The sequence below is a fragment of the Manis pentadactyla genome, chromosome 10 (genome assembly GCF_030020395.1).
Source record: "Manis pentadactyla isolate mManPen7 chromosome 10, mManPen7.hap1, whole genome shotgun sequence".
Taxonomy (NCBI): Eukaryota; Metazoa; Chordata; class Mammalia; order Pholidota; family Manidae; genus Manis; species Manis pentadactyla.
The window spans coordinates 35,857,063-36,000,239 of record NC_080028.1 but is presented as its reverse complement, the minus strand read 5'-3'; the positions used below and the strand labels follow the sequence as shown (position 1 = coordinate 36,000,239).

The 143,177-nt window shown below is 41.7% G+C and overlaps 4 protein-coding genes and 1 pseudogene across 21 annotated transcripts in view; 3 read left to right on the top strand and 2 right to left on the bottom strand.

The window, feature by feature from the left end:
- The window catches only part of POU6F1 (POU class 6 homeobox 1), a 26,254-nt gene extending 3,112 nt beyond the window's left edge, over positions 1–23,142 (top strand). The window contains exons 2-11 of one of the 2 annotated variants that reach the window (XM_036915098.2): positions 7,200–7,292; positions 8,671–8,866; positions 12,294–12,415; positions 13,275–13,500; positions 14,021–14,250; positions 14,927–15,055; positions 15,647–15,850; positions 17,962–18,103; positions 18,676–18,844; positions 19,842–23,142. In XM_036915098.2, coding sequence (XP_036770993.2) covers positions 7,245–7,292; positions 8,671–8,866; positions 12,294–12,415; positions 13,275–13,500; positions 14,021–14,250; positions 14,927–15,055; positions 15,647–15,850; positions 17,962–18,103; positions 18,676–18,844; positions 19,842–20,187 — 1,812 coding nt within the window. In that variant the 5' untranslated portion in view covers positions 7,200–7,244 and the 3' untranslated portion in view covers positions 20,188–23,142. Of the gene's footprint in view, positions 1–7,199; positions 7,380–8,670; positions 8,867–12,293; positions 12,416–13,274; positions 13,501–14,020; positions 14,251–14,926; positions 15,056–15,646; positions 15,851–17,961; positions 18,104–18,675; positions 18,845–19,841 lie in introns of both variants that reach the window. The other variant, XM_057486608.1, reaches the window with a different exon arrangement.
- Positions 3,156–7,191, bottom strand: LOC118927201 (swi5-dependent recombination DNA repair protein 1 homolog; annotated as a pseudogene).
- A 9,708-nt stretch (positions 23,143–32,850) lies between the features above and the next one.
- TFCP2 (transcription factor CP2) lies at positions 32,851–105,055 on the top strand. 7 transcript variants are annotated; one of them, XM_036915094.2, is made up of 16 exons: positions 33,190–33,328; positions 76,036–76,154; positions 88,359–88,510; positions 89,080–89,156; positions 90,058–90,163; positions 93,710–93,816; positions 94,822–94,974; positions 95,776–95,886; positions 96,207–96,295; positions 97,873–97,939; positions 98,346–98,439; positions 99,291–99,381; positions 100,907–101,010; positions 101,423–101,565; positions 103,041–103,092; positions 103,517–105,055. In XM_036915094.2, exons 2-16 carry the CDS (start codon positions 76,093–76,095, stop codon positions 103,552–103,554), a joined length of 1,446 nt encoding a protein of 481 aa, XP_036770989.1. In that variant the 5' UTR covers positions 33,190–33,328; positions 76,036–76,092; the 3' UTR covers positions 103,555–105,055. The 7 variants fall into 7 exon arrangements, with proteins under 7 accessions (XP_036770991.1, XP_036770990.1, XP_036770986.1 ...); XM_036915091.2 differs by lacking the exon at positions 76,036–76,154 and having other exon boundaries at positions 32,853–33,328; positions 103,520–105,055; XM_036915090.2 differs by lacking the exon at positions 76,036–76,154 and having other exon boundaries at positions 32,855–33,328.
- A 5,802-nt stretch (positions 105,056–110,857) lies between these two features.
- CSRNP2 (cysteine and serine rich nuclear protein 2) lies at positions 110,858–125,448 on the top strand. Of its 2 annotated transcripts, XM_036915078.2 has the most exons (6): positions 110,858–111,124; positions 111,781–111,915; positions 115,932–116,168; positions 117,232–117,491; positions 120,304–120,600; positions 122,177–125,448. In XM_036915078.2, the coding sequence occupies exons 3-6, from the start codon at positions 116,018–116,020 to the stop codon at positions 123,098–123,100; spliced, it is 1,632 nt and encodes a 543-aa protein (XP_036770973.1). In that variant the 5' UTR covers positions 110,858–111,124; positions 111,781–111,915; positions 115,932–116,017; the 3' UTR covers positions 123,101–125,448. The 2 variants fall into 2 exon arrangements, with proteins under 2 accessions (XP_036770973.1, XP_036770971.1); XM_036915076.2 differs by lacking the exon at positions 111,781–111,915 and having other exon boundaries at positions 110,859–111,124.
- On the bottom strand, positions 124,366–133,295 carry LETMD1 (LETM1 domain containing 1). Of its 10 annotated transcripts, XR_008992015.1 has the most exons (10): positions 132,790–132,977; positions 132,080–132,231; positions 131,030–131,145; positions 130,340–130,422; positions 128,913–129,099; positions 128,686–128,787; positions 128,430–128,582; positions 127,893–127,989; positions 126,704–126,963; positions 124,366–124,384 (listed from the first exon to the last, which is right to left on the bottom strand). XR_008992015.1 is itself a non-coding variant. In XM_036915083.2 (9 exons), exons 2-9 carry the CDS (start codon positions 132,171–132,173, stop codon positions 126,893–126,895), a joined length of 903 nt encoding a protein of 300 aa, XP_036770978.1. In that variant the 5' UTR covers positions 132,174–132,231; positions 132,993–133,295; the 3' UTR covers positions 126,026–126,892. The 10 variants fall into 10 exon arrangements, 8 of the variants coding, with proteins under 8 accessions (XP_036770978.1, XP_057342588.1, XP_036770976.1 ...); XR_008992016.1 differs by lacking the exon at positions 124,366–124,384 and having other exon boundaries at positions 126,026–126,963; positions 128,430–128,526; positions 132,790–132,982; XM_036915083.2 differs by lacking the exons at positions 124,366–124,384; positions 132,790–132,977 and adding an exon at positions 132,993–133,295 and having other exon boundaries at positions 126,026–126,963.
- Between the last annotated feature and the right edge of the window lie 9,882 nt (positions 133,296–143,177).

Genomic DNA, 143,177 nt, shown 5'->3' with positions numbered 1-143,177 from the left:
AAAGGGCGTAGGTCCCAATAAACTATAAGTGATTATTCTTTAGCTGGTGGGAAGGGAAATCTCTGTCCTGGGGCTAGAAAAGGCGAACATGTAGAAAAATCCACCAGGCAATGACAACTTCAAAGAGATGGCCTTCCTGGAGTCTCGTGATCTAAAAACTGGGCAGATAGTACTTGGTGTGCAGGAGGGGAGGTGGTGTTCCTTCATACAAGGTACTTAAGCTGCGTGAACAAGCATAGTAATGATAAGAAGTAGAGGATTCTGGCATATTGGAAGAGAGAGCCAGCAGGATTTGCTGAAGGACTAAATGTGAGACATAAGAGAGAAAAGGGTGGTGGGTAAGGTTTTTGGCCTGATCATCCGCGGAAAGATGAAGCTGCCATCTGCTAAGATGCGGAAGGCTACATGCAGGTGGAGCAGGTTTAGGGTGGAAATTAGGAGTTTGGTTTTGAATACATGGAGTATGAGATGATAGCTCAATCAGTAAGCAGTTGGATATATGAATCTGAAGTTCCCAGGTGAGTACAAGCTGGAGATTCAGATTCTATAGTTGTCCAATTGGGTGAGACATCTAGGGAGGAGGCAAAGGATTGTCTGCAACTTTTGGCCCAGTTCCAGCTCCCAGTCTCCTGCTTCCTGTTATTCTGGCCATTTTGAACTACGGCTCTGCAGGAGGTAAGTGGGTGCACAATTTAAACACAAAAGTGATGTAGAGCTGGAGCTGCTGATGTCATCAACCCACCTAGCCTGAGGGAATTATAATGTCAAAAATTTGAAAGGTAATTTCCCATAATGAATGTGACTTTCTTAAAATTGAATACCAGTAAAATTAATTTCACCTTGACCAACCATTCCTTGGAATCTGCTGACTTCACCCAGAGTACCCTTCACCCTCCCAAAAAATGTGTAATTAGAAGGTATTTTACACCTTGAAAATCTCAACTACACTAAGTGGTAAGGGAGTGATTAAAACCACAGAAGTGAGTCTGAGTGAAAAATCTGAATCCTTTGCAAAAAGTTCCATTTTCCTCTATATGGGGTAAGATTTGTCATACATAAAAGTTCATGTCCGAAATACGTGCCACCCAGAAACAAGGGGGAAAAGCCCATGGGAGACTGCATCAGGTGTCCTTCCTGTGGGTCCTCTGCCGCCCTCTAGTCATCCAGCATACACCTAAACATTACTGTATTGTAGTTACCTTTTTATTTCCTTGAGTACCAGGTTAGACGGGAGGCTTCTTCACAAAGCTGGGGAATGCGTATTTTTCCTTGTTGTATTCCCAACACCCAGCATGCAGTAGCCACTGTAATATTGGTTGAATAAACAATAAATAAAGGATGAAGCATTTCAGTTTTCCTGCTAGGACCTCAGGCTATTCTAGGGAGTTCTGATTTGTCTGAGATTCCCCAAAGCTCCTCCTGGGTATCTTGGAATGTTGCTCTAAGCCTGAAGCAGTTCTTGGAGGAGAAAGATTAACAGCATCAGGTCCTCTAGATCAGTCCCCATCCAGGGAAGGTCCCGGGGGAGTCCTCTGGATTTTCAGGTTGTGGGCAAATGCCTCAGTACCTGCAGTTCATTCTCTCCCTGAGGTTGCCTGCACTTTTAAATGTTAGCACAGGAAAGCCAGGGACCATCTGTTAGCCAACCAGGGTACTTGCCAGGTTTGAGTCAGGTGTTTTCAGACTCAACTCCCTGGAGAAAGAAGGCAAAGGAGAAGGCTCTGGCTCCCTTCCTAGCTTTAACTAGAGCAGCTCTGCTGTGGTCTGTATATGTATGGAAGCTTTACTGCTGGGGTGATCACAGGTACCCTTAAAACAGACAGACAGCCTACTGTCTCTCCCCACTGACCGTCAGGCTGTGGACACTACCTGGCACTGTGAGCTCAAAGGAGGCCATCCAATTGTGCTGTTTACCCCAGTCACCAGGGAAATGGTTGAAAAGCAAACAGAAGATGGCTGTCTAGTCAGTGAGACCAAACCACAGCCTAAGACTTGAAAAACTAAGGGAAGTTCCTCGCAAGGGGCTGGGAATAGGCCCAGGGTAATGTCTACACAGATTCCAAGCCAGGGGAACACACAGACATAGCTCAGAGTCAAAATGCTGAGTGTCTGCTTATTAGGGGTTTCTATCACATTCGTGCCTTTGATAAGAGCCATCTACAGCTAAGACTAAGGGAGATGAGTAAGGTCTGAGATCTGGAACAGGAGAGGGCTTGGCCTCTCTTCTGCCTACATTTCTGGTGGGCTGAAGCCTGGTGGGTTAGAGGGGGCCCATGTGAGCAGGATTGACCTTGCCCTTGACACAAAGGACTGGATCCTGAAAACCTGGGTCCTTATAAGCTTGCAGAATCTCAAGGATGTTAGAATCACCTGAGCCTTCTCTACTGCTTGAATCCGTATCATTACACAGCCACAGAGTGGATATGTGCTTAACAATTCCCTGTGAGGCCATGATTTGCAGCAAGCAACCAGTGACCACAGCAGACTATGAGCAGGCTTTTAAGCCCCTCTCAAGCAGATGCTCCCTTGCTCACAATGACTAGTTACTGATACTCCCCACCTACAGGCCTTTGGAATGGGAAACTTCTTTTCCCAGTGAAATGTATGTATCAAGATATAATGGACCCAAATTCACCTTGCACACCTTTCCTCTCGGATTTGTCTCTGCTTTTTATTTGAATTGCAGATGACTTGCTAATTGACTTCTATACATAACAACTTTCATGGATTATCCCAGTTCCTATCCAGAAGTGGTGGTAAATTGCTAAATTCTCTGCAAAATTCATGGCAGGGTCCCATGTACAAAATCTAAAGGAGGGTGTCACCCAGAAATGAAGCTAGAGTCCCAGTGAAATGGGCAGGTGCCCACCAGTTCTTCCAGCAAATTCCTCTGCCCCTCGTGTATTCTTGTCTCACCTGAAAAGGGGAGGCTCTTTTTTCAGATTGCTAGAGTCTTGAATTGCTTGTGCTTCCCTTCATCCCTCTAGGTAGTTAGAGAAAGGAAGGGAGGGATGGAACCTCATAACTTTCTTGCCTCTTTGGCCAAGGAACATTCTGATAAGGGGCAAAGGCCCTAAAACCCCTGGGGTGAGCCACGCAATGGCACTTCTAGGTATATACCCTAGGTATATACCTGTTTGAAAACAGGTATTCAAAAACCTGTGCACAAAGATTGATAGAAGCACTATTCACAAGAGCTGAAAAAGAAACACCCACCAACTGATGAATGAATGAAATGTATATTCGTATAGTGGAAATTCTGTTTTGAACATAGAAGTTTAATTACCTGCTAGACATCCAGATGGAAATATGTGATAAATGAATAGAAAGAAAGGTCATAAAATTAGGAGTGAGACAGACATTTTTAGACAGTTTAGCTTTAGACATTCACCAGGTTGGACTTTTTTTTTAACATTTAAAATAAAACTTTACCACAGTAAACAAAGAAATGTGTTAAAACTGACTTCCAGAGTTGTCCAAATTATTTTTTAATCATGTTTAAAATTTTTTTTCTCATTTCTTTAGATGTGAAATTTTCTTTGGCAAATTTATCCCAAATACTAAATTTTCATTTTAGAACTTAATTTGCATTTCTATAACAGAGGTGCCTTAAATTGATGGTCATCAGGGTATCTTTCCCTAAGCCCTAATAGTTTTTATCTCCCCTTTAAAATACATAAGTATCTTTTAATTACCTTGTTACTCTCAAAGATACTCTAGAGAAAAAGTTATGAATTAAGCGCCTATAAATTCTTCATTTGTGTTACAGTGGAGCAATTTATCATCTAACCCACGTGGTCTACCAACTGAGTAAGGCTGAGTTTCTTGTTCTCCTCAGACACAGGTAGCTGCAACTCAGAGAGCAATGGCGGGCCTGAGCTTTTCCACTTCTTCATTAACAACTGTAACTGAAACAGCTCATTTTTTTTTTTTTTTGAAAGGGCATCTCTCATATTTATTGATCAAATGGTTGTTAACAACAATAAAATTCTATATAGGGGACTCAATGCACAATCATTAATCAACCCCAAGCCTAGTTCTCAACAGTCTCCAATCTTCTGAAGCATAACGAACAAGTTCTTACATGGTGAACAAATTCTGACATTGTGAATAAGTTCTTACATGGTGAACAGTACAAGGGCAGTCATATCACAGAAACTTTCGGTTTTGATCACGCATCATGAACTATAAACAATCAGGTCAAATATGATTATTCATTTGATTTTTATACTTGATTTATATGTGAATCCCACATTTCTCCCTTATTTATTTTTTTCTATAGATATATTTTTAATAAAATGCTGAAGTGGTAGGTAGATTCAAGACAAAGGTAGAAAACATAATTTAGTGCTGTAAGAGGGCGAATGTAGATGATCAGGTGTGTGCCTATAGACTAAGTATTAATCCAAGCTAGACAAGGGCAACAAAACATCCACGGATGCAGAAGATTTCTCTCAAAACGTGGGGGTGAGGTTCTAAGCCTCACCTCTGTTGATCCCCAATTTCTCACCTGATGACCCCCCTGCGACTGTGCCTGTCTTAGGTTGTTCCTCCCTTGAGGAATCTTACCCATCTGGCTAACCAGTCATCTTCCGGGGCCATACAGGGAAATGTAAAGTTGGTAAGTGAGAGAGAAGCCATATTGTTTTAAAAGGTTAACTTTTTACTTCTTTGCATATTTATGCACTGTGGCCTCTATGCTCAGCATTTGTCTTGAGGTATCTTTACCACTTGGAAGAATTATGATACTTGGTAATTTTCTGTATGAGGCACGAATTCTACTAAAGGGCTGTAATTAGGAAGGAAGAAGAAGAGCTATAGAAGTAGCAGATGGAAGAAAACATGGGAAGATTGATTATCTCTTTGACATAACTTCTTGTAGAGTAACATAAGCATGTATAGGTTTTAACAAACTACTAATTAAATTGCGTAAACCCATTAACAGAATAGGAATACAGATACATAACAAAAGCAGACCTACAATTACCAGCCATATCCAGTGAAACCAAGAAAACCAGTTAGGCACCCTAGGCATTTGTGAAAACTTATCAATAATATGATGGATATTGTCTAACTGAATTTGAATAGTTTGAGAAAAATCAGACATATTAAAACAACACATTCCTGGGAACTGTTCACAACCCATATGTTCTTTTAACAGTAGATAGTCTATTGTCGCACGATTTTGGAGCACTGCAACTTGCACTTCTCCTAATTCTTGGTTGAGTTCCAACAATATAGATCCAGTCAAATTAGTTGTGAAACAGCTCATTTTTAATGTCATTTTAAAACATTAGGACTAGTTTTAGCCTCCAAAATGGTCGGTCTTCTTTCTCCTGAACCTGCTTCACCAATTCTTCTCTTTCTTAATTTAATCCTTGTTTGGGAAGATCCTCATTCACAAAATCATTTTGGAGATCACTGCATGTTCCAGTCTCAAGGGATTGCGATTCACATACATTGATACTCTTGAAGATGTTTTTCAAACATGTACTTTCTTCAAATTGACTAGTGATGTGTTTAAAATGTTACTGAAATTCCTAACAGTTTTCTGTTGAAGATGCTGGTTTTTCTTCATTCTTTACTCTTCAGATGTTTTACCATGCAAAAAGGGAACTGAATGAAGATCTTGCTTTTCTTAATTGTTCTCTAAGTGCTGGACTCATAGGTGGTTTTCTTGAACTACGGGTATGGGGAGGTGGTGGATTGGCGCCCCAGAAATGCTGGGAAAAGCCACAGCCATGTTCGATGGACTTTCCATCTTGGAAATGAAATCTTGGTTTTCCTCTCTCTGAGCCATCCCCAGAGAGTGCGGAAAGCCCACCCAGTGGAGTATTATCCAGCTCTAAAACGGATGGAAGTACTGATACATGCTACCACATAGATGACCTCTGTGGACATGCTGCCAAGGAAAAGAAGCCATACACACAAGGCCGTGTTGTATGATTCCATTGATATGAAATACTGAGAATAGGCAAATCCATAGCGAGACAACGCTTGAGTAGTCGCCAGGGGCTGGGGGATGGCAGAGAAAGGGAGTAACTGCTAGTGGGTATGGGGTTTTCTTGGGGGGTGATGAAAATTTCCAGACTAAATAATGATAACGGTTGCACAGCATTGAGAATGTCTTAAATTCCACTGAGTTGTACACTTTAAAATGGTTAAAATGGTGAATTTTATGTTGTATGAGTTTTCCTTCAATCCATTAAATAATAATAAAAAAAAAGAAAACCAACCAACCAAGCAACCCAGGGAGGAAAAAGAGGAGGAAGGGCAAGATGAGGGACCCAGAACATTTCTCTGAGCTTAGTTTCTTCATCTGTAACATTACGGTAGTAATGCCCCCATCCCCTAGCTGGCATAAGTAATGCATATGAACTAGTGTTACCTAAATGCTTAACAGTGCAGGCACTCAAAATAAATGTTCATTGTCTTCTTTTCTACTTAAGTGTCTAAACCTATTTGTCCCCTTTATTACCTTTATCTCTTATGACTTTATGGTTTATGGCTCCAGTCAGATGACCTGTCCTCATAAGGGCTTTCCCACGCAGTCTCATTGCATTTGGCAGGGTGTTCCGCCATCTGGGATACTGTCCTGCCTTCCGTGTTAAAGGCCAGTATGGTCCTCAGGCCACTGCCACAGAATCACCTGAGGGCTGATTCTGTGGGCGCCCCCTGCTGAATCAGACTCTTAGGATGTTTGGTCTGAGAGAACCTGGAGGTCTGCATTTTTAATACACGCTCCTGGTGATGATCGTGCACATCAAAGTCTGAGACTAGTGCTTTAATTTATTCCTGTCTTTATCATCTCTTTCCGGAGGTCTGCTCAGACTCTTCCTCACAGAGTTCTCCTCACCTGTGTCTGAGACTCTGAGTGGGTCCAAGTCACCTTGGGTTCTGCCGGGTCGGCCGTCTTCCGTTGGACTGGGGAATTCCCGGGGACAGATACCTGGCTCTCTCTTTCCTCTTGACACCCTGATTTCTCCTGAATGTAGGTTCTCCTGGGATGCTGCAGGAGGCAAAACACTTTAGTTTTAAAGTCCTTAGAATCCTGTTTCCTTTACTTTTGCAGATACTTGAGGGGATAAGTAGCTTCTCTTTCTTCCAACCATTCTGCTTCTGACTTTTCGAGATGATGTAGAAATCATGTTACTGTGTCACATCAGCCTTTGCTTTTCCCATTCCATCTTACCCCACAGGATGTGCTAGGTGTGGGCCAGCCCCCACCCCAGCCACAAGGGACCATGGATCCTGGAGCCGGGCCAGAGTCATCTCTGACTATCAATGAGCAGGTATCTTCTGGGGCCGGAAGAGCCGGGCGTGAGGGTGATGGACCAAGGGATGTGGGCAAGGAGAAAAACTCCGTGGAGCTCCTCAAGGTCTGTTAGAAAACAGGATTTGTCAGGGGCTGAGTTTGGGGATTTAAGCTGTGACTTTAAAAAGTAAAATTAAAATGTACAAATACACATACGTTTACACGGAGAATGATTTGGACATCAGGTAATTTATGTTGACTTCTTGCTTATATGTATTTTAAATTTTTGGCAATGACCTTTTATTACTATGTAATTTTTAAAAGGTGAAAAAAGGCTATTATCTCTTAAAATGTAATGGGAGTGAAGCTCTTCTAGGTCAAGTTTGAGTCAGAAAGGGAACTGCTTTGGGGGTTTATTTCACTTGTAAGCCCCTGATGGGTTGGTCATATTGTCACTTTTCCAGCAGAGTCTCTGGCTTGGTCCAATTTTCAGGCTTAAGGAATGGCCTTCAGGTACAGGCCAAGTGCAAGGGAGGCCTGACAGGAAGCTTTTTAACATACAGTGTCCATGATTATTGAATGGCCCAAGTGTAAGCACTTTAGTCCTGGAGGCAGGGACCTGGGTGCCGGCTACGGAGCAGGGAAGATGGCCACATATTCTGAGGAGGCCCAGGGGCTGCCTGCACCGCTGGGACATGGCGGCTGCCCTCGAGGCTGGAGCATGCCCTCCAGATGGTCCAGCTGCAGCTTCCGGCCCCCAGAGCAGAGCTGCGGCCCAGGGCCGCCGCGCTAGAGGCCTCATCATTGGGATTCCTGACCCTCGTCTCAGGAAGTTAGTTGCAGGGAAATCTTGGCTTTTACCTGAGTTTTGGAAATAAATGAATCATGAGTTTAAAAAGTTTATTCAACATTGTGGAACATTCATTTCCACCCCTTTGTCTTTGAAAACTTCTATAAGGTTTCAAGAGAAATGAAGAGGGATTTGCTTCTTGGCCCAGCTTAAAATGTGGGTATGATGTTAGGCGCCCTCAGAGCCACCCTCCCATATCCCAGCAGCCAAGAGGATGTCCTTCTAAGGCTATGAGCCGGGCCAGTTACCACTCCCTGAACTAAGTCCAGCAGGGGAAGCAAATAGAAATACCCCCAAGTGGAGTGACTTTGGGGGACTTTGTCCAGCTTGGGTAAAGCCCTTCCCCCCAGTCGCCAGGGCCCACTTTCTGTTACCAAGACCTTCCCTGGACTTGGAGCTGCAGCCTGCCCCAGGCTCTGGAATTCTTAGAGCACACAGTCCTCTGAACAGGAGGTCTGCCCCGTCCAGTGCCCTCTCCCCTTTCCCCCAACCGTACCCCAAGCTCTGGGCCTCAGGGACCAGATCAGCACCTCCCCCCAGCAGTGTCCCCATCCTCTGTTTGCAGGTCATCGTGATGTCAGGCCACGAGACTATCCGTGTGCTGGAAGTTGGAGTGGATGCCCAGATCCCAGCTGAGGAGGAGGGCAAAGGCCTGGAGGGGGTGGCCGCTGAGGGCTCCCAGCGTGGAGGCCCTGCCAAAGGTGGGGAACCTGCTTGTGGATCTGGGCCAGACAACCCGGATTCGTCTGCAGAGGCAACTGGTACGAGGCCATTGCTGCCAACTGGTATTGCTCTCCTGAGTCCCCTCCTTCAGTTTCCTGGGGAGCCAGCATGAGTCCCTGGGGCCTATGTGGCATTACAGTATTGTCACCTTCCTATCCACTGGATAGCCTCTGGCCACAGCCTGTGCTTCTGGCCAGCTGCTAGGGCTATCCTGCACTCCTTGTGCCTGGAACTTAGTGTTGGTTTCGGTCACTACCAGACCTAACCTGAAATGGTCAGGGGGAGGTGGGAGGAGGGTGGCAGGGCTCAGCAGAGGGCATTGAATTAGCCTCAGAGAGAACCCCCAGGCCCGATGCAGAGAGGACTATACCTCCAGCATCCTGCCAGCCTTTCCAACTCAAGATCTTTTGTGGCAGAGCTATGAGGTCCCAGGAGCTGAGGATGGGAGGGCATCTTACCCACCCTGGACTAACAATGCGAGTTAGCTAGGACTTTGCAGAATCTCAGCTTCTTACTCCCCGCTGGGCTGCCTGGGGGACTTATTGTGCCATCCTCCAAGGATGGCTTTAGGGCATTAGCTTGATTCTCCTAAACAGGGGCATGGATATGGATGGTCCACTCACACTCTGCCCCAGTTACCCTGCCGTACAGCAGTGAGGCAGCCTGGGCTGCTCCAGAGGACTGGTACCAGGCACTGCTCCCTAGCCACAGGGTGCCCATTCATTCACTTTCCTCATTAACACCTTGCAGAATAGACATCTCCTTTTGTAGGTAGCCTGGGGCCTCCCTTGCCAGTTCCCCCAGAACTCCAGGATGCATCTCCCCTTGCCTTCTGCTTATCTGCCTTTCCCTAGATCGGAGATCTGGGCTGGTGGGGGTGGGCCAGAAGAAGCCAAGAAGAGAGCAGATGAGAGCAGACAGGCTTCAGGGAAATTGCAAGGTCTCATATCCCTTGCTCTACCTGAGCAGCAGTATGCAGATTCATTTAGCACCCTAGTAAAGTGGGTTATTTTTTCCCTTTTGAAAGAAGGAATGACAAGAACGTTTCTAATGGAAATGTTCTGCTTCCACGTTGAGGCAAGGATGGGGCATCACCTGCTTCCATGAGGCAGAGACAAGGATTTCACGGCATGGATTCTCTTTCCATTGCTTTCCATTTGTGGGGATGGAGCCCCTTTTCAGAAAATTATGGAGGTTTCCTAGGTTTATCCACAATGCCCCAATTTCCCCTTTTACCCTTCTGTCTATCTTCCTGCCTTAATTCTGCTTCTTATCCAAATTTACTCTCAGAAAGGGATCCTAAATCAACTACATCTTAGCATGAGTACTTACAGTAGTGCACATACAGACCTTCCAAAGGTTTGTGTGTTTAAGCCCTTCTCAGAAGTTCTTCTCTGTAAAGGAATTTGAGTCATCAAGCAGGTAAGGCAGGTATTGTGATGGTCTCTCCCAAGAAGCTGCCATTAGATTGTGGCCTTGATGATATGCAATGTTAAGAAGAGTTTCTTCTTAAAACAAAACAAGACTAAGTAATAGGAAACTCTCAGGATGAAAAAAATATCTAGTGATTTGTGCCACTCTAAATTACTACCTAGTCCTTGTCACACTTGTGTACTTATGGCCACCGAGGATGGGTCATGTAGTGTGACACTTACCACCATATTATTTCATGTAGTTATTTCCTTCTTGACATAGATTCACACACCTGATTCTGGTTTGGGCTACGGTCAAACTGGCTTCAGTGCCACTTTGAATGTCTTTGGACTGGTCCCTTAAAAAGTTTTTTTTTCTTTAGTTCCTTTAGAAGAGAAATCAATTACTTACATAGGAGGAAGTCATCATATGGAAAATACAAATCTTGCTATCAATGAGAGGGAAAGTAATTTGTTATGAGGAACCATCTGCCTGTTACCCCCAGGAAAATAGATAGCTATAAAATCTAAATTGGTTGGTACTGCAGAGAAACAGGTACATGGTTGATGGTTCTGTGAATTCACTCTTTCTGAAAAGCAGTCTAGCAGGAAGGGACAAAACCTCTAAATGTATGCAAACCCTTAGATCCCTTGGTCCTACTTTGGAAGTAATCCTAATTAAATGAACATTTCATTTCTTTAGATGGTAAGCTTTTATCATTCATGTTTATCACATTCCTATTTTCTCTTTTTCCTTTTTATAGTTCATTACATTTTGTCAGCAAAATGTTTTCTGTAAATTTTCAGAGGTTTAGAGCATCCTCATCTCCTCTGATTTTTTTCAATAATTAGAAATGTATCTCTCCTCCACAGTGAAGCTAAATCTACCATTTTGTTTTCTCTTGGTATTTTATAAGGCTTTTGTTCTTGCCTGCTTGTCTCTTCAATTCCTTAAACAATCTGGATTTCTTAAAATGCTGTGTATAGTCCTGAGTTAGGTTGGTGCTTTTCCAAATTAAAACGTGGGCTGGGAATGCAGGGTCAGAAGGTTACCTAATTCAGTGGTCCCCACTGTGGCTGTGTGCTGTATCACAAGAGAGCTTAACAGGAAAAAGAGAGAGAGGAGAGATTACTGGCCTCTACTCCTGGACATTCTGTTCAGTAGGCCTAGATTAAGGGCCTGGCCATCTGTGACCAGCCAGTGTTAAGAAACCACTGATGTGGTCTGACACTCATCACCAATGCCTGGACGCCTTTTAATGTCTTGCCATATATTAAATAATAACCCCCTTCCTTGTCGTGCGGTTTTGGAAGACGTTCCTTGATGGGGATCCCTAATCCCTGACAAAATCAAGATAGCAAAAGGAAGCTACAACCCAGGTGGAAAGCTCTGGGTCATGGGAAGTTCCCTTAGAAGCTCATCAAAGCTGCTCATACAGCCTTCAGACCTCAGGGATGGGCAGAGAAGAGCTGTCTGGCCTGGAGAGACCCTGTGATCCTGAATGTGGCCAAGACATGGCCATTTTTCAGGAACTGTCACTTCAAGGGCTTCACCTTGCAGAATCTTTGCCCCTTTCCCAAGCCAGCACCTGCATCTGAAAAGCAGCCTGAAGATGGGATGAACAGTGATCCAGTTGCTGGATGAGCCAAGGGAAGCTGCTCCCATCCATTCCAGCTCCTTCCCTCCCTGACACATGTTTATGTCAGGCCCCTCTACAGATTATGGGGTAGGTCATGGTGTCCTTTGGAGCCAGGAAATGAGAGACTGAGACCCAACTGTGCACAGGCCTGCATTTTCTTCATCTAGCTGTGGGAAGGGAGTAGTCTGCCTTCCAGGTCTGGCACAGAGACCTCCAGCCTCCTATTCTCCCAAGAGCATTTGGGGAGCTGCCTCCTGGGCCAGGGAAGGCCAGTGAGTGGTCCTGGGTTATGCAGAATTACAGCGTGGGGCTCAGTTGCCACTTCAAGCTGCAGACAAGATGCTGTACGCTGGTGATCCCTCCCTTCACACCAGGCTCACTCTTGTCCTCCTTTCTCTCAATGCCACGTGAAGTGAAGTCACTCCCGGGGATCTCTGTGAGCCCTGCCCCCGCTGTTGCCACCTTCAGCCAAGCCCCAAGCCAGCCTCAGACATCGCAGACCCTCACACCACTGGCTGTACAAGCTGCCCCCCAGGTAAGGGCCACCCTGGGGAGCTACAGAGAGGGCAGTGGGCAGGAGCAAGGCATGGGACAGCCATATGGGGTAGCCATGGGATCTGGGAAGTTCATGGGAAAGGACAGGGAACATGCTGTGGCTTGAGGGAGGGAATAACCTACTAGGCACCCCTGGCCTCCCCCCTGCCCCACATCAGGCCCCCTGGGAAAAGCAGATCTGTAAGAATTGCAGAGATTCCATGAACTCTTTCATGCCACAGGCATTTCTGTTCATCTAATGGCTAACTGAGTGAATACCCTTGTCAGCCCCTCTGGTGGATGCTCGGAAGAGTTCATGGGTTGTTCACAGAGTCCTCATTTAGAGCCAGGGGATAGCCCTGCACAGTGAGAAGCTGCCTCCTAGATCATCCAGGGATGCCGTGCTCCCTGTGACCTCCTGCTACATGCACAGGCATGTATCTCTGAGGCATCCATCGATTGTATCCTCCATCAGGACTTCCCAGAGGCCTCTGTGGGCCCTTGACCACTTGGTTTCACCCACTCAGGCCCTCTGCTTCCTGGCCACAAAGCACGGTCCTTTTGTCAAGGGCCAAGGGAGGGCAGGAGGCAGCAGACTGAGGGGGAAGGGGCCTGTGCCCCGTTTTGCTGTCTCCGATTTGGGCTGCCTCTCTGAAGGCAGGATAGTTGGTCCAGGCACTCTACTCAGGGTTGGGCCTTGAGCTAGGGCTTGTCTCTTTCCCCCCATCACGTGGCCTTTTCCCCACTGCCCTCAGAATGCTTGTTTGTGCTCAGCTGGGTCCAAGAGACCCAGTATTTGCGCTGTCAATGTTGATTTTTTATTTTTTCTTTTCTTTTTGAAATCTTGTTTGCTTTTGCAGGTCTTGACTCAGGAAAACTTAGCCACAGTTCTGACAGGAGTTATGGTTCCAGCAGGGGCAGTTACTCAACCTCTTCTTATCCCCATCAGTATTGCAGGTCAAGTGGCTGGTCAGCAGGGGCTGGCCGTGTGGACAATTCCTACAGCAACCGTGGCTGCCCTCCCAGGACTAACCGCTGCTTCTCCTACGGGGGGAATTTTCAAGCCACCTTTGGCCGGTCTCCAAGGTAACGGCAGCTCTCCCCAGGACTGCACCAGGCCCCCCATCGCCCTACACTACCATTCCTGCACGCGTGCTTGCCATGTTGGACTCAGAACCCACAGCCCACCCAGAGCCCTGGAGTCTGGATCCAGTGTCCCGGGCACCCAGCCCCAGAGCTGCCACGCCACCTCAGGACTCTAGGCCATGACACTATGCTGGCCCAGCAGGCCTCTTACTTCGGCCAACTGTCTGAGACTGCCCCTCATCCCCTTCGCGAGAATTCACCCCGTGACCAGCCTCCTGAGAAGGACTGCAAGAAGATTCAACTTCCAGTTTTGAACCTGCACATCTCCAGGCCCCAAGGGAGGGGGGATGAGAGATGCTGGCACGTGCCACCCCTGCAAGGACCAAGGGAACCACAGCTGCCTGTTCCCCTCTGCCCTACTGCCCCACTCCCTCATTCTTGTGCCACATCCCTTGGGATTGGAGCCGTTCTGGGCTGTGGCTAGGCATTTGAGCACCTCTGTTTCTGCCTTGCTCCATAGCAGCTGCCGTGCTGAATGCCACCCTCCCGGCACCTGTACAAGCTGCCCCACCGGCCCAGGCCTCCTCACCCGCCCAGTCCCAGCCACCAGCCCAGCCCCAGACGCTGTTCCAGAGCCAGCCGCTGCTGCAGCCCACAGCTGCCACCGCTACCGCCCCCACCCCCAAGCCAGTGGACACACCCCCACAGATCACCGTCCAGCCTGCAGGCTTCGCATTTAGCCCAGGAATCGTAAGCTGCTGCCCTTGCCCAGGGCTGACCAGGGATGGACCGAATCTTGGGCCCAGGGTGGAACTGGCCCTTCTCGCAGGGGAGGAAGGAGGTGGAGGACCGGCCCTTGAATACAGCCCTTTTCCAGCACATCAGCAGAGATGGGCTTCCTCTGATGCCTTCTGCTTGCAGCTGGCTGCTCATCCATCCCAGACAAGAGCAGGCAACCTCTGCCAGGAGGGCTGGGTCTATTCTCCAGAACCTGAAGCACCGGACCAGCCTTGGAGGGTGGAATGATGTCTGGGGATTGCAAACTTGTGAGCCGTTGCTAAGGTGGAGCTAGAGGCTCATAGCTCCATGCCAGTGTCTGCTCAGTGTGGCTCCTGGCTTGGCAGTGGAGCTCTAGATGGGATAGAGTCACATCAGCCACTCTAAGTCTGGCCCTCTGCCCTCCCAAGCCTGGCCTGAGAGATGAGCCAGACTTACTCTTCAGGATTGTGGCCCCACCCTTCCCTGCTGACCCCCTGCAGCCCCAAGCCGTGGATACTATTCAGCCAGTAGATGTGGGCCTGCAGCTCACAGTCCCATCAGCCTAGCATCCCTGTCTCCCCAGCTCAAAGCCCTCAGTCCTCCTCCCTCTGCCTTGGGCTCTTTCTTGCCCTGAGGCCTCTAAGCAAGGCTCTTCCTCCACCTACAGATCAGTGCTGCTTCCCTCGGGGGACAGACCCAGATCCTGGGCTCCCTCACTACAACTCCCGTCATTGCCAACGCCATTCCCAGCATGCCGGGGATCAGCAGCCAGATCCTCACCAACGCTCAGGGACAGGCAAGTGCTGAAAGCCAGGGCTGAGGGCTGGGGGCTGGGGAGAAGCTAGCTCGGGGGCAGGACTTGGGCTGAGGGTTGTAGAAACTCAAGCAGGGTGTCAGGCTGCCGTGCCTATCTCCTGTGTGGGAGCTCTCTGGTGATGCTGAGCCCAGGCTGGGGCCGAGCCACCACCCTGCTCACTCCAGCTGGGGGTTTCCCTTTGCGGGGCACCCACTTGGTGGCCAAGCTCTGTGCTGGGTACTTCCTCATACATTATCTCACTTCGCTTTGAGTACAGATCTGTTAGGTGGAGATTTCTGTTCCCGTATCAGAAAAAGTAAGCCACACAGCTAAAAGGTGGCAGAGCAGGGATTCACATCCGGGCCCTCGGTCCACATTGCAGACCTGTTTCTGCTCCCCCACAGCTCTGGAGACAGAGTAAAGGAAGCTGCCCCTAGAGTGTGAATCCTTCACTCTTTTGATGAGGAAGCTGAGGTCCCAGAGGTGTTAAATGATTTCAGGCCTCCCCCACCCCCGGCCAGTGTGGGAATTTGGGTTGGGACGAGCTGGATACTGCGCTCACACCTGGGGTCCCTTCCTGTTTCCTCCCAGGTCATTGGAACACTCCCGTGGGTAGTGAATTCGGCTAGCGTAGCAGCCCCAGCAGCAGCCCAAAGCCTGCAGGTCCAGGCTGTGACCCCCCAGCTGTTGTTGAATGCCCAGGGCCAGGTGATTGCGACCCTGGCCAGCAGCCCCCTGCCTCCTCCTGTGGCTGTCCGGAAGCCAAGCACGCCTGAGTCCCCTGCTAAGAGTGAGGTACAAGGGCTGAGGTGGGGTGGGGTGGTGCAGGCAGTGCTGTCTCCCTGCAGACTGCTGGGCAGGACCAGGTTATTTCTGAAAGCCTCTGGGCAAGTAGGATAACTCCCCAAAGTGAGGGGAGGCCCCAGAGGAGAAGGCCCGTGTGAGCCCCCACACTTTGCCCAGGGAAATGACACCCACAGCCCGTTCCCCACATACACCAAAAACATGCATCTGTGCCTTTCAGAGGCCAGGGCCATTCTGAGAAGGCCAGGGAGGAGGCGGTAAAAGTAAACTGGGCCTCAAGCAGCTCCAGGATGAACAGACTGCCAGAAAAGCCCTGGGAGGTTCTGCACCCTTATTTCACCCCTTAATCCCTCCACCTCTCCACTCAGCGCTGTGGCTCTGGTTGTTCATGTATTTGTTCATTCTAGGAGCAGTTTTTGAATGCCTACTATATTCCAGGTGCTGAGATGGGGAGATGACTGAGGTGCCCTTCCTAGCATTAGGTAGCCCGCCATTGGAGACAGTTATAAGCCAGCATAACAAAGACGACGCTAGGGGCTTGATAAGGTGTCTGGGGAATTGAGAGAAGGGAGCTCTCAGCAGACTGGGGAGTTCCAAGGCTTCATAGAGGAGGGACATTTAAATAATCTAAAGGGATGAGACGGATGAGAGAGTGCTGTACCTTCCAGAAATTGCAGGAAGTATAGTGTGCCAGAGGAGGGGCTCTCAAACGTGAGTGTGTGTCAGAACCACCTGGAGAGCTTATTGGAACCCAGATTCCTACACCCTACCCCAGAGTTCCTTATTCAGTAGGTCTGGAGTGGGGCCCAAGAATTTGCATTTCTGGCCAGTTCTCAGGTGATGTTGAGGCCCAGGGGTCTCAAATGTATGCTGCTTCCAAGCTTTCTGAATAACCTCTTAGCCTCATTTGTAAATGGGGATTAGAAGAATGTTGACTTCAGAAGGTTATGAATGTTAAAGGATGTGTTACATGTAAGGCAGTTATTAACACTCCGGTACACAGGAGGCACTTGGAAACCAGTGCTTTTATTGTTGCCACTATTATCAGGTAGCAGGGATTCACTGAAGAGGTTTTGCAGGGGATGGCTAATTATGATGTGCATTTAAAGAAAATTCCCTCTGCTACCCAGGTGGAGCCACAACTGGACTATGGTGAGACTTGAGTCCTTGTCATCTGTTAGGAGGCAGCTTAAACAGTTCTAGCAAGAGACAGGGAGCCCTGGACTAAGACTAAAGCCCTGGGGATGATGAGGGAACGGACTGGAGAGCTACCAGGAGGTAGAATCCAGGGAACAGGACCCATTCTAGAGAATCTAGGACCCATCCTAGAGAAATTTGCACTTTTCAGGAAGCTTTTTATTAAAAAAAAAAAACTAAAAATACAAATTTCATATATTTGTAGTTTCTTATTATAAATATGATACGTGATTTTTATACAAATTCCAACATTTTGCATAATGTAAAAAAGGAAAAATCTGATCCCACCTCGAGAGATGACTGCAGTTGACAGCTTACTTTCTTTATATGCCTCAATATTTTTTTTTTCTGGGAAATTCATATGTACTTTCTAAAGGAATTAGTCCATAAAAACTTTTTCACCTTACTTTTTTTCACTTATGTGAGAGCTATGACTTGTAGCTCTTTCCATTTCAATAGTGGAGAGATAGACCTAATTCTTTCTAAGGTCTGCACAGTATCTCATTGTGGGGAGGTCCCATTTGCTAGTACCCTATTAATGGACATTTAAGGCCTGGCAGGCTCTAGAATCAGGTTTAGGTTTCTCCTCTAAGGTCAAGGTGGACACCTGGAGGCTTTGCCCAAGTGTGCAGCACCTTCCTGAGCCTCCGACCCGCCTGCGTCCCAGGTAGCTGTGAGCCTCCAGCTTGGTGGGGCATGTTGCTGTGCTGACTTTGGAGGCCATTGTCATTGGGTGGGTGCTAATAAGTAGCTTCGAGGCTTGTTTTCTGATGGAGCATAGTAGGCATATACTAGTGAGTGAGGATTTCATGCCCATTTTTGCCCTGCCTCTGCTCCATGCGGGGACTCTAAGCCCCTGAGCCGGGCAGGTGGGCAGCAGCGGCTTGTTGGCTCTCTTCTCATAGGTGCAGCCCATCCAGCCCACGCCAGCCGTGCCCCAGCCTGCTGTGGTCATCACCAGCCCAGCCCCAGCAGCCAAGCCATCTGCCTCGGCTCCCATCCCAATTACCTGCTCAGAGACCCCTACTGTCAGCCAGTTGGTGTCCAGTAAGTGGCTCCTGAAGAAGGTTGTAGAGAAGGGGAGAGGCATTGATTTGGACACACTGACCTCCGTAGATGCTGCTCTCCTTAATAAACTTCCTAGAATCCAAAGGGGAAGGGCAGAGGCCCAATGCCAGGAATTGGCTTTTTTATCCCTATTCCTGCCCAGCTGGATTCCACGCTTGATGATAGTGGAGGCTGCTTAGCTGGCTGTCCGACTGCCTCTCTGAGAAGCCACGCCATTGGCTGTCTCTCCTGTAGTCTCTCACCCAGTATTTGAGGAATGTAGATGGCTCACAGGTGTGCTTGGGGCCAGGCACAGGGAGAATGGGGAGGATCAGCAGTTAAAGCTGGGAGAATTTGAAAATAGGACCCCACCTCCAGACAGGTTGGTTCAGGCGCCTATCCCCCAAGTCTTGTTTGTATTAGGATGGGGTGATGAGTGTCCTGAGGGTGCATGGGCCTTTTGCCAAGTGTCTTCATGCCTCATTCCTTCGCCAGGCCAGGCCAGTGGGCTAGATAAGCAGTGATGATTACCTATCTTACACATTCACCCCTGGTCCCTTCCTCTGGCTTAGAGCCACATACCCCGAGTCTGGATGAGGATGGGATCAACTTAGAAGAGATCCGGGAGTTTGCCAAGAACTTTAAGATCCGGCGGCTATCCTTGGGACTCACCCAGACCCAGGTGGGTCAGGCTCTGACTGCAACGGAAGGCCCAGCCTACAGCCAGTCAGCCATCTGCCGGTGAGTGAGGCTGCCCCGGGCAAAGTCAGCTCCTGCTCAGGCACCTGGGGCCACTAAGCACTCACAGGCACCAAGGTATCTGGCCCATTTTCCTGTTCTCCCTTGCTCCTGCCTTCTAGAAAAGGAAGGCTGATCTAAGGGTAAACATGCATACTTGGAGTAGCCAAAGACTGATCCAGGGCCCTCTGAAGTTTATCCACAAATCCTGAGCATTTATATCTCTTTTTTGGTGGGGACCCAAGACCCTAATCCACTGAGGAATTCTAGGAAGAAAGAGATACAGCTTATGAAATAAGTCACAAAAGTGGGAACTTCAGCTCTGGCTTGCCTCTCAGCTGTCACCCACCATCACTCCATCATGCTCCCATCCTCCTTCTAAGGTGTGACTATAAAGCAATGTGGCTGATTTTTCTGTGTGCAACATACAAACTGGTGCTGGTGCCAATATCAAAGGAGGGGTGGCAGATGGTCTCAAACAAGAATGAGTACATGGTTCAGGGATGTCTGAAAGGTTTCATCTGCCTGCCAACTCCGTAGATTAGACTAGAATGACTACGAGGCTAGAATGCCATGTTGGGAATTATGTCATCACATCCAGGCTCTGCCAGAAAGAGTAGTCTGACTTAGTGACACTGTTATGAGAGTATGATTGGAGGAGGACGGCACTCATGACATCTTTTGCCATCTCTGAAGGTCTCTCAAGATGACTTCTCAAAGGACCTCACTCCTTTGGGTGTGAAAGTTCTGGAATAGGTCTTCATAAAGCAGTCACACAGTTATCATGACACTTCTGAACTGAGGTAGTGAGAATCACCTGGGATACAGGACAGTCTGAGGAGTCCGGGCTGCCCAAGGCCAGGGGGGTCTGGGTAGAGGTCGTGAGGGGGACATTAGGTACAGTCCCACCAGCCCTGAAAGGGGCAGCCCCTTGCAGAGAGTCTGGGTGTGCGGAGCAAGGCATCCTCACTGTTCCTTCCCGGGCTTGTGTCGCCTTCAGGTTTGAGAAGCTGGACATCACGCCCAAGAGTGCCCAGAAGCTGAAGCCAGTGCTGGAGAAGTGGCTGAATGAGGCCGAACTCCGGAACCAGGAGGGCCAGCAGAACCTGATGGAGTTTGTGGGAGGGGAGCCCTCCAAGAAACGCAAGCGCCGCACCTCCTTCACCCCCCAGGCCATAGAGGCGCTCAACGCCTACTTTGAGAAGAACCCACTGCCCACAGGCCAGGAGATCACCGAGATCGCTAAGGAGCTCAACTACGACCGCGAAGTGGTGCGGGTCTGGTTCTGCAATCGGCGCCAGACACTGAAGAACACCAGCAAGCTGAACGTCTTTCAGATCCCTTAGGGCTCAGCCGTCAGCCCTGTGTTCCAGCACTTTGTACTTTTCCCCTGGCACCCAGCTGCAGCTGCTGCCGTGTCGGCACCTGTCATTCCGCCACATGCAGTCGTGCTTGTCCTGGGTCGAGTGGCTCCTCTGTGTGCATGTGTGTCAGCTGCCTTCCCACCCAAGTCTCCCATTGTGGAGAGGGGAGAGGGCCCACCTGGGAGCTACAGGCTGGGGTCTGGTCATGCCACGGGATCCCTCCCTTAAGTGGTGTCACTTAAAGAAGCACTTTGCTAATGTGGGTTTTGAAGGATGAATTCTGGTTGGGAATCAGAAACTCACCTACTTTGGGGCAGGGCTTCAGCAGCCCCTAAGGACCACTGGCCCTTAGCTCCTGTTTTCAGTGGCATTCTCTTTCTACCCTATCTTCTCCTTTGCCTCTCTGTGTGAGTGTGGCAGGTATGGTGCCCAGTGGAATCACAGCCTCCCCCTCCCCTGCTTTGCCTGCAGGCACTCTGTTCCCATGAAAGGACCCAAGGGACACAGTTCTGAAAAATGTGATGTGCTGCTCGGAAGGTCAGACTCAGTGTCTGCCTTGACCTCAAGGTCAGCCCTAGGGCCACAATATGTGATCTCCTCTCCCACCTCTCTCTGGTTCCTTTGAGGGGACATTGCACTAAAGAAGAACCTTTTCTTTTGTAATCCACATTGGAAAGGAGCAACAGGGAACTGTAGCTATCCTGGAGGTGACTTGGGTCTGCAGCAGGTCAGGAACTTAGTAAACAAGGCCATCCTCTCAGATTTTACTCTAATCTCTTTCATGGCTATCTCCCCGCAAGACAGCGTGAGTTAGGAGAACTTGCAGCCTGGAAAATCTCACTGGCCAAGCAAGCAAGCACTCTGGAGAAAAATGAGGAAAGGAATTCTGACTGTTTTTCTCTTGTCCTCATGCTCACCACTAACCCAGTACGGGGACCTTCTCAGAAGGGGCAAATTAAACAGTTAACCAGACGGCAAGGCCCTGGGGGGAAGGCTAGCATCCAGAAAGAACTGATGGCAGCCCAGGAAGGTCTCTTTTGGAAGGTGACTTAACTCTAATTTTCTTTGTAACTTTAAGCCTTGGATACTGGAGGAGAAATCTTACTTCATCCAGAGTCTTACACTGTGTATTTGTGTAAACAAGTGAGTCAAGAACACGCCTGAACTAGGATGGGTTTTGCCTCTAGAGAGGGCAGCTATGGCACATTGGGGGTTGGCATCTCAGCCAGGCTACTAAGTGAGTTTCCCAGCCTCACTGTGGCTGGATGGCCCCTGGAACTCAGAATGAGACTCTAGGAGGTCAGGAGAGCATTAAGCGGTTGGCTTCAGTGAGCCCAGACTTGCTGAGCAGGCCATCCCTAAAGGGCCACAGTCACAGGGGCGAGCCACCTCCTCTCTTCACTACTTCTGTCCTTATAGAGCCAGGTCTCCAGCAGCTGCGCTCCACTGCAGCTCACATGATACACCCTGAGGCAGTGACTGTTGCGAGGGCACATCACACCTGTGGTCACTGCACAGAGCCACCTCCTGGCCTCGCTTCCTCTGGCCCACTGTGTTTCCTCTCCTGCCTCCAGCTATTCCTTCCCAGGCCCTTCAGTGCCAGTATGGCTGTCCCCTTGGTAGCCCTGCTAATGAAAAGACAGTTGTGTGTCAAATCACCACACACACACACACACACACACTCACACTGTCTGCCCCCATTCCTGTCCCACTGCATTCAGGCCAACCAAACCTGCCGAGAATGCAGGGGGCACCTTGGCTGCCCCAGCCTTTCTGGAAAGAATATGTCTCCAAGAAGGAGGCTGTACACTCAAGTTCAAGGTTATCTACCTGTCTCAATGAGATGATAAGCTCACTTGGGAGGGGCATTGTAAACAAGTTTTCAGTAAGGAGAGTTAAAGTACCAGAGATTGTAAGGGATTCAGTGACTTACACTTCAACAGATTAGAGAGATGCAGGTTTTCACCCTCAAACACCTGCGTTCAGCTATGCTTTCTTTTTTGGGAGATGAGTGGGTCACTGCTGGTGCCTTGGGAGTAGCATGTAATCCAGGGTGTGTCCATGGCGGTGGGTATACTGGAGGATGCTATCTGTCCTATGTCACTGCAGGAAAAAGGTAATGAACTCCTGGTCTGAATTAGGCTTGGCCACATTTCTCAGCTCCTCCATTTAAATCTGTCTTCCAAGGCTGGGCTAGAACTAAACCATTTTCTCTTCTGCAGGAAGGGTAGGCAGGTCTTTTAGAAGAACTATACCAGGGGCAGAATTTTTGCAGGCAGATTCCCCAAGCAGAGGGGTGCAGAGTGTCCCTGAAGTGTCCCCGGAACAGAGCTCAGGCCTGCCATCTCTGCTCCTGCTCCCCACCACAGGGCATCTGGGAAGCAGCGGGGGCCCGGACATGTGTTTTTTATTTTGTTTGTTTTGTGAGCATCAGGCTTTGAAGGTCATTTGTATAAATTTTGTTTTTAAAGCACCTTTCTGGACTTAAGCCAGAGCTCAGTGGTTCTTTTACTGTGGAAAGGCAGCAGAAAGAGCAGAAATGGTTTAACTGTTTGTGTGGTATTGTTTGTTTTTGTTTTAAATGAAAGAAAAGACCAAAACTTTCTATGGCCCAGTGAATCACCTGGGGCCTCTGACCCCTCACTAACTATGGTGTTTTACCCAGGTGGGGTCCTGGGAAAGAATTTGGCCAAATGGATTGAGGAACACACTTGAATTTGGAATAAGAGACCCTGATGTCTTGGTGTCCTTGGAAATCCCATCCCCTTCCTATGCCTATGTTCCCTTCCTGTCTCACTGGCCAGGCCCTGACACAGGTTCTGACTGTCCCCTGACATGGGACAAAGCCTGCTGAGGGCTGGAGTGAGGGCTGGGGAGGGGAGAATGGTGGTGAAGCACTTGATGTAGTTGTGTGGAATAAACAGTATTTTTCTTTTGTACTAGTCTGCTTATTTCTTCTCCACCTCTCAGGGTGGGGCTAAGCTGTGTCACAAAGCAAGAGGAATCAGGGAGCTGCCTTTGCTGCCCGAGCTTGTGGCCTGGAAAATCCCATTGTGAGAGGGTGAGGGTCAGTGCCCTGGACCTCCACTTCAGCTATGACCCTCCCCGTGGGACACAGGGTCAAGGGAATGGGCTCTTTTTCCGAGACCACCTCCTGGTACCTAGGACCCCAGAATTCCCTGCCAAGCCCATTTTCTGTTCTTCTCTAGGTCCTGATGACATACTGTGTAGGTGTGCCCACTCTTAGGCCCAAGAGGTGACCAACAGGCACCTGTTTGTTGGAGAGCAGGGTAAATGGAGCTTGGATAAACAGGCTGGAGAGTCTATGCATATACACGAGCCTTTTGCAGGGTGAGATGAGTCTGCAAAGGGAAGACAAGGCAGGTTGCAGCCTAGGGACTAACCCTGGGGAACATTCTAACACAGAACTTAACTCCTAGAAGTCAAAATTCAACCTGGCCTTCCAGTTTAAGAAAGTATGCTTATCATGGTAGGAGGCAGGATCATTCACAATTAGCTTGACTTATACTTCATAAAAATGTAGATATATGGTAAGTGGGCCTTCATTTGTGCTCCTTCCCAAGCCTGCAAACATTAGGAGCAGGTCTGCCACTTGAGCTTAGAGCTAGGAGAGCAAGGCTGAAATAAAGGTCTGTGTTTACTTGTCTGTTCCCTAGAAGTAGGGTTCATACCATGCTCCCTGCAGCCTGCTCTCCTCCGATCTCGACCTACCTAATATTAATGAGGTCTGAGTTACATAATGTAAACCGGCGAGAGCAAAGACATCTCCTTCAGTGATGGAACCGTGGATGTCTAAGATTGTGTTGTAATGCTTAGGGATCAGAGGAATTTTACAGGGCTATGAAATGATGAGGCAAAAAATCTAATGGGAGCCGCAACTTACCTCTGCATAGTTCTCATAGCCTTAATATTATCTTCCCACACCAGACTGTGGCACTGCAGCACCCAGGCACACAGAGAGAGCTTGATAAATGTCAGATAGATGACTGAATGCTTTTCCTACCCTCTCCTTCAAGGAAACAAGGGGTGGAGTTCCTGGCTTCAGGCTAGGGGAGAAAGCAGGTACAGAGGATTCTGTTTAGCTATGCAGGAGATAGACTGTGATATGCTGGAGACAGTGGAATCTGGCCCTGGCTGGAGAGAAGAGCTCCCAGCAGCTCCCACCAGAAGAGTCAGTGAAAACTGATACCTCTGGCTCAGACCAGTTGAGTGTGGTTCCTGGCAGTTGGCCCAGGAAGGCTTTAAAGGAAGAGGGCTGGGTTTGTGGGGGAACTGCAGTTTCTATTCCCAGATCTGGAATGTTCTTCAGGTTCTGGGACCCAATTGCAGTGTGTGTGGAGGCAACCCCACACCAACAAGCAATTCTCAGATGCCAGCTGGGTATCCAAGAATTCAGCTCAATTCTGACACTATGTACTAGGCGACAGGATCAGATTCCACAGGTAAAGGGCTCAGGCCCACAAGACTGCCCTCTTCTTCAGATGCCTACTGCAAGCCCAGGCTGTTACCTGTGCTTCTGACAGACTAGCTACACACTGGAGGCTCCGATGACCCCCACCCACTCAGGATGCCAATCGCAACTCCAGGTCATTACTTGCACTTCTGGCCGTCTGGTTATAAATCAGAGGTTCCCACAACTCTCTCTCTGGGTTCTATTAATTTGCTAGAATAGCTCACAGAACTCAGGAAAAGTTTACTCACTAGAAAACTGATTTACTCCAAAGGATATTAAGGGATATGAATCAATGACCTGATGAAGAGATATAGGGTACGGGCCCGAACAAAGGAGTTTCTGTCCTTGTAGAGCCTGGGGCCCTGGCACATTGGCACATGGAAGGGTTCTGGTTCCCCATCCGGGAAGCTCTCCAAACCCCCTCCTTTTGAGTTTTTATGGAGGCTTCATTACATAGGTATGGTTGATTAACTCATTGGCTAGTGGTGCTTGATTCAATCTCCAGCCCCTTTCCCCTCCCCAGAAATCAGGAAATAGAACTGAACTATTTGTGCTTATTTCCCCTGACAACTAGCCTCCATCCTCAGGTGCTTTTCAAAAGTTACCTTCATTAAGATAAGCCTGGTCGTGGTGGAGGGCAGCTTGTTATGAATAATAGGACACCCGTTTCACCTTTATGGCTCTGAAGCATTTTGGGGAGCTGAGGGCTAGAGACCAAATATAAAAAAAGCTGCTCCCATTGCTCTTACCTCAGGAAATTCCAAGTGTTTTGGGTGCTGTGAACTGTGGATTAAGACAAATACATATAAGAAATATATTTTGGTTATCTGAACCACCAAATATACGTATTTCTTATCCACCACAAGATCCCAGATGTCCACTGTGCTGTGAACAGCTGTGATGGACCTTTTACAGACTGGAGAAGATGCGGCTGGTTTCTAAACTAGAGTTGAGGGACTGAGAACCTGAGGTTACTGGGAGCTGTGTGGCTGGGAAAACTTTCGATTTCCTTTTCTTTCAATGTAGGGTTCTTCAAAGAAGCCAGACTGGGCCTCACAGGCTCCCTGGGTGGGAAATAGGAAGATATGAAGAGTTGAAGCTAGATGTTCAGTGTCTCAAAAGGTCAGTGCTTCTTCCTGTAGCTGGAGGAAAATGCCCAGTGATTGACTGGAATCCAGCACCAGTGACTGACTTGAGTAAGTGAGAAGGGAAGCCTGGGGGATGCATGGGTGCTGATCCAGGGACCCGGAGCCCTCAAGCCTGAGAGAATTGATTTGTCTTGAGGTAGGCAGGACAGGTGCTAAGTTTCCCTTTTTGTCAATCCTAATGATAGCTAACCCTTACTGACCACACTGGCTGTATGCTAGGCAGTCTTCTAAAGACTTACCGTGCATTATTTCTGTTAATTCTCACCATAATGCTATAAAGTAGGAACTATTATTATACCCACTTTACAGATGAGGAATTGAGGCACAGAGAACTTGAGAAATCTACTCAGGGTTGCTTTGTGAGCAGAGGAACCACATCTTAATCCAGTGGACTGTGTCTAAAGCTCATGTGCTTAACCTTAGACCATACAGGGTGGGACCTTGGGATTGCTGTCTGTCCTGATCTTTCTGGTAGGATTTCCACATGTTTCCACCCACCAGGGTAAGCCCTGTTGTGTTCTGCAGGGGAGGAAGAATTTTTCCTCTACCCTTCTAGGTTCTTATAGTGGTCTATTAATTAAATTGACATAAACAGATTAACAAGAGAAAAACAAATTTAATTATGTATGTATGGGAGGCCTGTAAGAATATGAGAACCACCAGAAGTCAGGCAATTGAGGCTCACCCCCTTCTCCTGAGCTAAGGAGAAAGGGGTAGGGGTCTGAGACTTCAACAGGGAGGAAGACAATTTACAGGACAATGGGAAGAGCAAATGTTTGGAAAACACATGTTCTCTGTAGTTATCTCTGGTGATGGTTTTCTTCCTGGACCAGGCCTTCCATCTAAATTCTTTTAGGTAGTCAAGGGGGAAGTAAAAGCTCTTTCTGAGTCTATTGGGCTTTGATTGACTTCAGTTCAAACTAACCCACATGCCAAAGTAGCACATTTTGGGAAAGCTCATTCTGAACCCCTTCAATATCACTCTAAATAGTGTCTAGTTTCAGGACCTAATCTAGGGAAATGAACCCTTCACTGTGAGCTGTAAGGTCACCCAACAGTCCAGAGCACTAGATTTGGAACTGTGTGCCACAGATACTCTGGTTAATTAGTCACATTTCGTTTGTCTACTAGGGGCCATGCTTTTTGTTACGGGATGAATGTATGGGTACAAAAGTTTGTTTATGGATAGGTGTTGCTGGATTTGCTGGGGATCTTCTTTTGGAGGCAGAACCCTCAGAGCTTCCCCTGGGATCCCTATTTCTGGCCCTGGCACTCTTATTTCACTCAGAGTCACACTGGCGAAAGGAGAGGAAGGAAAAGTCCATGCCCCAGTCACAGAATCCCAGGGATGGACAGTCCGTGAAGTCTTCTCCCCTCAGGGAGCTCTGAGCTCCAGGACATATCTCATGTCTGACCTGCATTGCAATTGAGGGCAGCCTAGGCTTAAGAGTCACCTTTCGTTTCACCTCCATTTGTTTTAGAATTAATAAATAGTAAGGAGGGCCTTTGTGAAGGCTTTATTTTGGTTCAGGACTTAAACTTGGGCTTAAACATTTCCAAGAAGTACGTGTCTGTTGTTTCTAAATACTTTCCATGAGCTCCTTGGATATGGTACATTTATCTCTTCCAAACATCTAATATGAATACTCTTTTGTTTTATTTTAAATCCATTTTTCCTTTGAGCTATTTTTGTGCATATGAGAAAACATGCTTTGTCCAATATTCTTTTATGGGCAAAATTCTCTGAAAATTCCATATTCTTACCTCTACAAGCCCCCAAAACTCATCTCAGAAAAGATGAATAGGTAGGAAGCAGATCTTTTACAGGTTATAACCATCCACAGGACAGACTGACATGATGCTTAGATGCCCAGACTACATGGTCAGTCAGTCAGATGTCACTATTCTCAAGCTGGTGACCCTGGACAAGCCAATTAATTTTTCTAAGCCTCAGTTTCTTTATCTTTGAAATGACTCTAATAATGGTACCTTCCTTACAGAGGTGATGTGAGGATGAAATGAGATTATATACAGAAAGCACCTAGTCAGGGCTTGGCACTTAGGAAGGGCTTAGTAAATATGAGCCTATTATTATTATTAGCTACCATTTGCTCTGTATCTGTGCATTCCTAGGGCTCTATCATCAGTGAGGAGGCATCATTGTATACAAAGCCTAGCTAAGAGAATCAGGGAGCTAGAGCGTATTTCCTGGTTCAGCTGCTACTTTATATAATATTTGTTACATATGCAAAAGTACATTAGTTTCTGCAATTTATCAAGTGTAATAATAGAACAATCAGTCATGGACCTACCACTCACTCAAGTAAACTATTACCACTGTTGGAGCTACTTTTGAGTTCTTCCCTTAGCCTGCTCCCCTAAGTTTCCTTATCCAGAGTTGTGTTAATCACTTTATTTCTTTTTAAAAGAAGGCATGTATATGTCCCTAAATGATATGTTGCTTAATTTTTCTGAGTTTTGATCTTTAAAAAGTGATGTTACACTGTATGAGGACTCTGCATTTCCCTCATAATTCTAAGATGGATTTATTCATGTGTCTGAGAGCAACTTTATTAACTTTCACTGTTGTATAATATTCTATTACACTCCAGTTATCCTTTCTCTTGTTGATGTACATTTCTTTTGCTCTATTTGCTGCTATAAATAGTGCCACCATGAACATTCTCCTGATACGTAGTGTGTAAAAGTTCTCTAGGTATACATGTAGTGTAGAGTTGCTGAATCACAGAATAATTTTCAGGATAATTTCTGAGAAGGCTGTAGTCTGCTTGATCACTCAGTCCTCTTTGAGTCTTGGTTTCTTCACATTAAAAAATAAGATTAAAAAGTTCTGAGGATTAAATGAGACAATATATATTAAAGTGATACTAAAACCCTAACACACCACATAAGATAAGCTAATGTCTTTAAATAGTAAATAATATTAACAGAGAAATGGAAATGAGCTAGTGGGAGACTGGAGCTAACATTTATTGAATAATTACTAATTATGTGGCATCTTGGCACTTCATCTAATCCTCACAACAATTTTAAGAGGAGGTGTTGTTTTCACTAATTTATGGATTAAAATACTGAGGTTCAGAGATGTAAAGTTACTTGCCCAGATTATGCATCTAGTGATGGAGCTGTTGTTCAAACAATGTATGGTTCTTCCTGTATTAAGTGTATTAAAATACTCTGGATACAGTGCTTGTTTACAAAAGATTTTGGTGTATGATATCTCTCTTTTAGTCTCTGAGCCCAGGACCCATTCCTTTACCCACACACACATGTTCTGATATAAAATTGGCTCAAGAGAAGAAAAAATGGCTTGAAGAGATTATGAATGTCCCAGGAATGAACCAAGATTTGAATGCCAGGGCTTATTAGTAAGGTAAGAAGATGGGTAAGCCTTATCTCAAAGAGATAAACCTGTGGCTGAAACTGCTAGCATGCTGTCAACTTATGGCAACTTCTTTCTTTTTGTAAATCAGTAAGCTTTGTTAAAAAAAAAGTCCTACTGAATGTGGGAACTATACTAGGAGATGATGTTTAGAACACAATAACATAAGCCTGAAAAAGATTTATTCTCTGTTCTTTACATCACAGTCTAGTGAAAAGGCACATGTATACAACTCAAGATAAATTATTAAAAAAATGGAATATAATAATGAACCAATACTTCCACATACAGGCAATGCCTTGTAGTGAAAATGTCAGGCTTTGGAATCAGCTCTGAAGTAGGCACACCAATTTAGCTCTGGTCAATTTAAGCCCTTAGCTTTCTTTCTTTATTGGGTCAGAATATTTACCCTTAGAACTATAATTCTAGTTATAAGATTGTCTTGAAGATTACTAATAATGTAATAAAGTCGCTGGTATATAGTTGATGCTCAATAAACAATGGACATTAATATTCATTAAAGTTGTAAGATACAAAATCAATATGCAGAAATCTGCTGCATTTCTACATTCTAATAATGAACTAGCAGAAACAGAAATCAATGAAATGATTCCATTTATAATTGCATTAAAAAAATAGTAAAATACCTAGGAATAAGTTTAACCAAGGAGGTGAAAGATCAGTACTCTGAAAACTATGACAATAATGAAAGAAATTGAAGAAGACACAAATAAATGGAAAGCTATCCATGCTCATGGATTGGAAGAATTAATATTGTCAAAATGGCCATCCTGCCAAAAGCAATTTGCAGATTCAATGCAATCCCCATTAAATACCAATTGCATTTTTCAATAAACTAATGCAAATAATCCTAAAATTTATATGCTTTGGATATTAGCCCCTTATCAAATATATCATTTGTGAATATATTCTCCTATACAGCAGGATATATGGGAGTAACCACAAAAGACCAAGAATAGCTGAAACAATCTTGAGAAAGAACAAACCTGGGAATATCATGCTCTCTGATTTCAAGCTATTCTACAAAGCTACAGTGATTAAAACAGTATGATACTCACATGATGTGGGGGAGATCATGGGGAAGACAGTGTAGTACAGAGAAGGCAAATAGTGACTGTGACATCTTACTACACTGATGGGCAGTGACTGCAATGGAGTATGGGGGGGTACTTGATAATATGGGTGAATGTAGTAACCACATTGTTTTTCATGTGAAACCTTCGTAAGAGTGTATATCAGTAATACCTTAATAAAAAAATCTTTAAAGAAGAAAATATAAAGCAATTTAAGGTTTCAGATAAAAAAAAAACAACAACAGTATGCTACTGGCACAAGAATAGACCCAAAATCAATGGAACAGAATACACAACAGAGAGCCCAGAAATAAACCCATACATATAAAGTCAATTAATATATGACAAAGGAAGCAAGAATATGTAATGGGGAAAAGTTAGCCTCTTTACAAATGGTGTTGGGAAAACTGGAGAGCCACATGCAAGAGAATGAAACTGGATCACTATCTAACACCATACACAAAAATAAACTTGAATTGGATTGAAGACCTAAATATAAGACATGAAACCATAGAACTCTTAGAAGGAAACATAGGCAAAAATCTCTTGGACATGTGTGAATAATTTTTTTCTGGATATGTCTCCCTGGGCAAGGAAACAAAAGAAAAAACAAACAAGTGGGATTACATCAAACTAAAAAGCTCTGTACAGCAAAGGAAAACATCAACGAAACAAAAAGGCAACCTGCAGTATAAGAGAATATATTCATAAATGATATATCTGAGCTAATATCTAAAATATATAAAGACTCTTATGACTCAACACCAAAAAACCCCCAAGTAACCCAATTAAAAAATAGGCAGAGGACCTGAATAGACTTTTTTCTAAAGGAGACATACATTTGGCCAACAGGCACATGAAAAGATGCTCCACATCACTAATCATCAGGTAAATGCAAATCAAAACTACAATGAGAAATCACTTCATACGAGTCAGAATGGCTACCATCCCAAAGACAAGAAATAACAAGTGTTGGTGAGGATGTGGAGTAAAGGGAACCTGCCTGCACTGTTGGTGGGAATATAAGTTGGTCAAGCCACTATGGAAAGCAGTACAGAGGTTCCTCAAAAAACTAAAAATAGAAATATGACCCATATGTGGGATAATATTCAGCCATAAAAAAGAAAGAAATCCTGCCATTTGCAACAGCGTGGATGGATCTAGAGGGTATTATGCTAAGTGAAGTAAGCTAGGCAGAGAAAGACAAATACCATATGATTCCACTTTATGTAGGATATTTAAAAAAAAGCAAAAGAACAAAACAGCAATAGACTCAAACTCTGAGAAGGGTCTGGTGTCTACCATGGGGGAGAGAAAGGAGTGGGCGGGTGAAACAGGTGAAGGGGATAGAGGCACAAAATCTTAATCATAATATAAATTAGTCACGGGGATTAAAGTGCAACATAGAGAATATATTCAATAATTCTGTAATATCATTCTATGTTGACAGACAATAACACTAGTTGGGGTGAGCATTTAATAACATAGATAACTGTTGAATCACTATGTTGTATACTTGAAACCACTATAACATTGTATATCAACTATACTTTAATAAAATATAATAGTAAAAAAACCAACAATGGACATTATTATTTAATCCTCAAAGGGGGAAGGTAGAGTAGGTATGGTTATCACTACTTTTCAAATGAGAAAGTAAAATCTCAGTGAGATTAAACAATTACTCTGAAGTCAGCAAACTATTAATTGAAAACTGCTAGCCCAAATCGTGATCTTCAGACCACCACCTTTTAAAAACCATCACACTTTCACCATTCTCATGCTTTCCTGTTCAAATGCATGAGGGAAATGCGGAAGATAACTTGTCTATGAGAGAATGGCATTTAAACGGCGTCTAGACCTCCGCAGAGGTGAGTTTAAGGAGAGTGAAGATTTCGCTAACAAACGAGAACTTTACGGAGCGTCTGGGAAACAGTCGAGTCCGCCAGAGGTGGGTATAGGTTGGGTAAAACTAGAGCGAGGTCTCCACCTACGCCTTAGGGTACAGACTTGGGTACCCAGCGGACGCAAGAACTCAGGTAGCGCTGTGGGTGATGTTTAATCACGGACACCTGACTCATGCCGGTCAACGCCCACATCACCCAGCCCACCTGCGCGGCGGAGAGCGGTGGCGTATCTAGCCTATCCTCACTGCCCAGGCCGACGAAGTCTCTTCTTCATTGGCGAGCATCGGGATGACGTAACGTTCGCAGAGCCGGCGAAGGAAGAGAGCGCCCGTGATTGGTTGGCGCTGGGGCGGTGGGCGGTACCCGGGGCTGGCGAGTCTGGGTTTCCAGCCCGTGCTGGACTTTCCCTTCCTGTGTTTTCAGGCCCCGTGGGGCTGCAGAGGGCGGGGAGTTGGCCCGGCTGCAACCTGGATTTGATTCTAAGAGCCGTGGGGTTGAGCAGGGGTGACCGGAAGTGGTCTTGGGACTGACCGGAAGCGAGGCCTGCAGGGGAAACAGAGAGTGGGTCCCGGGAGGGAGGGGGCTTCCAGCAGCAGGGGGCGGGAGGGAAGGTGCAAGAGCGGCGTGGCAGCGGCGGGTTGCTGCTGTAGGTCTGTTTGGAAAGCAGTGAGTGACCACCACGGGGGAGAGCCCACGGTGTGGGAGTGCGGAGTCCGGGGCTGCCTTTGGAGAAGCAAACGAACCCTCGCGCGGCTCCAGAGAGCTGTGTGGGAGGGATTTGGGAAGTCCCGGCAGCCAAATGCAGGGAGCCAAAGGGACGGGAGCTTAGTTGTGCAGACTGTGCTGGTCAGGCTTGTGGGTGGTTGTGGGAGACCTTGGTTTGGAGTTTTCTACAGTTTTGCCCCCGTTGGGTAGAATCACACTACTTGCCTCTGTGCAAGAAACTGTGTCTCCTGGGGCAAGGAAGGCGCCAGGATGGCCTGGGCTCTGAAGCTGCCTCTGACCGATGAAGTGATTGAATCTGGGCTGGTGCAGGACTTTGATGCGAGTCTGTCTGGGATCGGCCAGGAACTGGGTGCTGGTGCCTATAGCATGAGGTGAGTGAGATTTTTCCCACCCTGCACCTTCTGAGTAACAAAGGCAGGATAGAGAATAAGGGGGTGGCAGGAGGGTGGAGGGAGGAGGTGTATAGCATTAAAGGAGCTGTCTGCGGTGAAGGAAAAGTGACTTGTTTTGTTGCTTTGAGTAGTGAGTATTGTGGAAGAAATGGAACAGGAGATTATAGACAGTGTCAAGTCTGTTCAAGATCAGTGGAAGGACGAATGACCCTTGTTTAGCAACCAGATGAATGTTGACAGGCAGTTGTGCCAATGTGGGAGACTTGGAGACTCATGGTGTATGTGTATGTGTGGGTAGGATAGAATCGACCTCTGTCAAGAAGGGGCCACATTGAACGTGTGAGGGATGACTAGGGAGTTGGGGAGTTGAGAGCTGGAACTTAATGATGAATGTTGGTTGACCGCTTGTTGAAAGGAAATGTGAGACCTTGGTGATGAAGTTCACACATCTGTAGCTTGCCTGCTTTAAGGCTTTACTTAATCCTAAGGTTTCTGACTTCTAAAACAAGCTATGAAATGAAAAAATGTCAAAGAGAACTTTTAGATACTTGTAGACCTTCATGTATCAAGCCAAATGTTGATAATAAATAAAAATCTCCTTTGAAGGCAGCATAACTTCCCACGTAATTTATTTATATGCATTAGCTAGTTCATTCCCCCAATGTAGTTTGTTTCATTTATAAGATGTATAAGAATCATGTCTGGAAATACTGAAACATCTGTATTTTAGGATTAGATGGAATATAATTGGGTTTCCAAAAGCATAAGGCTTAATTTAAATAAGAGACTTAGAATTTAATACTTTAATTGGGCTTATGAGTTTAGAGGCAATAATGCTTTTTATGAGGAAAGTGGACAAATTTTGCATTGTGATAGTGAGATCATCTTGAGAGTTATGTAATGTAAACTTCCTTTTTTTATCCCTGCTAAATCAAAGTGGGCTCTCCTTATTGAAGTTAAATTATGAATCAGAACTTAATACTTCATCTTTGGGAATTTTTGCTTACAGTAAGAATCATAAAGTCTATCCATGTATATGTATTTTAGTGACTTGCAGGAAAATTTGAGTGGTACCATGATACTCTTACTCTCGAGAAATTTTCACTCCAATTTTGCCTCTCCTTATTTATGTAAGTCTGACCATAAAAGAGAGATTGACTTGGTCTGGAAGTAAATGACACAATCCTGAGCTTGCACGTCAGTATTTGACATAATATTTGACAGTTTATGCTCTTGTTCCTGTAAACTTCTGCAAAAAATTTGCTTTTGTGTAGGTTATCAGAATTTAAGATAAAGATAAATAATTGTACTTATCAGAAAACATCATCAACCTTGTCACCAGATGTTTTGCACAACTGCTACATGTTGTCTCTATGTCTTGCCAAATGGGTTTCAGCCCTGGGCAAGTTTGCTATGGATTCAGTGTGACCAAAGAAATTGACAGCAAAACGTTCTTTGGGGTGAAAGGATTTATTACCCGGCTTGTTCTCCCAGTGGTAGGTCGAGCACTAGCATCTCTGCCTCTGCCCAGAGCACTGGTCCGAGCTCTCTATATAGTGCAATAATAGTTTATTGCCTAAAGGTGTGGAAGTGGTAGCCTAGAAACAGGCCAGTTACATCATCAGGTAGTTTAAGTTCAGTGAGGATCCTGGCCATAGGAACCCCGACTTCCCTACACTCCACCCCTCCAGGATTCTCGCCTTACAATCTACATACTTTCAGTCTTCCTCAATGGTCCCTGTGCGAGAAAGCTGGAGTACTGTAACCAGATTCCACAACAGTGACAGAGGAAAACAACAACTTAGAAATAATAACAAAAATTAAGATACAACAAGATTTTGATACGGGTAACAAAATTACAATAATCCTCAAGCCAGAGGAGGTTCCTAATAATGAAAATTATAATAATCCTCAAGCCAGAGGAAGTTCCCAATCCACAAAGACCTTAGGGGCGGTAAGATACATAGGCAAATCTTGTCCATCAGGCAGGATGCATGCAAGAGAATGGTTCTGTGATAGGACTGTAGCAGGAAGGGGGTCCCTTCCAGGTCTAGTATACCATACTTTTACTCCTCTCCCCATGGGGGTTACTCAAGGGTCTATATATAGTGTTACTGGAGGTGCATGCACTGGCCATAATGATAAAACAAAACTCCCCTGTAAGATGCTCCTACTTTCTGGCTGTTCAGGATATACTACTGTGACCTTTGGGGGCCACTCTGCTGTTATTCCAGAAATACCCAGGAGGCCAGCTTCTAGGCCATGTCCCCCAGAGTGCAGGAGAGTGAGCCATCGTTGGTCCATGTGTCGAAAGGTCCAAGGCCACATCCACTCAATGGAGTCTCCGGAGTTCAGTGCAGTTGTTGCTCACAGCAAGATATTATTCTCATTCAGCCCCTGTGTCCACCAGAGCCACGACACATTGTATGTTCACTGAGACCAATGGATAGCTATTTCAACATGTGGCCTCCAGTGCCCCCCAGCCCCTCAGAGGGACAGATACTTCAACTTTCCCCTCAGTCAAACTGTGTTCCCCAATCATCTTCCTGTGTGGGCTTGAGTGAAGTTGGCTCACTCCAGCAGGAAGTCTTGCAAACACACAGGCTGAACTTGTGGATCTGTCTCTGACCTCGGCATTTTTGGTCTTAATGGCTGGAACTGCTGCTCTGGTTTCAGTTGTTGCCATAGCTCTAGTAAGATCCTATTTGACTTTCCATCTAATTCCCTTCCATCTGCTCCTGCTTGTATTAAATCAACCCACGTCTGGGTCCTCATAACCTTCATGAGCCCTTTAAATTCTTTGTGTGAGTAGCAGACCTTACTTCTTTCTGTGGTCTCATTGCTTCAGCCACTCCTAATGCTACTGTATGTGTGTAGGAAGGCCCTCCCCCTGTCCCCTACCTTTCAATGAAGACAGCTGCCTGCTTCTTCACCCCAGATATGTCTGGCCTTGAGAAACCTGTTGTACCTATGGGAAAGGAGCTAGATAAGGGCCTTGAAGGCCAGATGCCTGGCCATGGAGGCCACGTGCGTGTGCATCTTTAAACACTTATGTAACCATGAATTAGCAGTATAGCAGTATAAGAAGTACAACTTTGTGCAGAATAAAGTGGCTTGTTTGAGCACCCACCATGAAGACTCCCACTGCCTTCTTTGCTCTTTGTGCTGCCCCAAAACCTCAAAGGCAATCCCCGGAGGTTGACAACTTGTCACCTCGCTTATGGGCTACCCTAAGTGAGGGGAAAGAATGGCCACTAGAGATCCAAAGAGGGGTGTGGGAGCTGTTTGAAGCACAATATTTCTCATCCCAGTAGTGCAAATCTCTTCATCTGGGTCATAATTCTCTAGACTAGATGGCATTTCTTATGCCTAGCTCTGTTGGAGCTCAGTGTACATCTGCCATCTAACAGGAGAGGATGGTTGATCACCCTGATTGGGCCACACAGCACGAAGTGCAGCCATAAGCCAGTTGAGGAGGGAGTGACTCCCTGGGGTCTGATGTGCATTTTGTAATTGCTGCCTCAAGGCAGGCTGCACTGTCAGGGAAGCCAGCTTTCCCATCTTGATCCCAACAGAACAATTCCATCCACCCCTAAGTCCCACAGACGCAGAAGCCAAGCTGATATTGACTCCAAGGGCTTCTGCCTAAACCACGAGCCCAAATCCTCCAGCTCAGCCTGAGTATAGGGGCAGACCATAGAGTGCTCCACGACCTGGGGAAGAGGCTGCTCCTCTCCTTGGGGAACTTTGGGCTGCTGGATCTTTATTTTCTTTACAACCACTGGGTGGGCTTTCAATACAAGAGGGGTCAGTGCTGCCGGCACCACCCCTTCATCCTTCCCCAGTTCCTCCATTTCTAGGGCTGATGGCACCTTTCTCTCCCCTTCCTGGAGTGCCTCCTCTGCTACAACCTTTACCTTTTCTTCTGTGCCTCGCAGAAGTGCTACCTCAGTCTCTTACCTTCACCTCAATGCTTTGCAGCTGACGTTCTCGTGCCACCTCTGCCTGTGCTTCCCTCAGGAGTTGTCTTTTTCCTTGATGGCCTTTTCCTCCTTCAGAGCACCTGGCAGCGCTGCTGTCTCATTGTGTAAGGAATCTTTTACCTCTTCAACGGCACCTCGCTGCCAGTGTTCTCATGCTGCCTCCTCCCGCATCAATGCCATTTCCTTCTTCAGGGAATCCACAGAAGGTTGCAGCTCATGTTCTCATGCCGCCATCTCTTGGGTCTTTTTCAGGAGCATGTTCTTCTCTTCTGTAGACTTTTTTAATACTGTGAGAAGCAGCCAACCCACAGTCCCCGCTGCCTCATGGGCCCTCTGTCTCTCCAAAGACCTACTTACTATGCCAAGGGCTATCTGTACTGCCTCAGGTGTCACTTCCACTTGCCTCCAGTCCTGGGGTGGGGCCCAGTCTTCTGAGAGGCAAGCCAGCTCAGACCACATACCCACTGGGGGACAATCCACTGTCTCCCCATTCTCAGGGGCAGCCCGCTGAAGCACCCCTCCCATAAGGGAAGCCTGTCTTTTTCCTTGATCAACAATGAACCCTGCCGACTTCTCCAATTGTCTTGCCAATGGGTTTCAGCCCCGGGCAAGTTTGCTATGGACTCAATGTGACCAAAGAAACTGACAGCAAAACGTTCTTTGGGGTGAAAGGGTTTATTACCCGGCTTGTTCTCCCAGTGGAAGGTCGAGCACTAGCATCTCTACCTCCGCCCAGAGCACTGGGCCGTGCTCTCTATACAGTGCAATAATAGCTTATTGCCTAAAGGTGTGGAATCAGTAGCCTAGCAACAGGCCAGTTACATCATCAGGTGGTTTAAGTTCGTTCAGTGAAGATCTTGGCCATAGCAACCCCAAATTCCCCACACTCTACCATGTAACTTTACACCAAGGAGTGTTTTCCTCTGTCATACCCTGAATGGTCATCATAAGTATTAGTAGAAGGGCTTGCATATTTACACATTTAGAATTCTTTCCCACATCAATGCTGTAAGAGTTTTAAAATGTCACTTTCTTCTTTCCCTGAGAGCACAATGTGCCAAACTTTTAAGTATTTTTTGTTTTTTTAAATCTTCCTCTTTTTCATGATTTTGCTCTTACCACTATTCTCTTGACTCTTACTAAACATTTTTAATAATTGCATTAATCTGTGTTAATTAATTCTCAAACTTCAGTATTCATGAGAGTCATCTAGAATACTTACTAAAAATAGTTTCCAGGGTCTGTCTTTGGTGACTGGGGCACAGGAATCTTATCTTTTAAACAAACTAAGATGATTTTGATCCAGGTACTCCAGAGACCACATTTCAGGAACTGCTGACCAGAAGAGTTTGTATATACAAAGGCGATGATTCGTTGCTCTTCTTGTTTCTCCTTTTAATTAGACCTTGTGATTGATTTTCCCACACCTCTTTGAGGGCAAATGTTCTCTTTGACAAGCGATTTGTTTTGGAAAATACTTTCCCTAATGTATATGTTTTACCCTAATTTGCTTATTCCCTGCTGCATCTTATAATGGTTTTGCTTCAGATGTACTGATTTGTATTTTATAAAGATTCATCTTAACTGGATTTCTGTTTTCGAGTCTTCATCTGCCATTGTATTCAGTAACATTCTTTTCATAAGTTGTGCTTTAATATTTTGCTTACTTTTTTCCTTATATTTTAATACATGGTGCAGACTTTTTTTTGCTTTGCTTTTTTAAATTGAAGTATCATTGATATACAATCTTACGTTGGTTTCAAGTACATGACACAGTGGTTCCACAGTTACCCGTATTACTAAATCTTCACCTTCCCTAGTGCAGTTACTATCTGTCACCATAGGGAGATGTTACAGAATCATTGACTATATTCTCCAAGCTGTACTACCCTCCCCGTGACCAACTTATATTATGATTGAGAATTTTTGTGCCCTTTTAGGCACAAAATTTTAACATTAACATGTAATGTTCTTTTTGTTAATGTGGTGTGTGATACTGATTGACTTACAAATATTATACCATCCTTGCATCCCTGGAATAAGTCCTACTTGGTTGTGGTGGATAATCCTTTGGATGTATTTTTTAATTAGTTTTGGTAATATTTTGTGGAGGTATTTTACATCTGTGTTCATTAGGAATTTTGGTCTGTAATTTTCTTTTTTTGTAGTGTCTTTGCCTGGTTTCTGTATTCATGTGATGCTGGCCTCAGAATGAGTTTGGATGTACTCCCTCCTCTTCTACTTTTTGGAATACTTTAAGAAGGATGGGTATTAACTCTACTTTAAAATGTTTGGTAGAATTCAGCTGTGAGTGTCCTGCCAATGGGTTTCAGCCCTGGGCAAGTTCACTATGGATTCAGTGAGACTGAGGAATGACAATGGAGCGTTCTTGGCGTGAAAGGGTTTATTACATGGTTTGTTCTCCCAGCAATAGGTTGAGTACTGGAATTATGTCTGCATCCAACAGTCTGCAGGTCTGTAATCCTCCTTCCTCTCTGCCTCCACTCACAGCACACTGGGCAGAGCTCTTTATATAGTGACTCAGTCAGTAATAGCTTATTGCCTAGGGTGTCGAAGCAGTAGCGTATCAATAGGCTAGTACATAATCAAGTAGTTTAGGTTTGGCTGAGGATCCTGGCCAAAGGAACCTTCACTTTATCCACAGGGAAGTTTATCTGTTTTATTTTCTCAATGAACCAGCTCTTGGTTTCATTGATTTTTTTCTATTGTTTTATTCTTTTCTGTTTTATTTACTTCTGCTCTGATCTTTATTATGTACGTCCTTTTACTGACATTGAATTTCATTTGTTCTTTTTCTGATTTCTTTAATTGTGAGTTTAGTCTGTTTATTTGGGATTGTTCTTTCTTAAGGTAAGCCTGTATTGCTATGTACTTCCCACTTAGAACAGCCTTTGTGGTATACTGCAAATATTGGACTATTGTATTTTTGTTTTCATTTGTCTCCATGTATTGCTTGATTTCTGTTTTAGTTTGTTCATTGATCCATTGATTATTTAGAAGCATGTTGTTTAGCCTCCATGTGTTGTAGGCTTTTTTGTTTGCTTTGTGTAATTTCTGTTTTTATACCACTTGGTATGAGTAGTTGCTTGATAAAATTTCAAACTTTTTAAATTTATTGAGGCTCCTTTTGTGGCCTAGTATGTGATCTATTCTGGAGAAAGTTCCATATACACTTGAGAAAAACATGTATCCTGTTGCTTTTGGCTGGAGTGTTCTGTAGATGTCTGTTAGGTCCATCTGATCTAACGTATTGTTCAGTGCCTCTGTTTCCTTATTTGTTTTCTGTCTGGTTGATCGTTGATGCAGGTGGTATATTAAAGTCTCTGACAATGAAGGTGTTATAATCTCTTTCCCCCTTTAATTCTGTTAGTGTTTGTTTTATGTATTTAGATGCTCCTATATTGGGTGCATAGACATTTATAATGGTTATATCTTCTTGTAGAACTGACCCCTTTATCAATTGTCCTTCTTTGTCTCTTGTTACTTTCTTTGTTTTGTGATCTGTTTTGTCTGATGTAAGTACTGCTATTCCTGCTTTTTTCTCCCTATTATTTGCATGGCATATCTTCTTCCATCCCTTCACTTTCAGTCTTTGTATGTCTTTTGGTCTGAAATGAGTCTCCTGTAGGTAGCATATAGATGGGTCTTGTTTCTTAATGCATTCTGCCACTCTGTCTTTGATTGGTGGATTCAGTCCATTTACATTTAAGGAAATTATTGATAGTTATGTACTTATTTCCATTTTATTAATTGTTTTCTGGTTGTTTTTGTAGTTCCTCTCTGTTCCTTTCTTCTTCCCTATAGTCCTCTCTTGTTATTTCATCATTTTCTTTAGCACTGTGATTGGATTTCTCTTTAAAAAATTTTTTTGTGTATCTTTTATAGGCTTTAGATTTGTGGTTACCATACCTATTATTTTTTCAGAGAGATTTTCTACCCTTTTGTCTCTTCTTCTGGTACCCCTATTATGTGAGCATTGTTTTGTTTAAAGTTGTCACACAGCTCTCTTAGCATCCTTCTGTTTCTAGAGATCCCTTTCTTCCTCTGTTCCTCAGCTTTGTTGTTTTCGTGTTCTCTGATTTCCATCTCATTGATTGTCTCCTCTACTTGCAGCAATCTATTATTCATTCCCTCCAGTTAGTGTTTCTTTTCGGTTGTATTCTTCAGCTCTGAGTGGCTGTTTTTCAACTCTTCTATTCTTTTGTTGAAGTCATCCCTGAGATCAATACTTTCCTGAGGTTCAGTGACCATATTTATGACTGTTACTTTCAAATCTTTATCGAGAAGAAGATTGGTGATCTGTTTCATTTATCCCTCTTTCTGCATCTTTGCTTTAGTTTTGTTTGGAACATATTCCTCTGCATCCTCCTTTTGTCAGAGTTTCTGTGTTTGTTCTTTGCATTAGATAGATCTGCTATGCTTCTTGGTCTAGAGAATAATGCCTTTATAAAGAAGGCCTGCTGTGGTGCCCAGATCTCAGGACTATTTACTCTCCAGTGACTGGTTATCCTTTGGGGTGGAACCCGAGTTGCTCTTGGTGGGTGATGGGTGGGCTTCCTTTTTGTCTGTCTGCCAGGAGTGGTCTGTCTCATTCCCCCATGGTTGGCAGTTCACCTCAACCAGCTCTTTGTGAGCCAAGTAGGCGTGCTTCTGTTGGGATCGTTGTGGGCAGGGCTGCCCTATGCCTGCCTAGCAGCCTTGTGGGTGAGGCAGTCATGCAGCTCTTGGGTGGGCATAGGGCTGGACCTGTGGAGGTGAGGTGTGTTGTCACCTGGCAGCAGGGTGCACTGGGGCTGGAGGTGTGGGCCTGCGGTCAATTGGCAGTGGGTTGTGCAGCAGTGAGGCACCTGGGCATGTGCTTGTGCTGCTTCAGCTGTTTCCCCAGCACTGGGCTCAGCTACCCTTGAGGAGGAAGGACTATCCAGTGCTGGCACTTGCAGGTGCCTCCCCAGTTGGGCTGAGGGGGCTGAGAGAGCCCAAAGTCTGATATTGCTGGGCTCAGCAGACTAGGAGTGCAGGTACACAGGGAAACACCTGGGGCTGAGTCACCAGCAAGGGGGATGGTGTGTTCAGGGCTCCCATGAGTGCCTGACCTGTCGGGCTGGAGAAGTGTCGTCTGCCTGTCCTTTCTCCTGTGGAGAGAGCTTTGTTCACCCCTGACCCTCTGGCACTGGGCTGAGCCACCCTCAAGGAGGAAGGTAAATTTTTTTCACTGCTGTTAAATCTTTCAAATTGCTGCCTCTGTGTTGGGTCTCAGCGGGACCACTGGAGCATGCCTGTGCTCCACAAGCGGTGGGAGTCTCAACCTCCAGAGTGCTCCAAACCTCCCTGGTGTCCAGCCCCACTAATCACCAAAGGCCAATGCAATGCGGACTTGTCTTCCCAGAGCAGATCTCAGGGGCCCGCTGTGCAGAGTTTGTGAGTGCTTATCCCCTCTGGGCTCTTTTCCTCCCTGTAGCTTGGGCGCTGGGATGAGGGTAGGGCTGGGGTCTGGATTGCTGTGGTTCTGCCACTTTTTCCTGTTCTGTGTGGTCGTCTCTTCTTCACCAGGTGAAGTTCTTCATAGGTGGTCTGTTCTTCAGGCTTCAGGTCGTTTTTCAGGGTTAGCTGTACTTGCTGTAGTTGCTTCCTTGGTGTGCGTGTGGGAGGAGGTTTTCATATTGCCTCCTACTCCACCATCTTTTTCCCCCTCCCATGGTGCAGAGTTATTGTTAAAGGTTTCCTGAAAATATGCTGAGTGAATGAAGCCAGCCACAATGTATCACATAATGTATGACTCCATTTCTATGAAATGCCCAAGGTAGGCAAAGCAGTAGATTCAGAAAGTAGATTAGTGGTTGACTAGAGCTTAGGGGAGGAGGAATGGGGAGTGACTGCTAGTGGTACCATTTTTTGTGGGGGGGTGGTGATAAAAGTGTTCTAAAATTGTGTTGATGGTTGCACAACTCTGTGACTACACTAAAGACAGTTGAATAGTATCCTTTAAATGGGCGAATTATGTGGTATATGAATTGTACCAAAATACAGCTGTTACAAAAACTGATTAAAGAAGATTAAATTTTGTGGTCTTTAAACAAATTTTTCCCTTTCTTTCATTTAATTTAAGTTGAGGTAGAATTCACATTACATAAAATTAATAAATTACCACAACATGGAATTATCTAGAGGGTGTATTCTCAGTGAAATAAGCCAGGCGGAGAAAGACAAATACCATATGATTTCACTTATTTGTGGAATGTAAATACAAAGCAAAATGGAGGGAACGAAACAGCAGTAGACTGATAGACACTGAGAAGGGACAAGTGGTTATCAAGGGGGAGGGGGTGGGGTAGAGGTAGGGTGGGGTAAGGCAGAGGGAGGGTGAGGGGGATAAAGTGGTACAATAGTTTGCAATCACTATGTAAGTTGATCATGGGGATGGTAGTACAGCATGGAGAGTATAGTGACTGATTCTGTAACATTTTCTACATTGATAGATAGTAACTACATTAGAGGGGTAAAGATTTGATAATGTGGGTGGGTAACTGTTGAACCACTGTGTTGTACATTTGAAACCAATGTAAAATTGTAGATCAGTGACACTCCAATTAAAAAAAAAAGGAAAGTGTACGATTCAGTGGCATTTAGTATGTTAACAGTGTTGTGCAACCACCACTTCTATCTGGTTCCAAAATATTTTCATCACCCCAAGAGAAAATCTTGTAACTGCTAAGCAATTACTGCCCATTTCTCCCTCCCCTGTTTCTGGTAATCAACAGTTTGCATTCTGTCTCTATGGATTTACCTATTCTGGATATTTCATATAAATGGAATCATGTAATGTGTGACCTTTTGTGTCTGGCTTCTTATACTTAGCATTATGTTTCAGGGTTCATCCAAGCTGTAGCCTGTATCAATACTTAAGTACTTCATTCCCTTTTATGCTGAATAATATGCCATTGTACGTTATGTATCACAATTTGTCCTTTCATACATTGATGGACATTTGGGTTGTTTCTACCTTTTGACTATTACAAATAATGCTAGATACAGCATTATGTTTACAAAGGAAAATGATCATGAACTGTTTACAAACATTTGTGTATAAGTTTCTGTATAGACATATTTTTTATGGAAGTATTGACATCATTGTATTAGTTTCAGGTATACAACATAATGATTTGATATTTGTATTGCAAAATGATCACAATAAGTCTAATTACAATCTATAACTATGAATAGTTACAACTTTTTCTCGTGATGAGAAATTTTAAGATCTTTCTTAACTTTCTAATATACAATACTGACTACTAAGTATTACTAATCATATCACCATGCTGTACTAGACATGTTTTCATTTCTCTTGGGTAGCTACCTACAGTTGGAATTGCTGGGGTCATATAGTAATTTTGCACTTAACAAAGTGGTACTTTTGGTTTTTTTTGGTACTTTAAAGATTTTTTTTTTTTTAGATCAGTTTTAGGTTCATAGCAATATTGGGAGGAAGGTACAGAGACTCCTAAACTCTCTACCACCACACGTATATGCTTCCCCATTATCAACATCCCCCACCAGAGTAGTACACAGTCTGCACTGACATTAATGAACCTATATTGACATATCATAATTCACCAAAGTCATAGTTTACCTTAGGGTTCTCTCTCAGTGCCGTATCACTTATATTTGGTTTGGACACATATATAATGACATGTACCCATTATTATAGTATTGTACAGAGTATTATCACTGCCCTAATAATTCGGTGTTCTGCCTATTTGTTCCCCCACCCCCACCTCAACACTTAGTAACCACTGACCTTTTTATTGTCTCCATAGTTTTGCCTTTTCCAGAATGTCATATAATTGGAATCATATGTAATCTTTTCAGATTGATTTTTTTCACTTAATAATATGCATTTAATGTTCCTCTATCTTTTTGTGGCTTGATAACTCATTTATTTTTTGTGCTGAATATTTCATTGCCTGGATGCAATACATTTTGTTTATCTATTCACATACTGAAGGACTCCCATGTTTTGGCTGTTGTAAGCATCTGTGTGCAGTTTTTGTGGAGATAATTTTTAACTTATTTGGGTAAATAACAAGGAGTGTGATTGCTGAATCATATGATAATAAAATGTTTAGTTTTGTAAGGAACCACCAAACTGTCCCTCAAAGCGGCTGTGCCATTTTGCATTCTCACTGGCAGTGAGAGTTCCTGTTGCTCTGCATCCTTGTCAGCATTTGTTGTTGTCAGTGTTCTTTATTTTGGTCATTCTAATAGGTATCCAGTGTGTTAACCTATTGAAGAACCATCAAGCTGTTTTACACAGCAGAGGAACGACTTGATATTCCTACCAGAAACGTTCCAATGTTCCTGTTTCTCTACACCCTTGCCAATACTTCTTATTTTCTGTTGTTGTTACTGTTTTTTAATGAAAGCCATGCTCATGAGTATACTGTGTCATTGTGGTTTTGTGTTGTATTTCCTTAATGACCATGATGTTGAATATCTTTTCCTGGGTTTGTTGGCTATTTGTATATGTTCTTTGGGGAAGTGTCTATTCAAGTCCTTTGCCCAGTTTTAAATTGCATAGTTGTCTTTTTGTTGTTAAGTTGTAAGAGTTCTTTATGTATTCTGGATACTAGACCATTACCACATATATGGTTTGCAGATGCTTTGTCCCATTCTGTAGGTTGTTTTTACATTATTTTAATTTTTTTAAAATTATGGTATCATTGATATAGAATCTTATGAACATTTCACATGAGCCACATTGTGGTTTCTACCTTCACCCATATTATCAAGTCACCCCTCCAATATCCCATTGTAATCAGTGTCCATCAGTGTAGTAAGATACCATAGAGTCATTACTTGTCTTCTCTGTGTATTCACATTCTTGATCATGTCCTTTGGTTCCCAAAAGTGTTTAATCTTGATGAAGTCCAATGTTAATCTATTTTTTGTTATTGTTGCTCATGCTTTTGGTGTCAACTTTAATAATCTGTTGCCAAATCCAAGGTATGCAAGTTTACCCTATGGTTTCTTTGAAGAGTGTTATAGTCTAAGCTCTTATACTTAGGTTGTTGATCCATTTTGAGTTAATTTTTGTATGCAGAGTGAAGTAGGTGTCCAACTTCATTTGTTTGAAAGTGGGTATCCACTTGTCTCAGCACTGTTTGTTCATTCTTTCCCCAGTGAATGTTCTTGACACCCTCATTGAAAACAAAGCAGCCACAAATGTAAAAGTCTTATTTTTGGACTCTTAGGTCTACTCCATAGGTTGATATTTCTATTCTTTGCCAGTACCACACTGTTTTGATTGCTATAGCTTTGTAATAAGTTCTCAAACTAGGAAGTGTGAGTCTTCCTACTTTTTTTTTTCAGTATTGTTTTTGCTACTCAGGGCCCATTGTAGTTCCATATGAATTTAAGGATGGACTTTTCTGTTCCTGCAAAACAGGCCATTGTCATTTTAGTAAGGAGTTCATCAAATTTATAAATAGCCATCTTGACAATACTAAGTTTATCAATCCATAAACATGGGATGTCTTTCCATTTATTTAGGTCATCTTTAATTTCTTTCAGCAATGTTTTATAGTTTTCAGTGTGCAGATGGCCCTCACTTACAGTGGTTTAGCTTATGGTTTTTCAGCTTTATGATGGTGTGAAAGCAGTATGCATTCAGTGGAACTGTATTTTGAATTTTTATCTTTTCCCTGGACTAGCAATATATGGTAATATATTCTTCTGTGATGCTGGGCAGTGGCGGTGAGCTGCAGCTCCCAGTCAGCCATGTGATCATGAGGGTAAACAACTAATACATTTGCAACCTTATTCACCATACAACCATTCTGTTTTTCACTTTCAGTACAGTATTCAATAAAATTACATGAGATATTCAAAACTTCATTTATAAAATAGTCTTTGTGTTAGGTGATTTTGCCTAACTGTAGGCTAATATAAGTGTTCTGAGCACATTTAAGCCGGGCTAGACTAAGCTATGATGTTCAGTAGGTTAGATGTCTTAAATGCATTTTCTACATAACAATATTTTCAACTTGATGGGTTTATTGGGACATAACTTCATTGTAAGTCAAGGAAGATCTGTACAAGTCTTTCAGATACTTGGTTGAATTTATTCCTATGTATTCTATTCTCTGGATACTATTATAAATGGAATTGTTTTCTTTATTTCATTTTTTGATTGTTCATTGGTGTATAGAAACACAACTGAGTTTTTTGTGTTGCTCTCATATCCTGCAACTTTACCAAATCCATTTATTAGCTCTAGTAGTTTTTTGGAGATTTTCTATATATAGAAACATGTCATCTGTACATATAGTTATTTCTTTTCTAATTTTTATGCCTTTCATTTCTTTTTCTTGCCTAATTATTCTGACTAGAGCTTCCAGTACTATGTTAAATAGCAGTGGTCTTAGAGGAAATGTTTTCAGTCTTTTACCATCGAGCTGTGGATTTTTTCACAAATGCCTTTTTAATGTTATGGAATGTTTTATTCCTGGTTTGCTGAGAGGGAAGTGGGAGAGAAAGAGAGAGAGAGAATGAATGTGTGTGTGTGTGTGTGTGTGTGTGTGTGTGTGTGTGTGTGTGTATGTATGATGGTGGTAAAATGTACATAACATAAAATTTATTGTTTTAGCTATTTTTAAGTGTACAGTTCAGTAGCATTATGTACATTTCATTGTTGTGCAGCCATCACCACCGTCTATCTCCAGAACTTTTTCATCATCCCAAACTAAAACTCTGTACCTGTTAATCACTACTTCCCCTGACCCATGGCAGCCTACCATTTTACTTTCTGTCTATGAATTTGATAACAGGAGCCTCGTATAGGAATCTCATGTATGTGGAATTATACAAATTTGTCCTTTGTAGTCACAAAGGGCTACCTTATCTCATTTAGCATAATGTCTTCAAGGTTTTGGTTTTTATCATGAAGGGTGTTGAATTTTGTCCAGTGCCTTTTCTGTGTCTATTTAGAAGATTATGTGGTATATCACATTGATTTCCTTATGTTGAACCACCACCCTTGCATTCCTGAGATAAATCCCACTTGGTAATAGTGTATGATTATTTTAATGTGCTATTGGATTCAGTTTACTTGTACTTTGTTTAGGATTTTTGTGTCTTTATTCCTAAGGGTATTGGTCTGTAGTGTTATTTTTTTGTGGTATCTTTGTCTGGCTTTGGTATCAGGATAATGCTGGCCTTGTAGAATGTTAGGAAGTAATCCCTGCTCTTTTCTTTTTTGGAAGATTTTGAGTAAGATTGATATTAATTCTTTAGTTGTTTGGTAGAATTCGCCAATGAAGGCATCTGGTGCTAGAATTTTGTTTGTTGGGAGGTTTTGATTACTGATTCAATCTCTTGTAGATCTATTGAGATTTTTAAATTTCTTTTTAAGTCAGTTTTGGTACTTTGTGTATTTCTAGAAGTTTGTATTATCTAAATGATCTAATTTTTTTGGTGGATTCACAGTATTCTCTCTTTAAAAAACTTTTTTTTTATTAAGGTATCATTGATAAACAATCTTATGAAGGTTTCACAAGAAAAACAATGTGTTTACTACATTCACCCTTATTATAGAGTCCCACCCCATACCCCATTGCAGTCACTGTCCATCAGTGTAGTAAGATGCCACAGAGTCATTACTTGTATCATCTATTGCTGGCTAGCTTGCTTTATCTTTTTAAGTTGCCCTGTCATTAGATGTCTTTACTGAAGGTACATGGGATTTTCTTTGCTTTATTAGAGTTTTCTTGCCCTCTTATAATTTTTATGGAAGATAATCTATTATCCAACAATGTTGTCACTCCTTCCTTCCAATTTGTTACCTTCTTCCTTTTTTCCACCTCCTTTTGTCCTGCTCACATTTTTTATCTGCTTTGTTCCAGTAGTTTCCATTTGTAACTGATAGTTGACTGACTATGCAGCACCAAGCTAGAATCTAAGAAAAAAATTTGGGACATTGGATACACAGGTGTGATGTTCTGATTTTCCTTTCACTGCTAGTTCATGTTTTTCTTAAAATTGATATTAGTTTCAGTTGTACAACACAGTGGTTCAAAACAGTTTGGCACTGGCATATTATTAAATCCTCACCCTCACTAGTACAGCTGTTACAGAATCATTGGCTATATACTTCATGCTCTACTACTATCCCTGTGACCAACCAACATTATGATTGAGAATTTTTCTTCCCCTTTATCCCCCTCACTCTCCCCACTCACCCACCCCAGCCCCTCCCCAGTGGTAACCACAAGCCCATTCTCATTGTCTGTGAGTATTCTGCTGTTTTGTTTTTTCTGTTTTGCTTTGTATTTATATTCCACAAATAAGTGAAATCATATGGTATTTGTCATTCCCTGCCTGGCTTTCACTGAACCGTAATACCTTCTAGATCCATGTATGTTGCAAATGGCAGGATTTCTTTTCTTTTTATGACTGAGTAATATTCCATTGTGTATATGTACCACCTCTTCTTTATCCATTCATCTACTGATGGACTCTTGCATTGCTTCCATATTTGGCTACTGTAAATAGTGCAGCAGTAAACATAGGGGTGCATATATCTTTTTGAATAAGGCATTTTGTTTTCTTTGGGTAAATTCCTAGAAGTGGAATTGCTTGGTCAAATGGTATTTCTAATTTTAGTTTTCTGAGGGATCTCCATACTGCTGTCCACAGTGGCTGCACCAATTGACATTCCCACCAGTGGTGTAGGAGGGTTCCCTTTTCTCCACATCCTCACCAACACTTGTTATTTCTTATCTTTTGGATAGTGGACATTCTGACCCTTACATACCCTGTATTGTGAGGTGATATCTTATTGTGGTTTTGATTTGCATTTCCCTGATGATTGGTGATGTGGAGCATCTTGTCATGTATTTCTTTGGAGAAATGTCTATTCAGGTCCTCTGCCCATTTTTTTTATTGTATTATTTGTATTTTTGGTGTTGGGGGCCTATAAGCTCTTTATATATTTTGGATGTTAACCCCTTATTGGATAAATTGTTTATGAATATATTCTCTTATACTGTAGGTTGCTTTTTTGTTCTGCTGGTGGTGTCCATGGTTGTATAGAAGCCTTTTAGTTTGATGTAGTCCCACTTGTTCATTTTTTATTTTGTTTCCCTTCCCAAGGAGATGTGTCCAAGAAAAAATTGCTCATATTTACATTCAAGAGATTTTTGCCTATGTTTTCTTCTAAGACTTTTATGGTTTTGTGTCTTACATTTAGGCCTTTGCTCCATTTCTTAAAATTGATATTAGTTTCAGTGATACAACACAGTGTTTCAAAACAGTCTGGCACTGGCATATTCTTAAATCTTTACCCCAACTAGTTACCCATATACTTAAATCCTCACCCCCACTAGTACAGCTGCTATCTGAGTTTACTTTTGTGTATGGAGTTAGACAGTAATCCAGTTTCATTCTCTTGCATGTAGCTGTCCAATTTTCCCAACATCAGTTATTGAAGAGGCTGTCTTCTCCCATTGTATATTCACAGCTCCTTTATTGTATATTAATTGACCATAACACGTGGGTTTATATCTGGGTTCTCTATTCTGTTCCATTATTCTATAGGTCTGTTCTTGTGCCAGTGCCAGACTGTTTTGGTTACTGTGGCTTTGTATTAGAGCTTGAAGTCAGGGAGTGTAATCACCCCAGCTTTGTTCTTCTTGCTCAGGATTGCTTTGGGTATTCAGGGTCTTTTGTGGCTCCACATGAATTTTAGAAATATTTGTTCTAGCTAATTGAAAAATGCTGTTGGAATTTTGATAGGGATTGCATTGAATCTGTAAATTGCTTTGTACAGCATTTGAACAATATTAATTCTTCCTATCCATGAGCATGGGATAGATTTCCAACTGTGTCTTTTAATTTTTCTCATAAGTATCTTGTTTTCAGAGTATAGGTCTTTCACTTCCTTGGTTAGGTTTATTTCTAGGTATTTTACTCTTTTTGATGCCATTGTAAATGGAATTGGTTTCCTGATTTCTCTTTCTGCTACTTCATTGTTGGTACATAGAAATGCAACAGCTTTCTGTGTATTAATTTTGTTTTCTGCAACTTTGCTGAATCCAGTTATTAGTTCTTACAGTTTTTTTGGTAAAGTCTTTAAGGTTTTCTATGTATAATATCATGTCATCTGCAGACAATGACAGTTTAACTTCTTCCTTACCAATCTGGATGCCTTTTATCTCATTGTGTTGTCTAATTGCCATGGCTAGGACCTCAAATACTATATTGAATAACAGTGGTGAGAGTGGATATCCTTGTTCCTGATCTTAGAGGAAAACCTTTTGGCTTTTGACCATTGAGTATGTAAGCTGTGGGTTTGTTGTACATAGCATTTATTATGTTTACTTACATACCCTGTGTACCCATTTTGTTGACAGTTTTTATCATTATTTTGAGATGATTATATGGTTTTTATCCTTTTTGTTAATGTAGTGTGTGTATTGATTGATTTATGAATATTACACCATCCATGCATCCCTGGAATAAATCCCACTTGGTCTTGATGGATGATCCTTTTGATATATTTTTGAACTTGGTTTGCTAATATTTTGTTGAAGATTTTTGCATCTGTATTCATCGGGGATGTTGGTCTATAATTTTTTTTTTGTAGTGTCTTTGGTTTTTGCGTTTGAGTGATGCTGGCCTCATAGAATGGGTTTTGATGTATTCCCTCTTCTACTTGTTGGAATACTTCAAAAAGGATGGGTATTAGCTCTTTTTTAAATGTTTGGTAGAATTCAGCATGAAGCCATCTGGTCCTGGAATTTTGTTTTTTGGGAGGTTTTTGATTACCAGTTTAATTTCATTGCTGGTGATTGTTCTGTTCAGATTTTGTTTCTTCCTGGGTTAGTCTTGGAAGGTTGTATTTTTCTAGGATGTTGTCCATTTGTTTTAGGTTATCTAATTTGTTGGCATATAATTTTTCACAGTATTTTCTAGTAATGCTTTATTTTTCTTGGTATCCATTGTGACTATTCCTTCTTCATTTCTGATTTTGTTTATTTGTGTACTCTTTCTTTTTTTGATAAGTCTGGCTAAGGGGTTATCTATTTTGTTTATTTTCTTAAAGAACCAGCTCTTAATTTCATTAATTTTTTTCTATTGTTTTATTCTTCTCTGTTTTATTTATTTCTGCTCTGATCTTTATTATTTCCCTCCTTCTACTGACTTTGGATTTAATTTGTTCTTCTTTTCCTAATTTCTTTAATTGTGTGTTTAGATTGTTTATTTGGGATTGTTCTTCTTTCTTAAGGTAGTCCTGTATTGCTATGTACTTACCACTTAGAACATCCTTTGTGGTGTACCACAAATACTGGACTGTTGTATTTTTGTTTTCATTTGTCTCCATGTATTGCTTGATTTCTGTTTTAGTTTGTTCATTGATCCATTGTTTATTTAGAAGCATGTCATTTAGCCTTAACATGTTGTAGGCTTTTTTGTTTTGTGTAATTTCTGTTTTCATACCACTTGATATGAGAAGTTGCTTGATAGAGTTTCAAACTTTTTAAATTTATTGAGACTCCTTTTGTGGCCTAGTATGTAATCTGTTCTGGAGAAAGTTCCATGTACACTTGAGAAAAATACATATCCTGTTGCTTTTGGGTGGAGTGTTCTGTAGATGTCCATTAAGTCCATGTAATCTAATGTATTGTTCAGTGCCTCTGTTTCCTTATTTGTTTTCTGTCTGTTGATGTGAGTGGTGTATTAAAGTCTCCGACAATGAAGGTGTTGTAATCTCTTTCCCCCTTTAATTCTGTTAGTATTTGTTTTACATATTTAGGTGCTCCTGTGTTGGGTGTGTAGGTATTTATAATGGTTATATCTTCTTGTAGAAGTGACCCCTTTATCATTCTGTAGTGTCCTTCTTTGTCTATTGTTACTTTCTTTGTTTTGAAATCGATTTTGTCTGATAGAAGTACTGCTATTCCTACTTTTTCTCTCCCTATTGTTTGCATGAAATATCTTCTTCCACTCTGGAAGAAGCCTTTGTATGTCTTTGGGTCTGAAATGAGTCTCCTGTAGGTGTGTATAGATGGGTCTTGTTTCTTTATACATTCTGCTACTCTGTGTCTTTCAGTTGGTGCATTCAGTCTATTTACATTTAAGGTAATTCTTGATAGGTATGTACTCATTGCTGTTTTGTTTTTATAGCTCCTCTCTGTTCCTTTTTTCCTCTCTTGTACTCTTCTCTTTTTTTGATGGTTTTCTTTAGTGTTGTGGTTGGATTTCTCTTTTTTAATTTTTTTTTTTTTTTTTGGTTGTAGATGTACATTTTATTTATTTTTTATTTTTTATTTTTATTTTTTATTATTGAAGGGTAGTTGACAACAGTATTGCATTACATTAGTTTCAGGTGTACAACACAGTGATTCAACATTTATATACATGATAATTCTAGGTACCAGGTATCACCATACCAGGTTGTTACAATATTTTGACTATATTCCTTATGCTATACATTACATCCCGGTTACTTATTTATTTTACAATTGGAAGTGTGTTTATATATATATATATATATGTATATATATATTTTGTGAGGGCATCTCTCATATTTATTGATCAAATAGTTGTTAACCACAATAAATTTCTGTATAGGGGGGTCAATACTCAATGCACAATCATTAATCCACCCCAAGCCTAATTTTCGTCAGTCTCCAATCTTCTGATGCATAACGAACAAATTCTTACATGGAGCACAAATTCTTACATAGTGAATAAGTTACATGGTGAACAGTGCAAGGGCAGTCATCACAGAAGCTTTCGGTTTTGTTCATGCATTATGAACTATACACAGTCAGTTCAAATATGAATATTCATTTGATTTTTAAACTTGATTTATATGTGGATACCACATTTCTCTATTATTATTATTTTTAATAAAATGCTGAAGTAGGTAGATACGAGATAAAGGTAGAAAACAGAGTTTAGTGTTGTAAGAGAGCAATTGTAGATGATCAGGTGTGTGCCTGTAGGCTATGTGTTAATCCGAGCTAGACGAGGGCAATAAACATCCATGTATGCAGAAGATTTCTCTCAGAACATGAGGGGGGAGGTTCTAAGCCTCACCTCTGCTGCTCCCCATTTTCTCACCACATGGCCCCCTGCGACTGTGCCTGTCTTAGGTTGTTCCTCCCTTGAGGAATCTTACCCGTCTCTGGCTAACCAGTCATCTTCCGGGGCCATACAGGGAAATGTTAAGTTGGTAGGTGAGAGAGAAGCCTTATTGTTTGAAAAGGTTAGCTTTTTACTTCTTTGCATATTTATGCCCTGTGGCATCTATGCCCAGCATTTGTCTTGAGGTATCTTTACCACTTGGAAGAATTATGATACTCGGTAAATTCGACATGTGGCACGAGTTCTATTTAAAGGTTGTGATTAGGTAGGAAGAAGAAAAGCTATAGAAGTAGCAGGCAGAAGAAAACCTGGGAAGATTGATTATTTCTTTGACATATCTTCTTGTAGAGTAACTTCAGCATGGATAGGTTTTAAACTACTAATTAAATTGTGCACACACATTAACATAATAGGAATATAGTTACCTAACCAAAGCATACCTGTAATTACCAGCCATCTCCAGTGAAACCAAGAAAACCAGTTAGGCACCTTAGGCATTTGTGAAAACTTATCTATGATATGGTGGATATTGTCCGACTGAACTTAAACAGTCTGAGAGAATTCAGATAAACTAGAACAACCCATTCCTGGGGACTGTTCATATCCCATATGTTCTTTTAACGATAAATAGTCTGTGGTTGTAAGATTTTGGAGTGCTACAATTTGCACTTCTCCTAATTCTTGGTTGAGTTCCAACAGTATAGATCCAGTCCAATTTTTGTTTTACTGTATGCACAGGCCAGCTTAGATATCTCCTTCCTCATTCCCATGGCAAGTCCAGGAACTGGTGGGATGAGTGCATCTACACCTGTGACAGTGCGTGGATCTTTGTTGGAGTTTTTTTTTTTTTGCTGATCATCTTCTGTCATGAGTCTTCCCGAGAGTGCTGATGTTGGAAGTTCTTTTTCATATCGTATCTTAGTTCATTTTTGGGGTAGCCAAATTAGGCTTTGATCCTCTGTATAAACACAAACAGACCCTTTGCCTACACTTTTATATGCCCTTTATATCATTGTGTAGAACTCATTAGAGGTCACCACATAGGAACTGCTTTTTTTTTTTTTTTTTTTTTTTTTAATCATTAATCTACACTTACATGACGAATACTTTGTTTACTAGGCTCTTTTTTAATTTTTTGTGTATCTATCATAGGCTTTAGGTTTTTGGTTGCCAAAGGTTCAAGGGTAGCTTCCTGACTATAGAACAGTCTATATTAAGTTGCTGATTGCTCTATTTCAAACGCAATCTAAAAGTACTTATTTTCTTCTTCCTCCTCCATACTTTATATAGCAGATATCATAATCAAAACTATTTAGCTTTAGGAACATTTCCACATTTCCATCTACAGCAGTCTTTTTAACATATCCTGTAATGCTGGTCTTGTTGGTATAAATTCTTTCAGCCTTTGTTTATCTGGAAATTGTTTAATCCCTGCTTCAGATTTAAATGATAATCTTTTTGGGTAGAGGATTCTTGGTTGATGGTCCTTCTGTTTCAGTACATTAAATATTACATACGCTCCCTTCTGGCCTGTAAAGTTTCTGCTGAAAAGTCTGCTGATAGCCTGATGGGGTTTCCCTTATAAGCAATCCCTTTTCTCTCTCTGGCTGACTTCAGTACTCTCCCCTTATTCTTAATCTTTACCATTTTAATTATTATGTGTCTTGATGTTTTCTTCCTGGGGTTCCTTTTGTTAGGGGCTCTCTGTGTTTCCATTACTTGAGTGTCTATTTTCTTTCCCAGACTGGGAAAGTTTCCAACAATTATTTCCTCAAAGAGACTTTCTATCCCTTTGTTTCTCTCTTCTCTTTCTGGTACCCTTATTATGCAAATGTTGTTTTGTTTGGATTGGTAACACAGCTCTCTTACCATTCTTTCATTCCTAGAGATCCTTTTTTCTCTGTGCTCTTTAATGTCATTGTTTTCCTCTTCTAATTTCCATCTCATTGATTGTCTCCTCTACTTGCAGCAATGTATTATTCATTCCCTCCATTTTGTTTCATTTCAGTTATTGTGTCCTTCAGCTCTTGTATCTTCATTGAAGTCTTCCCTGAGATCTTTAATACAATTTCTGCAGATCAGTGAGCATATTTATGACTTTTAGTTTGAAATTTTTACCAAGAGGATGAATGATCTCTGTTTCATTTAGCCTTGTTTCTCGTGTTTCATCCTGTAGTTTTGTTTGGAACATATTCCTCTGCCTCCTCATTTTGTCAGGGTTTCTGTGTTTCTTCCTTTGTATTAGATTGATCTGGTATTCTTCCTGATCTAGAGAGTAATGGCTTTATGAAGAAGGTATCCTGTGGTGCCCAGAAGCTCAGGATTCTTTCCTTTCCAGAGCCTGCTTGTCCTTTGTTATGGAGTCCCTGTTGCTGTTAGTGGGCAATGGGCATGTTCGCCTTGTTATCTGTCTGCTGGCAGTGGTTTATCTTAGTCTGCCGAGGCTGGTGGTTTGCCTCAGCCAGGCCTATGTGATCAGAGCAGTGGTTTCTACTGGGGTGGGTGTGGACGGGACCACCCTCTGCCTGCCCTGCAGTGATGGTAGTGCTGCTTGGTTAACAGGGTGGGCAGGGCTATTTCAGGGTGAGTTGCACAATAGCAGTGTTCATGGGCTCGCATTAGTGACAAGTCACCCTGTTGCAGAGCCCTGAGCTGCTCAGCAATGGCAGCAAGCTATGCAATGGGAGGGCATGTAGGCATGCAGCAGTGGCAGTGGGATATGCAGCACCTCGGGCTCCTGAGAGCTCTCCACCATGCTCCATTGAGGGAAGGCTGGGGAGGTATCTCTGCCTGTCCTTTCCCCTGAGGAGACAGCCCCGTCCAACTCTTGCCCCTTTAGCTACTTTCCCACTGCTGGCAAGTCTTTCAAACTGTTGCCTCTATGTTGGATATCAGCCAGACCAGTGGAATGTGCCTGTCCTCCACATGTGGCTGGTGTCTCAGCATCCTAGGGTATTCCAAATGCACATGGGGTCCAGTCCTACTAATCACCAGAACCCAATGCAATATGGACTTGTGTTCCTAGAGCAGATCTCTAGGGCCGGGTGTGCAGAGTTCCTGGGCACCTAACCCCTCCCCTCTCCATTCCTCTTCCTCCTGTCTATGGGCTGGGAAGGGGGAATGGCTTGGGTCCTGCTCAGTCACAGCTCTCCCACTCTATCCTTTTCTATGTGGTCTTCTCTTCTTCCCCAAGTGTAGATCGTCTGCAGTCTTCAGTTCATTTTCAGGTTTAGTTGTATTTGCAGTAGTTGCTTCCTTGGTGTGTGTGTGGGGGAGAGAAGGTTTCCATCTTGACTTCCTATTCTGCCATCTTGGGGTTGCTAGTTCATGTTTTGTATGCACAGCAAGTCCTGGTTGAGTCACTCAGTTACTAAGCATATTTTTATTTATTCATTCTATAAATATTTGAGTGTCTACTACATGTTAGGTTTTATACAGCTTGACTTTGTAGCTTTAAGTCTTTACCATATGTTCCTATATGCAGCTGCTGTGTCTAGTGCTATAGTGATTAAAAGACAAATCAAGCAGGTTCTTGTCCTCTACTTGTGAAGTCTTGTGTATTTATATGCAAGTCTATAGCAAAGATAAGACTTGTATATGAATAGATATGATGCACTGTACTGATGTACTGCCCCCTCCCCCGCCCAAAAAAACGCTGTAGGAGTTCAGAATGTAGAAATTTACTTCTACCTCCTGAAGGTGGTGTCTGAAAGAAGAGTAAGATTTGAGCATGTCAAGATGGAAAAGAAGATATTCCAGGCAGAGGATTGTAGGAATTGTGGAACTGATGGATTGTGAAGTTTGCATATCTTCACACAAAATAATGGTTAATTATTTTTCCTGGTATACCTGTAGTTTAAGTGTTTTGGTCATTCTATATATTAGCCAGTACTCTATTTAGTCAATGTTTTAGTTTTTGTCAATCTAGTGGGTGTAGATTTTATTATGGTTTTAATTTGTGTTTTCCTGAATGAGTCTGAACACCTTTTCATAATTTAATAGCCATTCATGTCTTCTCCTGAGAAGCAAGTATTCAATTTTTTTCTAATTTGGTGGGTGTGGGGTGTTGTTTTTCATATTAATTTATAGGAATTTTGAATATGTTTTGGATCCTCATCTATCTTTTGTCAGTTATGTGTATAGCCAGTATCTTCTCCCAGGTTATGGCTTGTCCTTTCACTTTATGTGTCTTTGGTTCCAAAGTTCTTAACTTAGTGTATTATAATTTATCAATCTTTTCCTTTATGGTGTGACTTTCATGTCTTGTCTAAGAAATTCTTCCCTACTCTAAGACCGTAGTGTTATTCTTCTATATTGTCTTATAAAAGTTGTACATTTTTGTTTTTCATACTTAAGTCTTTAATCTACTTAAAACTTATTTTTTTCAAAAATTGATTTTTGTATGGGTGTCGGTAGAAATTCAATTCCATTTTTTTCCATATACATACCCAATTTTTTCAACATTATTTTTGGAAAATTCCATCTTTTCTTCATAGAGCAGAAATTCATCTTTTCTTATCCTTGTCATAAATCAAATTTCTGTATATGTGGGATCAGTTTTGAGTTCTATATTGTTATATAGGTTAATTTGTCTATCTGAGTCAGTACCCTACTGTCTCAATTACTAAAGCTTTGGAATAATTCTTGATATCTGTCAGGGTAAATCTCTTACCTTGTTCATCTTCAAAAATATATTGGCTATTCTTAGTTTTGCTCATTGATAGAAATTTTAAAATCAGCCTGTCAAGTTTGAATCTTTTGGGGGTATTGATTGGAATTGAATCTATAGATCAATGTGGGGAAAATTGACATCTTTATAATATTTCATCTTTGAACCCTTGAGCATGATCTGTCAGTCCATTTACATTGTGTAGCTCTGGAAGGAGGTTCTGCTCCCCAGTATGAGCTTAATCCTTTAGGTAGTAGGTCTCAGTCTCTCCTTGCTCCCACCATTGGGGCTTAATTCTCCAGGAGCACCTGGGCTCCATGGCTCTCTTCGCTCTCCCTGCCCTGCTACCCTTCCCACCCCTCACTCCAGGAGGAATGCTGTTGGTGGGTCTCTGTTGACTGGCAGATGCCTGACCAATTCCATACAAGGAACTGAGGGAAGGAAATAATGGGTGTTTCCTCTTTACCCCTCACCTGGGCAGATACTCCCATGACTGACCAGCAGCTCTGTTGCAGGTTAACATACTGTACATATGTGAATAGGCTTTTATTATATACACAATGGGCACTGTTAAGGCCAGGTGGGAATCCTGGTCAGAAAGTTCCATTTTTCCCCAGAGTCACAACTGGTTATTTCTTCAGTTTGTCTCCTTTGTATCCTTACTTTCATTGTTAGTTCAGATTCCCATCATTTCCTCTAACCTATACTGCATTAGTTTTGAACTGATCTCACCATCTTTCATCTCCTTTTTCCTAGAGTCAGCCTGGCATAGTGAACTCCGGAACCAGATTTGTTTGAATTCTGGTTCCATCAGGATTGGTCACTTAACCTCTCTTGCTTTTATTTAAAATGGAGATAATATACTTGACCTCATGAGAGGTTGTTTGAAGATTGAATGAGTTGATACATATCAGGTAATTAAGACAATGCTCAGCTGTTATTATTGTTGTGGTTTAAATTCTAGTAGTTTAAATCCAGAGCTTTCCCTCTTAATTCCTATGCTCTATTGAAAAGAAGATGAACTTGAGATACATTTTATAGGTAAAAATCCATAGGACTTGTTAATGACGATAAGGGAAATGTATAACTCTAGGATGCCTCCAAGAATTCTGGTGTGAGCCTTTCGATAGATTGTGTTGCCATCCAATACAAGGGTGAAGAGTGCAGGGAGGAAGGGCAGGCCTCCCCAAAATATGCCACTTTGACCTGCAGATTATTTTGAGTTGAAAACCATCCAGACCCAAAAGACTCAGAAAGCTAGTTTGACAACCCCCTCCAACCCACCACAGACACAGATACACACACACAAAGTGCATAAAAAAGAATTTGGTGGAGGAACTGCTCGGGAGGAGAGCTACCACCTTAGACAGCTATATTATAATGTAAACTAGGGGTGGGAGACTGGGAGGGATGTGGCCAAGTTTGTTAAAATTCCTCTCTGTGCCCCATTGTTTCTGTGTGGCTCATCAAGTATTTTGTTTACCAAACATTTGCTCTTTTCATATTCCCGTGAATTACTTCCCGTTTCTTTGGAAGTCTCAGATGCCTACCCTCATATCCTTGGGTCAGGATGATATTAGATACCTCATTCTCTCTGTCTTTGGAATCCATGTCTATGGCTTCCTTGTATGTATGTAATTAAACTTTGTTTTTTTCTCCTATTTTTCTCTCTCATGTCAATTTTATTCTTAAACAGCTAGAAGAACCTGGAGGGTAGAGGAAATTTTTTCTTCCCCAACAAGAGCATGGAGGGAGGCAGACTGGCCAGGTTTGGAGGAAGACGAAGAGTTCTTTTTTGGACCTGGTCCATTTGATATCCCTGGGAGATATCAAAGAGGCAAAGTTAAGTAGGTATTTAAATATGCAAATCTGGAGCTCAAAAATAGAAGTCTGACCTAGTAAATATGTTTGGGAGTCATCAGAAGAAGGTGATATTTAAATACATGGGCCCTAATGAGAATATCTGGGAATATAGAAAGAGAAGAGCCGAAATCAAGTCCTGAGGTTTTGTAGAGGAAGGGGTGTTGCTGCAAGGGAGTTGAGGAGATGCTGCTGGTGAGGTAAGAAGAAAATCAGGAGGCCAGAGAGGAAGAATGGTAAATGTAGGAGTCAGAGCTTGGCTGAGTGCTGCTGAGAGTCAGAGTCAGATGAACCCTGAGAAGTGACCATTGATTTGCCAAATGGAAGTCATGGTGACCATGACAAGCACTCCGTAGAGAGACGGAGTGAAAGCCTGACTGTCACCGTTTAAGCAATGAGCCAGAGGTAAGGGAATGGAGGCTCTGTATACAGGGAGACAGAGTTTACAAAAGGTACACACAAGTGTAGCGCTAGTTGAAGGCGAATTTTTTGTAAAAAACAGGAGACCTTTTTGTAAAGACAGGAGATATGCAAACGTGGTTATTTGCCAATGGGTATAATCCAATAGGGGAGATTGATGGTACATGCATTGTAACAGTCAAGAGAATAAAGTTCTTGAAACTGAGAATAGACAGATTCTAAGTCCATGGATAAGGATCAACCTTTCCTAGGAGGAGGAACTTTGCCTTCATTGTACTAGGAGCAAAAGGGAAGACAGTTTCAAGTGACAAATCAAAAACTCTATAAAGACTGAGAGATCTCTGAAATAAAAGGATTTAGTTAGTCTTTACAGATTAGCCAGATAAGGACTGAGTCCTGGGACAGGAAGTTTCTGCTTCATCAGCAACAATGCCAGTTAACAGAAACAACTTGTCCACCAGGCTCAAGAAACGGCACATTTATGAGGGGTGTCAAGAAAAGAAAATTGTTTAAATTCACGTTGGCTACAGATAAGGAAGGCGGGCTAACTCAAAGTGGGGAAAGTCCGGAGACAGGCGGTTAGTCCATAGATAAGACGTGTAGATTGGTCAGACCTGGTCACATGCAAGGCGGATGGCGTGGTCCTGGAGTCCTTCTAGGTCATTGTTGAAAAGACTTACAACGTGGAGTTTCTAGTTAGCTACAGCCCACGGCTGTTGACTGATGACTTCCCTTTTCTCTCTCCCTCATCCTCTGGCCCTTATGTCACTTAGTTTAGGACATTTCAGGATTTTTCCCTATCACAAGGTTAGGTAGGTTTGTAGGTTTGGTAGTGGAAGATGCTTAAAAATGTTGTATGAGAGATTTAATTAGTTACATTGTATGAGGGAAGCAAATGCAAGTAACATGGAAATACTTGGGAGCTCTTCACAGGAGTTGTAGATACCCAAGTGCTCAATGCAGATTTGATAATAAATGAGAGCAGCATTTTGTGGACTATTCATCCACAAGTGTAACCCAGTCATATTTGCTGAGTATCCTGACTATTAAGACCCAGATTTTCTAATGGGCCTATTATTATTATTTCAGTTATTAATTTAACAATATTTATTGAGTACCTACTGTGGCCAGGCCTTGTTGATGCTAGAGTGAGAAGACAAATGAAGTCCTGTACTTGTGGAGCTTGCATTTTTATAGGAGGAGTAGTAAATTGGTAGGTAGACAGACAAGGAAATTTCAGAAAGAAGTGCCATGGTGAAAATACATGGGGTCTGCTTTAGGTAGAGTGACCAGGAATGTCTCTTGGTAGATGTGACAATTAAGGCCTGAACTGATGAAAAAGAACATCTGTAGATGTGACAATTTAGCAGAGGCTTGAATTGATGAAAAAGAAGCAGCCAGGCAGTAATCTGGAAATTTAGCTTCTGGGAAGGTGAATCAACCATTGCAAAGCTTTGTGTCCTTTTAGTGGAGTCAGTTAATTGACACTGTCATTCTTTAGTATGAATTACACAGATAGCCATGTGTAAGTGTTGGAGTGTATACCCTCCCCGCCTTAGAAATATGTTTGGAGGGTGAACAGGAGGTTATGATTACATTTTTTCCCCTAAGGAATTTTTTGAACAGGTGCTGCTTTCTGCCAGGCATTGAGTAATAATAAAGATAAATTTAGATAAAACTTGTCTGTTTTCTGTCTCCCCACTGGCTAACAGTACCAGTCACAGAAGTACTCACAAGTACTTAATTGAATGAATGGATGAATAAACTTGGATTTATATGTGCTATTTGCTTGCTGTGTAAACTGGAGCCACAATTTAACATCTCAAAATTATTTAACATCTCAAGTTACCTGAGCTGCAGTTTCTTCAACTGTAAATGAGGAGGGGGAGCCAGTTCCTCCTACCCCACAACATTGTGGTGTGGATTAACCATGCATTTATGTTAACAACAATCAGTGGTGGTAGTTGAGTGGGGGTGGAGGAGATCAAGGAAAAGGAGCTAGTTTGCCTGCTGGCAGTTTTAAAAAAGGAAAAGAGAGGTGGCTAAGTATAATGAGAGATGAGTCTGAGAGGTAAGCTGGGTCCACTTTGGAGGTGCCTTGAGAACCCTGTTGGGGAGTCAGCACTTAATCATGAGTTCTTTGGGAAGCTACTGAAGCATTGTAAACAGTCGTGACATTTTAGATTTATATATATATATATATATTTTTTTTTTTTTAGATAATTATTTTTTATTGATGGGTAGTTGACACACAGTATTACATTACATTAGTTTCAGGTGTACAACACAGTGATTCAACATTTATATACATGATAATTCTAAGTACCAGCTATCACCATACCAAGTTGTTACAATATTTTGACTATATTCCTTATGCTATACATTACATCCCGGTTGCTTATTTATTTTACAATTGGAAGTGTGTACTTTTTCTTGGTTGTTGTTGTTAGGGCATCTCTCATATTTATTGATCAAATGGTTGTTAACAACAATAAAATTCTGTATAGGGGAGTCAATGCTCAATGCACAATCATTAATCCACCCCAAGCCTAATTTTCGTCAGTCTCCAATCTTCTGAAGCATAACGAACAAGTTCTTACATGGAGAACAAATTCTTACATAGTGAATAAGTTACATGGTGAACAGTACAAGGGCAGTCATCACAGAAACTTTTGGTTTTGCTCATGCATTATGAACTATAAACAGTCAGTTCAAATATGAATACACATTTGATTTTTATACTTGATTTATATGTGGATACCACATTTCTCTCTTTATTATTTTTAATAAGATGCTGAAGTGGTAGGTAGATACAACATAAAGGTAGAAAACATAGTTTAGTGTTGTAAGAGAGCAAATGTAGATGATCAGGTGTGTGCCTGTAGACTATGTGTTAATCCAAGCTAGACAAGGGCAATAAAACATCCACATATGCAGAAGATTTCTCTCAGAACAGGGGGGGTGAGGTTCTAAGCCTCACCTCTGTTGATCCCCAATTTCTCACCTGATGACCCCCCTGCGACTGTGCCTGTCTTAGGTTGTTCCTCCCTTGAGGAATCTTACCCGTCTCTGGCTAACCAGTCATCTTCCGGGGCCATACAGGGAAATGTTAAGTTGGTAAGTGAGAGAGAAGCCTTATTGTTTGAAATGGTTAGCTTTTTACTTCTTTGCATATTTATGCCCTGTGGCTTCTATGCCCAGCATTTGTCTTGAGGTATCTTTACCACTTGGAGGAGTTATGATACTCGGTAAATTTGATATGAGGCACGAATTCTATTTAAGAATTCGTTGTAATTAGGAAGGAAGAAGAAAAGCTATAGAAGTAGCAGGCGGGAGAAAACATGGGAAGATTGATTATTTCTTTGACATATCTTCTTGTAGAGTAACTTCAGCATGTATATATTTTAAGCTACTACTTAAATTGCGCACACACATTAACATAATAGGAGTATAGTTACATAACCAAAGCATACCTGTAATTACCAGCCATCTCCAGTGAAACCAAGAAAACCAGTTAGGCACCCTAGGCATTTGTGAAAACTTATCAATGATATGATGGTTATTATCTAACTGAATTTGAATAGTTTGAGAAAAATCAGACAAATTAAAACAACCCATTCCTGGGCACTGTTCACATCCCATATGTTCTTTTAACAGTAAATAGTCTGTAGTTGTAAGATTTTGGAGCGCTACAATTTGCACTTCTCCTAATTCTTGGTTGAGTTCCAACAGTATAGATCCAGTCAAATTTGTTGTTTTACTGTATGCACAGGCCAGCTTAGATATCTCCTTCCTCATTCCCATGGCAAGTCCAGGAGCTGGTGGGATGAGTGCATCTACAGCTGTAGCAGTGCGTGGATCTTTGTTGGGGTTTTTTGATGATCATCTTCTGGCATGAGTCTTCCCGAGAGTGCTGATGTTGGAAGTTCTCTTTCATATCGTTTCTTAGTTCATTTTCGGGGTAGCCAAATTAGGCTTTGATCCTCTGTATAAACACAAACAGACCCTTTGCCTACACTTTTATATGTCCTTTATATCATTGTGTAGAACTCATTAGAGGTCACCACATAGGAACTGCATTTTTTTTTTTTTTAATCATTAATCTACACTTACATGACGAATACTTTGTTTACTAGGCTCTCCCCTATACCAGGTCCCCCCTATATACTCCTTTACAGTCACTGTCCATCAGCGTAGCAACCTGTTGTAGAATCACTACTTGTCTTCTCTGTGTTGTACAGCCCTCCCCTTTCTCCCACCCCGCTTAGATTTATATTTTTAAAGGTTACTCTGGCTGCACATTGGAAGATAATGAGAAAAATTTGTTCTTTTAAAAAAAATTTGGTATCATTAATGTACAATTACATGAGCAATATTATGGTTACTAGACTCCCCCAGTTATCAAGTCCCCCCCTCATACCCCATTACAGTCACTGTCCATCAGTGTAGTAAGATGCTATAGAATCACTACTTGTCTTCTCTGTGTTGCACAGCCCTCCCAGTGCCCCCCCTGAAAGGAAAGGAGCGACACACAGCAGCAATTCACCGGAGAATTCTGCTTTATTAGGGAAAGGTGCTGGGTTATATAGGAAGGGGCATGGGGTGATTGTGGTGTCACTTCTACGGGGCTGGTGGCTATTGGCTAGGTGCTGGGATTAGGGGGGCGAGGGGTGATTGGGGTTCAGGTGACGCCGGCGGGAACCGAGGACCCGGAAGAGAAGCAGGAATTTCACCATCTTATGGGTGGGGGCCCTTCATTCCCCCCTTTCTCCTCTATGGGGTTGTGGACGTTGCTTTCTCTCTGACTGCTTCCTGCTGAACGGGGGTGGAGAAGGGAGTGAGGGCTTGAGGACCGGGAGGAAAGGGTTGATAGGACTCCCCACAGTAAGGACGAGTAGATGTGGACTTCTTCAGGTTGGATATCAGTGAAGGTTCCCTGTAACCATAGGTCGAGGACTTGTTGATTCTAATGGTGCCAAGAGGATACGGGTGCCAGAAGCCAGGCGTCTGCGGCCATTGTTTCCAGGAACAGTTTCCAGCGGAGAGAGGGGTCCATCTCAGCGTGTGGTGAGGAGGTCACGTGAGGGTGAGGGATCTTCTGTGGCTAAAAGCTGGTGGTTCCTGAGTAAAAGCTGGTTGAAAGTTTGATTAGAGATTTTACCAACTTGGGATTTGATAAACTTTACAAGGCAAGAAGAGACAGGCGAGGAGAATGATTATTATAGGGCCTGCAATGGGCCAAAGCCAGGTAAGGAAGGGGTTTGTTAGTATTGAAGAGAATGGGTTGGAGGAGTAATACTGTGGGTACCGGGAGTTACCCGTGTAGTGAATGGCGCAAGACCAGTAGTGGAGGGAGGAAAGTGGAGGTATAAAGGCTTGGAGCAGCCTTTCAGAGGGCAGTCTGATGTGGCAATGAGGGCAGTAATTTTTGTTTGATGCTGTGTGTAAGTCTGTCTGACTTTGAATCGCCATACAAAGGAGGCTGGGGTGGCGGGGAAGACAATAGGAATGAGGAAAAAGGCGAGAGAGAGCGAGGGAGCAGTAAAGGAGGAAAAAGTCATGATTCGGGTATGGATGGCAAAGGGGGTGAACTGGATTTTGGAGGAAAGAGGACAGTGAGGTCAGGAGTCTGGAGGGAGGGAGAGTCTGTAAACTTTTGTAGGTTAAGAGATCCTTTAGGTGATGTGGGGACAGAATGGTAAGGGGCGCCCCGAATGTCAGTGTATGAGCTTCCTTCTGCAAGAGCTGTCCAGCGGCTAATGCCCGTAGGCAGGGGGCCCATCCCCGAACTGTGGGGTCTAATTGCTTGGAAAGATAAGCTACTGGGGCAAAGGATGGGCCATACTATTGGCTTAGGACTCCTAGAGCTTGACTGGACCTCTCATGAATGTATAATGAGAAGGGCTTTGACAAATCAGGAAGATGGAGAGCTGGGGCTTCCACGAGGGCTCCACGGAGCTTAATGAAGGAGTGTCGGGGTGAAGAGGATAATGGTTCTTCAGGGGGGCCCTTGCTGAGGCCGTATAGGGGTCTTGCCAACAGGGAGAAGTTAGGGATCCACGCTCTAAAATACCCAGCCAGGCCTAGAAAGGAAAGGATTTCTGTCTTGGTTTTGGGAATGGGCAGGTCAGAGAGGAGCCGTTTTCTGTGTAAGGTAATGGACTTTCTTTGTTGAGATAGAAGAAATCTGAGGTAAGTGACAGAAGGGGAAGAGATTTGAGCTTTGACAGGGGATACCCGGTAACCTCTGGAAGCTAGAAGGTTAAATAGGGAGGCAGTGTCAAGTTGAGACTGTTCCCACGAGGGACTGCAGAGTAGAAGATCGTCCTCGTATTGTAATAAGGTGGACTCGGAGTGATCATGATGAAACTGTTTGAGGTCCTGAGCTAGGACCTGTCCAAAAATATGGGGACTATCTCGGAAGCCTTGTGGCAAAACTGTCCAAGTGAGTTGTTCAGAATGTCTTGTGTATGGGTCCGTCCAGGTGAAGGTGAAAAAATCTTGGGAGGAGGGGTCCAGAGGGATAGAAGAAAAAAAATGCGTCCTTGAGATCTAGGACTGAGAAGTGGGAGGCCAAGGCAGGGATCTGCGATAAAAGGGTGTATGGATTTGGGGCTAAGGGATGGATAGGGATGACGGCCATGCTGATGAGGCGAAGGTCTTGGACGAGGCGGAAAGATCCGTTGGTTTTTTTTAACAGCTAATATGGGGGTATTAAACGGGGAGTGAGTGGGTCTGAGGTAATTTTTGTTTAAAAGATCTTGAATGATGGGTTGAAGGCCTATGAGGGCTGAAGTGGTTAGGGGGTATTGGGCCTGACAGACATACTGAGAGGGGTCACGTAATTTGATAGAGGCAGGAGGATATAGAGCCACGGAGGGGCTTGTAATGTCCCAAACTTTGGGATTTACAGGGTGTATGAGGGCAGAACTGGAGCTTTCATTGGGTAGAGGGGGGTCGTCGGCTATGAGGGCCATTAGAAAGGGAGTACTGGTGGCTGTGGGAGTGGATATAGTTATGGAAACATGGAGGAGAGAAAGGATGTCCCATCCTAGTAAGGGGATGGGACACTGGGGCATAACCAGGAAGGAGTGGGAGAAAGGTATGGGATTGTCCTGGATTGTGCATAAAAGGGGGGGGTTTAATGGGAAAATCTGTTTACCTCCTACCCCGACTATAGGAGTAATGGCAGATGTGGTAGAGCCCCGGTATTCCCGCAAGACTGAGAAGGTGGCTCCTGTATCTAGGAGGAAGGAGATGGGGCGACCGTCTACTATTAAAGGAACCCTGGGCTCCTGTTTGGTGATGGAAATGGTCGGGCGAGAAGCCCCCGGGCCCCGTCAATCTTCTTCTGCCAGCCCCACTACGGTGGGCTTAGGATGGGGGTTGTTCGTCCAGCCTCCCCTTCGGGTGGCTGGGCAATCAGACCCCCAGTGGCCCTTTTTGTGGCATCTGGGGCATGGGGTGGTAGGAGATCTGGGGGAGGGGCACACCCATGACCAATGTCCCTCTTTTCCACACTTGAAACAAGCTCCTTGGGGGGGGGGCTTGTTGTAGAGGAGTGCCCAGGTTGTGGTTTTATCAGCTGGGCCAGCATTTGGAAATTGGCCTGATCAGCCTTTTGTTTACGGCGTTCCTTCTCCTCTTCCCGGTTATGGAAGACTTTAAAGGCCACTGTTAGGATCTCAGTCTGTGGGGTAGCGGGGCCCTGTTCTAACTTTTTGAGTTTAGCTTTAATGTTGGGGTAGCTTTGAGCTAGGAAGTATGTCATGAGGACATGTCTTCCGTCAGGTGTTTCTGGGTCCAGGCTGGGATACTGTAATAGGGCTTGAGTGAGTCTAAGAACTCGGAGGGAGTCTCCTCACTCCTTTGAATTATGTCTTCTAGCTTTTGAAAATTGACTACTTTACGAGCTGCCTTTTTCAGACCTGCTATTAAGCAGCAGGCGAAGATATCTTGAGAGCAGAGAACCACGGCGGTGGGGGACTGAAGGGTTCTGGCTCAGTCTGTGGGGGAGAAACAGGTGATGGGGGCAAAGATGGAGGAGGCTCCTGGGACTTAGAGGGGGGCTGAAAGGCTCAGGCTTGATCTGCAGGGGGGTGAGGTGGGGGAGGAGATGGTGGTGGAGGAAGGGGGAGGGGCTGTTGTAGGAGAGGAGGGGGAAGGGAGTGAACGGGAGGCTTCTGCGGGGGTGACGGCTTGCAGACTAGGAGAACTTGGGGGGAGGTGGGGGGAGGAGGCGGCGGCGGCGGCGAGGGAGGCGGGAGGAGGAGGCGGAAAGCTTCGGTATAGGGAATCTCCTTCCATTTTTTCAGGCGCTGGCAGTAGTTAAAGAGATCGCGAGTGATGTTAGGATCAAGAGCTCCCCCTGTGGGCCATTGGCTGTTATTGTCTAGGGGGTATGTCGGCCAATCTTGGGAGCAGTATTTGCGGAGAAGTTTTGGTTTTATATCAGGCGTCAGGGAGAGGGTGGCTTGATGCTTGAGCAGGCATTCAAGAGGTGAACTTTCAGGGAGGGATGAGGAGGCTCCCATGGCTAAAGGACAGAGAAGGAGACAAACAGGGGAAGATGAACGGAGACCCTCGGACTGGGAGCAGACCGCAAGGAGACAAAGGGCGTCTCCGATGATCCTTGGTGGTCTGCGGAAAGTCGTATATGAGTCGGTTTCTTAGGAAGTGTGGGTCGTCACTCAGACTTCTCTAAGAAGGCAGAGTGCCGGAGTCCGAGGTACCTGTACTAGGAGTTTTCAGTGGAAGGAATTTTTGGTGGAAGGAACGGAAGGAGGGGTGGGGGGAAGGGAGCGTTCTCATCCGCAAAGGAGTCACCTCGTGTATGGCTGTTGGAGGAGGGGCCTGAGGGTCCGCTGCAGCCATGAAGGCCTAAGGTGGGGAGAGTTCCCTCCTCGTTGGGGAAGAGTGGCTCACTCTGGGGGAAAACTTACCCAAAGGCCAGAGAGGAGTGGTGAGTGTGAGGAGCCAGTGCCGGAAAAAGAGGACGAGGGCAAGCTGCTGCTGGTGTCGGGGGAAGACGGGGTCCAGTTGGGGTGTCCCATCTCCCAGGTTTCGGCACCAATGAAAGGAAAGGAGTGACACACAGCAGCAATTCACTGGAGAATTCTGCTTTATTAGGGAAAGGTGCTGGGTTATATAGGAAGGGGCATGGGGTGATTGTGGTGTCACTTCTACGGGGCTGGTGGCTATTGGCTAGGTGCTGGGATTAGGGGGGCGAGGGGTGATTGGGGTTCAGGTGACGCCGGCGGGAACCGAGGACCCGGAAGAGAAGCAGGAATTTCACCATCTTATGGGTGGGGGCCCTTCACCCCCTACATTATGTTTGCTAATCGTAATGCCCCTTTTCCCCCTTGTCCCTCCCTTCCCACCCATCTTCCCCAGTCCTTTTCCCTTTGGTAACTGTTAGTCCATTCTTGGGTTCTGTGAGTCTGCTGCTGTTTTGTTCCTTCAGTTTTTTTCTTTGTTCTTATACTCCAGATGAGTGAAATCATTTGGTACTTGTCTTTCTCAGCCTAGCTTATTTCACTGAGCGTAATACCCTCTAGCTCCATCTATGTTGTTGCAAATGGTAGGATATGTTTTCTTCTTATGGCTGAATAATATTCCATTTTGTATATGTACCACATCTTCTTGATCCATTCATCTACTGGTGGACACTTAGGTTGCTTCCATTTCTTGGCTATTGTAAATAGTGCTGCAATAAACATAGGGGTGCATCTGTCTTTTTCAAACTGGGCTGCTGCATTCTTAGGGTAAATTCCTAGGAGTGGAATTCCTGGGTCCAAATGGTAGTTCTATTTTGAGCTTTTTGAGGAACCTCCATACTGCTTTCCACAATGGCTGAACCAAATTACCTTCCCGCCAGCAGTGTAGGAGGGTTCCCCTTTCTCCACATCCTCGCCAACATTTGTTGTTGTTTGTCTTTTGGATGGTGGCAATCCTTACTGGTGTGAGGTGATATCTCATTGTGGTTTTAATTTGCATTTCTATGATGATTAGTGATGTGGAGCATCTTTTCATGTGTCTGTTGGCCATCTGAATTTCTTCTTTAATTCACTTATTATGCTATTATAAGCACAGTCTGATGATTATTTCTCTCCTTTTTCTTCCTCCTCCACTCTTTATGTTTTAGGTGTTTTATTCTGTACTCTTTTGTGTTTCCCTTGACTGCTTTTGTGGATCGCTGATTATATTTTTTAGCTTTAGTTAGTATTTGGTTGATCTGCTTTCTTTGGTGTGATTTTGTTTTCTCTGGTGACATCTATTTAGCCTTAGGAGTACTTCCATCTAGAGCAGCCCCTTTAAAATATACTGTAGAGGTGGTTTGTGGGAGGTAACTTCCCTCAACTTTTGATTGTCTGGGAATTATTTAATCCCTCCTTCAAATTTAAATGATAATTGTGCTGGATACAGTATTCTTGGTTCAAGGTCCTTCTGTTTCATTGCATTATGTATATCATGCCATTCTCTTCTGGCCTGTAAGGTTTCTGTTGAGAAGTCTGATGATAGCCTGATGGGTTTTCCTTTGTAGGTGATCTTTTTTCTCTCTCTGGCTGCTTTTAATACTCTGTCCTTGTCTTTGATCTTTGCCATTTTAATTATTATATGTGTTTCTGTTGTCTTCCTTGGGTTCCTTGTGTTGGGAGATCTGTGGCCTTCCATGGTCTGACAGACTGTTTCCTTCCCCAGATTGGGGAAGTTTTCAGCAATTATTCCTTCAAAGACACTTTTTGTCCCTTTTTCTCTCTTCTTCTTCTTCTTCTGGTACCCCTATAATGCGAATATTGTTCCATTTGGATTGGTCACACGGTTCTCTTAATATTCTTTCATTCCTAGAGAGCCTTTTATCTCTCTCTGCCTCAGCTTCTCTCTATTCCTGTTCTCTGATTTCTATTCCATTAACAGTCTCTTGCACCTCATAGAGTCTGCTCTTAAATCCTTCCATTGTTTGTTTCATTTCTGTTATCTCCCTCTGGAGTTCATCCCTTAGCTCTTGCATATTTCTGTGCAGCTCCATCAGCTTGGTTATGACTTTTATTTTGACTTCTTTTTTAGGAAGACTGGTTATATCGGTCTCACCAGGCCCTCTGTCTGGCATTTGAGTGATTTTTGACTGGACCAGGATTCTTCTGCCTTTTCATGGCGATGGAAGTGATTGCTGGCAAGTAGCGCATTTGTCAGCTGGGAGAACAAAGTCCCTTCCTGCTTGTTGGTCGCCTTGCCCTTCTCCACTCTCTGTGCCCATTAACTGCACACAGGGAGCAGTCTCTGGGTTAATTCCCTGAGCTGCCATGGGCGGGGCGGTCCTCGTGATAGCCTAGGGCACTGGCGGAGGTCGTAGGTGAGCGGTGTGTGTTCTCCTGTGAGAATGGCACCCCTTCTTGCCTTCCGGACTTTGTGCCAGCTTTCTCTGCCTGTGCCAGGCAGCTGCGCATAGGGGGCATCCTCTGGGTCTAGCCCAGTTAGGTGTGCACTGGGAGAAGACTCTGTGTGGTTGCTGTGGGTGGGACGGCTCCCTGGCTCATCCACAGCAATGGCGGGTCAGCTGGTTTGCTTGCAGTGCCAATGGGGGGGAATGAATGGCAGGCTGCTTTTTGCCATGATGTGCTTCAGAGCTGTGTTGCCACCCAGGGTGTTATGGTGCCTAAAGTTCTGGTTATTTAGCAGTCCTGTGCTTCCACTTCCTCCCCACTCTGATTCTTTTCCTCCTGCTGGTGAACTGGTGTGGGGGGCGTGCTTGGGTCCTGCTGGGTCACAGCTTTGTATTTTACCCTTTTTATGAAATGCTGAGTTCTTGCCTATGTAGATGTAGCCTGACTGACTGTTGTACTCTATCTTCTGGTCTCTCTTTTAGGAATAGTTGTGTTTGCTGTATTTTCAAAATATATGTGGTTTTTGGAGGAGATTTCTGCCACCCTTCTCATGCCACTATCTTGAGAAAATCCTCCAGAAAAAGTTATTCTTGAGAGAGATTGAAGGTTAATGAACTGGATATCTTCTGCTATGCATATCCTTAGAAATGCAAATTAATCTTTCTATCTCTAGAAAGGGACCAAATACAGTTCTGCTTTGATTGCGTCTTTATGGAATATGTTGGCCATTTTAGAGGAAAAGTCCTTTATCAAACAAATGGTCTGAAGGAGAAGGAGGAAAATTTTTCATAAGCCCTACCACTTATGAACATAAAGGGGAAAGGGATAGCTAACATCTTTTTGCCATTTCTTGTACTAGTGTTCTGGTACTTCTACGGTTTTCTAAAAGTCATTAGTAGTTAGAGCCTTAAAAAACAGAAAAATGTTTGTGCTTGTCTTTCACTATATGGAAGAGTGGAGGGACTAGGGAGCCTGGCTTTGGAGCTAAGCATGGTAGCAGAGATGGAATGGGCAAGGCGGAAGAACCCCAAAGGATAGAGAGGTGGTGAGCGATGCTTGCCAGTGAAGGGGAAGGGAAGTATAACTACAAAAAAAACCCCCCAAACCCAAAAAACCGGTAGACATATTTTGCACCTGAAAAGAAGCTTTGAGGCTTAGTACTATAGGGGGCTAAGTGTGGTTTCCTTTACTCACAGGAAATTGGAAACAAAAGACTGTTGTTTTCCCATTTAGGGCATACTGTGATGGTAGACCTCAGATCTTTGGTACTGAAATGGGAGTTCTACTTTCTATGTTAAAATTGTCAGATACCCTGGATTATGTCACCCATGTTGTTGTAGGGTGCCATTCATCACCTAAATGAGAAGAGTACGTGATTTCAGAAATTTAATAAAACAGCCTGATACTAATGATGGCACAGGTGATGTTTTCAATTAGTGGTGTTTTAATGAGATTTGTAGGCTGGTAAGAGCTAATCCTGTATTGTAGGAAAAAAACTGAGAAAGCAGGCCTATATCTGGCAAATCTCCTGAGGTAGGGCTTTGCTGCTTCATATTTCTTTGATTAAACTTTGATAAGCTCTCTGAAGTAAATTTGTTTCTGACATTGGTCAGATAATATTCAGCTTCCAAAATAAATAAGGCTTGCAGACAAGTTTGAAATGAGAAGTTTTTAGTGACTTTCTAAAGGAAAATAAAAAGCACATTGCTTATGGTAGTTAAGTGGTAACTGGTGAGTAATTCAGTAGAGTAGAAATGAGGGAGATTGAAAGACTTGGATATGAGGCGGTGGGGGGGGTTCATATTTTGATAAACTCTGAGATGTACATAATGCATGACAATTCCTCAAACCTCTGCTGTCTCATAACTGCTGAAGAAATAGAATGGTTTATACCTAGACATACTTCTTTTTTTTTAATTATTTTTTTATTGAACTGTCATTGATATGCAATCTTTTTTTTTTTTTATTAAGGTGTCATTGATATACAATCTTATGAAGGTTTCACATGAGCAACATTGTGGTTACTACATTCACCTATATTATCACGTTCCCCTCCCGCCCCCGGATCCCATTGCAGTAACTGTCCATCAGTGTAGACAGATGCTGTAGAATCACTACACCTTGCCTAGATGTACTTCTTAAAGTGCTTAGAGAACATTAAGCCCAGTATTGAGATCTGGGAAAAAGTACCAGAAACAGCTTTCCTAAAGAAACATTGTCAGATGACCAATATCTCTATTGGGCAGCATCAGCATAAAATCCAGATATGGTGTTTTTTATCTACTACTCACTTGTGTTTTGACATCATACTCAACAGTCTATGGTCCAGGTTTGAAGTTGGAGGGAAGTAGAGAGAAGCTACTCAGGCAGAGCTGTATAAAACACCCACTGGAAACATACCAAACCCTTTCAAGTTCCATCATTTTTACTATATATTTTTGATTCATTTATGCTTCCTTGAATATTGGTAATACTATAAGGACAATGAACTGGGATGTAAGAAAACAACAGGGTTTACAGAATAGTATGATTTGTTGTTGTACAGAGGTAGAAATCTAGATGACGATGCTGTGCTCTGTAAGGGGACCTTATCTATAACTTGTTTATTGCTATATCCCTGCCACCTAAAATAGGGCCTGAAACATAGTAGGTGCTGAAGGACTATTTGCTGAATAAGGTGTTACTAATGCATTGTCAAGTTAAGTGTTTTCTCTCCAGTAATGGTGATAATATGCATAGACTTGAACAAACTCCCTTACCCTTAGTGGTAATGTTTCAAGATGACTCAGGAAGGACCTCTGTAAAAGCAGGTCTTGGTAGAAAGGTGTTCATCTTAGATAACATAGAAATCAAACCCCTTACCTTGGCTTATTAAGACATAGCACTAAGTAATTAAGCTTACCCACCTCTGCTCCCAGTTCTGATTTAATTGGCATGGGTTATGGCCTAGAAGGGATTTTTAAAAACTCCCCAGGTAATACTTAATATGCATTTGAAAGCTACTGGTATTTATATGCCTTAGATACAGATATGATTCCTTTAACTTAGTAGTTTAGTCTACAAGTACAGCAGATGACTTGAAAACTATTTTTTTTCCAAATATTTTCTGACTTAAAAGCAGGATTTGGATTGCTGTTTTTGAGACAGTCTTCAGTGTGAATATATTGGTCAATAGATTTAGCAACATTCTTTATTGTTTTGCAGTGGGAATTATGTGCTATATGAGTTTAAAAATGAGAGAGCCAAAAGGGTCCAATAAGGATGAGTTGGAAGAAGAGTCACTTTTCTGTTGAGTACTGTGGTTACTCTATGTGTGAGCCTCTGTAAGTATTTGTTTAATTATCCAAGTAGATAATATCCCTGTTCTTAAACAGCTGAATTATAGTCTGATCTGGAAGACATTTATCTATTTATCTGGCTATTTATTTATTTGATTTATTGTTGGTATGCAATAGTATAGTGGTTTCAAGTATACAACAGTAATTCAACACTTATCTACATTATTAAATACTCACCCCAACTAGTGTGATTACTATCTGTCAGTGTAGAATGATGTTACAGAATTACTGACTATGTTCTCTTATACTTTCATTCCCGTGACTAATTTGTATTATGATTGAGATTTTGTGACCCTTTATTCCACTCACCTATTTCACCCACAGGCTCCCTTTTTCTCCCCCATGGTTGCCATCAGTCACTTCTTAGTGTCTATGAGTCTCTAACCCCGGGGAGAAAATCCCAGGGCAAAATACCTTTAAAGCTGAAATTAGTCAAAGGGAGAAATAAAGTGGGAGAAACCTATTTATTGCTTACAAGCAGTTGCCCATTTCTGCTGCCTGGTGTCTCTCACGACCCAGCTGCAGAAAAAAAGGCCCCACCCAACCTCTCGGTCCAGATATGCCCTGCTCCCCCTTGTAATTACCTATTGATTTGGAGATGGACTACTTCTCTCCACCCCTTGGAAACGTGTGTTGATATGAAAATACACTAAGGCCAGACATGAGATTCTGTAAATGTTGCAGTTTTACCCACAGAGTCTATTTTGCTGTTCTGTTCGTTTGTTTTGTCTTTTTAGATTCCACATGTAAATGAAATCATATGGTATTTGTCTTTCTTTGCCTGGCTCATTTCACTTAGCATAATACCATCTATGTCCATCTATGTTGTTGAAAATGGCAGGGTTTCCCAAGCATATATTGGTCAATTAATATATATATAATAAAGGAGTCATGGACATACAGTGAGGAAATGACAGCCTCTTCAACAACTGGTGTTGGCAAAACTGGACAGCTACATGCAAGAGAATGAAACTGGATTGTCTAACCCCGTACACAAAAGTAAACTCGAAATGGATCAAAGACCTGAATGTAAGCCATGAAACCATAAAACTCTCAGAAGACAACATAGGCAAAAATCTCCTGAATATAAACATGAGCAACTTTTTCCTGAATGCATCTCCTTGAGCAAGAGAAACAAAAGCAAAAATGAACAAGTGGGACTACATCAAACTAAAAAGCTTCTGTACAGCAGAGGACACCATCAACAAAACAAAAAGGCATCCTACAGTATGGGAGAATATATTTGTAAATGACATATCCAACAAGGGGTTAACACCCGAAATATATAAAGAACTCACATGCCTCAACACGCAAAAAGCAAATAACCCAATTAAAAAATGGGTGGAGGATATGAACAGATACTTCTCCAAAGAAGAAATTCAGATGGCCAACAGGCACATGAAAAGATGCTCCACATCACTAATTATCAGGGAAGTGCAAATAAAAACCACAAGGAGATAACACCTCACACCACTTAAGATGGCTAGCATTGAAAAGACTAAGAAAAACAAATGCTGGCGAGGATGCAGAGAAAGGGGAACCCTCCTGCACTGCTGGTGGGAATGTAAGCTAGTTCAACCATTGTGGAAAGCAATATGGAGGGTCCTCAAAAAATGAAAAATAGAAATACCATTTGACCTGGAAATTCCAGTCCTAGGAATTTACCCAAAGAATAAAATTTCTCAGATTCAAAAAGACATATGCACCCCTATGTTTATCGCAGCACTATTTACAATAGCCAAGAAATGGAAGCAACCTAAGTGTCTATCAGTAGATGAATGGATAAAGAAGAAGTGGTACATATACACAATGGAATACTATTCAGCCATAAGAAAGAAACAAATCCTACCATTCACAACAACATGGATGGAGCTGGAGGATATGCTCAGTGAAATAAGCCAGGCAGAGAAAGACAAGTACCAAATGATTTCCCTCATTTGTGGAGTATAACAACGAAGCAAAACTGAAGGAACAAAGCAGCAACAGACTCCCAAGACTCCAAGACTGCAAGAAGGGACTAGCGGTTACCAAAGGGGAGGGATTGGGGAAGGCGGGTGGGGAGGGAGGGAGAAGGGGATTGGGGGGTATTATGATAGGCACACATGGTATGGGAGGGATCATGAGGAAGACAGTGTAGCACAGAGGAGACAAATCGTGACTCTGTGGCATCTTACTACACTGATGGGCAGTGACTGCAGTGAGGTATTGGGGGTCACAATAATATGGGTTATGTAGTAACCACAACGTTTTTTCATGTGAAACCTTCATAAGAGTGTATATCAATAATACCTTAATAAAAAAAAAAAAAAGAAAGTGGCAGGGTTTTCTTTTTTATGGCTGAATAATAGTTCATCATGTATATGTACCACCTCTTTTTTATCTATTCATCTACTAATGGGCACTTTGGTTGCTTCCATATCTTGGCTGTTGTAAATAATGCAGCAGTTGACATAGGAATGCTTGCATTTTTTTGAACCAGTGATTTTGTTTCTTTGGGTAAATTCCCAGAACTGCAATTATGGGGTTCTATTTTTACTTTTTTGAGAAGCCTCTATACTGTGTTCCACACTGGCTGGACCAATTGACATTCCCACCAATAGCGCAGGAGGGTTCCCTTTTCTCCACATCCTCACCAACACTTGTTATTCTTGAGGAACACTTGTCTTTTATTGTATTACTGTTTTGAATACTAATGAAGGGACTGTAAATAAATGATTTAATTTGGTGCAAGTTCTAAGGGAAAAACTAGAACAGTGTTTGTGAAACTGTAAGCTGTGGTCAACATTTAAAAAAATGAAGTCAAATAGAAATCACTGAAACAAATTAGTATTGTTCTGTGAAACTTGTTTCAGTTCTGGAGACACTCAAACATATGTATTTGTGTACTGGGTCTTAATATAGAAATGACTCAACTGAATGAATAGTATTCAAAAAAGTTTGAAGGCCACAGGATAAGAGCATGTGAAAAGATGGAGGGAAAAGCTGGTTGTCTCATTCCCTTACTGAGACCAGATTATTATGCACATTTTTGGCTCTTTTCTCTTACTGTCCCTCATACTTTTTTTTTTTAATCTAGGTTCTTATTCTTTGTGTCTGGTTGCATTGTTCAAATTCTTTGCTATTGTTTCTTTACCTGAAGAGTGAAACTACAAATGTTTTGTTGGCAATGTAGTTTTTAATAGCATTCCTTTCTTGTTTTAAATGGTAACATAAGTAAAGGGGAGTTGGCATATTGTGTTTTGAGGTTCTTATGTGCTTTATTGTTTATTTTTCCTTAAATACCACACAGTGGCTTTTGGAATATATTCTTTTGTCTTTTCTGTGTGTGTGCGCACAGGTGTGTGTATAAATAGAGCTAACAATTAAAAATCCAAGGATGATTTAGTATCTTCCTTTACATATTCACCACTACTAAGTTTTGTTGTAAAGAATTCTAAAGAAACATTGGAACAGAGGCCTATGCCTCTATCTTATTATTTAATAAACTATCCCCAAAAATGTAGGGACTTGAAACAACAATTTATGACTTCTCATGAATCTGTGAACTGACTGTGCAGAGCTGCTTCATGTGGTGGCATGAAGCTGCAGTCATCTGGGGCCTGGGCTGGACATCACAAGATGGCTCACTGGCATGTCTGATGCTGGGCGCTGCAGGGACATCTCTCTCTCTTCACACTAGATCAGGGCCTGTTCCTCCCCACTTAGCCACTCCTCGTGAGCTCTACAGCAGAGTAGGCCAGGCTTCTTACCTGGCAGTTCAGGGTTCCCCAAAGCACAAAAATGAAAGTTGGCAATCCTTAAAGATCAGTCCCTAGGCCAGAACTGGCACACTGCTTGTCCCTCCACATTGTCTTTGTTGAAGCAACTTACCAGCCCAGATTCCAGGTGGAAGGAAGGCCGGGTACAGATGTGAGTACCAGGAAGTGTGGGTCATCAGAGGCCATCTTTGGAGATTAGCTACCAAAAGGACATTTAACAGCCTAGTCATGAAATCTCATGTAATTTTTCTGGCATATAAAACTTAAGGCTACATTTGAATTATCTAGATTTTATTTATTTTCATTTTTTTCCCCAAGCTCTCTTTCAACATTTGCCCTGTTTACAGTTAGATAGGAACTCTCCAATTATTTAGCTATTAGTTAAGAATAAATGAAAAAGGACTTAGTAAATTGTGAATCAGTTGGGGAGAAGTGAGTGCAGAATGGGGACTAGATAATATCATAAACATTGGATTAAAAAAATGAGTAGGAACTAAAAAAAAAATACTGTTTACTGACAATTGCTGAAACATGGAAGACCAAAGGAAAAAGAGGAAAGAAGAAAAATAAAATAATTTTGTTAAAAGAAAAACTGATAGGTGGATTTTAGTACTTAGAATAGGGTCTGGCCTAGTAGGTACTCAATGAATATTTGAACAAATGGTTGAAGTTTCTTTTTAAAATTATCAGTAATTATCAGTACCTCAGGAAACTTGTATTCCACTTACTTGGCTAGTTCATACAAAGTTCAGAAGAGCATAGTTCATTAGAATCAATTTTGGCCAAATGGGTAAGATGTAGACTTTGTCGAAGAATTGAAAACTTTTTTATGTCTTCCCTTTAACACAGAATACTATTTTAGGAATTGTGTGTTTTAGAAAAAAACCTACATTGATAAGTCTTTTGGATTTGGTATACAGAAGGTTTAGAATGTCCGGATGTTATCTGTGCCTTTATTACGATTTTGTCCAGTCCTTGTTTTGTGTTGACAAATACACAAAGTTAAAAATGAAAGTTCTTAAAAGAATGTAGACAGGTTTATAAGCCAGTTGGTCTAGCCAGAGTTCAGGCTTTTAAAGTTATCATTTGCTGCCTTTTGTAGTAGATGCTATAGAATATGGTTTGGAGTATAAAAGCTGTGAAGTAGTGGTATTTCCTGTCTACTAAAGGGCACTATATACTAGTTTTTATTTTTTACTAATACATAGGATCCCTAGGCCTATGCCAGTGCAGCTTCTAAAACATGAACAGGCTCAAAACATTTAGCCCTGTTAGAATAATAAAATCATAGAATCGATTTGGAGGACATTTAAAAAAGATAAACTTGTCCAACCCTGAACTGATAATTGATCTACTCTTTAGGGAGTAGATCTAACAAGACTTCTTTTGCTTCAGACATCCTCATTTCCTTCACTTACTCTTCAAATGGCATGACTCTAGGTCTCCTCACACATTCTTACCTGTTTTTTCAGATTTTTAAGGTCCTCACTTTACATTTCCACACTCAGAATTTAGCACAGTTCTCCAGTGTAGTCTGATTTGCATAGAAAAGAATGTCATTTCCTTTATTAGACTTTGTTTTTAATGAAACCCAATATCAGCATTTTTGCAGCCATATCACACTGTTTGTCTCACTGAAAAAAGATTTTTTTAAAAGCCCTAGGCTTTCCCACATGTATTGGGCCATTTTGTTGTTTTTGCTTCCAAGTGCATAACTTTATATTTATTCTTATTAAATCTTACCCCATTAGATTTAGCCTCCTGTTCCAACCAGATAGATTTACTTGAAAAGTTGATTGTACCATACAGGAGTTTTGCTTTCCCATCCCAGATTCCTGTCATTTACATATTTAATTATCATCCTCTTCAGTGTCCTCATCTAAGTTAATTTAAAGAAGTGTTGCAGAGGACAGGTTTCTCTGGGGTCCTGTGACATATGCCACTAAACCTTTTTTTAGACTTATCTACTTTTCTAGTATGGTGTATAGTTGTCTGTGAAGCCACTTAACTATTACAAAATTCTATTTTTCACTTTGAACAGGATGTCAAGAGAGACTTTATTGTATGCATTGCTGATGTCCAGAAATATTTATGTCTACAGCATTCCCTGGTCAAACCATATAAAAAAGGGAAATGAATTAATTTGGTTACTGCTCCTAGTGATCCCTGAGGCCCTGCCCACATACTCGTAAATTGTTCTTGTAATAACCTGCTCTATAGTCTTGGCTGGACTTCGTGTCAGATCATTCTGGTGTAAGGTATGGTGAATATATGTACCCTCTCCTCATTTTGAAAATTGCTACTACAGATATAAAAAGCTAATGTGATATGTGGTATTCTCAGAATCTTGAGATATGCCAAAGTTTACAAAGTGTAACTCATGGATTTTTGTCTGCAGATTCTTTAATTCTCCTGGTATATAATTCATCCAGGAGATTTTCATCCATGTAGACATATAGGTACTTTTTGATAGTCTCCGTATTGATCTTAGTCGTTAATCACTTTTCACAATATTTGGTGTTCTCTTTCTATTTCAAGATGATTTTTCTTTACAGAAAAGATAGAAGAAAAACACGAATTAAGATGTCACTGTGTCTGTGCTTTAATATTAGTTAATAATATGCCATTTACATCAAACAGTGGACTTGTGCAAGTCTCATCATGTTCTGGCTTTAGGTCAAGCTTGCTTCTAATACATATCAGTGTCATTTAAAAAAATAGTTCTTTTCCTTTTGTACATATTTTTCCTGTCCCTCCAATTCTGAGTTGACTTCCTGTGTAGCCTCTTTAGATATCGCCCTTCTTTTTCCCCCTCTATCTCAGATAATGTGAGAATTTCACTTTTGAAATCCTCAAAACTGTTGTCTTCCCTTTGGGCATCTCATACGATGGGCTTGGGTCCTGTCTTCACTGAAGCGTGTTCTGTTAGGGCTCCTGGAACCACATCTCTCTGTGTTCCTTCTTCTTTCTGCCTGGCTTGGTTGCTTTCTTTTAAAGCTTCTACCGCTTCCTTTTTCTGACCAGTTGCTTCTTAGTGAAAATAGGTTCAGAATTATAATTTCACTCATTTTTCTGCCTTCTGGGTGGTAGAATAGTTAGCAAGTCAACATTTTAAACTATATATACTGCTTTTTAGTTTAATGAGATTTTTTTCAGTACATGTTCAGGTAGCAGAGATCTTTGATCACTTCTTGTGACAAGGCCCTACCAAGAAACTAACTCATTTTGCTATTACTTGGTAGTCAGGACCTCCCACTAGTTTTCTGTTAAAACTTGCAGGGCCATGTCTCCTTGCCAGATCTCCGCCCTGATCTGCCCTTCCATCTTCCCACAAATCCCAGGAAATCAGTTGACTTTCCTTTCCTTTTATGACTATTTATTTATTGGATAGTTTTCCTTTTGAAGCTAACCCTCGGAGTGGAGTGTACCATCTTCAGCCCGTGCCCCTTCTTCATGTTGTAACTAATGCTGGGATATGGGCATGTTTTGTTTCAGACGTTTACTTTCATTGTGGTGGAGCCTAAATGAGGATAATAAATAGGGAGGTTCATGACGTCTTATTGTCCCAGGTTAGTATCTAATTTCCATAGTTGCTATGGATACCTGTTTGCTTGCCTCTCTTACTGGAGGTGGAGCTCATCAAACCTCTCCCTCTCGTCTCAGGCTCTCAGGCATTCAACAAACATGGTAGGCCTGAAGGAGAAGGTTAAACCATAGTTGTAAATTATTAGGAACCATTCAGAGGCTGCCTTATCTCAAAAAGGTGATTTATGCCTTAGGGGACCATAAGGCAGCTGCTCCTGGAACCCCGATTACAGATAGGAAACGGCACTCCTGATAGTGCTTCTGTTCATCTGTGACTTCCACTCATAGGCTTTCTGCTGTGCCTCCACTCTGAGCTGTTCCACTAAGTGGGGCACATATTTAACATATACTCAACTTACCTTTTTAACAAGTAAGATTTCTGTACCCATATATTTGATGAGAGAGATGTTGAAATGCTGAGAATTCCAAAATGATCAGTGTATTAGCACTGAGTATCCTGGAGAATGCAAACAGACAAAAATATAAATCATAAAACAACTATTTACTAAGCACAGAAGAGAGAGGTTACCCCTTCAAATTGCTGATATTTCATTGCAATGAATTAAATACATGAAACAATTAGAGAATATAATAAAATGCTAAATTATATCTTGGTAGCAGCTACTTAGAGTCCATCTGAGTGGGTTTTCCCAATCTGTGTTTAGCTTGAATGTGAGAAGGAGCAGACTTGTATTTCCAAAATTGTTTCCTGCTGAATCAGTATGTTATTGTTTTGGGAGAAGCAGGGGCCTAGAACTGTATTTACCAGTGACCTTTAGCCTCCACCACTAGGAATGTGGAACTGAATGGTACTCTTGCTCCCACAGCAGAGTAAAAGAAATGCAGTGTAGCAAGAACATGAGTAATTCAAATAAATTTGAGGTGTTTGAATCTTAAAATCTCTAGGGAGAAAATTTTTTTGTGTGTATTTAGTTTGGCTGTACTGTTTTGAATTAATTTTAGAGGTAACTTTTGGAATCAATTTTAGAATTCCAGCCTCAAATTATAGTCCTTTGCTTAGTCATGAGGGATTAGGCATAATACCACATTGTATTGAGGACACTAGGAACTGTTGATATATACTAACCTTAGTAGGGAGTGACATTTGAGAAGGAAAAAAAAATTCATCCTACATTTGTAAAGGTTGAACTGTTGCTATGTTGCAAAATCCGATTTGCCTTGTTCACAGTAATCTGCACTAATCTTTCAAGGAATCATCAGATGTGTTGTATTTGATAATGATATGTGCGAAGAATGATATGGCAACATAGTCTCCCAAAGACTAATGTCATATTCTTAAGTTTTATAGTGTTTTGCTTTATTTTCTATACTATTTGTTATGGGAACAGTGGTAGCTTCCTGAGTTTGAGAAGTGGAAGAACTGGGACAAAGTACTTTTCTAGAAAACCTGGTGCTTCTACAGGTTTATGTCGTCTCAAGGGAACACTAGTATGTTTCACCTGACAAATGAATATGGACAGAAATGATTCCCCATCTTCTTTACTCCTAACCCTACCCATGTAAACAAAGCACACACACCCCTCCGAGACTAAGAAAGAGGAAAGGCACCCTTTTGTTTTTCTGGCCTAGACATACTTTTTGCAACAAGAAACCTGTGTTTCATAAAAACTGATTTGCATCTCAGCTAAACTGATATGCATCTCTGCTGCATGGATTCAACGAATAACATATGTAATTGTTATGTAAACATCAGCAGAAAGAGAAATTCTTTTTTTCCTTCTCTCCCCCATTTTTTAAGCAATTATGCTGTTAAATTTTTACTGCTTTTGTGTGGATTATTAGGTCAATAATCAGAACGTTTGCTGCCTGTTTTGTTCCCCAGTAATAATTTGTAATGTTGTCTTTAAGACTCACACGAGTACAATAATTTCTCTATCAGTGGTTTTTCTTGCCTGACTGTAATGTCCCTATAATCTAATGTTTGGGAAGAATGTTTGTATACTGCTGAGGGATATAAGTGCATATAAGTAATTGCCTTTTCATCTGTGGTTAGTAAAATTGATTTTGGTCTCTTTGTTTTATATTATAAGCATAATATCTAAATTACAGTAAAGGTTTGAGTGAATTTTATTTTGAATGTGGGGATGTTGCCAAGTGTCACTAGATCGCTGACCTCTAACCTTTTGGGGGAATCTCAGTTGTTTATTTCATGTATTTTTTGCTTTTCCTTTGTAACCTGGAAGTACTCTGTGTGGTCTGTACATATTTTGTCTATTAAAATAAACCTTTTTATTATAGAAAAATTCAAACATACAAACAATCGTGTAATGAGCCATTTTATACTCATCCCTCAGTTTTAAAATTTGTAACATACTACTACCTTTTTTTATCATTTATATTATTTCCCATCCTCCATTCAGTATTTTTTTTTTAGGTAAAATTTGTGTACATTGAATGCACAAATTTCAGCTGTGCAATTACAACCATGTAAACCACGTGCTTAACATAATATAAAACATTTTTATCTCTCCAGAAGGTTCCCTTTTGTACCTTCTAAGTCAGTTCCTGTCCTGCCAGGAAACCACAGTTCTTAGTTTTGCCTGTTTTAGAACATTATTTAAATGAAATCATACAGCCACAATGAGATATCACCTTACACCAGTAAGATGGCCAGCATCGAAAAGACTAAGAACAACAAATGTTGGCGAGGATGCTGAGAAAGGGGAACCCTCCTACACTGCTGGTAGGAATGTAAGCTAGTTCAGCCATTGTGGAAAGCGATATGGAGGTTCCTCAAAAAACTAAAACTAAAAATACCATTTGACCCTGGAATCCCACTTCTTGGAATATACCCAAAGAATAGAACTTCTCAGATTCAAAAAGACATATGCACCCCTATGTTTATCGCAGCTTTTTTACAATAGCCAAGATATGGAAGCAACCTAAGTGTCCATCTGTAGATGAATGGCTAAAGAAGATGTGGTACATATATACAATGGAATATTAGCCATAAGAAAGAAACAAATCCTACCATTTGCAACAACGTGGATGGAGCTGGAGGACATTATACTCAGTGAAATAAGCCAGGCGGAGAAAGACAAATGCCAAATGATTTCCCTCATTTGTGGAGTATAACAATGAAGCAAAACTGAAGGGACAAAATGTCAGCAGACTCACAGACTCCAAGAATGAACTAGTGGTTACCAAAGGGGAGGGGTGTGGGGGGGAGTGGGGGGAGGGAGGGAGAAGGGGACTGAGGGGTATTATGTTTAGTACACATGGTGTGGGGGATCACGGGGAGTACAGTGTGTCACAGAGAAGGGACATAGTGGATCTGTGGCATCTTGCTGCACTGATGGACAGTGACTGCATTGTCCATGGGTGGGGACTTGATAATATGGGTAAATGTAGTAACCACATTGTTTTTTCATGTGAAACCGTCATAAGAGTGTATATCAATCATACCTTAATAAAAAATTTTAATAAATAAATAAATGGAATCATACATTATATAATCTCCTTGTCTGGTTTGTTCAGTATTAAGTCTGTTAGATTAATCTATGTTGTTGGATTCCTTTGTTTTGCTGAGAGATATTCCATTGTATGAATATAATAGAATTAGTTCATCCATTCTCTTAATTAGGAACATTTGGATTCTTTCCAGTTTTTGCTTTTATGCTGTGAACATTCATGTACAAGTCTTTGGGTGGACTTGTGTTTTCATTTCTTTTAGATGAACACTTATGAGTGGAATTGCTGGATCAAAAGGCAGATGCGTTACTTTTATAACAAACTGCCAAACCTTTTTCTAAAGTGATTGTATCATTTTACATTCCTACTGGCAAAGTATAAGAGTTCTGGTTGCTCCATATCCCTGCCAACATTTGGGTTCTCATTCTTTTTAATTTTTGCTGTTGTAGTGAGTACATGTACATACTCTTTAAAGTAAATTAAAATCCATCTTTTTCTAGAATCTTGCAGCATGTGTTGAAATAATTGGAAATACTCCTTAATTTGGCATATCTCATAAGATCCTTTTGAAGTTTGGTCTGGGTGAATGCTGATCATGACAGTAGTTCTCCAAGGCCCAAGATAGTCTTTCCCACTAATCCACAGCTAGAGTTTATGAAGGAAACTTATTATTAATCCTTTGTATCCATTTTAGCCACTAGTTTTTCAAAATATTTTTTCATATACTTACTCTGGACAGCAAATATGGTTCCATTGATGAAGCAATGAAGACTCAAGAAAGCTTGCCCTAAGATTTGCCTAAGCTTCCTGGTCTAGTACGCTTCCGCTTGCACCTCAGAATGAGTAGTGCTGGATGTGTGCCTTTGGTTTCAGGTTTAAGATACTCTGATAAAGACAGAAGAAGCTTTTTCTAGGAGGAGGTAGCTGGCAAAGATATCTCAATATTGGTTGTATTCCGCAGAATGTAAGCTGACCTTGAAATATATAGTGAGCATTGATTTGTCCTGTTTATGTGGCTTCTAGGAATTCTGACTCTTGTCTTAGCCCTTAAGTAGATTAGCTGATATGGTTATAAAATACTGCAGTTGGTACCTTTCTAAGACAAATACATTTCTGAATGTCCTAAATTGACATTTTGGAACCCTGCATACAATTTTCAGAGCCCTTATAAGAATCCCTATGATTCCTAGAACTGTTCTCTTTGAACACTTAGGTGGTTTTAGCAGCGAATTTCTGGCATTTCCCATATTGTTGTGGTCAGGGGGATATCACAGCAGGTTATCTGAATGACTGGAAAGAAATTTCACCAAAGTGAGTAATACTTATGGATTTCCAAAAGCAGTTAAATTGTTCTAATAATAAATCTGCTCATGCACATTGTCAGATGTTAAGTCATTTGTTTGTCTTATTTTAGTGATGTCCTCGCATTGCCCATTTTCAAGCAAGAAGAGTCAAGTTTACCCCCTGATAATGAGAATAAAATCCTACCATTTCAATATGTGCTTTGCGCTGCCACCTCTCCAGCAGTGAAACTCCATGACGAAACCCTGACATATCTTAATCAAGGTTAGATGCTTCCTTACTCATTGCAGACCTGATAGACTCATGATATTTTATTAGGTACAATTATATGTAAAAAGTATATCTTTCTAGTGTAACTTGTCAAAGTCGAAGCCTTACATCAGATATTTTTGTTTTAATGTCATAGTTGATATATATTTATGGCTTCTTTTGTCTACCTGCCCATTTTTAGTTCCTATTTCATTCTTTCTATCTAAACCATATATTCCCTAGACTTCTCTGTTGCAACAATTACTGTCTGAGAAGTATTACTCTGTCCAGCTCTGTTATTTACTACTTGTGTAGCTTTGGACAAGTTGCTCATACTCTTTATGTTTTAAGTTCCATAGCTGTGAAACTAGGATTGATAATACCTTAAAGAGTTGTATCAACTAAATGGTATAATGCATGAAAACACTTAGTATGGTGCCTAGCATATGCTAAAGGATTATAGTTGTTGTTACCAATACTAATGATATTATATCCTTGTATATTCAATCAGCTGAATTCTATTCTTTCTGAATCCTGCAAAGTTAATTTATGATAATATAATACATAGTTACTTTTTCTTTCAGGACAGTCTTATGAAATTCGTATGCTAGACAATAGGAAACTTGGAGAGCTCCCAGAAATTAATGGCAAGTTGGTGAAGGTAAAAGAAAATGAGTAAATCATTCCTTCTGCATAATATCCTTTTCCCAACTCTTTTTGGATAATTTGATTTTGCTTCCATCAAGGGCTTGGTGGTGTCTCTTACCTGCTACAATTTGCTAGCAGAGTGGTAAACTGTTGTGTTATTTCTTTGGGGTCAAGGTAAGCCCCCCATTCACATGGACTTATCAAAGCTGCAGAAACAGAAGGCTAATCGTTCCATGTTGTGGTATTCTTGCTCAGTGAGGTTCTTATCAGGTGGAAGAAAATAACTCCCTTGAGATCTTTAGAGAAGCTCCAGTGTCTTGGGATACTTGGTCTAATATCAAAGTAAACAGAAGCTACTACTGATAATAGCAGTTTTCTTAGGCTAGACTGACAGTAATGCATTCACAGCATGATTGGGACAGAGGAATTTAGTCAGCAGTGGTAAAAGGTAGTGGAAGGGATATTAATAAGCACCTCCACAAAGTAAGAGTAACAAAAGGATGGTGATGGAAATAGTTCCTACTGCCCTCTCTGTTTACAGGTTGTATGGTAGTTAGCAAGCAGAGGACATAAGTTTTTCATACACATCTGAACTGCTGAACTAAATATTATGTGACAGGGCATAGAAATGCTACCAGTAACAGCCCTTTATGCCTAGTTACCATAGGTCTGATGTTTAAGCCAAGTTTTAAATATGGTATCAGTTAACTATAAAGGTTATATCTGAGCATTTATAAAGTTTTCCCTGAAATAGACCTTGGTATGATGTGAGTTTAGAAGGAAACAGGTCTTAAGAAAAGTAATTTTAGGTTGTATCTAGAAACCCAAATGGGAGTGACTCTTGCTAGCTTTCCTTTGTCAGCACTGATTATTAAGGGATCTTGTTATCATTTGATTTTTTTGCCTCCTTTCAGAGTATATTCCGTGTAGTGTTCCATGACAGACGGCTTCAATACACCGAGCATCAGCAGCTGGAGGGCTGGAGGTGGAACCGACCTGGAGATAGAATTCTTGACATAGGTGAATTAAGAGAATCTGTTGCCCTGGAAAGCCTATTAGCGTGGTCTGAGAATTGGCTTTCTTTTCTTGATGTTTACCTTGATTCAAAATGCTTCAGGGGCTCAATTAGCATGAACCTGGAAGTGGTATACACTAAGCATAAAAAATTACCAGTATGACAATACTAAAATCAAAGTTGGAAATATAGATATATCAGTTTCATAACAGTTACATTCATTACCTGAGGGTGATTTTTAAAAAAATTTTTCTGTGATAAAATATATATAACAAAATTTTAACTATTTTAACTATTTTTACTATTTTTAAGTATACAGGTCAGCGGCATTAAGTACATTTACATTGTTGTGCAGCCACCAGCTACCAACCATCTCCAGAGCTTTTTTCATCTTACAAAGCTGAAACTGTGTACTCATGAAATAATAACTGCATTTCTTCCTTTCCCCAGCCCCTGGTAACCACCATTCTACCCTTTGTCTGTATGGATTTGATTACTCTTGGTGCTCATATAAGTAAAATCATCCAGCATTTGTCTTTTTGTGATTGGCTTATTTCACTTAGTGTAGTCTTCAGGATTCTTCCATGTAGCAGCATGTGTCAGAGTTTCTTCCCTTTTTAAGGCTGAGTAATATTCCTTTGTGTACATGTTTATCTCCATTCATCCCTCAGCAGACATTTGGGTTGACTCCACCTTTGGGCTATTGTGAATAATGCTGCTGTGAACATGGGTGTACAAATATTTGTTCCATATTTCAGTTCTTTCAGACATATAACCAGAAGTGGAATTGCTAGATCATACAGTATCTATTTTTAATTTTTTGAGGAGCCACTGAATTATTTTGCAAAGCAGCTGCATATTTTACATTCCCATCGGAAGTGAACAGGATTCTAATTACTCTACCTCCTTGTCAACACTTGCTTGCTCTTTCTTTTGTTCTTTCCTTTCGTTCTTTCTTGCCATTGTAATAAATGTAAAATGATGATTAGTGATGTTGGGCATCCTTTCTTGTGCTGATTGGTTATTTGTATGTCTTCTTTGGAGGAATGTGTATTCAAGTCCTTTGCCCATTTTTGGATCTGGTTGGTTGGTTTTGTTGTTGAGTTATGGAAGTTTTTTGTATTTTATGGATAATAATCCCATATTAGATACATGATTTGTAACCTTTTCTTCCATCCTGTGTGGGTTGTCTTTTCACTGTGTTGTAATATCCTTTAATGCACAAAAATTTTAAATTATGATGTAATACAGTTAACTTTTTTTTTAAATTGCTTGTGCTTTTTGTGTTATAGCTAAGAAATCGAGGCAAAATCCAGTGTCTGGAAGCTTTTCCTGGTGTGCTTTCTCCTGAGAGTTTTACAGTTTCAGATCTTACATTTAGATGTTTGATCCAATTTTTAGTTAATTTTTGTAAATGGTGTAAAGGGTTTGACTTCATTGCTTGCATATGAATACCCAGTTTTCCCAACACCATTTGTTGAAAAGACTATTCTTTCCCCATGGAATGCTCTTGGCACCTTTGTCGAAAATCATTTGATCATATATGTGAGGATTTATTTCTGGACCCTTTATTCTGTTCTATTTGTCTGTATGGCCACCTTTATGCCAGTACCACACTGTTTTTTAATTTTTAATTTTTTTATTAAAGTATTATTGGTATACAATCTTATGTTGGTTTCAATTATACAACACAATGGTTCAACAGTTATCCATATTATTAAATCCTTACCCTTCTAGTGTAGTTACTATCTGTCAACATAATAAGATATTACAGAATCATTAACTGTATTCTCAATGCTGTACTACCATCCCTGTGACCAACTTACACTGTGGTTGTGAATTATTGTTCCTCTTTATCCCCTTCCTTCCCTCTCCCCCACCCCTCTCCCTTGATAACCAGTAGTCCTTTCTCAGTGTCTATGAGTCTACTGCTGTTTTCTTCCTTCTGTTTTGCTTTGTTATTATACTCCACAAATAAGTGACATCATTTGGTATTTGTCTTTCTCCACCTGGCTTATTTCACTGAGCATAATACCCTCTAGATCCATACATGTTGTTGCAAATGGGAGGATTTCTTTTCTTTTTATGGTTGAATAGTATTCCATTGTATGTACGTACCACATCTTTATCCATTCATCTACTAATGAACACTTAGGTTGCTTCCATTTCTTGGCTATTATAAATAGTGGTGTGATAAACATAGGGGTACATATGTCTTTTTGAATCAGGGACTATGTTTTTTTGGGTAAATTTCTAGGAGTGGAGTTAACTGGAGTACCACACTGTTTTGATAGTGGTAACTTTGTAGTAGGTTTTGAAATTGGGACATTTAAGACCTCCAACTTCATTATTGTTCAAGATTATTTTGTCTTTTCTGGTGTGATACTTGTTTTGAGTAGTATGTAAAGGAGCCAGGTATTTTCCCAAAATGCTGCAAGTTCTTTTATGTTACTGATACCTGAGAGCCAGATTGGTGATTTGTCTTACCTAAAGTAAAGAGACCTGGAATTAGATTCTATGTCTCTTGGATTGCAGTTCGGGTTTTTTTCCTGCAATTTTGCTACACATAGTAGAATTTGTTTTTCTTAAATCATATGACATGAGGGAAGGCTCTTTATAAACATACATGCAGTCTTCTCTTCATGAATGTCCTTTTACTCCCAGCATCTATGTCTTTGATATCCTATTGGTTATTATCTCCTATTATTAAATCTAGTTGTTAAATCTAAATACTAATTTTGCCTGAGAAAACACTGGTTCTCATGCAGATATCCCGATATCTATTTGATGAGTTGACCTTAGGATGAATCCAACACAACTAACGTTGTCAGACCCACCTAATGCTTTCTTGTTTGAATCATTGATCCTAAAACAGGAGTATAGTTATAGTGTGGTTATGATAATGATAATAAATATCAGGCTGGCCACATCCCCCAGTTTGAATATTAATAGGAGAAGTCAGAGAATGATATTTGAGTACATGCCATGTGGAATGGAAAGCCAAATTCCACTAAAACCCTTTCATTTTTGCTTCCCTCTTGAATGTAAAGCTTGTCACTCTGTTACAACATTATTTGATGGCTCCATAAGTCAGCATTATTCTTTATGTTTAATTATTCCCACTTCTATCTGTGATTCAATGCATTCTGCCTTTTTTCAGACACTCTGCTTTATCCTTCTCCAGCAGTCCTTTAGTGTACTTCTAATAGTAACACTAATCTTAAGACTCTAAGTGGAGCAGATTATATTACAATCTTCATGACTCTAGAGCTAGTATGTAGACTGAATCTACCTTTAAGTAGAATTCTGGCAAACCACTTTTAAATTGTCTTATTTTAAAGTCTTTTTAAAGTGGCAAAAAGACACTCAGAAGGAAACTACTTAGATCAATTTTAGCTCTAGTTAAACCCTTTTCATTGGCAAAAAGAAGTTTTGGGTGTGATTGATAAACACTTTGGTAACTGGGGACCAAGTAATACATGAATCAGTGTTCTCTTCTTTAATCCCAGTAGCCCTCAGAATTTTTCACTAATTGCTAATTTATTTCTCAGATATACCAATGTCTGTGGGTATAATCGATCCTAGGGCTAATCCAACCCAACTGAACACAGTGGAATTCCTTTGGGACCCTGCAAAGAGGACATCTGTGTTTATTCAGGTAAGGCATAGCAGATGGGGTTCCACTTTTGAAGAGCATTTCTTACTACCAGTTTGTTTCTTGAAGGATAAAACATGTTGAATTTGAAATCTCTACAGGGTTGCAGCCTATCAAGTCCAGACTCTTCAATATATGCCTGAGAGCAGTGAGGAATTTCTGAATTGCCCTTCTGATATCCCCAGTTTATTTATTTGTATTACCCAAAAATGCTTTATCATATTGTATTCTTTGGATATACCATAACTCCCCTGTTATTTGGCATTTAGGTTGTCCTAAATTTCCACTGTTATCCATAAAGCTATTTTCAACATCTTTACACTTAAAATTTATTTGCCTATCTGATTATGTCCATTGGGTAGAGTCCTTAAAAATTCTAATTTCTAATAATGATAAGTATGGTTTATTGAGTACTTCCCATGAGATAGTCACTGTGTTAAGTAAATACTTCATATACATAATTTTATTTAAGATTTTGAACAATAAGGATATAGTCTTTGAGGCTTAGAGAAATTAACTTGCCCATGCTAGTTTGTGGTTGATCAAGGTTCTGCTGTTAAGATTCACCAAGCTCTTAGACTTTACTCAGTTGCCAAGCACACTATTTTTCCCTTTATTGCCCATGAGCTTTCACATTTACTATTTTCCCAGCATGGACAATGACTCTACTTTCTAAAATCTACCTTTTAGTCCAGAAACCTTTTACTAACAGAAGTCATTTGTCTTTTATATTAACTCTATTGTCCAAAGCAGTTAATGAGTTTAGTTCCTCACAGTAGCTTTTGTTAGCATTAGATCTGTACATTTACTTTGTTTGCATTTGTGAGTCATTTAAGTTTTCCTTATTTTGTCCATTAAATTCTTCAAGATCAAAAAGGGACTAGATGTTTTCTTGTAGGTGTTTTGGGGGATTTTTTTAAGGTTTTGGTGTGAGTAGTTGCTCAGAACTGTTGCTAACTGGTTTGGCTAGCTAGCAGTACTGAAACTTGGATGTTGAATTCTTTTCAGGTGCACTGTATTAGCACAGAATTCACTATGAGGAAACATGGTGGAGAAAAGGGAGTGCCATTCCGAGTACAAATAGATACCTTCAAGGAGAATGAAAACGGGGAATATACAGAGCACTTACACTCAGCTAGCTGCCAGATCAAAGTCTTCAAGGTTTTTCTGGGCATTGTGTTGGTCCTTGTATCCTTTTTTCTTATCTTTCTAATTTAACATTAGCTACCAAGTCAGAAAGTCCACTTGTCTTTTTAAAAAAGCTATGAAAACTCAGTCTAAGCTAGAGTTATTGAAATAATTACTCAGATGCCTGGTAAAGAAATGTAAATGGGGATTGTCATGGGAGAAAGGGGAACTTGGATAAGGGAGCTAGAGGCAAAAACATGGATTTCCATTGAAAGCTCTTAAAGCTTGTTGAAATTATAAGCTCTTGTAAAAACTCACAAAAATGATGAAAAGTTAAGTTTTGATTATATTCATACTTGATCTTCTTTCCTTATTTTGGTCTTTATTTTTATCACATGGATGAATATGTTCTCATTATAAAATATTCATTAATACAAAATTAATCAGAGCATGATACTGAAGTCCCTCTTTACCATTCCCCAACCTCTTCCCAGAAGTAACTGCTGCCATAATTTAGAATGTATTCTTCTAGTCCCCTTCTGTACTTTTATATATTCATATATGTAGATATTACTTTTTTTTAAACATAAATAGGTTTGTACTGTATGAATTATTTGAGGCTTGCTTTGTTCAGTTAACTATGTGCTTTAGAGATCTTTCTATATTTATAGCTGTAGATCTTGTTCTTTTTCAACTCCATCAAACATTTAAATTTCTGATTTTCAAACTTAGGTGCAATGATGCATCTTGTCTCTGTGTCAGTGCACATATAACTTTGTTTCACATGTGACTGTTTAAGTTTTTAGACAAGTAACAAAATATTTCTCATTTCAGCCTAAAGGTGCAGATAGAAAACAAAAAACAGATAGAGAAAAAATGGAGAAACGGACACCTCACGAAAAGGAGAAATATCAACCTTCCTATGAGACAACTATCCTCACAGAGGTAAAAGGATTTCTTTTGGTGACAGTTTCAATCAATACTTTTTATTTTTAAAAGAAAAAATCCAATAATTTCCACAATAAACATGTATCTAATCGTTATTTGTAACCTAACACTAGTACGGTGTTATATGTCAATTAGAAAAAAACAAAACTTACCACTTTCCAGCCTTGTCAAAACTTACTGATCCTGAGTATATTCTCTTTTACTTATTAAACTAAGATTTGATCAAGATATGCTGTTCAAGTAATAATGTTTAAGTGTTCAGTGGAACACTACAGTTAAATGTACTTTTACATATTTAAGTTGTCGTTTGTTTTTAGTGTTCTCCATGGCCTGAGATCACATATGTCAATAATTCCCCATCACCTGGCTTCAATAGTTCCCATAGCAGTTTTTCTCTTGGGGAAGGGTAAGTCTGGGAAATGGAATTATGTTGTATTTGTCCTAAGTATATATTCTTCCATTATTTTTCCATGAACAAAATTTTTCTAAATTAATAAGCACTTCCATTTGGTCAGTCTTTGATGGGTTTATGTATTATCTTTACAAGAGACTGAGAGTTTTATGTAGTCCTTTCGCCTCTTTTTTCCTCCCATTAGAAAATAGCATTTATGGTTAGTTTTTAGTGATTGAGGGACTGATTTTTCTAGATCTTTCACTTCTCCCTATTACTGCTCATCTTGTGGTCATTTCACTTCCTAATCATACTTTAACCAGAATGGTCATCAGGAATTTAAACACAGTTGTATGAACACTAAAACTGTTTGGTGCTTATTAAGAATGATCCTTACATTAATTTCTATGAATCTTTGATTGGAAAAGAAGGTTGAACATGAGCTAAAATGAAGGTTTGGAATTATCTATGGGATGCATTTAATCTTGTCTTACTGTCTTTTACCATCAAGATAATTGAAAGTTGGTTCAGGTGCCTACTCCATTTAAAATAAGTTGTCTTATAGTCTTAGCATTTCTCACATATTCTATATACACCATAATGTAATTTGAAATAGGCTACATAACGATCAAGTATATTGTTTGGTGGTAATGTTTGTTTTTTAATTTATGTGGGCTCTATGTTCAGTCTTCTAAAAATTTTAAGGTAGCTTAAATATTCAAAATGTAACAATTAAGGATAAAAATAGGTAGAAGTTATAGAAGATAACTAGGGCTCTGAGATAAGTTAATTACTAAATTTGATCCTGAATTTGAATTTTGCAGCTAAGGTGAAAAAAGAAGAAAAAGATCTAATTTGAAAAAAAAGTCTCTTACCATTCAAATGGCTTATGCAGTCTACTTATAGGCAATTTAAAATAATATATAGGATTTATAATCTGTGTTCTTAAAATTCTTCTCTCGTCATTACTTCATTAATAGGCTCACATTTTTCTTCTGTAAAAGAACTAAGCATTATGGAAAGAGACATCCTACAGAGCAAAGGAAAGTATAGGGAAAAACCAAGGATGTGGGGACAGCCTGTAGATCACAAATTAGCAGTAGTTTTTGAAGCTGCTTAAAAAATAATGAGGTGTTTTCCATTATAAAAGTATGCAGTCACATTGCACTGCATAAGCTTTCTTCCAGTACTTTTTTCTGTATATGTTTGTATATATCTTGGTATATTTAATATAGTAGTAATACATTGATTATGTTTATGTTCCGATACTTTTAGTTTCTATTCTCATATATTTCTTAAGTTAAATATTATTTATGCCATAACTTATCTAATCAGTCCCAACTTAAGAAATTTTGATATTTATTCAATTTCCCCAATAATAAAAAATGCTGCAAATTACTCTCCCCTTCTCCCTATAAAGTCTTTTCATTAGGTTAACAGATAATAGAAATGTTGGGTCTAAGAGTAGGAATGTTTTATGAGAGCACAGATTCCTTTCAATCTCTAACTTAAAATTTATGAGGATGAAGAATGAGATGATGAATCCTGGTATGTGTCATGGACTCATCCTTTCATTTAAAATGTCTCTTTAGAAATGGTTCACCAAATCACCAACCAGAGCCACCCCCGCCAGTCACAGATGTAAGTCTAAAGTTAAATGTAAGTGATTTGCAATGTCTAATAATACTTTGATGACTGTGCAATGCAGTAGAAATGCTCAACTATTGTAAGTTATTATCTACAATAATAAACATCTTATTCACTCATTATACAAACATTTATTGAAGTTTGACTATGAACCAGACACTATGCTAGGGACTGGAGATAAGAAACAAGTAATACAGGGCCCTTGCATTTAAGGAACTTAGAATCTGGTGGGGAAATAAGGGTGGAATTCCATGGACATCTTGCATGGTTGAAGAAGACTGATGTAGTATAAACAACTTCCAAGCAAACTAGGCCTGCCTGAGTATGGGTGTGTTTGGCTGTGTGCTACCTAATGATGTAACAGATGAATCGTTTTAATTACCTACCCCCCTCCAAAAAAATGGTTTCTTTCTTTCAGAACCTCTTGCCAACAACCACACCTCAGGAAGCTCAGCAGTGGTTGCATCGAAATCGTTTTTCTACATTCACAAGGCTTTTTACAAACTTCTCAGGTTAAATTTGCTTGTCCTTTTGTTTTTCTAAGCACAGGGTATTCTTTTATGTTCTAGAGCCTCCTGGTATTCATGTGTGTCTCTGTGTGTGATCTTAGTGCATTTTTCTGATTAAATGAATTTCATAGAACCTTTCAGACTTTCTCACTAGCTGCATCTGTGCTGTGAAATACTTAAAAAAGGCATGTTAGTTTAAACCCAGTTTAACTTAAAAATGTTTATTCTGTATAACTCTTTTTAAAATGCATATTCCATACAGTATTTTATCAAGGCGGCATTTGCAGGTAGCCTGAAATTTCCCCCTTTTATCACTATATTGTATTTCATTTGTACATTCTACTTTTATTTATCATTTTCTGTGCACCAGGGATGGTAGAAATACACTAATGGATAAGGCATACTTCCTCATTATTCACCATCTAGTATCAAAAAAATAAGCCAAACTAAACCAAAATATAACCCTGAAAAAATAGTTGTGATGCAGTAGATAAGTGGTACAAAATTTGGGGAAGGGTCTGGAGTTAGGGAATGTGATGCAGGAGGTGAGTCTTGGGGGACAAGGAGGAGTCTGTTGGACAGTGGGAGGATATTTCAAGGCAGGAGGAACAATTTGCTTATTAGACATGGTCAGTATGATGAAAGCATAGGGCTAAGTGGAGAGGTTAATTAGGTGGGAATGGAGGTAGGAGAGGACGCAGGAGCTAGGTCATGGAGGACCTTATACACCATGCGAAAGATTATAGACTATACAGCATACTAGTAATGAGGTGCCCTTGTAAAAGCCCATTTTAATAGTCATTAACAAAGAGAATTTTTGCCTTTATCACCCATTTTTTTAATATTTATTCCAGGGGCAGATTTATTGAAACTAACTAGAGATGATGTAATCCAAATCTGTGGCCCCGCAGATGGGATCAGACTTTTTAATGCACTAAAAGGCCGGTATGTAATTAGTGTTAAAATATCAATGCAGTTGGATTTCAGATGGGTTTGAATTTAGGGACTCTTCACATTACTCTTTGCACAGCTAAATACAGCTTGTCAAAACATTCTTTTGAATGCCAGCAGTGTACCAAATAAACAAAGATGAAAACTATCCTTTTCTACATTTGATCCAGGGAATTCCCCATAATATCCCATTTTTCATTTTTAGGTAGTTTTTTCATTCAGTAAATATTCATTGTCCTTATTATGAACCAAGTATTGTTATAGGCTCTGGGAACACACTGGTGAGCAAAATAGACAAGTTGACCACTATAGTGGAGTTTACTTTCTAATAGGGAGAGAGATAAAGATAGAAACAGTAAGTGTTATGGCTAATGATTAGTGCTTTGAAGGAAAACAAACAAAAGAAGGCTGTCCCCTATGGAGCACCCAGCATAAGGTCAGAAAAGACCTCTCTGAGGAGTGGGTATTTCAACTGAATTATGAGAAGATTGGAAGCTATGGGGTCATATGAGGGAAGAGTGTTCTAGGCAGAAGTAACAACAGGTGCAAAATCCTTGAATCAGTTTTAAGTGGAGGTGAGGTCATTCTTAAGTTTGGACAGGAATTACTTAAGTGTCCACTTTCAAATACTACTTATAATACAGAGTAAATTGTAGTTCCTATTTGGGATTTACATTTTGAATAGGTACTAGTAATATTGATGGGAAAAATATGTGGGTTAATAATGCCACAGAACCAAAGCAGTGACTAAATAATGAAACACATAGTGAAGTATTAATGTTTGGGAACATCACAAAAGATATTGAATCAGGTTGGCTGTAATCTTGGAATATTTAAAGAAAGAGGTGAAATTCAGGAGTTGATGTGGAGACAAAAGAATGGCTCTTTCATTTTTTATTGTGTTACCTAAAGAATGTTGAGAAATTGAGAAATAGGAAGGAATAAGATGATCCAAATTAGAGGTGATTGAATACCATTGTCAAAGAAGAAAGAATAGGAGGAAAGCTTCAGCTACTTAGGAGAAGGTAATGAGGGAAATAGATTCTCCAGTTTACTATATTAGTGTTTCTAAGTAAAAGGTCTATCTTGAACCTGACCCATGAAACAGTGACTCATACATTTTGAATATTGTTCACCTTTAATCAAAGTTCACAAACTCAAAATGACTGCAGAGGCCCCATGGAAATGAGTGGTAGTCAGGTCTGGGGTACACTGAAGAATGCATGCACCGTGCAAGGAGAACAGCTGATTATTTTATTGTAAGAATGGGGCTCAGACTACAGATCTGAGTTTTCAAAAACCCCAAATTCAGAGGTTCACATGCTGTTGTTGGAATGAATTTAAACACACATGTACCCCTGACAATGGCGAGCTAATAAAGCAAATGAGCTGTGCTGGCCCAAGGGCTGCCAGTTTTCAACCCTTGCTCTACAGTAGTAATTTAGACACACAAGTTCTTCCCTAAAATGTGCTTGTCATGAAGAATACAAGACTCACAACCTATGATTTTCCTCCTTAGGATGGTGCGCCCGCGGCTGACCATTTATGTTTGTCAGGAATCCTTGCAGCTGAGGGAGCAGCAGCGGAAACGTGAGGATGGAGACTCAGATGGTACTTTCTTTGGTAGGTTGTTCTGGACAGGCCGGGACAGATAGGAAGAGGTGACATATGACTTAGAGCATGTGTGGCGGGAATTTATCAAACAGATTCAGCATTTGCTGGAAGTAATGGTAACTGCTAATGTTCATAAGTTCCTAATACATAGCAGGCAGTACTCTCAGCACATCTGCAAGCTTTAACTTGTACAACTAGTATCTCCTCTTTGCAGTAGATTTTGTTGTTATTGCTAACATTTAGATGAGGAAAATGAGGCTTAAGGATGTTAAGTAGTTGCCTCAGATCACATCGCTGAGGCATGATTTGAACTCAGGCAGTGTGCCTCTGAGTCCTGCAGACAGCTGGGCATTCTGAGTGATCAGACCTCTGAGAGCAGAGAAACTTTGTACTGACTGACCTTGCTCTCTCCCTTTTGCAGTGTACCATGCCATCTATCTTGAAGAACTGACAGCTGCTGAACTGACAGAAAAAATTGCTCAGCTTTTCAGCATTTCCCCTTGCCAGATCAGCCAGATCTACAAGCAGGGGCCAACAGGAATCCATGTGCTCATTAGTGATGAGGTAGATTTTCAGCACAGCCGAGTCACCAAGAACAGTTTGTCAGGGCATGTGACAAGAGCAAGAGCAGTTCTCCCGGGGTAGAGTGCTCTGCTTTCCTGCACCAGGGCTTTTCAAGTGTTTTCACCTGCTTACTTTCTAAAATAATTTTTAAATACCATGTATCCCTTGCACATTTTTAAGTTTGCTTAAAAGTTTTTAAGTAGTTGCAAAAGGTGTTGTTTCTGGGCATATGATATTTAAAAATGAAATGGTTACATTGCTGTGTATTCCATGTAAGCTAAATATAAGCATGATTTAATATCACCTTCTTCCGTTTTAAAGTATACATGAATATACTTTTCTTTAACAGAATTTTTATAACATTTCTTTGTTTCCTTGAACTCATATTCCCATTTACTTCCTCTATAGAATTTTCTTACCATAACCTATTTTTATGTTTGAATATCTTTTATTAATTATGCTACCATGTTGCTTTGAAACAAATGTTTGTTTCAGAAAAAAACTTGTTTCAATTGAAATTGAAAAATTATCTTTTCTGAATAGAATTATCACCATAATTATACAATCAATTAATATAAACATATTATATATTTTGATAAGTGATTATTAAACATTAAGAAAAGAACATTAAGAATTGACCTATTAATGAGATGGCTGAGATTGTTTGATTCCTTACCCCCAATCCCACCCATAATTAATTAATCTATAGGTGAATACTCTTTTATTGCTAGAATGAAATAGATTCAGCATTGATTCCATTCTGTTTTTTCCCCTAGATCTAAGTGCTGTTGAACCTGATTCACATAAACTGATAGACAAGAATGGATATAATAGCATCACTGGATATTTTTTTTAACTTCTGAGCTATGTGCCAAAAATTATATAACGATGTTATAAAAATTATTTTGAATCACTTGTCATATGACAATTTGTGATTAGATCACTTTTCAATCATAGTGGAAGGAAAGAATTGGAAAACCACATGTCTTACACAAGAGTTAGTTACACAGTCAGTAGAGTTCACGTTTGCAGTTACACTTTGGCTTCCTGAAGACTGTTATACCCCAGCACAGTGCATTTTGGTAGGATTCCAGGAGGGTGAAACTCATGCCTTTATTTTATAAAATGGGAGAAGAAATTTTGAGAAGGGAAAATGGGAAAGGAAAACTCAAGATGTTTTCAGGCAGTTTTAGGAAAGAATACATACAGAAGTTGAAGACCTGGAAGTCACTTCTTCTCCATGGGCCTGTCAGTGTCCTGCCCCTTGGAAAGGTTAACCCAGGAAAATGCACACTACAATTTTAAGACCACTGTTTTAGACTGCTTAGCTTTTAAGAATAAAAACGAAATAGGGGAGAAACCAAACAAAGGATTATTTTTCGATTAAATTCAATGTAATGAAAAGCCACATAGTCCAAATAATGTGCAACAAACTAAAGTACTTAGTAATCAGCAAATTTTCTTGCTTTTTTCAGATGATACAAAACTTTCAGGAAGAAGCCTGTTTTATTCTGGATACAATGAAAGGTAATAAAATACTAAGACAAATGTCTCTCTCTAAGAAGTTTAAGAATTTTTTTCATACTTCACTTCTTTGAGGAGAGAGGGAAAGTATCAACCACAATATTTGAGGAGACAAAGTGACATTTTTAAGAGATTGTTCCTTTGTGTGTTTGGCTTCTTGCCATTATCAGAGTAGAAAAGGTGTAACTGATGACTCTCTGCCATGCTCTTCCACCTTCCATGGACAAATGAGGAAATTGAGGCATGTTGTTTTTATAGTGCAATTTATTATAAGTATTCTGTTATAACTAGTAAGTATGCTGCCCTTTGTCCTGTTGAGGTTATTTTTTCCTTCTCAAAAGAACCTTGCCATGTTTTTTAAAAATCCCACTGTGATTTAGAGGTGACTGAAGATTATTCTCTCTCTCTCTCTCTCTTTTTCTTACAGCAGAAACCAGTGATAGCTATCATATCATATTGAAGTAGGTGTGGGGCATTCCAGACCTCAGTGGCTGCTGCTTCCTTTACCTTTTGGAAACTCCACTCTTGAAGGGGTCACTAATGGAGATTTGAAGGTCTGCAGGAACCTGGCCCATTTGACTGTGGGGTTGTCCAAGCCATGGAGACAGAATCTATGCCATCTGTGTTGGTCCAAGCTCTTGTGGCATGCACAGATTATTGCCCAACATGCATTTCTGCAGCTATTTCTTAGTTAAAATTTCTGGACCCTGTTGTTGAATATCAGTAGAAACTCCTGATCATTTAGGGTGTATGTAGGGCATAATGATGATGAAACTTGTGTAATGTTGAATGGAAAGATGTTAAATTTTGTGATATGAAGCCATGTAACTTTTTTCCTAATATAAAAGTGAACATCTATATTCCTAGGACTAGATTAGATCTTCAGTCTCTTTTGCATCAAACATACTAGCTTTTTGCAACAATTGGCCCCTGCCCTTGAAAACCTCATCAAAGAGAAGAAATACACAGATAGAATAGAATTTTTCCTTGGTTCCCCTGTTATACTATGACTAATAGTAATAGCTAACCTTCATTTAGCATTTACTTATTCCAGGTAGTGTGATAAATTCTTTAAATGGATTATCTTGTTTAAATCCTCTTAATAAGCCTGTGTGAAGTAGCTAATAATGATCCCTAAGTGAAGGTGAGGAAATGGAGACATATAGTGGCTGAGCAGTTTGCTAAAGTAACAGGCAGCTAGCAAGTAGAGACACTGACACCCAGCACAAGGCTGCCTGGCTCTTACCAACCGCCATCCCTTACTGCCACCCTTGCAGTTCCCTGTAAGTCATTGTTCTTGCTGTGGCTCTGCTGGTGACTAGGACATGACTCTAAGTGAGAGGTGAGGAATCAACTACTGAAAGGGACAAACCACACCTAAATAATGATGAACAAATCAAGACCTACAAAAAATGAGAACATAGATGCCCTTTAAGCATCATCAGTTAACAGATTCACAGAATTTGAGGTGTGAAAACTAGGGATTATCTGTAACTCCCAAAACTCACTGTTCTTGAATGACCTTTTCAAACTGTTTATTCATGAGTTAGGCTAACCCCTACTTTCTGTTTCCCCCCTGCATCTTCTCTTGGTATAAGAAGTTCTTTTACTCGCATAGTGTTCTCTTACATAAGCATTACAAGGTATTCATTCCAATCCCAGTCACATTTTACCATATATTTTTGTTGTTTTTAAAGAATGATCGCACGTGTGTGTGTGTGTGTGTGTGTGTGTGTGTGTGTGTGTGTGTGTGTGTGTGTACAGTGTGTGTGTGCGACTATGGGTCTTTTTTTCACATACAAAGTTTTATCTAGAAATCCCTTTACCCATTATGTTGAGGTGAAAAAGACAATGCTCAAAGATTATATATTGAAATGGGATCAGTGTGTGTGTTTTTAAAGCATTTGATAAAATTTAAATGTTTTTATCAGAGATTTTTGTTCATTAAAATCAACCTGCAACATGGTCTGATTTCTTTTGGTTTGAGACATTTATAGTCATATTAAATTCCTAGGACTGTTTCTCAGCTTCAGGGCAGTCCGCTCTCTCCTCTGCAGGCTATTGGGGTTGGCAGGCTGGTTGTTTTCCTATTTTGCCTGAATAATTGGCTGGGAGGCTTGGACTAGATCACTTTTAAGATTTCTTCTAAATCTTAATCTATGTCTCTACTGCAAATGATACATAGAATTATATTCATATACTTACTATCAATTATACTTAATAATTCTTACTTGGAGTTAGTTTTTTTTTAGAGTAGACTTCAAATTTATAGAAATAAATGTATGCAAACTTGGTAGTCTACAGGTCCTTAATTAACCTGAAAATCTCTTATGCTTTCTTTAGCTCCAAAAAATTATTTAAAATGCCAATGCCATATAATTGTTAAGAATTGGTATAGTGATAGAACGTGATGATTCAACTTGCCTTAAAAAAAATCGCATCCATTTACTATTGATTTTTCAATTAAATGAAAATTTTTAAACTAGCATTTTCATTGTGAAACTACTATACAAAGTGGTAAGTTCAAACAATAAATAAGGGTGTAACTTTGTCTACTTACCTCCTAGTCCCACTCTATGGAGTAATCATTGCAAAAAGTTTCTTTCCCCCATTTCCCCCTTCTCTCTCTCACACACACACAAAAATACTTAGAAGGACTCATGTTACACTAATCATCTGTAATTTGCTTTTTGCATTTAACGTATCTTGAGCATCTTCGTATATTAGAATTTATAGTTCTATACCATTCTTTTTAAAATTGACATTCCTTGTGGATGCCATTTAGGTTAAGCCATTGAACATGCATCTTCATAAGTTCTTTGCATATATCTCTGAGATACAGCCTGAGAAATACAATTTGCTGGATTTTACCTTTTTAACAAAGTGATAATTGATATTTAAAATAAAGTTAGATGGTTTAATGTTTCTCTTTGTGTAAGGGTATAAGAGGAGAGTGGTTAGATTTCAGGCCTTCCTGAGAAGCAGAGTAGCCTATTTTCCTTATATTGTCTGTACTGTTGCATTGAACTATAAATAGGTCCCATGTATAACAATCAGCTGTATAAAGACTTGATAGTTAAAATGGAATTAACTGGAAAATAAAAGGAGGGAGATCATCGCAGGTCTGTAAGTATTAAGTACTAAATATGGCTAGTAAGTAATAAGATTGTCCAATATAATGGCCCAGTAAGAATGTTTGCCCACATAAATGATTTATTTAAGAAGCCATTAAAGGGAGGGGAAATGGAGATGGTCAGATTGTCAGGAAACAGATTATAGTACAACAAATACAAGACAACCAGAGTCTGAAAAATCTAAGACAGGTCTACATGATGGGGCAGATTGTTCTGATTCCTGGAAGTCAGGTAGAGTCAGGCACTTGGTATATAGTGAAGGGTAGAGCATGATCTTACCACTGTGAGTCAGAGGAGCATGGGGAAGCCTGGCAAGTGAAAAAGGCTTGGTATAATGAAACTAGCCATTTCTAACTTATGCCTAATGAAGGAGTGTTCTGAAAACCCTTTGTGACCCCAAGTATTCTGAGAAAATATTTTGTAAAGGGTTACTGCGGAGATTTGGGCTGTCTTGCAAACTACCACGAGGGACTGAATGATGCTTCAGCATTCAGCTTTGAAAGCAGCACAAATATGGGATGCAAATACTTGGTCAGGACTAAGCTTATCCCTCTCTGCTATAGCTTTTTCTCTGGCCAGCACCTACAATTCTGGATAGCTTGGGACTGGAAAGCTAAAGTGAGCCAATTTATCATTTTATTGAATCCTTAGTTGGCTTCCTTAACCATGGATGGTTCTTCTATGGGAATGTGATCTGTTATGGCCTCTACTGGTCTGTTATGAGAACTCAACAGGAATGGCAGTCTCAACAGGAATGACACAAATGCCCCACCTAGCTGCATTCATATGATGGTTAATCTGGAGTAATTCCTCATCATTCTGCTTCTCCTAAAATACTCTGTTTTCTTAGTTGTGGGCTAAGAATTTTTCTGCCAGAATATTATTTTTAGTTTGTGATTAATTTTTTGTTTCATTATATGAATTCCAAGGCTGAAATGAGGAATGTTACCACTCCAAAAATGGAATGAGCTGGAAAAGGTGCCCTACATGACATGAGATTAGTGCCATCACCATGTTTTTTCTGTATTGTTAATATTTTATTTCTCCTCCTTGCTTCTTCTGATGACCTCATTTTACCTTTGACCTTAAACTTCCATCTATTTACACTTTCCTTTTCACTTCCAGATGTCCTCTGTGTTGTTCCTTGTGAACATAAGCCTATTCAACCAGTTACCTTGAAAACTGCAAGTAAGTTTTCTAAGTAACTAAGATAAGTCTATCATTTGCATTCTCAAATTCAGAGATTTAAAAGTTGTACACAAATATCGCAGTTGGATTAATGTTAATTATAATGTAACTTGCTATTTAAAAACTGATAAATATCTATTATTATATTATTTTGTACTGTATGGGATCTTTTGGAACATAAGTAGTAACCAGTTATCCATTATAATCTGTGTTTTCATATATTTTATAAGATGAGGTATACATTCCTCACTTTAATCATTATAGATTCCTGTTTTCTACCTGAGTTGTAATGTCTCATTTTTCATTTAAGGATTTAGTTAATATCTTTCCCTATACACCCTGGTAACTTTATTTCAGACTTTCATTCCCTATCTTTAGGCTTATTAAACTTGCCCTCTAAATTCACCTCTGTACTCTACTCCTCAAATCTGATGGTTATTTTGCTTTTTTAATAAGGTGTGTTTTATGGACATGTATAGATTAATTTGTGTATATCCTACCTGAAACCTTCCTTAATGACATACATCTTCATTGTTTGTACTTTAAAATTTCTGTAGCACTGTTTTTCCCAGATTTGCACATACTGATCTCTTTTTGTTAATAGCAGTTAGTCACAGAAGGTGCCTATCTCTCTAGATCTGGATTATAATTAAATGTAAGTTAGTAAAGTAGCATACAACTTCAGAGCTAAATCTGTAGGTTCCACATCCGAGAAACAAATACATTGCCTTAGATTTTTAATCTTAACTCTTTTTCTCTGAGTGGCTCATCACATAGTATACTTTTAGCTATTAATTTTCAACCCCCAACCCCAGAGAGTGTATTCTTATCTTTTGGTGGTAAAGAATAGTGGATACAATATATTTGGGGTTTTATAAGCCTGTGTTCAAGTCCCAGATCTTATTCTTCCTGGATATGATCTTGGACAAAATAATCTCTTAAATCTCAAGTTTCTCTTCTTACAAAGGAGATAATACTTAATTGATAGAGTTGTTGGGGAGAGTAAACAGAATAAGACACAGTTTTATTTGTACGTAGCATTCTTATTTACTTGCTCAATAAACTTAGGATAATATTGATGACACGATCACTTCACATGTAGACATAATTGTGAGACAGGTGTGTAAACATCTTCCAGGACATGAAATCTGAGCTTCAGTTTTCATCTGTGGCTGCTGTTCTTGGTCATATGTCTTTTTTTCCTATTCTTTGATTTTTTTATGCTTAAAACAAACCACCCATCTGTGATTTGTGTGTTCTGAGCTGGTTCATACATATGTTGCAGTATGGTCTGGAACAAAGTAACATTTAGAATGAGATGTCCAATGTTATTTGCATATAATACATAATATATAAAAATATTTCTTTTCATTTTTCTTTGTAGTTTCTATTCTACTACACTTGAACTTCCTGGTCATTGGCTTTCCACAGGCCCTACTTAGGCTGGAGGCAGATTGCAGTTGTTAGGGGTGAACTGACTCTATTATAGTAACTTATGATTCTATCAAGGTGATGAAATATGGTGAATAAGTGACGCTGTGTTAAGTTGTTGAGATGTTTGTTAGAGGTCCGGATGATCTTTTGACCTATCTCAGGCTTATTGCCAAATGGGATTCTACTACTCACACCCTTCTCAAAGGATATTATAACTTTGGTTTGACTGCTTTCTAGTTTGGTGTCATTAAACCTACGAAGCTTGGGCATTGAGGCTGATGGCACCTTGATGAATTTCTATGACTCAAAGGATCTGTAGGTATATGAGACACTTTTTTACCTGCCCAGCATGGCCTTTAGGCAGGTTTTTTTTTTGTTAACTCATTGCAGAGTGGTCTGGATTCTCTTTTTGTCTTCTCTGTGTCCAGGAGAAACAGAATCATGAACATTTATACAGCACTGACTGTATTGTAAACATTTTATAGCATATTAACTATTTAATCGTCGCACAAAACCCTATGAGATACATACAGATGAGGAAACTAAAACACAGGGAAGTTCTGTAACTTGCCAAGGGTCATACTGCTAATGAGTGGAGGAGTTGGGGTTTACATTCAGGCAGTGTGGCTCCAGGATCCATGCTCTTGATCACACATTATATACCATTCCCAAATTTCAGCAAATAGGAATGGTTGGTGTATGCTACTCTGAGGATTGCTGTTTTGTGATCTGTTGCTTTTTCATCTTGTCTTTTTCCTAGCCTCTTGGAGTCTCTGACGTCATCTATGGGGGAGACTGGAATTCTTGGCATTTTTTCCCAAGGCACCCAACTTCTCTTAATTCTAAAACTCAGAAGGCTTGGTAGTGTAGCCAGTAGATATGATACGGCTCCACAGTTCCTAGTTGCAGTGAAAAGTGCACTAGACTTTGGAACCAGCCTAATTGAGTTTAAATCCTGCCATCCATCCAATAATGTAGTAATTATCTACTGAGCTCCTCAGTGGCATTTACCAGGCTTTGTATTAGGTGCTGAGGATACAGGAAACAAAACAATTCCTTGCTCTCAAATGAGAGAAAACTGAAAAATATATGTCAGGTGGTAAATACTACGAAGAAATAATAAAGGCAAGGGTGTAGAGACTATGGGAAAGCCCGTTTTAGAAATATGGTTAGAGAAGTTCTCTGATGAGGGGACGTTTGAACAAATACTAAGTGAAGGAGTAAGTGTGGCTTGCTGGAGAAAGTGTTCCAGGCAAAAGGCCCAGAGGCGAGAGCATGGTTGTCCTGTTGAAGGAACTGCAAGGCCAGTGGGCCAGTGTGGTTAAGCAGAGTTTGGGAGGGGAAGGGCAGAAGGAAACAGATGGCGGCTATGTCTTGTAGGGCCTTATAGGTTAAGGAAGAGATGTTCTATTCTGAGTGAAGTAGGAAACAAAGGCTGGGTGCCCTTGGCAAATAACATTCTGACCTCTGGGTCTTCGTTTTCCCCATTTTAAAAATGGGTAGCGAAGTTGCGAAAATCAGACATCTCGTAAAGAAAAAATTTGACAGGGAGCAGTTAAATCAACGCGTCAATGCATGTTGCCATAACTCAATGCATTGCTTGTATTTTCTTTTTTATACCGTGGGCTGGCTGCAGCACGCCATGCTGTTTAAGACTAAGATCCCATGTGCGAGATAAGGGGATTATGTTCTTTAAGCATGGGAGTGTGGCCCTGGCGAAAGGAAAAGGGGAGCTTTGGAAGAGAATTCGTTCAGTCATTGAAGATATGTAGCTGAGGGTCTCCCCTCGTCCCCTTCAAAAGGCTGCAGCGCCGCTAAACTCGTTTTCCCAGGGTCCGCTGCAGCTGCCACCGCCTTCTGAGCCTGTCTGCCGGCAACTTATGGCTGTGCGCCCGTCGCGCCTCCAACTCCCGGCTTGCCGCTGGACGCGGGGCAGGCGCGTAGACTCTATTTCCCAGCCTGCCCCGGGGCTCGGTCAGTACGTGCCGGCGCCTATAAGAGCCAGAGCGCTGCGGCCGCAGCCTATTGTTAGCCGGAGCCTGGGCGGTTCTCGGCGTCTGCTACCGGGGGCGTCCGTGTTGCCGGAGCCGCCCGCCCTCCGCCGCCTGCCGGCCGATCTGCCCACCCTCCCTGCCTTCCTGGGAACTCCCCGACCGTCGCCGCAGGCCCTGGACTCGCTTTCTCCGCCCTCATTCCCACCCGGGCTAGGGCAGCGGCGGCGGCGGCGGCAGCGGGGGCGGCAGAGACCAGCGCGGGAGGAGGCAGCTGCGGCGGGGCCGGTAATGGGCCTGCGGGTGCGGGGCGAAGGGTACCGCCTCGTCCTTTTTCGGGATCAGTCCTCGGGCGGCTGTGGAGGAGTGGTCAACCCAGAGCCGCGCGGGTGGAGGGGTCAAAAACGAGGGAGGCTCGGACGGGAGCGGTCGGGGGCCGGGAGCGAGGGCGCCGCAGGGAAGGGAATGAGTAGTGGGAGCCAGGGGCGCGGAGGACACGGCCGGGACTGCGGGGGCAGGCCGGTGGGCGTCTGGGAGCCGGCAGCATTGCGGATGAGGGTTGAGCTCGGCATGGAGTGGCGATGATGTAGGATGGGGGGAAGTGAAGGAAGGGGAGGGGGAATAGAGGAAAATGTGGGAGGAGTGGTTGGGAATTTGTGAGTAGCAGCAGGAAGGGATGAGGAAGGCTGGGTAGGGGCTGCAGAGGACTGGAATGAGCGGGAAGCCTAGCAGGAATCAGAAATGGGCCGGGAGCTGGAGGGCTCAGCAAGGGACCCCATTAATGGGAACTGGTGACTTGACATGTCCTTTCAGCTCAAGTTCCTGATGTCTCCTATTTTTCTGGCGTTGTGTGGGAAAATGAAAGCATCGCTTGCCCTGGTTTGCTAGCTTGATCTTTTCTCACAGGCCCAAACACGCACCTGACTGTCATCCTTGCCTTTTAGTGCCATGATCTTGATTCATCCTTTTAAAGGGGTTTAGAGTGGCAGCGTGACACACAAAGCATTCTTCAATAATAAATGTTAGAAGTTATCCCCAGGAGACCCAGTGTCCCCTTGTCCTGCAGTTTTCAGTTCAAGGTAAATCTGTAGTTGCTTCAGATTTTCCTTTTCTTTACTGACTTTCCATCTTGCAAAGCTCCAAAGCCAAGAGGATGTTCGAGTGTGCTAGAGTTACAAATGACTGGATATCATTGAGAATTAATGGTTCCTGCAGCATCATGTTCCTGTACTCCCACAAAGATGTGTCCCTCCAGAGGATGTGTCCTCCAGGGGCACATGAAAGCTTAAACATGAAAGCCAAATTCTAACCTTGTATCAGCCAATGGATAAAAACGAGGGAGTAAGGGTTTGATGGTGGTGGTGGTGGTGAAGGTGAATTCCCAATTCCCTTGAAATACCTACCTTAAACAGGAGTCACATGAGTGCTTTATAAGTGACCTGGTAATCACAAGGACCCATGGACCCACAAAATTCATAGCATTTTTCGAATCAACCACAGTATTTTGTAAAAGGAGAAACAGGACTGGTCACCTTACTCAGGCTTATCATAACACTTAGCAGCAAGCCTACCTTCCTCTAACCCAGCTACAGATGGGAGGCCTGATGATCTTACTAGCAGTTTTAGTCCCTTGACCTTTAGCAGAAGGTTGGGTTCCAGGGTTCCAGTCCAGTGGAGAGGCTTTCTCCTGTGAGATGTACTTTATCTTAGTATTTTGGGCTCATTTAAGAAAGAGGCTTTTTGTGACCTAAACTTTGCAAATACATTCTGCATCCATGAAGAGACCATGAGGCACATAGCCAGGAATGTCAGCAGACCTTTTTCTGGGCAGTCTGTCTTGTGCTAGTCCTATGTATGCTGCTTTTTGTTTTGGGGGGTTGTTAATAGGAATCCTAAGGTCTGAAAAAGCTTAGATCTAGAACTAAAATACACATATGCTGCCAATCTAGTGTATTTGGTGCTAGCCTAATACCTCCTATATATATATGTATACTGTGGAGCTGAATTACTCCATGTGCATTTGGGGAATGTTCAGCTAGAAACACTTGAGAAAAGACCACAAGGCATGTAGCCGGAAAGTGTCTGCAGACCTTTCATTTCCCTGACATTTAAAAGCTCTAATAAAGGTTTGCATTCTTTTCTCCAAAATCATTTGTTGTTTGAGTTGGTCATTTGACAGTTAACTGTCAGTTATGAACTGTCAGTTATGACCTACGTTTCCAATCTCACCTTGATTATTTCTGTATGGGTTTAAGTGCTTAGAGTACAACTTAGAAGTGTTTCTCTTGAACATAGGCATTGATCCTCTGCTAACGAGTAGTTGAGAGAGGTTGGAATGACTGATTTCTACTTGTGGCTTGAAAAGAGGTTGATTTGATGAACTGGAAAGTGTGGAACCTATTCTAGTTGTTGCTGTTGCGAAGTAGGATCTCTTCGGACCACTGTGGAAATGGATGGGAGATTTTCTTGGTGCCCAGTGGATATCTTTATCTAACAAGTTCACACCAGAGAGTTGGACACGGAGATCTGGGTTGAAACTTAAACTTACACTGGTTGTCAGTATGGAATTGGATTTTGCTTTTTTAATGTAATGGAGTTAATGTCAGAGCAAGTGATGCTAACAGATCTTGGGTAGGGTGAGGAGAGCTGAATCAGTATGCACATTATTTACACAGATAGTCATAGACTCAGATTATTCTCAGGCATTTAAGGAAACTCTCTCCTAGGTGTCAGTCTTTTTTTGCTTTTTTTCTCCTTTCTTACCTACCTCCTGTCATTGCCCAGAAACCACTATTCCAGAAGTGGAAGTAGGGAAAATCTAGAAAAAAGGGTGGAGGAGACTGGAGGAAGCAGCCAGCAATTGTTGCTGCACCAGAGTGCACCAAAAGTAACCTGTGAAGAAATGATAGCCCTGAGGGTGACTGGGTTAAGACAGAATTTTAATAATAAATAAGATTTTGGGACCAGACCCAACTTCACGCAGGGCTTAAGGAGAAATACTCAAAGAGAATGCACACCCCCTGGAAGCAAAGGAGCACCCAGGGGAGGACAGAAGTGCACATTCGCTTCTGGTCATAAACCCCGGAGTGCTTCCAGGCTGAGGAAAAAGCCACTTTCCTAGCAGTAACACTAACTGAATCTCAGCTAAAACTGAAGCTGGATTTCAGCCCTTTCTGAAAAGGCAGATTTTTCAGCTCAATCTGAGTTTTCATGTGGTTGATAAGGTTTTCAGTGGGGAGGAAAAATTTAATTCAGTAGTCAACATCATTCTCTCTCTCTTTTTTTAAATCCCACCGACATAAGTACTCAATTGCAAAGTTTCCCCCCTCACCCCAATAATAGAATGGAATTAGAAATTTGTTAGTTAATAGGTATCTTTAAACCCAGCTGAAATCTTAACTCATAAAAAGGCCCAGGCTCTCTCCATTCCTTCTGTGTCCTAGGAACGTGACCTCTGATAGTAAGATAGAACAGAATCGATAGGTTGGGCTCATTTTAAGATTTAATTGTAATTCTTAATCAAGTACTTGATTATTTTTTCCTCCCTGGCCAAATTTATTCCAGGAGCATGCTTGTTTGAGACTTGTGATAGCTGAGGTTTCATAGGTACATCTTGTGACTTGAATGCAGAATTTTGATGAGCTCTAGATAGATAGGTGGGGAAATATCTTCTCTAAACTACTGAGTAGGCCTGGTTGACTATGCAGAGCTGATCTAAGAGCAGGCAAATTGCTTCTAAAGACACAGTCCACAAAAACAGCTCTGTAGCAGGCATCTCTTGACCCCACAGTATATTCTGGTAGCTGCTCTGCAGCAATGCAGCCCTGTCTTTCTGGGCAGTGTTGTTATTCCTGCTGCATAATTAGCAATAGTGAGATCATAGTCTGGGGAGATTCTGGCATTACTGAGGCAAAGCAGGGAGACTTCATATTATCACATGTGGCGTCAGCTCTGACAACATTTCTGTTGAGCAGATTCATATACTTGGGAACTTAATTCCAAAGACAGAGAAGGAGAAAGATCTGTCCCTGGGAAATGGACTGTCCCGGACTTCCCCATTGTGTGACAGCATGTTGAAAACACTGTCTGCTTTACTAATGTAACCAGAGTAAATTGTCCCTTCTTTTGCCTTCCTGATTTCTTTACAGAGGGCAAAGACTGTAAAGCTAAGCCTTCCTTGCAAAGAGGATGATGATAGACCACCTGAGCCCTATTTTATGTAGCAGTATGAGACTGGGAAAGATTCTGGATTTTGAAGCCAGTGCAGATTTTAATCTTCAGTCCATTCTTTAGAACCAAATTTGACCTTTTTAGGAGCCTGGTGAGACACTTTACACTTGTCAAGATCAGGGTAAAGCATTTCCCTGGCTGCCAATGTACTTTGAAGTTGGGAGCCTAGAGCAGTATTTCCCGAAGTATGTCCCAAGGATCTTTGGCCTTCCTAAGATATCCTGGAAACAAAGGGTTCCATAATCAGGTGTGTGAAAAATGCATTGTTTTCTCCTACCCTTTACCATGGTCATTAGCATATTAAAAACCTCTAAGAGGTCCTCCCATAAGCAGTTTTCTAAACTATTTTGACACAGCAGTCCTATTTCCATGTAAAAGCTATTAATATCCATGGGACTGGTTTACTATATACACATGGGGAAATAGCAGGCTATATTTTCACTAGGAAAAATAATTGGCTCTAGTGTAGGCTTGGGCCCAGACTAATTCTGCGTTTGATCCCCAGTCCTCCTGCTGGCCCTTTGGAGAGCTCTCCGCTGTGATCAGGAGAGCAGCCACTGTTACCTCCAGCTTGTGAAGCCTAGAGCCCAGCTGGCTTGGAAACAAAGGCCTTCACTCCATTGGGAAGGGTGCTGTTGTTACTCATCTCATTATTCTAAGGGTGACTGAGACTGGAGGGGCTAAAGAGAAACAAAAGTAGGAGAATGTTGGCTGGAATAAGTAGAAAAATGGCCTGGTCTCAAGAGACCAGGCATCAGTGCTAGCTCAGGTGCGTGCTTTCTTCAGCTGGAGAGCCATGTGTATATAGACTTGGGAGAGGTCTGTCTTAGGACAGGAATGCTGATTCCTCTTTTCCCCTGGGCAGAATCCTAATGCACCTGGCTAACTGGTGGTGAGCAGGGGCTTTGGGGCCAACTTGGTGGGCTCCCCAAGGAAACCCCTTTGAAACCAATGGATGCATTCACGGGCTCGGGTCTCAAGAGGAAGTTTGACGATGTGGATGTGGGCTCATCAGTTCCCAACTCAGACGATGAGATCTCCAGTAGTGACAGTGCTGACAGCTGCGACAGCCTCAACCCTCCTACAATGGCCAGCTTCGCACGTGAGTGAGCGGTTCCCTCTGTGCCAACTCCCACGTCCCCCAGGCGCCAGACCCCACGGGTGCTCTTGAGACAGCTTCTTCTCTCCAGCTACAGGATTTGCCCTTCAGCATCAGCTTTCCCACTCTTAGCTCAGTCTTGCTCTTTGGAGGACCTCATGACTGTAATACCATAAACTTAAGTCTGATATTTTTCTAGCTGATTTTACTTGTGCTGTGGTTTGTGGGTCCCCAGAATGGTTTGAATTAAATCGAAGAAGGGGAGGAGTCCAGGATTCTACCTTTTCCCACCAGAGTCCCATAGTTTCACCAAATTGCAGCTCTAGCAGGACATAAATGCTTACTGCCTGGATCACTTGGCAACTCAAGATTGCTTAATTTTTATGGCTCAGTTAGGAAGAACTGAGTCTATATTATCAGGGTTTGCCGTTTTTGTAAATAAAGTTTTATTGGAACACAGCTACACCCATTGTCTCTGATTGCTTTCATGCTACAATGGCCAAGCTGAATAGTTGCAACAGAGACTTGATGGCCTTCAAAGCCTAAAATATTTACTCTCTGGCCCTTTACAGTTTGCCATCCCCTGCTATAGATCAACACTGTCCAATATTATGATAGAAATGTTCTATATTCTACACTGTCCAATATGGTAGCCATTAGCCACATGTGGCTATTGAGCATTTGAAATGTGTTAGTGCAACTGAATTTTAAATTTTATTTCAATTTTAATTACGTTTAAATTGCCACATGTGGCTAGTAGATGTTGTATTGGACGGTGAAGCTATATAGATTTATATCCTGGGAAGATTACCTGGAGGTCCTCTTCTCAGCTGATGTCTAAAAATGGATTTTGTGGTCATGAGTTTGAAGTCAGTCCAGAGGCAGTGATATGGACCAGCTGGTGTTCAAGGTCCCTTCCAACTGTGCATCTATGATTTGAAAATGAGAAGTCTCCAGGACAAGGAACACCTCTGAAGAAGAGTCGAGAGCCTAGGTGAATGAGAAAGAGTGAGGTCCCCAACTAGGCCATCTCTCATAGTGAAACTGTTCTGTACTCCCTTCTCAGCTACATCCATCCTGAAGCGGCAGAAGCAGCTGCGGAGGAAGAATGTGCGCTTCGACCAGGTGACTGTGTACTACTTTGCCCGGCGCCAGGGTTTCACCAGTGTGCCCAGCCAGGGTGGCAGCTCTCTGGGCATGGCCCAGCGCCATAACTCTGTACGCAGCTACACGCTCTGTGAGTTTGCTCAGGAGCAAGAGGTGAACCACCGGGAGATTCTTCGTGAGCACCTGAAGGAGGAGAAGCTCCATGCCAAGAAGATGAAGGTGCCTAAGGGGTCTGGGGTCTGGTACTTTCCATGTGTCAAGATGAAAGCAGGAAACCATCTAGGTCTATTGATTTTATTTTATTTTTTAATTAGACTATTACCCTTGGCACATAGAGAGTCCAAATCTTTCTAATGAGAAGTCTCAGATTTGGAACAAAATTTCAGCTTGAGAACCATTCCTTTTGTCTCTGGTGGGGAGTCTACCAGAGATAGTGAAATATAGCCTGCCTGGAAAACAAAAAGTTGAAAATGTGAGTATCTGGAAACACCCCTGAAACCTGGGGATGCACGATATTTCAGTTTCTTGCCAGATGATCATCCACTGCCCTGGTGCACAGAACAGGTTTTGGATCTTTTACATTCTCTGAAAGGCTCCTTTTTGTTTCTATCACCCCTATTGCCTCTAGGTGATAGAGTCTTGTAGCTGTAAACAATGGCATTACCAAATTGTTGTTTTGATTTGTTTAGTACCAGCCTACCATCTGATACCACATTAGCTCTTCAAGTTTAGGAGGAAAGTGGGCCTGGAAGAAGATCCATCTCAGATGGCTCTTTATAGCTACCCATTTGTTCCCTCAGCACTGCTTAGCACTCCACAGCCATAGTTTCTCACCAGTCTGCAAAAAGTTCCCTCCGAGTGCCTCATTCCAGATTTGGAGAACACCGGTCAAGTTTAGGCCTGGTCAAATTTCTTAAGGGCCCAAAGTATGCTGACCCATATTAAAACAGGTGGCTCCATTATTTCCAGTCTTGAAGGTGAAATCCTAATGAGACAGCAAAATGTAGGGTTGGAGAACTGGGAACAGAAGATAGAGGCTGACTAGACCTCATTCCTTTCTCCCGTTTGAGAGGAGAGCTGTGTCTGCTTCCCCCAGCCTACTCCTTAAGCCTAACACCTGTTTTTCTAACTAGAATGACATCTAGACTTCCCTTTTTTCCAACGGAGGAATTCCATCACTGACCCTATCACCTTCCTGCTGCCATAGCAACAGCTGGGCAAATAAGCAGTTCTCATCGGGAAGGCTTTCTTCCCTTTTCCTAAAAGAGACCTCTCTCCTAAGTCTGGCAGAGGAATGACTTGTCAAAGGATACCATCCTGTTCTAGAGGCAAAGCCAAGCAAACTCACGGCTGAAATACAGGATTCCTCCTTATTAGCAGATGTAACGAGCACCAGCAGTTGTGGCATTTCATAGATCTTTCTGTGTCAAGAGAAAACCCTTACTTTGACCTCCCCAGGACCAGTTTACTCTTTACTTAAAATTCTTTCCTATCTTTAGCACTCTTTGGGGAAGGCATTTGGTTTCAAAAATACGTGTTTTGCATCTCCCATATGCCATTTAATTGTCCTTTGGGCTGCCGCCAAAAAGGAAAGCTGCTGGTGCTCTGTAGCTTTAGTTACCTATAATTTTTCTAATGTTACAATTTTTTTAAAAAATTCGGTCTTTTAACCATATGGAATTTGTTATTAATGGTATGAATTGGGAATCTATTTTTTTCAAAAGAATGTCCAGTTGTTCTAGTACCATTTAGTGATTAGAAGATTTTTTCTGATTTGAAATGTCACCTCAATAATGGTGCATTAAATTCTCATATCTACGTGGGTTTCTTTCTATTGCATCTCTCATCTCTTTCCTTTGAGAGGAGAGCAGGAGGGAGGGTGATTAGGAGGCCAGCCCCGGTGAAATAGATAGGAGCAACCCTAAGGCCTCTTGTAGTTGGTCTGCCTGGCACAGAAATAACAGACTAGAAAACCCCCAAAGGCACCACTTTATTTCTCTCATTTTTCCACCAGCTCCCCCACAAACAAACAAAAAAAACAGGTTATTACCGAGGTCTGTTGCATCACATCTCTCACAGGAGTTGTTCCTTTACCAGCACTACTCTGTGGCTGTCTGATGAAATAAGCCCAACCCTCCAGTAGCTTGGCTTTCATCCTACTAGTAGCTTCCAGAGCCCCAGGGATTAGAAGGCCTCATTTTCTTACTTGAATTCTCTAGGGAGTTTTCAAAACTCATTCAGCCACAGATTGTCTTTAACTTGTCCTTCCACTAAGGTTCCCTTTTCCAGCTGTCTACCCTTAGCCCAAAGAACCAGGATTTCTGCACTTCTGATATCAAATACAAAGGGGTTAGAAAAGAGGAAGAATGTGTTTTTAGGCTATGGGTTGGAGAGCAGGGCTTTCTTTGATAAAATGCTGTTTTGTACACGCACAGATAATTGTTCACACTGTGGGGATTCAGTTTCATTGACAGACCTGGGAGCCTTGTACTGCACTTGAATGTACTCTTCTTCCCAGAATGGTTTTGGGTCCTTTGGGGTACAAATGGAAGGGTGTTTTGCAAGCTATCTGTACATCCAAGGAACATCCAACCATTGATGTACCTTCTCCTGTGTTAGAACTGGGGATGAAGTGCATATTTAGGGGAAAAGGTTGTCTCCTAGGAGAGAAGATGAGACAAAGGTTTTGAGAAACTTCAGTCCAGAAAGGTGATGTCCCTTGTGCTGACAGAGTGCTGTTAGCTCTGCAGGAGGCTTCTGGTCTTCCTGCTTTAGATTTATTCTCTTGACCTACACTATCCAGTATGGTTAGCCACTAGTTATATGTGGCTATTTATAAGTAATTAGAATCAAATAAACTGAAAAATCATTTTCTCAGCCACATTTACAATGCTCAGTAGCCACCTGCACTGGGGGAAACGTGGATATTTCCATCATCACAGAAAATTCAGGTGCACCGTACTGCTCTAGATGCCCACTGTGAGAAGGCTGGTAATATTCTCGAGGCTAACCTTTCCTTGTCTCTTGGCAGCTGACCAAGAATGGGACAGTGGAGTCGGTGGAGGCTGATGGCCTGACACTGGATGATGTTTCAGATGAAGATATTGATGTAGAAAACGTGGAGGTGGACGATTACTTCTTCCTGCAGCCTCTGCCCACCAAACGGCGACGGGCCCTGTTGAGGGCTTCTGGGGTCCACCGCATTGATGCTGAAGAGAAGCAAGAACTTCGAGCCATCCGCCTGTCACGGGAAGAGTGTGGTTGTGACTGTCGGCTGTACTGTGACCCAGAAGCATGTGCCTGTAGCCAGGCTGGGATTAAATGCCAGGTCAGTACAAGCTGGCCCGAGATGGTGTATCTACACTAGTCAGGGGGATGTGATGTGGGATGCCAGTGAGCATGGGAGGCTGCCTACCATGAGTGGAATCCCCATGACTGAACACTCCCCAGCTCCACAACCCTCTTCCACTAAGAAAGAAAACAAGCATGACAGGATTCTTAGGCTGTGAGACAGCAATTATCTTTTCTGTGTTTCTCACCTCAGAGATGATGAGCAGCAGCTGTCAGCAAATTGAAGGCACAGGGGTTAGTAAGTTTAACATTTAATAGCTGACCCTTAAATACGGACTGATTCCTTGAGATAAAAGCAGAGAAATGAGGTAGGCCTTTGGATTTTATCTTCCAAACACTTACAGTACCTCTATTCCAGTTTTATAAAAAAATCAAAAGAATTGTCAAATCCTATAATTCGGGATTAGATTTGGCCTGGCAGAGCTTATAGTGTTCTAGAAGATAAGAAAGCATCACCCCCTAGCTGGCCTTCTGACAAGGGACAGTTTGAAGGATACATCTCAGTTGAAAACAGCAATACCATCCCAGAGAAGGCAGTTTATCTGGACCTTATATATGGAAGATATGAGTGCTGAGTCCTTGTGGTTGAATTTACCGTAACCAAACTTTTCTTATTTTTAGGTAGGTACTAGCTGTAGGAGATCTGGCCAAATAGTGCTTTCCAGATTGAAGTTCCGTAGTGAATCAGTCTTGTTATACATAGACCTGAGAACAGTTCTAAGAATTGGACTATTCCTAAGAGCCAGAATGGAGAGTTCTAAAAGTTTATATCATAGGAAGATTATGTATATTTCTATATATTTATTTGCTCACCCACATTTACATTTTTAATTGTATTTTTGGCATGTGGGTTGTTTTGGGGGGATCCAAAAGGGAGGTAAGGAGGTAGGTAGAAAGCATCTCCTTTACAGATCTCTCTGGTCTGTTAATTATGTTGTTATCTGCTTCATAACTAAACTGGTCAGCTATTGGGAAGATGAAGGAGGTAGTGAAAAGCTGGCCATTACTTGGTTTGCACCTTCATTTCAGCACCTTAGCAAACTAAGGCACTTTTGCTTCGTTTTCCCAGAATGTATTGCCTCAGACTAGCTATATTGTCTACTCCTTTTCTCACGCCTGTCATTGTAGAAGGCCACAGGCTTTGTTTTCTCAATCAGCCAGGTAAGTTCTGGAAGTCTCTGAGGCACATAAATTTTCTCTCTGAGCAAACTGTTATCATTCAGAGAGGTGTCTGGACTTTTTACTGGAAAAGGCCCTTTGACATGATCTGGGTCTGCATTTTGTTTAGAAGAGGAAACAGAGCTCCAGAGAGGTAAATGACTTCCTTGAGGTCACACTACTAATTAGCCACTCTGCTGGAATGGAAATGCAAGCGGTCTGATGACTACCATCTAGTTCTCTGTTAGCACGTGCTGCATTACATTTTCATTTGGTTTTCTCTCTTGGGAGAAGACCTCAAATCCCAACTACCCATGCTTGCCAGCTAAGGTCTCTACCTCAAGTGTTAGCTCTATTGGTCTCATCTTGCCTCAACCTGCTTGCCCCCTCCTCAGGTGGATCGCATGTCCTTCCCATGCGGCTGCTCCCGGGATGGCTGTGGGAACATGGCTGGACGCATTGAATTTAATCCAATCCGGGTCCGGACTCATTACCTCCACACCATCATGAAGCTGGAGCTGGAGAGCAAGCGGCAAGTGAGCCGCCCACCAGCCCCAGATGAGGAGCCCTCGCCCACTGCCAGTTGCAGCCTGCCAGGAGCCCAGGGCTCTGAGACACAGGACTTCCAGGAGTTCATTGCTGAGAACGAGACAGCAGTGATGCACCTGCAGAGTGCAGAGGAGCTGGAGCGGCTCAAGGCGGAGGAAGACTCCAGCGGCTCCAGCGCCAGCCTGGACTCCAGCATAGAGAGCCTGGGTGTGTGCATCCTGGAGGAGCCGCTGGCCGTTCCTGAAGACCTGTGCCCAGGCCTTACAGCCCCCATTCTCATCCAGGCCCAGCTGCCCCCAGGCTCCTCCGTGCTCTGTTTTGCCGAGAACTCGGACCACCCAACTGCCTCAGCAGTGAACAGCCCATCCTACTTGAACAGTGGGCCCCTGGTCTATTATCAGGTGGAGCAGAGACCAGTCCTCGGGGTGAAAGGAGAGCCTAGCACAGAAGAAGGCCCACCCACCTTCCCCAAGGAGAAGGAGCTGAATGTCTTCTCTCTCCCTGTTACCTCACTGGTGGCTTGCAGCCCCGCAGACCCAGCTGCCCTCTGTAAATCAGAGGTGGGGAAAACAGCCACTCTAGAAGCGCTAGTGCCCGAAGACTATAACCCTGAGGAGCCTGCGAATGAAGACTTACGCCCCTCTTGGTCCCCCTCGAGCCTCCCCTTCCGCACGGACAATGAAGAGGGCTGTAGGGTGGAGGAGACCTCACAGCAGAGTGAGGACCGGCCCCCTGAAGAGTCTCCCCTGGAGCTCCCGCTGGCAGTGTGACACAGGGTTGGAGATTCTGCCTCTTACCCACTCTCTATTTATTCCCTTATTTTATCTAACGCCATTTCAAAACAGAACTGTAGAAGCAGCTGCTACTCCCATGTTATTTTATTGGGGTCTTTGGGGAATGGGTGGGAAAGGATTGTTTGTACAAGTATTTTCTAAAGGGTAAACAGAACCAAGGAGACCAGCCCCAGCTAGATCTGGGGATAGTTTTGGGGCAAAGGAGGCTGCATAGTGCCGAATACTGAGCTTTTTGGGCCATTGGAACAAAGAACTAGGAACTCACAGGAGAAACTGGGTAATTCAAGCAGCTTTCTTTATGTAGGGACCAGAACACAATAATTTGAATAACATGGCGAAGCCACTTCTCCTGTCCTGAGCTCCAGGTGGGATACAAGCTCATTTTTCTCAAGTGGTTACTCGGATAGCCCACTTTGGTGTATCATAATACAGTAGGAAGTGTCACCTGGTTAAATCTAGAGAGGAGGGGGTAGAAGGGTCTCTGCTTCCGTATAACACCTTCAGGATTTATAAAAATTTAACCTTTCTTCCCTGGCCCCCTATTTGGTAAATAAGTTGATATTTGACGTGTTTGCTGTTCTCTGACCTGTTCCCCACACTGGGGATTCCTGGTCTGTAACTTGAATTCTTTTACATGTTCTTAGGTACTAGAGTTTAACATGTCTGTCTTTTTCCCCTTCTTTTTCCTTTGAAGAAAAGCAGATTGGGGATTTGGTGTAAAGAGCCTGCATCTTCTGTGTGTGTCCAGCATTAGCTGTCAATCAGCTTTTCACCCAGGTTTTATTTTCCCCATTTTGGGAGATTTGAGCTTTATAAAGGAATGTAGGATGTGGCAACCTAAAGTCACTAACTGGTTTATGCTCTTTTTCTGTGGCTTCCCTCGTGATCCTTCCTGGATATACAGGTTAGAGAGTTCTTATACTATTCCATTTCACCCCCACGAACTGCAAATGCTTATCTTGCATCTTGATATATAAAAATTGGAAGCCACACCAATTCTTAAGTGCTACATACAACTCCTGGGTTCCAAAGAACTTGAGTTCTGATTATAACCTTTGAGGTCTATAGAGTGGGATTCAAATTCAGTTCTTACCTCTAACGGGGGATATGGTTCCTGTTCCTCAAATGTCCAGCTTATGTTCCAGGATGTGCTCCTCTGAACACTTTTTATTAGCACAGTTATCTTTGCCTCTGTTTTAAAATGGAGACAGTAGGGAGCAAAACACTCTTCTCTAGCATCCTTTGTACCATGCTTCACTTCTGGTGCGGTTTATTACCCAGGAAAGAAAAAGTGAAAAACTGGTTTTTTTTGTGGGAGAGAGAATTGTTCCTACTTACCTTTATCTGTGGGATGTTAAGGCCCTGGTGTCTTAAAGCAACCTTCATGTATGTTGCAGCAGCATTTCACCTATAAAATCTCTAAACTGAGCCTGAAAGGCTACCTTATATTTAACACACATACACCCTTTAACACATTCTGTCTCTCCTGTTCACTTGTTTTTGCTTGGTTTTACATTTGGAGCAGAGTTCTTAATTAAGTACATAGGTCCTCATCTGTCCCCATCTTCTAATCACACTAAACACTTGAGAGTCTTAAATACTAGAGATCTAGATGTTATCCCAAACCGAGCTATACTCCCTCTCCTTGGGCTGGTTCCCTCAAATACAAGATTAAAGCTTCATTGGAATTTGACTCTATAGAGAAGGATCTTTCTGAAAATTGGTATTGGAATGGGAGGCTCTACATATACCCTCCTTAGGAAAGGTACAGTCTAATCTAGGAAGTGGATTCCAGTTGCTCAACAAGAGACGTTGGGATCAAACCAAGAATTTGAATCTAATTATTAAGCTCATTGCCAATCCCCAAATATTTGATTTTTCCAAAAAACTAGTTTCTTAATCTAAGTTCCTCTCTTCATTAACTCTATAATTCTCACACTGATCCCAATGCTAAATATTAATATTAATATTTAGTATTAACTGTCTTGTCAAGCAAAGGGCCTTCTCTACAACTTAGTCCATCTTGTTTCTGGTGCTACCTGAGTTGGACAGAATTATAGCTCATCGTTGCTCAAAAAGCTAGGCCTTGATCACAGAAGCAGACAGCTTCAGTCCTGCTCACTCTAGGCCTAGATAAAAGAAATGACTTGTTATTTTCCAATTTTTTTCTCACATACTATACACAGGTAGTATTTTCAATGTGAATCCAAAGCTTGTTTGGTTCTCTGAAAACATTTTTTCCCCCCTTTTAGGTCCTTTACATTGTGATAATGCTGTATTTAAAAAGAATATTTAAATGTAATATTAAAGAAATATTCAAAGAATGGTGTGTTATTCTTTATCTTGGCAGGCCACAATTCAGTTACTTGTTAGATAAAAGGATGCTTCTCCAGCACTGTATATAAAACTAATTAGGTCAGTTAGGGATTCATGTTAACAATGGAAATATTCTATGGTAGAAAAATAGAACTTTCTCTTTGGAGCGTCAAGCCCTTGAGTTGCATCATATACCCTTAGGCACCTCTTCAGCTGAAGCAGGCCTTGATCCTGCCCTGCTGGAGCTTTCTCTATGTCCTCCTTGCCCCTGGAACCCATTTTCCAATTCCATTACTTTGTATATATGTACGAGTGGGTTTGTGCGTGTGTGTGTGTGTGTGTGTATGTATATATATATATATGTATATATATACATACACACACATATATACATATATGTATATATGTACATGAAATTCTCTATTCCTAGTTACCATCTTAAAATCCAGCAGGAGGGTAATCAAATCAGTTCCCTTATAACTTCCATCAGAAGGTTCTATTCCAACCAGTTATCTCCCCATTAGTCAGGTTATGTGAGTCTTGTAAAAGGAGCCTTAGCAAAAGAATTAGAGAATGCATGAGTAATTTCCAGCAACTGGTTTCAGGCAGTCTTTACTTGGGTTTAAGGACAGTGCTTCATGCATTTACAGTAAGTTACTACAGGTCACTGATGTACATAGACAAAAGCTAAACTCAACTTCCCCATCTTGTTGCACACCTTTCCTGGTCTCCTGGGCTAGGCAATAATTAGTACCTTACAGGTTTACTCCATGGCCCAAAGAACGCAGCCACTGTCAGTGGCAGTTGGAATGCTGTGACACAGTGGAGGTAGCAAAGAGTTTTGGGGAAAGGCTATAAATGCTGGGGAAAGGGTCAAGAAATGCTTGTATTTCCTTTTATCTTTTCCATTAGAAAGTTGTTTGTTAAAAAACAAAAGTTAAGGTGATCAAAGAATTTGAAAAGGAAAAGGAGTGGTTGCTTTGGGGATAAGGAAAAAAACTTCTGGTAGTACCAGGATTGAGGGGCGTATCCAAGTGCATGCATGCAGCTAAACGCTCCAGGTTAAGTAGTGCTGTTCCCCTCACCAGCCAGTCTTTTAACAAAAACACAGCTGTAAAGAATATGGCAGTGGAGAAGTCCTAGGCCACTGAGGATTCCCACCTGGGGCAAAAGCTTACTTTCTATGATCCTAACTTAAGACAACGCAGTAAAAGTCCAGAAAAGGCTGCTACCAATTCTGAGGAAGCTGGGATGACACCTCACCTGGGCCACCCCGGGGAAGGGTTTGTTCAGTTCCAGCTCCCACGTGGGTATCACACTGGGAAGCCTGTGGCACCTGCTCCTCTGCTCCCGCACACCTAAGTGCGCACACAGACTTTGTGACAAGTGCTGTTTGGTCCCACGCAGCTGTGCTATGTGACTGCAGGACAATGCCATCCACTCCATGTCCAGTCAGCGCCTTATTCCAGTGTAGTTGGTGGAAAGCAGGACCACGTTGTGTAGCAAAAGGGACAGCTCAGCTTCTGAAAACACCATCAATGTTAATGATTTGGCCAGGGAAGTTAGCCTTCTAATTGCCTTGGTGTACAGGGCTTGATTCCAGAGGTGGGAAGCCAAGTGCAGGGTGGTGTGATTTTAAGAGACTATTGTTCTCAAAGTTCCCTGCTTCCTTGCAGTCCGGGCATGTCTGCTTTCCTTTCCTTCCACCATATATTCCTATCTACTCACCCTCATTTCTTGATTCTCAGGTGATAACAGAAAATTCAGAGATGGTAAAGGTACTAAAACACCACTCTTACCCCTGGGATTCTTCTGGGAGAAGCTGGTGCTCAGGGGACATTTCTCAGCTCCAAGGAGATTAGTAGGCCTACCCTGACATTCACAGGCCTAGAAAACATCAACACCTAGCCAGAGTTTCCAACCTGGGAGGCCCATAGGCCTAACACCCACCCTTAGATACTTTTGTTTAGCCAACTGAGTGTTCTGCTTTTGAAGTTGAATGCCTTTAGTGCTTCTCAACTAGGACAATTCTGCTGGCACCCCACTCCCTGCCCCAGACATCTGGCAATGTAGAGGTATTTTTGGTGGTCAGAACGGGGTTGAGGGGTTGCTACTGGCTTCAAGTTGGTAAGGCTACAGATAGTGCTAAACACCCTATAATGCACAGAACAGCCCCCCAAAATACAGCACCAGTAGTGCCAAGATTGAGAAAGTGCTGCAGACTAGCATGCATGCACTCTGGTCTCCCACAATCCCCACCACTCCCTCTTGTCTTGCAGTCTACTTCACTACCTGCTTTACCCCTGTAGGCAAATAAGTGTGCCCTTTTCAATCAGACATATATATTAGATAAGGGTCTTACAGTACTCAATAATTAACTCCAAAGCAAGCTTAGAATAAAATACAAAAATGATTTGGACTTTAGTGGCACAACCACAGGGATTTGTCTCACCTTTTAGGCTGCAGGAAATCTGCAGCCATTCTCCCAGCCAAGTTCGACACCTCTCTTCAGCAATATGCATAGAATTTAGGCCACGAAGGTAACATGCCTACATCACACAGAAGAGAAATGGTCCTTTATAATCACAGAGCAAATATGCCACGAAACTGTAAACCCACAAATAATCTAAAATTTACTTTTAATAAGCTGTAACCTCATCCCCATAAGAAACCTTTCACTAGGTAATTTAAACCATGATGGATAAGATGATAAGCAAACAGGCCTCCAAAAATGAAAACAGTAGGTCTGAAGAGTAGGGTCTTTGGTTTTGGTAGGGCCAGAAGAGAAGAAACATAAACCAGAATTACTACAGCAATTCCTTCCCATACGTTTAGTTCACTGAGAAAAAAGACATAGAAATGAGGGGAGAGAATGAAGAGCTTGGGCTTTGCTCTAGCAAGCAAGACAAAGAGCTCTCTGTAAGCTCCCAGCCCCGTGAGCTCAAAAACCCATCCAGGACTGAGGTTGACACAGCAATCAAGCTCTTACCGATCTGACTTCCTGAGCAGACAGCTGGCCAATCCCCAGCTTTGCCAAAGCCTTGTCCAACTGGTGAATCACAACGGTGTGAGTCTTTAAGCGGTGTCTCAACAAGAGAGAAGGCAGATAAGGTGTGAGAAGCATGGCTCGGCTCAAGGCTTTCTATGGCACGACAATATAGGAGAAAATCAACGTAGTGTTAACCGCAGGCAAAGACCCAAAGCAAGGTGAGGCTCTGGAAAAGAGAAGGCCTCAAAGTGCTCACCATTTGCAAAGCATGGAGTTGGTTCATGCCCAGAGGATGGTTGGAGAAACATTCTCTCAGAGCCAGGATTTCATGTATTGCTGGGTGGGTACCATGCTGTATCTTGGAGGAGGTAAGAGATTGGTAGATGTCAGGAAGGTCCTGACTAGTCTACTTTCTTAGTTTTAGTGCAAACTGGATCTAACAGGATTCCTAGTTTGCAGGAAGGGGGAACCAGAGGAACATACCTTAGTGCACAGTTCTGTCATATGCCACCGGAGTCCAGCATCAGAAATGAGAGGGATAACACTTTCTAAGTAACAAATGATTTCTGGGTGGGACTGCTTCCGGAGAGCATGATAAATATCTAAGAAATCAATTTGTTGCTTCGGGGTCCAGAAATGTTGGATCAGTAGCTGCCTAGGAAACAGGTACCTCAAAGGAAAAGAAATCACAAAGTCACTTGCTAAAACTGGCATCTTTCAAAGTAAGCCAAGAAAGCATCGGGTAGACATGAATACTAGGAGGAAAAGATGGAGACACTATTTCCCTACCTCACCATCCTTTCTTGTACATCTCTCACCAAGGTTTAAAGATACACTGGAGCACAATACCAAGCAAAATTACAGAGGTTATGTGAGAGGAAGCAGTGGTGGGAAAGCCTTGCATGGAACAATCAGATAAAATAACTCTTTTTGAACTAAAGTAGATGAAGAACATATTTTGGATAGAGTTACAGAAAGCTGGACGCTGTATGTGATGCTGACATACATCATTATGTGTATACAAAATGCAAAAGGGAAATTTGTTTTCTAATTCATTGCTCTACATGTGTGGTGGTTTTTAAACATGGTCACAAATTTTTTGGCACTCCTCTTACTACGAGGTGAGGGCTACATCTCCTGTTTTTAGTCTGGTGACTGACTCAGCAGAGTAGAAGTGGGTTTTTGTAACTTCCCAGGCTAAGTTACAAAAGGCCACACAGAGTCTTATTTGCTGGAACACTCACTCTTGGAGCCTGGAGCTGCCATGTAAGAAGCCCACTATGCTGCAGCCACCACAGTAAAGAGGCCACATGCAGGCACTCTGGTTGATGGTTCATCTTCCAGCCATCCCCGCCTGGGCACCAGACATAGAGTGACTTTTCACCATCCAGACTAGTCCATTCACCAGCTAAATATCACTGAGGGACTTTTATTTTAAGGTATTAAGCTTTGAGGTTGTTTGTTACACAACAGATAACTAGAACAACATGCAAGGTCACAATTTAAAAGTGCCATCTTCAGATACAAAGTAAAGTAATAAAGACTTAAGTTATCAGAATAATTCTTAAATGGAAAGCATTTCTCTCATGAAGAAAAACGTTTGTCCCAAATTGTTATGCCTCTCAGGGAGTGGGCTGCTGCCTCTAGGGTGATGAGAAAGGTCATTATCTTATTTCACATCACACAGAGGCAGCTAAGAGATGGGGAGAGTCTAGGCCACCTACACCCACACTGTCTCAGTAACCCAGGTGTTACTGAGTGGCTTTTATGAACCTTGGGCTAAAGAGAAGATTGGAGCAGGAAGTTTGACAATGTCTACCGAGCTTCTGAAAGGGAAGGTTCTCAAAATAATTTGTAATTAAAAAAATATTTATTTTCAATATGCTGTGGAGCTAGAAATCTGTACTCACATTAGCAAGAAGACCAGGTAGTTGGCAAAGGGTGGAATGGAAATAATACCTAGGAAAAGACACTTGGTGACATCTCGACGGAACTAAGTGGAAATAAACACAGACAACATTTTAACCCAAGTAATGTGATGGACAATCCCTCCAACCCTGTGCAGTAAAGTATTACAACCCAGAAGGAACTGAGGTTATTTCTATCTACCTCTAGTTGGTAAGCTCCTTGAGGACAGGAGCCCTGACTTGTTCACATTTGTATCCGAAATATGTCTCATACAGGGCCTGTCACTATACCAGATGCCTCAGTGAATTCTTCCTGATCTGCCAAATAGGTCCTAGATTCTTATTTTCAGCTTCAAAACTACCCATCAAGTCACCACCAAATATTACTTTCATGCTATCTTTCAGATCTTAAGAAATTTTTATATGTTCAGAACCAAATTAAATTTTAAGAGTTTACGACTTTAATTCAGAAAGCGTGCCAAAAACTCTATGAAGCTCTGCTATGGCAAGGCTACACCTCTGAATGGACCTAATTTTGACAATCTTGATACTCTCATTTAGTTCAATACTTTGATCTCCTAGCAAAGGGCAAATTTTGGTCAGTGGTGAATAAGATAGGAAAGAAAAAATGAGATCCTGGTTAACTTCAATTACCTTACCATGAACTTCTGGGTATCCGCCCCCAGCCCATACCTGTCTCAAATGCTCCATCTCCCGGTATGAAAGTTGATGAAACTTTATATTGTGCTTCCACATATTTGTCTTTATTCTTCTAGCCTTTTTGGCATCAGCCCATAACATCTGCAGTCCTGCCTCATTAAAGTAGAGGACAGAGTGTGATGTCACCCGTTTGAATCTTACCACAGCTTCCTATTCCATGTTCACCCATAACACACATTTGTCCCTCCTCAGCACTCATCTAAATCAAAAGCTTTAAACTAGCTTACCTGAAACTCTTGTGAGGCCAACCTATTGTCTCCTTCTCCTCCTTTCCCCCAAAGCACATCACCTCGCTCCTAGCCAAGTTGGCCTTCTGTGATCTACTATGGGATAGTCTCCCTCTTTTGGTTCATTACTCACTCCCTTTTTAAAATAAAAATTCAAAGCTCCCTAACCTGAGGAATTCTTGCTCAATTAACCCTATGTATTCCCCAACCAGATAACTTATCTCCTTTCTGAAACACTTTTATAACTACTGTAATTCAACATATTTCTGTGATTGCATTTTCCTCTTCATTCTATAATTCTTAACGTTTATCTAGGACTTTCAACCTGACACTATACCATCTCCTAGAAACTAACAGGGCTCTGACTTGGACCAAAACATTCAGAAACCAAGTACATGTAGTGCCATTTCCACAACATTCTTACCCAGGATACATTTGTGACAAGCATCAGACCATATTTTCTCATGAACCAAGTCAACTGATAAATCACAGGGTGCGTCTGTGCATAGATCCCTGCCTTTATGCATGACAAAGATTTTCTGTTACAGCAGGGTGTGTGGTTAAGAAAATACCTATATTCCCCAACAGTGTTGTAAGAAATTTTTTATAATACCTTTCTAGAAATAGCCTCAAGAAGTGCTAATTTATATAAATTAGTTTAATGCTCAAGTATTTATGAAACGACATCCCAGCTTACAGCCCCAGAGCAGAACCTGCAAATGATCTTACTTATTCTAATATTCTGACAATGCCCGAGAGTTGATTCAGGAGATTTCTATTTTACTTTTGTTTTTACCTTTCATGAAGACTGTGTACAGGACATAGAAGCGGGGGAAATGACGACCCAAGAAACGATGGTACTTCCCACTAATCACTTTTGTCTTGGTCATCACATAAGAGATCAAGCTCTTCACATCTGCCTTTGGAGATAGGTGAAGCTTTGAAGACCTACAAGGGAGATCAAAGAGACTATCTGGGAATCAGTCTCCTTCCCACCAGAGTCCGTAATATAAAACACGAGCCTAAGAGAATGTATGCTAAGACCTGAAACTTCTGAAACCCAAAGATCTTGAGGTCTAGGAAAGATAAGCAATCAAATTGATAAAAACAAATTAGGCAGATGAGAGGCCCGGCAGGAATGTAGGGTAGTATGGGTCTGGAGAGAGCGCAGGCCCGAGGAGCAATGTCAGCGGCAGGTTAAGGTCAAGAGAAACGTGGGACCCAGGTGGACAGCGGTAAAACCTGAACCGAAAAAGGGAGGCTGAAAGATGAGCTCAGGCCACGCGGAAAATTCACACGCTAAGGGGCACGGAGTTGGGAAGATCAGGAAGCCGGGTCACTAGCGGGGATCCGGATGCGAATTCTAAGCCGAATAAATATCCCAGAGGGCCGAGGCGTGGAACCCTGAGAATTAAAAGACAGCATGCAAACAAAGTTTGAGACACTGTTAGGGCCTGAACGACAAAAATGCCTTTCTCTCTCCGGGTCCCTCTCCGGGTCCCTCACCGAGGGGCCCCCAGGGCCAGGCAAGTGTGAACTATTTGCAGCCTCCGGGTCACATAAGGTCCAGGGCTGACCGCCGAACCCCACAGAGCAGCCCGAGCCAAGCACACCCTGGAGAGCGCCATCTTCACACACAGGGAGGGCGGGGAAAAGACGAGGTCGCCTTCGGGTCAAAGTTCACCATACGTCTCCACATACACACAAACCCTCCTACCTTCGACAACGCATGCGCCTGAGACCTGATTGGTAACCGCGGACCGCTTTCCTCGCGCTACCCCGGCCAGGAACGGGCGCTAAGACGAAGTGCGAAAGAAGGGCCAGGATTGGACGCAGCCAGTACTTCCTGGTTTAAAGGCGCCGGAAACGAGCTTTCTCCAGGGGAGCGAGGAGTTCTGTCAGTGCTGGGGCTTGTGGTTTGTAGGACGTCCTGGCTTTGAGGGCCCAGTGACCTCTCGCGATTCCTCAAGGCCTCAGGGCTGCCTAGCGCCTCACTTGCGCTCGGAGCGTATCCCGGGCTTCCGGCCTGACTTGTAGGTGACAAACGGCGATGTGACAGCGCCTGGACCCTGGGCGCCCTCTAGTGGCCTGCCTAGGCCTGAACTGTCCTTAGCCAGACCTCGGGGCAAAGCCTGGAGGCCAAGTGAGCGCTTTTTCCTTTTGTCGCGGATTCCAAAAACTATGTTTGTGGGAAAATGTCTCGTTCAGTGTCTGCTGAATACCAAACTCTGTTCTCATATGTCACTTTTCTGAAAGGTTTTCTCTGACCACCCTATCTAAAGTAGCGCCCACAGAAAGTACGTTTTCTCCCGTCACCCTGTATTTATTGCACTTGCCACTCACATCATTTATACACTTGTTTCCTTGTTTGGCCGGCTCCCAGAACTAGACTGAGGGCAAGTGCTTCCTGTCTTGTTCACTGCTGTATCCTACCCCAAACCTACCTGCGTAGTAGGTGCTTAATAAACGTTTGTGAATAAATCAATAACTGAAACTGGAAGAAATTCCCAGAAGTGGCATTCAGTTGCCTCTCAAGAGTTAACAGCCCTCTTGAGTACATACGTGTATTTACCCTGCGAGGAGAGGAGTAGAAAGAGCATCCCACTGGAACTAGGGGACCTAGGTTCAAATGTTAGCACTGCCATTTCCGTTAGTGTGTATGACCTTGAACACACCATTTTAGCTCCGTTTGTTTCTTATATAATAGCACACGCTTTATACGAGTTCTGTGAAGATCCAGTAAGAAAAATAGTGTAAAAGCTCCTACATCTGTATAATGCTTTAGGGGTCACAGAGCTTTATGTTAGCATAGGCTGTTTATGATTGTATATTCGTAGTCAGTGTACAGAATATTCTGTAAGTAAGGACATCTAGAAGGGTAGATGGGACAGGATATAAAGTTGACTAAAACTTAATCTCTGCCTTCAGGCAGTTTCTAAGTCCTCTCAACTACTGTGTATCTCAAAAATGTTCAACTCTAAAGTTCTAGAACACCCCCAGAAAGAAGGGGACAAGATCAATGAGAGACAGTTTTGTGGAGGAAATGGGAAGGAATTGTGCCTGGAAAGATACAGTAGAGGGAAGGCACTTCATGCAGTAAAACAATATGACAAGAACACGGGAATTCCTTCCATCCTTCCTGAAAGAGTTGTTGACTGTTTCTTCCTCTCCCTCCCTGTCCCCTCACCCCACCACACACAGTCTCGTTGGTTCTGCCTTCTATTCCTAAAATCAGTTTCCTTCTCTTCTGCTCCACTCCCCTAGTCTAAGCTACAACCCTCTGGTCTAGACTAGTCAAGGAGCTTCATTACTGGTTTCCCTGTCATCTGTTTTGGCCCCCCCCAACCCAGCTATTTCTCCATGCCAGAGGCAGAGAAAGCTGCTAAAATTGCAAGCCAAAGCTTGTCACTCCCCTTCATAAAAGTTTTCAAGTTTCCTCTGACTCCTAGGATAAAGTTCAGACTCCTTAACCTAGCCTACCTTCCCAGCCTCATCTCATATCTCATGGTATCTCTTTTCCCTTCGCTTTCTGTATAGCTAAGAAACACTGGCCTTTGAGTCCTACAATAGTCCAAGCAACTTTACCCCTCTGGGTTTTTGACATGTTGCTCTTTCCTGGGAGTTTCTTTCCGCTTCCTTTCTGCCTAGCTTGTCTTTCAGGTTCCAGCTGAAATAATAGCTAACATTTTTGAGCAGGCACTATGTGCCATCATTGTTTCTTAATGCTTTATGTGTATGGTCATTTAATCCTCATTATAACTTAATAAGGTAGATACTGTTGTTTGCTCCACTTTATGAGTAAAGTGAAGTAAGCTACACAGAGGGACTAGGCATATAAATTAACTGCTGCACTATGTGTAAACTGTTACAAGAAACTTTCTTAATCGTACAGCCTTAGGTTCCCCTGTTACTCATCTTGTACTCAGCTATACATATCCTTTATAATACTTAAAATGATCAGAATGAATTAGCTGTGTCACTATACATTTAATGTCTGTCTTCTCCATGGGATTCTAGGGTCTCTGTGTTTCTAATCCTTAGCACAGTGGTTGTCACACAAGAGGTGCTCATTAAATATTTATTAAATGAATTAATCTTACATACCCAAATATAAAGTAATATTTTTCCTCTCAAAATAATTCCTCAAAATGGAAGTTGCCTTATATTCTGTGTTTTTACAACGTCTCTTTTTTTTTTTTTTTGAGAGGGCATCTCTCATATTTATTGATCACATGGTTGTTAACAGTTAACAACAATAAAATTCTGTACAGGGGACTCAATGCACAATCATTAATCCACCCCAAGCCTAATTCTCATCAGTCTCCGATCTTCTGAAGCACAACGAACAAGTTCTTACATGGTGAACAAATTCTTACATAGTGAATAAGTTCTTACATGGTGAACAGTACAAGGGCAGTCATCACAGAAACTTTCAGTTTTGATCATGCATTATAAACTACAAACAATCAGGTCAGATATGAATATTCGTTTGATTTTTATACTTGATTTATATGTGAATCCCACATTTCTCCCTTATTATTATTATTATTATTATTATTTTAAATAAAATGCTGAAGTGGTAGGTAGATGCAAGATAAAGGTAGAAAACATAGTTTAGTGCTGTAAGAAAGCAAATGTAGATGATCAGGTGTGTGCCTGTAGACTATGTGTTAATCCAAGCTAGACAAGGGCAATAAAACATCCACGGATGCAGAAGATTTCTCTCAAAACAGGGGGGGTGAGGTTCTAAGCCTCACCTCTGTTGATCCCCAGTTTCTCACCTGATGGCCCCCCTGCGACTGTGCCTGTCTTAGGTTGTTCCTCCCTTGAGGAATCTTACCCGTCTCTGGCTAAGCAGTCATCTTCCGGGGACAACGTCTCTTTTTATAGTCAACAATGTCTGATTTTTCTAATATGATATTTTGTTTTGAATCAAAGTACTGTTTGGGGAAGATGCAGCCTGAACAAAAAAAAAACGTCAATTGATATTACTTCTGCAAGCTTATAGAGGTCACTCGGAATAACTTTAAAAAAAAATAGGAGTTTGTGGGTAAAATTGTAGTATTTCCAGAATATCTCGTCTGGCTCTACTGCACCCTCAGGGTTGGAGAGAAGTATGGCTTTAGTACATCTACATATCAATAGGCGTGACTCTGGGGTGGAGAGAAGTTCATCTCCAAATCACTGGGTAAATTACCTGGGCAACGGAGGGCTTATCTGAACCTGAGAGGTTAAGGGGAGGGCTGGTTGGCTTTTGCTGGAGCAGGAGAGAGAAATGGCTAGACTGCAATTTGTAAGCAATAAATGGGTTCTAAACTTTATTTCTCCCTTTGACTGATTTCGGTTTTAGAGATATTTTGCCCCAGGATTTCCTTTCCCCAGATTTACAGCGGCAAAAAAATTTAACACAGATTTAGTGAATTATTATGGGGTTAGGACCTCACAGTTTCAAGTGTTGATGTTGCTAATAAGCCTTTTAAAAAGCAACAGGAAACTCATCTGTGGAGTATAAGAACAAAGAAAAAACTGAAGGAACAAAACAGCAGCAGACTCACAAAACCCAAGAATGGATTAATAGTTACCAAAGGGAAAAAGGGACTGGGGAGGATGGGTGGGAAGGGAGGGGGCATTACGATTAGCACACATAAAGTAGCTGGGGGATTGGGGGGGTTGGGGAGGCGGGGACACGGAAAGGCACTATATACAGACAAGACAAGTAATGATTCTATAGCATCTTACTACACTGACGGACAGTGACTTACTGGGGTATGTGGGGGGGACTTGATAATAGGGGGAGTCTAGTAACCATAATGTTCAAGTAATTGTACATTAATGATATCAAAATAAAAAAATAAAAAGCAACAGGAAGAGGTTATATAGTGAATGTCAGGAATATACAAGCATAGCATGAATTAAAAAGAAAAACAACTGTCCTCAGTTTAACTATATATGAGGAGGACATGATATTGCAAATTGGGCTTAAATGATAAAGGCATAGATAGTTTGAAATTGTGTTATAAAATTTGAAAAAGCATTATCTCTATTCACATGTGATTTAAAATGTTACGTAAATAATGTTAAGTTTTCATTAAATTAGTACTTAAAGTAGACATTTGAGTATTTCATATATATCAGGTTGCCCAAAAACTATTTTTTTTTTTTAGTTCTTCTCTTTGGGAGAATAAGGCATTGCCTTATACTTGGGCACATACATTAAAATCTGCAATACTAATATTAGTATTGTTTGTTAGGAGTTAATGGGCATAAAGATGGACTGATAAGACTTTGGTGCATATAGAGAACAAGAAGAAAGCTAACTTGGCTGAAACAAATAGTTATATGTTAGGAATAGTTCATTTATTCATTAATTCCACAATTACTGAGCATCTCACCCAGGCCAGGCATTGTTCCTGTTGCTTGGAATACATAAGAGGTGCTAAGAAAAAAAAAACAGGCCTACCTTGGTGTCACTTCTGCTAGGCCAAATCACCAAACTGGGACTTAATACCTAAGTGTAATTACAGTTTCAACCTCCCATAAATGTAGTCTCAGTCAGGAATTTTCTGGGCAGCATCATTGATAAGATCACATGAGCCTTCTCCACCCACCCTAAGTCAGCATTATAAATTCCCCTGGTCTTTCCCCTAAGAGAAAGTGACCTTGCCTGAAACAGTCCCTTCTTTTTTATTTTTCGCTAATAATTTCCCCTGCCCTTGCCTATGGTTAAAAACCTTCCATTTTGCGCAGTTCCTCAGAGCATCTCTCTACTTGCTAGAGGAGATGTTGCTTGATTCATGAGTTGCCTAATAAAGCCAATTCAATCTTCACATTTACTTGGATGAATTTTGTATTTTGACAGAGGCCACATAGATAAAGATTCTAGCCCTAGTATAGTTCACATTATAAAATGACTGAGAGATATGTTTGGAATGCTAAAGCCAGAAAGGACAGTTGGAGGCCTTGTGTGAAGATTAGAGATTTGGATTTGATTTGAAAGACATTAGGGAATCATAATGCATTTTGCCCAACAGAATGAAAAGATGAAGGTGATGTTTTATGAAAATTAGTCTAAAGTGGTATCCAGGATGGATTAAAGTGGGAAGAGATTGGAAGCTAAGGATACCAATAAGGTTATAGGATCTGGATAAGAGATAAGAGGACCCAGCAGACTGCCCCAAAGTGACGACCATCACTTAAATGGCCCCAGATTTGTGGTGCAATAAATGGGAACCAGATTTGAGCTCCCTGATCCCATTATGTCATTAGCTTGTCATCAACGTTTGCTGTTGATTTGGTATACATTTGAGGGCCTGCTCTGTAGACATTTTGCTAGGTTCCAGAAAAACAAAGGCAATTAAGAGGCAGGCCTTCCCCTCAAAAAGCTCAGTTTAATAGAAAAGATTGACATTCAAAAATAATTGTGCTATCATGTGATAGATCCTGTAACAGAAATGTCCAAGGTACAGTGAAAGAAGTCAGGTTTGAATTAGATTGTGGAGGATAAATTGGAGTTTGCCTGTCGGACAAGTAACTGGGTGGAAAGGCTTTCTGGAAAGAAGGAACAGCATATGCAAAGATAGGAAAGACTGAAACTTAAGGGAAAAGTAAATCACTTGCTAATAGAGATAGTAACTGCAGGGATTTGTCACCTTTACATACTTATTCATTGATTTGGTCAGGTTGGTTTGGGGCAGGTTCTTCTTAAGGCACTGGAAAAAAAAAAAGGGTAAAAGAGTTTTAATAACCAATGGTTAATACAATTTTATGACACTCAGAATTGCGAGCAAGATTAAAACTTCTTAATTGCATGTCTTTTTTCTTATGTATTCAAAATATTTTAAAAGGAAGAGAATAAAGAATGCTATAACGTTCATCTATGTTATCTACCACCCAAAATTAATAAATGGTGTCAAGTCTATTTTTCTCTCAAGATTATCTCTGATACATGTATACATTGCAGATATCTTCTCCCCATCTGTCACTTGAATTTTAACCTTGTTTAAGATGTTTCTTATGTAGGAATTTGTAAAATTTTGGGTCTATTTTGTCATTATTATCCATTATGACTCCAGCTTTTTCATAATTTAAGAAATTCTATCTGAAGATCATAAAGATATTCTTTTTTCAGATTTTTAAAGGTTCTGTTTCACAACTTCAGGTCTTTTAATTCACCTGCAGTTTATTTTTGCCTGTTCCTTTTCTGTCTTCTGAAACTTCTGGAGCTCACTATGTGACTCTTTACCACATTTCACACTGTAGTAATTATCTTTGGCATTCTGCGCATCCTCCTCCCTCAGAGTCTTTCTCTTAGAAAGAACAGAATGGGAATATATATATATATATATGAGGCTCCAGGCTTAGCAAAGTAGCTCTTTGAAGGCCTGTAAAGAATCAGCAAGTGGCAAAGATGAGGTAAAGTGAGCCACTGGGAGGAATCTCTGCAAAAGATGACATACAAGGGTGGTTTGTCATCCTTCACACCAGGAACCTGAGGATCCTGGAAGAATTATGCTTGTGGGGAGAAAGAAGAGTGTCAGAAGGCTGGCCCTGAAAGGAAGAAGGTAAAGACTGCTGTCAGCGTCCTCATGTCCTACTTTTAAAGCCCTTCTACATCTATTTTTCCTATTTTACCTCTCTTCCTGACCTGCAAATCCTATGAGCTTTTTCTGTCTTGCAGTAGATGATTGTGAAACGGAGGCATGTAGAATCACACAGTTGTTGGTGAATCTAAGATTAGAACCCAGCCCTCCTGACCACGAAACTGAAAGGTTCCAGGCAAGTCCAGCTGAAACCAGTTTGTGAGAAACAACTTATTATTATTTATTTTTGAAGATATGTCTTTATTAAGAGTGGCAGTAAACCATAACAGTCTAATGCCAAAACAAACAAAACACTGGGAAAAACATAGTGCCTGTAGAAATGATCATGAGATTCTCACTTGTGGAAAAAATGATAAAAGCAATACCCAAAATCACTATTTCCTATAATCTTAAGAGTTTCAGAAGGCCCTTTATAGATACTGTACCAATTCCAGGAATGTTCAGCTAATGTTAACTTGCTTACTCAGTAATTTCAAAGTCTATAATTTCCTTTGAAAACTCAACATCAGAAGTTAGGCAGGCTTGATTTTCTGAATTTCATCTTTGAATTCTTAGTTGGTTTCCTCACTATAGGGTATATGTTCTGACTTTTTCCTGTTAATAGACTAGAAATATATTGCAAGTGGTCATCTCTTATAAAGATTGCACTTTAATAAGGGATTACTCCTGGGTTTAATGCCAGTAATCATTATAGAAGCCCTGTGGTTTTTTTTAAATTTAAGTATCATTGATATACACTCTTACGATGGTTTCACACACAAAAAACAGTGGTTCAACATTCACCCATATTATCAAGCCCTCACCTCCTCCATTGCAGTCAATACCCATTAATGCAGCAAGATGTTATAGGGTCACCAATGGTGTTCTCTGTGCTGCACTACCTTCCCCATGACCCACCCATGTTGTGATTGCGATGAGACAACTTACTAAGAGAGGAGGTTAGCATTTCTATAGGATTCCAAAATTATAAGATGTAGCCTTTGATTTCTAGTGTAATCACTACAGTCATAACCATCAAAAAGCTTTTATCACTGCCTGCTTGTAACTGGCAATGAAGGTAGACACTGATCTAAATTTCAAATGTGTCATTCACACTCTGAAAGTTAATATAAACTGATAAGCAAAGGACATATCCATATGGCAGTAAAAAAAGGTAGATCCATCTAGCTACTGTGGACAGTAAGAGATTAACATCAAACATGTCAGAAGTCGGTGCCTTCAAGGAAAAGGGCATCGCTGGGTGAAGAGCAGTGCCTAGTAGGCCTTGGTTATAGGGGTCCCAAGTTCAAGGAAACTTTTGCCCACAATTAGAGGGTGGGTCTCTTGCCTTCTGGCTTCTCCCACTCACGTTCAACCCTCCACACACATGCCCCACCCCAATCTGTTCCTCTTCCCGGCAACATAACCCTTGCTAATGCTTGAGATCAGAGGAATTTTTCTTTGTGTTAATCCTTGGCTCTGAATAAGGGGACCTTTACCCAGCACCAGGAGGAACCACCCTCAAGAGCCACTTTGTGCTGCCTGGCACGTCTGCAGCAATTAGAGCAAAAGGACAGAGGTAAGAAAACTTCTGGAGGGAAGTTCTCCCCACCCAGCTTTGACAGGGTCACCTGGAGCTCCATCAGTCTTTATATTCACTGTGTTAAATGGCTATCCCACTCACACCATTTACTGATCTTCCCCTGCATTCAGGTTCTCATGGAAAAAAAAACCCTGCCTCAAGGCACCCTCAGTTTAGGCACATCTGCGCACTCAGCAAGTTTCACTTACGTCATACCTAGTAGAAAGGCTTCAAGAATTTTGCAGTTCAATGTCATTGTCATAAAACTGTTCTTTTAATGTAAGAAAATAAAGGACTACCATGACCACATACGAAAAATGTACCTACTGTGCCAGGGGGAGCTTTTCGGCCCTGTCTTAGGGTCTTTGCACTTGCTGTTCCCTCTACCTGCAAGTTCTTCCTCAGATAACTATTCATGTGACTTGCTCTCTCACTTTGGTCAGATTTATGTTTCAAAGTCACTGAGTGAGTCTGCACTATCCCTCCCTTCTGAAATAGTTCTTATCACCTGCCTCTGGTTCTTGCTGCTCCTTGCCTTGCTTTTTTAATTAAAAAAAAATAGAATTGATCACTCCCTGATATATACTGATTGACTTATTATCAGTCTTCCCCATAGAATGTAAGTTCTCTGAGAGGAGGAACTGTGTATATATATCTTGATCCTTACTATACTCCAGTGCCTAGAACAGTACCTGGCAGATAGGAGATCCTCGGTGCTGTATTTATTAAATGAATGAAACGAAATGGAACAAATATACATGTTCATGTATCTTTAATGTATGATGAAGTTAAGCACGAGACCAAGAATTCTTTCTTATCTAATCCTATTTAGCTTTAGAAACTCAGTCATTATGAATCTCTGACCCCACCCCTTGAAAAGACTCCCCACCACACTTTTTCAGACCAGGTGATTCAGGTGGTGCTGACTGCATCCCCTAGCTCCCAGGGTCTGCTTGTGTCCCCAGCACTCCTGGCCTCTGTTTTCAGTTCGGGACTTGGCTCATGACCCAAAGGACAGGGACCTCCCTGAGACTTGCTGGAATGATAGGGAAAGAGACTCTTCCTGCTAGTGCAAGGGTCATGTCAGCCCAGGTAGCTGGTGGCCGTCATTCCATCATGTGGGGAGATCCTGCCTGAGAATAAAGCCATGCTGGAACTGAAGCCCAGAGTGAGAGTTACAAATGTGGACAGTGGCTTGGTAATATTTTCTGAGCCCCCAGATACAGCCCTACCCAAAGCTAGCCATACCACTGGATTCCTAGTTACGTTGATTCAATTTCTTTTGAGCACAACTAGTTTGGCAGTCAAAAAGTGAAACAGAACAAAAATCATACCTAATGCACACTTAGCTGTATAATTTGTACATCAGTTTTCATTTGTTTACTGATTGACACATGCAGGATTTTGCGTAAAACTTTCGAACATTTTTCTAGTTTACAAAATCTTATACATACGTATCAATTATGTGAGGCAGCTATATCTTATCCTTTTATTTGGTTAAATTGAAGCTTAAAGAAATCAATTTATCCAACATCACACAGCTAATAAATAGCAGAACAAGAACTCTAATGTAGGTCTTTTGGCTCTAACTTCAAAGCCTAGCCTGCAGCTCTTCAGCTGCTCTTCTAAGCATTTGCAGAGTTTCTTCATGAATTTACTTTTTGTTTCTCTTAATAGAAGAGAAGCTCACTTATGAACAGGCTCACTTACTGCCATATGCCTTGAGTCTTTCT

Bases quoted from the DNA above. Each gene is read 5' to 3' on its own strand.
- TFCP2 (XM_036915090.2), top strand. From the start codon at position 33,207: ATGGCCTGGGCTCTGAAGCTGCCTCTGACCGATGAAGTGATTGAATCT. The intron at 97,940-98,345 runs GTAAGTGATTTG...TCTTTCTTTCAG, and splicing joins ATGTAAGTCTAAAGTTAAAT to AACCTCTTGCCAACAACCAC. The intron at 99,382-100,906 runs GTATGTAATTAG...TTTCCTCCTTAG, and splicing joins TTTAATGCACTAAAAGGCCG to GATGGTGCGCCCGCGGCTGA.
- CSRNP2 (XM_036915078.2), top strand. From the start codon at position 116,018: ATGGATGCATTCACGGGCTCGGGTCTCAAGAGGAAGTTTGACGATGTG. The intron at 116,169-117,231 runs GTGAGTGAGCGG...CTCCCTTCTCAG, and splicing joins TACAATGGCCAGCTTCGCAC to CTACATCCATCCTGAAGCGG. The intron at 120,601-122,176 runs GTCAGTACAAGC...CCCCCTCCTCAG, and splicing joins AGGCTGGGATTAAATGCCAG to GTGGATCGCATGTCCTTCCC.
- LETMD1 (XM_036915080.2), bottom strand. From the start codon at position 132,911: ATGGCGCTCTCCAGGGTGTGCTTGGCTCGGGCTGCTCTGTGGGGTTCG. The intron at 127,990-128,429 runs GTAAGAGCTTGA...TGTGTGATGTAG, and splicing joins CTGCTCAGGAAGTCAGATCG to GCATGTTACCTTCGTGGCCT. The intron at 126,964-127,892 runs GTGAGACAAATC...TGGTGTTTTCAG, and splicing joins GATTTCCTGCAGCCTAAAAG to AAGCTGAGCTGTCCCTTTTG.